We start from the raw sequence: 144,179 nt of genomic DNA, 5'->3' as shown, positions 1-144,179 counted from the left end.
TGCAATGACATTTTTCTTCCATCTTTTGTAGATGATTTCAAAGTTGTAACCCAACATATTTGTGACCAATTTTTTCTGTTCTTATGAAGAAATGTTTGTTCTAAAAAGTATTTAAACCTATCATGATCTAGTTTTACCTGGAAGTTTCTTCCCATTACGTAAGGTCACCATTTCTTAAGTGCATGTAGTATTGCCAACATTTCCTTCTCATAAATAGCTTGCTTCAGATGTAGCTGTAAAAATACCCAATCACATACATAAAAACTTCTTTCACTGAAATGCTGATCTACCTGTTGTTTCATTCGATTCTGCACCAAACTGGCGCTATCCTTTAAAATTTGAAGAACTTGTTGTTGATTCTCAATGTGATCTTTCATTGCTTGAATATTTTTCTTCTTGATATGTCTTTCTATCTTGAGAGTTTGAGGAGTGGTAATTTCTTCCAATGCATTACAATATATGGTCGAATTCATTTCTTGATGGTAGATGTGATCTTTCACTTCTTGAACATTTTTCTTCTTGATATGTCCTTCTATCTTCATAGTTTGAGGAGTGATAATTCCGGCCAATGCATTCCAAGATATGGTCGGATTCATTTCTTCTTTCTCGATGTGATATTTCACTTCTTGAACCTTTTTGTTTGAGATTTATCAATTGGCTAAAGAAGGTGTTTCTCCTTGCATTCTCATAATGTGCTATATTTCCTCCTTGAAAATTGACTAGGTGACAAGTTGTTTACGAGAAAAAATCTCTCTATACCATACAAATTGATTCGGTTCTAAATATAAAGATGTAATACATACCTTTCGTGTGTCTTGCACATTGTGTAGATCAAAATATTTCTCCATGTGTACTATCCATATTACGGGATCCTTGACATCAAAATTCCTCATATCTATCTTTGGAATATGATATGTCTTCAATCCAACATTAGATTCTATGAAAGCATGATTAACATTACTTTTGTTCTCATCATGAGTTTCCTCCATTGCCTTTTCTCCATTAAGAGGCCTTTCTTATAGTAGATTTTTCCAAGCTCCCTTCAAACCTTCCATGTATTTCTTCAAATATTCCATGCCTTTCTTCCAATATGCCTTAATAACATCGATATCAGCTTCCATGGCATAGATAAAATGATTTATCTTAGTTTTGATCACATTCTTCAAATCATCCATCCATTTTTGCCTACTAGGTGTTTTTATTTTCTTGATTCGAGTCATTCTTTTTCCTACTTTTATCAACTCAATCTTAAATATGTTGTATCTCTTAAATTTCGAATCTCCAAGGTCTGAAATTATAGCTTACAGTAGCTATCCATGTCCTATTTCCAACGCCACCAGTCTAATCAAAATTGGATTCTCCAAGAAAGAGTTATGCCCAATATCCCAAGATGACATTCTTATATAATTTTTCAGTAGACCGAAATTTTACGAAGTGCCACGTGTTACAATTTCGGCCTTATGACATAAACCTGATACATAGAAAACTATACTCTGTCCTATTTCTGTAACTTCTGATGAAATTTCAATCTCATGCTCAGTGAGAAATGTATGGTGACTTTCTCAAGGTCACCTGTTTAGGATGTAATTTAGGATCCTTCTGAAACACTAAATGTCTTGGACTATAGCTCCGAAAATATAGATAAGAAAGATCTAAAATTGGGGCCTGAACTTCACCAAGTCTTCAGATCAAATGGGTTTTAATTGCAGAGTTTGAAACTTTGCATAAAAATAATTATAGCGAAACTACCACAATGTCCTGTTTGAGATGGAATTGTGGAGCTTGCAAAAACCCTAACTTCCTTAGATCATATCTCTGAAAATATAGCGAGACTAGATCTGAAATTCAGACCTAAGATTCAGAAAGATGTCTTCTCAATTTATTTTTTTTAGCTTCTGAAACGTCCTCGAAAAAATGTTATTGCGAGAATGCCATGATGGCCTATTTGGAGCAGTGAAACCCTAGAATCCAAAGCTCTGATACAAAATGTTATGAAACCAACTCACAAAAGCATATAAAAGAAAGATTAGCACCTTAGAATTTAGCCTCTTCGACGGGGAAACCTCATTTACATTACACAAATGAACAATTCTTGGGTGATACAAATGACAAGGCCTCCTTTCTATATATACGAGTCTAAGGGGTCATAATATCATGAGAGCTAACATAACAATAATAATGTAAGGGAACAACAATAACAATAGTGGGCTTCTATGGGGCACGATAATAACAATATGGGGACTACATGGGAACAACAATATAATAAGGGGGTGTACTAATAACAATAAGGGGTTACACTAGTAGTATACGAACCTAACAACATGGGAGAGGAGGTTTTGTAGGCTAGAGGTGGTTCAACAGTCTCCGCCAGCCTCAAATAGTTATTTGGAGTTATATTTCTCTCTCATCGCACATGTAGAAAATGACAAAAGAAAAAGGGTGGTGATTATGAGAAGTGAGCCAATGGACCTATGGTGGATTTGCGAAGGTGGAAGTTTGGGGGGGGGGGGGGGGGGGTGGGGGTGGTTCATACAGAGAACTGAGCCGAGCATCCAACCATTGATGGCATAAAAGAGGGAGCATGCCTCATTTGGCATAAAAGTTTGATTGTAAAAAGGGAAAGGAGGTCTAGTACAATCTTCGTAAATTGAGCTACAAAGTTGGGAGACAACTGCTACAGGATATATACTAAATACCATAAGATACATAATGCATGCTACATGATTTATTTTAGGTTCTACCAGATTGTCTTCAGAAGTGAAAAAGAGCCCGATCTTATGCAATGTTTCCCGCAAAACACTATATTTATTAAGGAAACTCAAAAGGAAGAGTATGTACCCAATTATCCTCACCTCCTCTGAACAAGAAGTCTACAAAATTGTTCAAATTTTTCCATAATAACATCATGTAGAAAACTTCTGAAAATTAAAGGAAATTGAAGTGTGGATTTTTCTTGTGAATTAAGCATAATAGTAGGGGAATGAGCTTGATATGATTTGGTCATGCGTTTCTACATTCCCAAACGAACAAACAAAACCACTCCTTTTATTCTTCCTTTGAAACACTCAATTTCTCTAAAATTGGTAATTGATAACAACATTCCCTGGCAAACTTTAGAAAGAAATACAATAGGAGTCATAGGGGGTGGTTTTAATAAAAGAGAGTCCACACACTCATCAAGAATCCACCAACACCCTCATGTCAGAGATATATTTGCAACTCACCAATCGTTGGGATTCTTTGAGAAATTCAAAGTGCTTGATGATGAAATTACTCATGAGTTTGTAGTAGGCCTCGAGTATCAAGGGGAAGATAATGCTACCACCACTCTAAGGGTACTCATTATCAATCTAAATGTAGAAGTTATTTATAGGGTTACAGACATTCCCCTAGGAGTAAGGTGGAGTAAGGAGGAGAGAAAAAAGGTTGTAAGGGACAAAAATAACTTTCTCCTCCCTTGGGAGCAACAGACTAAAGAAACAAATGGTGTTAGGAGAGAGATTCTACCATACCAATGGGATCAAGAATCCTATCACATTATAAAATACATATCCTATGAGGAGAGACTCAATGTTTTTTATTCCGATCAGTTTAGGTTTCTTTATTAGCTAAGGTTCCAGATGGATTTACCTATCCCAAGAATATTAAACATTCCCCACTGTATTCATAAGTCCATAATATACATGAGCCAAAGGGTAATATAAGGAAAACGTCACTACAAAGCTCACCATGGGCTCGTAAGGCTCATTTTCATAGATTCTCTAGAGCATATCTAAAACCTTCAATCATGGATAACTTTTGTGGATATGGACAGGGAAGATCTCCATGAAACAAAATCCCAAGCCTTATTATAACATAGAGAGGAAACAAAGTATGGTTCTGAGGAAGAAGAGGATGGTGAAGAAAAGGGAGAGGAAAACGTAGAGGAAGAAGAAGAGGTTGGTGAAGAAGAGGAAGAGGAAATAATATAGAAGGAGATAAATGGACAAATAAGGGGAATAAAGGACTTGAAAGTTCCTTGGGGAACATTCCACACCTTAGAAAATGAGGAGACAAGTGTATCAGGTAAGAATTTCATAAGGGAATACCAAGGAAGAAGTGGCTACCACCATGGTAGCCTTAAGCACACCAGTCAAGCCCAAGGGGAGGTAGGGAAAGAAAGACCCTCATATTTCAGGAGGAGGAGAGGAAATAGGTTTAAGCAAGGGAAGCTTCAACCTTCCTCAACCATGAAACTTCTACATCCCCTCTAGCATGTGAAATGATTATTTGAGTTGACACATGCCAATAATAGCTAGGATGGAGATATATAAGATTCGGTTTTCTTATTTCTTTGAAGAAATAGATCAACCTCTCGAACCACAAAGTTGTCCACATGATATCACATCTAGCACCATGTCCTAATTGATAGCATATGCTAGTTATTCTACCATCAGATAAATAGATTACTTTGAAGCTATTCCCTGTAAAAAAAAAAAAAAAAAAAAAAAAAAAAAAAAAAAAAAAAAAAACTCTACATAATTCTTGATGACAAAAAGACTAAAAGTTTTTACAAAATTGGTAGGGTCGATATCAAGAATATCCCTTACAATTTTCTCTCTAGAATTCCAATAATCACCATCTACATAATTATCCTCACTTAGTCTCCTCAATTGTTGAAATTGATAAGTTGGTGGAATTACTTTATACTAATTCTCTATGGCTTCAATCTTCTCATACTCGAGCAATAAGAATTTTTCCTGGCCATCTAATATTATGAGGTGTGAAGAGAGAGCTAACACAAATTGAGTATAGTAAAATACATCTAGGGTAGAATGAAGTAGAGCAATTGTTAGTACCTAATGCAAGTGCCTAACATAGAGAGTACTGCAAAACTAGTTGTCATGGAAGGCCACACATCATGGCTCAAACTAGAGTAGGGTAGGAATACTCCTTATATATCACCATGTTAAACACACACAAAATAAATAGGAAGAATTTAGATAAATTTGTTTGATTTTCATGTTATTCTCAATATGTACATATTCCATGAGATCTCTTGGAATTCAATGATTTTTGGAATTCCTCCACACCGATCCTAACATATTAGCCTTTAGTAATTCTATTATTATTTATTCTATCATGCTAGAATATGTCAAATTTTTCATAGAAACAATATGAATAATATGAACTATAAATTACATGCAAATTTCTCCCTACTACCCATAAATTAACTGAAACGGTTCTTTTCCAGTAAGTTTCTTTGACGTAGTTTGATATGCCCAAAGTACAACGTGAATTCTCAAGCCCTTGTCATCCCTATTCAAATTACAAAACTTCATTAATGTATTCTCTAAAATATTATTGAAGGTCCCTACTATGCCATTTTCTTATGGATGGTATAGACTATTTACTCGATGGTTCACCTAGAAATCCTCTGTTAATGTTGTTGCACATAGTGCCTTCATTGATGACAATAAGATGTGAATGTCAAAGGAAAGGTTCAAAATACAACAACTTTGATGGGCCCCCTAATAGGTAAAAATCAAGCCCCATATCGCCATCCTTTAGCATACATTTACCTCTCTCTTCGCATTTCATTACACCATTTTGGGCTATAATTTTAATGAATAATCTGTAGGAGATATAATATTTATTGTGAATAAGTATGTTGGAGAAAAACTAGAGGAAATGTATGAGTCTCATTCCCTGCATTAACTGACCAAAAATATTTGGTGCCCGTTTGGCAGTTACTACAATCAGTTGTTGCGAGGATCTTAGGAGACTTAATTCACATTTATAGGGTTTTCATAGGGAAGCAACCCTCCTTCCAAGGAGGTCGTCCCCTCACTTATTTTGTATAAATAATGGAGCGCAAGAGCTCAGTAGGATTCAACTTTTATGGAAGAGCATAGTGACTACTAGCATTAGAGAATTATTGAGGTATAAAATGGGCCTCCTAAGAAATATTATAAAATAATATGGAGAATAGTAAAATAAGATTATATTACTTCATCAGAATTTAGATGGAAAAAAGAAGAAAAGAAAACAATCAACTGATATATTAAACTTATCTCCCTATGGGTTTACCCTAATTTTGAGCGGGAGCACTCATTAGATGCATAATTTCATTCCTCATCCATGGAGTACCAATGTTTGATTCTTTCAATGGACCTTGATCTAGGAAAACCGAGAAAAAAGATGAAAAAATATTATTGTAATCATGTTTTTCCATGTATTTCGCAGTTTTCCTATAACACGGTGCATCGCAAGTATGGAACATGGGTACTCCTTGAATTAGGAATTAAATTCTACATCCAATGAGTTCTCCTTCTCGAAATTTGAGTAAATTCTACCGAGATAAATCGAAGATAAGAGTTGAAAAAGTATTTTTTTTTTAAATCTTTTTACTTTTTTGATCCAAAAATGGTGACTCATCCCCCATAGTTGACATCATCATCTTGAACCCTGTTGGTTCTTATAAAGTTTATTTTTCTTGTATATTTTTATTTTGAGGCCCATTTTTGAGGTAAAAATTTCTGTAATGAGCTTGGAGCTTGTTTCTTATGATTTTAGTTTCTATATCATGTATTTGAACACTTTTTGAGATAAATGGAATGTAGTTTGTTCCCTATATTTTGAGTGTGTTTAAGAGCGAAAATTTCCATTGGGTTAGCGAACAACCCAAGCACTCTAGGCTCTCTCCCTTGTACAATGTTCTTATGCATTTTCACTTGTGTACTAAGTTTAGAGGTATTTTCTTCGTTGCAAGATTTGTTTATGTAAAAGTTTTATTTGTAGATTTTTCAATTATCTCTCTTGGAATGTGTGATAATATACTTTGTATTGGAAAGAACAAAAATATGTTTTTTCTCTTCATGCAATAGTCTAATATTGAGTAATATTCAATTCATCCTTTCCTTCCTAGTTTGATTTTCTACAATTAGTATTTTGTTAGTATTCTTTAAATATTTTTCAAGTCGAGTGACCATTTTGGTGTGTAGGAAATATTGTTGGTTTACAAGGTACAATAGTATCATTTTGATTTGTAACCATACCATTAGCACCCTCGTATTCTTATCAACTTCTTCAAGGAGTCTCCATATAGAAAAATCATGACAAGTTTGTTAGAGTTCATTGTTTTGATTGCTTAATTATGCAAGATGGACTCCTAGGGAGTAATAAGCTTGGAAAGAACTCGAATATGCTTCTACCACCTTCCACCATACTTTCTCACTTGCATATCATCTTTTAAGCCCTTCAAGTGCTCTGAAATAAAATCTTGTATCAATATAGACCAATCATGTTGCATGTTAGAGAAATAATGTAGCAATCTTGTAGCATCATGTAGCAAAACATAGAACCCCTCAAACCTTGACTAGAATTTTCCTTTAAGATTATCTATTGCCTCTTAATCCTTAAAAATGTCTTGTAGGACTTGGGAAAATACTTGGGAAAGATTAGATACCACCCAGAACATTCCTTTTCATCATTCAAATTTATTTTTGCAATTATGGTTAGTTGTTGAGTTCATGAATTGAATAGCATAGGGATAACTTAGATTGTTAATTCTTGGAGAATTTATTTGAATTTGTCATTAGAATAGGATCCCCTTCTAATGAGATAGTTTAGGATTGAGTTCATGCTATTTTCTTTATGCGGCTAGATTAGCTTTATTTCTCTGCAATTTATTATTTGGAATAGGTTAGGGTTTCCATTCCAAACATTTCATACCTTGAAAGTAGATTACAATTTTGTTTTATGAAAAATTTTCATTACTTTCAACTACATTAAAATTTCCTTTCATGAAACATATTCATTCCTTACAAAGTAGACTAATATTTTCCTTTAATGCAACATTTTTCCTTCTTGCTAAATCTATAGTTAGTTTATAAAATTCTCATTGTAAATGTCGTTTGATCCACTCAATCATTGAACATCTTGTTAAAACAAGTTAACAATGAAATAGACATAGATGGAAATTATCCCTACCCTGTATAATGATATGAAGGAAGTGTAGCTTCCTAACGAGGTACAAATGTGATTCTTTGACTCACGAGTGTTGCCTCTGCATAGGAGTGAAATGCCACCAATCAAAGAAAACAACATGACCAAGCAACCTTTCCAAAATCCATTTGTAACCACTGTGGGATTCTACTACAAAGTTTACATTTCAACCATTAAATTAGATCAAGCATTAAAATCTATGCTCCAAATGTGGAAAACCTTTATAGATTCTACCTCAATTTTATATCATTTGCACAAAATAGGCTTAAAGAAAAATTAGCCATATACCAATATTTAACCAAATATTAACTTTCTGCCTCGAAATATTAAGCGTGCCATCTAAGTACCAAATTTTAAGCAATAGTAAACTTTTAGCATCAAAGATTGAAATTTTAGAAGTATAGAATAATCGTTGGATCTATAATAAACAAGTTTTTTTTGCCTCAAACACATTTTAGTCCGAAATATACAAATATTACTTGTAATGTTCCCATTTATGTTTAATAGTAAAAATTGCCTAAACATGACCTCCAGAAGAATTTAAGCATTGTTCAGTACAAAATCTGACCTTTGAATTGAGATCTTAAACGAAGATTCTAACGTCGAAATTCGAATTTAGAAATTTCCTTGAAATCCCTTCATTAAATACTTTGACTTTTCAATTGTCCATGTTGCAGGGATGATAATCTATATTAAGACTCGTCAAAAGCAATTTTTCTGCCTGTTTTTAGAATTACATAGAGGTACAAACTGATTACCTGTAAATTCAAAATAGATTCTAACTTTCGTTCCATTTCGTCTTCGACTATATAAAATTCCTCTACTCCAAACATTTGGACCTTTCAACTTCCATTGATGTGGCAATGAAAAAGAAAGTTATAATTCGTCAATGTGTAGGAACTCTGCCGGGTAAAGAATATTTCTCTGGTCGGACACGTTGAAAGGATGAAATATTTCATGATAGGAAAGTAGTAATCATCAATCACAGAAAGATGCTTTAATTAAGTGAAGACATCTTGCTGAAACTTCCAGTAGTCTGCCAATTGTGCCACATAATATTTAACTGTTTTATCCCAGCGCTTTTCTTCAAGCAAAAGGAATTTAAAGAAATTAAATTGGTTAAGTGGCTTAAATTAAAGAGAATAATTTAACCATCACATTAAGGTTTTCATGATAAATTTAACGATTGGAGTAAGGTTTTCATGATAAATTTAACGATTGAAATTACTCCAATGATCTAACATGAGATTAAACGGACCATAGCAGGACAATGAAGGCAGGAGGGGCAGTTTTTTCTATAGGAATGCTTTACTGCGTAATAATCTCTGATAATTGGTTTACAAAAATAAGGTTTCATTATTATTTAAACAATATAATGAATAAGTAATAAGGGGTAGGATTAAATTGTAATAGTGTTAGGTTTTATAATTTTGGTGTAAAAATAAATTAGGATGGTCATGTTAGGATATATCATTTAACTAAAGCATAAATAAATAAAATTACAAATGTTGTATTCAAACACTTATGTTAATATGGTTGTATTGAACACTTTGGTTAACAATAGGTTTCATTATTACACAATTAGGGTTAATAATTAGGGGATTAATAGTAAAGTTAAATTATAATTAAATTATTTTAATACAATTATATTATATTATTAAATTATTATTTTAATATAAAATATTTTTAAATATATCAAATTATTTTTTATATTATACTATTTTATGAAATTAACTTATTAATTAATACTAGTATTAATTTATTAACATTAATACATTCATTTATTAATTATAGTATTAATATATAATTTTAAGCAAATTATTAAATACATAATTATTATAGTGAATAGTCAACCACATTAGTTAAATATAGTCAAATATAATGACATCATGACTTGGTAAACCGTGTGTTTATGGTATTTAACAATAGTCAACATTATTTCATCAAAGTTGTCATAGTCAATATAACATTAATTAATTAAATCATTAATTAAATGTTAAATAACATTAATTATTCATTTAAAAACCTTTAAAAAAATATATTAATATTAATAAATAATAATATAAATTTATCAGCATTAGTAAATTGATATATTAATTAAAGTGATGCTACATAACTAAAAAAAACTTACTTAATACATAATTATTATAGTCAATGACATTAGTCAAACATAGCCTAATCAACCCTGTGTTTATTATATTTGACAATAATCCACTTATTCATTTAAAACCATCCTTAATTAATCTACATAAATTTATTAATTAAAAAATTAGTTAATAATATTAATTAAAACATTAAAATGTTTAATAAGATTAATTAAACGATTTATATATCCTTATTATTGGGTATTCTTCCACAGGCCTTCTTCTGTATCTCGAGTTAGAGCTGGTCGTCGGGATTCTGTGATTGATTTCTTCGCGGGATCTCTTCGCATTCCTGAAGGCTCTTCTGTTGGGATCCTCCATTTTGGATTTCACTTCAATTCGAGAAAAGCCTATGGAACGTACGCTTATTATGAAGCTATAATCAAAATAGTCAGTGGTGGTGGATCGGGGATTCGAACATTGGTATTATTTGAATTGTTAAGGTCGTAATTAACGGGAATAGAAGAAGTTATGCTTTGACAAATATTCTGGTTAGGTCCATTTTTCCTTTTCCATTTCAGAGCATCCGCAATAGCACCCGGTGGCTATCTTCCACACTACACTCCTGCAATACCTTCCGCAGACTCAAAAGCTCGTTGTCTCTATTACAGGGCGTCAATACCTCTCAGCGGCATTCGCCCAGCAAGTAATCCAATCGACCTTCTCACCTCAGCCTCACTGCTTTTTTAACCATTACTTACGAATTGTGCAGGCAGCCATTACCACCATACTCCATGCAATCGACCATACCTCGCATTCGTTCAGCCTTGAGCCAGCGACCGAAACCCAAAACAACACCCAAGCCGGCTCTTTTCGGAGCCCTTGCGTAGAGATCTCTTGGTCGCCCACGAGCAGCCAGTTTGTTCCACAGATCTACCTTAATCCCTGGAGCCACAAAACTCAAACTTGGTAACAGTTTTGGAGCACATGCCCAAGTTAATATCGAAATTTTATTGGGTATTATTCAACAGGATTTCGCAATCTTCGCTTTGGAAGAGGTATTCTTCCACATTGAATATAAAAATTTTGGTATATTAAAATTGTAGAGATCATTGAATCTTTGTGTGAGATCCGCTTTGATCCACATAGCTCCAGCTTCATGAAGATAGCTGCTCGTTTAGTTCCGTCGGGGGCAAGCTCCTACCCATATTGTTAATGAAGTCCCAACGCTCCAGGTGATCCAGGCCTCACTCGATGAGGCATTGAAGTTTTGTGAAAGTGCCCTGGTTTGATGGTCCAATGGTTTTTGGCCGTGGCTGACAGCGCTCCAAGTTGGATATCGGAGGTATGGAAGCTTGTCATTTCTCATGAAATTAATAAATACCCCTCTGCTAAGGGTTTTTTTATAGTAGATTTTGAAAACACTAAAAACACGCAATGTATTATAATTTCCGGCCCTTGGTTTTGAGAAAACTCAGGCCTATTCATGAAGCCATGGAACCCATCATTTGATCCCTCAACAACACTGATAACCTCAACACCAGTTTGGGTGAGATTTCCAAACCTACCCTTGCATCTGTGGAATTTCTCCTCACTAAAATCCATTGGAAACACAATTGGGAAATTTTACTGCAGGTGCCTAGAAACAGAGGAATATCCCAGAACCACCATGCACGCATCTGTGTGGAATTCACTTCAGCACGGGATTTCCAGCTGAAATAAACATAACAAGTAAAGACTATCTGTGGAACCAGAAACTCGATTATGAAAGTGTCCACCTGTCGACATGCCATCTAGCCAAAAATTGCACAAAAGCCTCCCAGAAAAATTTTGCTAGAAAGAATCACCACAGGTCTACATGGTGGGAAGGAGCACAAAAAGAACATTAAGAATACTCTCGAGAAAACTTTGAATCGCAAGGAGTTGGGCAATAAAGAAACAACTTTCAAGACCAGCAGTGGGAAAGTCCCACCCAACAACAATAAAGTGAACTCGACAACCCCTCAAGCATCAACAGTTATGAGGGTTCGAATACCGTATAAAATAAATCTTCATTTAACAGTAAAGCAGATTTCCGAGAGCAAACTTCTTCTCTGACTATCTTCGAAAGGACGAATACAACAAATCACGAAGCTAAGATACCAATGTCCCAAGAACCAGAAGACATGAAGGAGATGCAAGATAGGGGAAGTTGGAAGACCGTAGAGAAAAAAAAGAAAGCCACAACACCAATCTCGCGAAGAAAGACGAGAAGCTAGACAATTAAGAACTAAGAAAATTATAGGTCCTATAAAATCGCATGACACATTAATTTAAAAATGTGTAAAATAATATATTAATATTAATTGATAATAATGTTAATTAATTAATTTATTAACATTATTACATTAGGATATTAGTAAAATACTTAATACATAATTATTATAATTAACTACATTATTTAAATATAGTCCAACATCAACACATTGAGACTTAGTCAATAATAATTATGATGTGTTGTAGGAATTGTACTCAAATATTTTTAATGTTAAAACATTAAAATATTTTTAATGCTAAAACATTCATACTTAGTTAACCTTATATTTAATATATTTGACAATAATCATTCTTATTTGATCAAAACAATCCTAAGTTAATATAATACTAATTAATTCATTCATTAATTAAAACAATAATTAACATTAATATTAATTAATTAAAACATTAACATTAAAAATTAAAATTAACACATTAGCATTAGTTAATTTAAACATTAATTAATTAATTTATAACCTAACTTAAAATATTGATAATATTCATTAAAACATTTATAAAAAATGATCAATAATAAATATTAATTTTATAATGTTTAAATCAATATATCAATATTAATTAATCTTAATAATAATAATAGTTAATTAAAAAATCAATTTAAATGTTTAATAATATTAATTAAGACACTTGGCAATATTTTAATTAAAATGTTTATATCAAAGTGCTTAATAACATCAATCATTAATTTAAAAATGTTTAAATAAATATATTAATAGTAATTATTATTAATATAAATTTATTAAGGTTAATACATTGATATATTAATCAAACAAGTTACTTTTAGTGCGACTTTTTGGATGTTTTTCCGGTTGGGTTTTGTAGTATAGTTTCTCTAAAATCTAGCAGGAATTTAGAGAAATCACAAGTATGACCGATAACCCCTATACAATCGAAGTGTCCTAGGGGTTTTTCAAGGTTTTCAATCCATATATATAGTCAAAAAACCAGTTTAAATAACACAAATCAAGATTTCACCTTAGTTTTTTCCACTCAATTCAGGCACCGAAAAGTCTAAAAAATGGCACTAAAAACAACTTCATTAATTAAAGCATTGATACATAGTTAAAAAAATTACTTAATATATAATTATTATAGTCAATCACATAAGTCAAGCATAGACAAATATGACCAATTTCAGACTTGGTCAACCATATGTTAATTCTATTTGACAATAGTCAACATTGTTCACTCAAAAGAGTCTTTATCAATTAATCAATTAATTGATTAAATCATTAAAACAATAATTCAGAAGAGCATTAAAATATTTACTACTTAATGACATTAATTAAAACATTAAAATGTTTAATAGCATTAATTAAAATATTTGACCATATATTAATTAAAACATTTCCATAAAAAAATATAACATTAAATATGAATTTAAAAATGTGTAGAATGATATATTAGTATCAATTTAGAATCATATTATTTTATTAACATTATTACATTTGACATATTAATTAAATCATTCACACATTTTTTTTATGTAATCCATAATTATTGTAGTTAACCACATTAGTCAAACATAACTAAACATGACCACATTCAAACTTGGTCAATAATTATTAATTAATAATAATTAACTTTATTAATAGCATTAATTAATAATAGTAATAATAATAATGTGATGTTGGAATTGTAAAAAAATGTTTCTAATATCACAATGCGACATTACAACATTTTGTCAACCACATTTTAGAATGTGGGTGACTCTTCGACCATGTTTGACTATGTTTAATAATCAACAATCTTCAACTTCAATCAAACATAATTGCCTATTAATATTATTGATTAATATTGATAATTAAACATGTTGTGATGCTCGAATGGTAAAGAAATCTATCAAATCCTAGCAATGTAACAAACATTGTTGCAATATTACACATTGCAATTTATCCAATGTCACAATGTGACATTACTACATTAGTCAACCACATTTACTAATACAATTGACTATTTTGGAGTATTTTTGCAGTCAACACTCCTCAAGTCTGTTCAAACATGGTTTATAATATTAATGCCTTACGTTCAATGTTATTTCCTAGGGTTCATAATCCCTTGGGTTTTTAGTATTTATCCCATGGGTGTATTGTTTTCTTAGGTTTATAAAATAAATTTTGTGAGTTTATTAATCTAAGGGTTGAACCATGGTTAAGCATGGTCCAATGTTGCATTGTGACAAATATTGTCTCAATATGAAAATCGACCATGGTCAAGCATGGCCAAACATGTTTATTTAAGGGTCTATAATATTTATCTTAGGATATTTATACCTTGGGTTTATATTTTTGCCTTAGGATGAATGTTATTCCCTATGATTTATAATCCATTCGGTTTTTAGTATTATTACCTTCTGTTTATTATTCCCTTTTCTTTAAATATCAATCATGTTGAACTGTGTAAGTCTTTCCAACCATGGTCAATGAATGTCAATCCTTGTCAAACATGCTCAATCTTGGTCAACCATGGTTAGCCATGTTGTGTGAAATCAATCATGGTCAACATGGTCCAATGTTGCATGGTAACAAAGATTCTCTCAATATGAAAATCAACCTTGGTCAACCAAGGTTGAACGTCGCATTGTGACAAATATTGTGTCGATATGGAAATCAATAATGGCCAAACATGGTCAACCATTGTCCTATGTCACATTGTGAGAAGGATTGTCTCAATATGAAAATCAATCATGACAAACCATGGTCAACGATATTTATTTTAGGGTTTATAATATTTGTTTTTAAATGTGCTTAAATGCATTATAGTAAGGCCCTGGTACAATAACTTTTATTTTAGTGTAGAGTTGAAAACAAAAAATTGAGATTTGTCATATGTGGTTAAATAGCGCACATATTCCTCACTCCGGATAACATTGCATTTTTCATCAGATAGATCCAGTGCATTTTCATACCCCACGCTATGATTCTCCTTAATGGCGAGGGAGATCCGAAAAGCGGTTTCACCACCGCTATGTGTCTTCCCCTCATGATTTCAGACCCCCCCTCTAATACCACAAAAAACTCCGACCCCCCTCCAAAAGTGGTTTCCGCTATTCCTGTCCTAACTCGCCTTCCCACTAACATCACCCCCCACTTCCACTCAACCTCCATTCCCCTACCACCATGTATTCCTTCCGCCTACCACCTCCCTCCAATATTTAACCTCATTTTCACTCCCGCACCACTCACTGCTTGTCACTTGGATTGTTTTCTGCACTCATCTCCACATCATTTCTCCACATCACCCTTGCGGATTCCACTTTCTTTCCACCAACCATGTGCCTCGACATCATCCCCCACCTCCATGTCACCTCTTGCCTCCACGTCATATGTTTGTTTCATGGTCAGTTAAACTATGTTTTTTCCTATACACCATAGTAATTTAAAACATGGTTTACAAACCACTGATTACGAATTTTCAAAAACCGAAAGATTTTTTTCTGTGAACATCCTCATTTACAAAAACCTCTCTCAGTTTTCAAACATCTATTATGGTTTGGGAAATTTGGATGAATATTTGCAAGCATATTTTCTCAAACTTTCCTGTTTTTAGTCAGTGTTTTAAAATCCAGTTTCCGTGCAGGTGGAAATGAATTTTCAAACACTAAGTGGTTTTTATTGCCAACATCATCGTTTACAAACCTTAAAGAATCCATTCGGTTTGGATAGCCTTCCCTGTGATATCTATCTATAGATACTACAGTCAATCTGTATTTTATGTAACAAACTCCATAGCCCAATGGTATTCTAGTTATCAACCAACCATTCAAATACAAATCAAACATTAAACTTCATAGCTAGCCTAATATTCACTCCAACAAAGTTAAATCTTAGAGAGAGAGCCCTCTTTGAAGTTGGCAGGGCTAGATCTCAGCTTCGAAAGTTGGTTTGTGGTTACCTTTGTTATTTTCTTCCGCGACCTTAGAAAATTATAGAATGCTAACATGTCCGACCATGACGTGGAATCATTGTTTGATGGGTTGAGGTGGATGGCCTCTAGAAGCCCTGGATGAGTCTTGATTGGAGTTCTATGAGATCCCATTTTCATGCTTGGAGTATGGCACGGGGGTGAATGGCTAAAGAGAGATTTGACTCAGCCATTATATGGTCTGGTGTAATGTGGTAGTCCCATCTTTTGTTGGTTCATTGCATTCATTAATAAGAAATCCATTCCCTTGATTTTAATGTGTAAAGGCATTGATGTATTTATGGATTTGATGGCTTACATGTTTATTGTATTTTTGTTCCTATTATGTTGGTTATATGCACATTTTACGATAGCAGGTATGTATGGCACTTAGCATGTTTTTACTTGTATGTCAATGGATAATGTGTCTATGATTTAATTGAGGATAATGCAGTAAATGGCATGAGGGAACAATTGTTCATAGGGATTCTCAGATATGTATGAGATCCCTACACTCAATTATGTTATTTACACCTGTAGATTACGTATCGATTCCATTTCCTTAAAGTCACCAAGGAGGTTGAATCTTATCTATAATGGCCTCTTGTCGCATGTTTACCCCAACTTGCTGGTTTCTTGGGTAGATATGGGAGGAGGGCGTTAGAGAGTGGTATCAGAGTGTGGTGGCACTCTCCTTTGGTGGCATGTGTTGGGCATGCATGCATGTCATTACATGTGTATCTCTTACACTTGCATTTCATGTGCTTGTTGCACTTGCTTGATGATTGATTATGGCTGTAGTATGGTTATCATGAAGAATTTGATATTGATTTAGTGGAATGAATATGTCATGAGTAAGTGACTCATTGTATATGGTTATATATTGCTCACATGTTGATTTTATGTCACATAATTACATCCTTATAGGTTAAGTTACATGTATTAGTCTTGTATGTTGATTACAATAATTGATCACCTATGCTCAACTACATGCGTTTATTAGTATGTATAGTTTATAATGCATTCCTTATGCATGTTGATGGTTGCATGTGGAAATGTGTATAGTGGAGTAATGTTTGTTTTCATGCATGAGGTCATCGTTTGTGTAGTTGGTATCGTCATGCATTGATAACTAGATTCTAGCTAGAATGATGAGTATATGGCTTGGTACTCATGTGTTATATGTATATATGTAGTTGTTATGCATGTAGGGTCTTGGTTATATTTATGCATGAATAGTAGGTCAAATATTCCTTGTGAAGTCAGTGTATGCAATTTAGGTCATCATGATGTTATTGCGTTTTATGATGCTAATGTGTTGGCTGAAATAGAACAAGAGATGTAGATCATCAAAATGAGGATGCAACACTAGACTTTGGGGTAAGGGTAGATAGTCCTACAGGTATTGTATGTTTGACATGCAGGTATGTTAGTTAATGGATTGTGATATACATTAGGGTTACATAAATCAGGTTTATGAACACATATTTTATGTTATGGTGTCATTCATGATAGATGTTAGATGATAAGTGTGGTTATATGCACATTTGTCAGATAGTCATGAATGATAGTAACATGTGGTTGTACACATTGCTATTGTTCTTTTATGTTAGATTACTTGATGATTAGGATTATATGTTGTTGATGAGCATGATATGTAGCTTATTATTGTTATATGCTATTAACTTGATGATTAGGGTTATTTCATTGAGATATTGATGTTGTAATTTGGATTGGTCGTATGCATGATGGTTATGTTCATTTCATTGAAAATCTTAATGTTATATATATTATGTTAACCTAGTTTGACCTGTGCAGATTATTATGGTTTTGATATTCAGGTATGAGTCGATTTATTGTGTTGCATTGTGTGGTACTAATCTATATTGATCGTACATATGTGATTGTTATGCATGGACAACAAACTCTTATAAGATTATGATGTGAAAATGCTAGTTAGTTACTACTATGCATATCTTGATTTATGTTTGAGTTGATATGTTGTGAAGTTGTATCATGCTAACCTATATTGATTATCCAGACAGGATAGCCTCCCCTGAGGTACACTAAGGTATGAGGTTGCTTATATAGTATACTTGGTGCTTCATTCTTGATTATGTTGTTTATTGATGTTTAATTTTGTTGTCTATTATATTGTCTAATTAATTTAGTTAACATGGTATGTTTGCAAGTGTTTGAATGATCGATGAATTGCTTAATATGAGTATGTGTTCAAATGATTTTGTTTTAAGATGATTGTACTAACATATATGTGTTGAGACAGTTTGTCGAAACTTGAGTGTAGTAGGTGATAGTTGTAGAATTATGTCTAATGACTATGAGTTGACTATGGATTATGACATGATTGTTTGTGAAAGTTGATTTCAAATTGATAGTTATGATTGTCATCATATTTGGAACATGTGTTTGAAATGTGTGAGCAGTTGCAGGAAACATGCTTGGTATTAGCGTGATGAGGTAATAGTTTATTTTTTTATATAACTAACAGTTGGGTGACGTGAAAGTATATAGTAAGACTCAATTGCAGTAGGGTAAAGGTAAAAAAAAAGAATTGGGTAAGAATTCCTTTTGCTATGTTTGGAAACCCTAATTCATAATGAACGAGTGCTTTACATATAGGGAGTCTTCTTAACCTTCATTTTGTTTGACATTATGTGGATACCTACTAGATTCATGAACATGTAATTGATAGGTATATTAGCTAGTCTCTAGTTACAGATGGATTTTTCAAGATAATTGGAGTCCCTTGAGAGATGGCATGGATGTGTTCAGTTGCAAGGTAACATGCTTGACACAACAACATGAGGTAGTTGGTGTATTTTTATGTTTATGATTTCACTAAAAGTTATATGTTAATGGTAGTATGATGCAGGGGATCGCATGGAAAATCAAATTTCCATGAAATCTTGAAGAAGGTTCAAGTTGAGTTTTCCTTAGTAACCATGGGGATTGAGTCATGGTGTTTGTCTTTAGTGTTGCAAATTTTGTCTTTTATTGTTTTATCGTGCTTGATTTGTAATTTTGTTGTGTCTAGTGGATGATAGTGCCACTTTTTTTCGAAGTCCTGTTGTTAATGGTTTTCATGGTTTTCTTCTTGTTTGTTTCTTGTCTTGCCTTTTATGGTTTGAGCCTTGGGAATTGTTTGGGTAAAGAGGAAACTTAATGGAGCTCAAGGAGAGATGTATTGTACCCAAAAGGTAATGTAAGATTTAAATGAGGCTGGGTGCATGAGTACGCACAACCGAAGGTAAGATTATGGTAGTCGATTGGACTCGCTGGGTGCATTATGGTAAATGGATGGTGGCAATATAGTCATGATAAAGGTAATAGGAAAAGTTAATGTAAATGGATTTCATACCTTATTATTTATAGGGGTGATTTCATCCTTCAAGTTCATAATATGACGTGTTAGACTTGTTGCTTAAGAAAGTCAAGCTCTACTTGATTTTTTTAATCATATTACTATCCTCAATAATGGTGAATGTATGACCTAGGAATAAGATAAAAACTTCAATGGAGCACATCACTAAAGAATGATAAATACACATCATTGAAGTATAGTAATAATGAAATATATTAAGAGAGGAAAAAGCAGATCATCTCCCTGCTACCACAAAACATATAAAAGTTAGGTTAGTTAGAACATAAGCTAATACTGAACATCCCATTAGGGATCATAAAGAACAAGGAATTTTTTGTTCATAATGAAGCATGTACTAATTTTATTGTGAGATATGATGAAGCAACTTGATCCCAATGGATAATATTATTGTGGAATATTTCTTTGTTATCTAAACTAAATTCTAGGATAATAAAACATATTAAAAATTTAAGTGAATAATTGTTTGCATGAAAATTTATGAAAATCTCATAAGCTTTGAGAACATACTTCCTACACCACACTAAGAATGCATGAGTTTAATAAACATAGTGTTAAACATTGATCCTTAGTATTTGTGAGCAAAAAGTAGATATAAATTATGAAAATAAAAGTAACTCCTTATTAATTGAATACATTTCTAGTAACCCACCACATATTCTTGTACTAGCCATTTGTTCTACTTTATGGTGAGAAAATGAATTATTAAATAACTAGAGTATAATCACAATACAAGACTACACCTAGAAAACCTTTGTTAAAAAATCTTCTTCCAATGGAAATATATATATCTATATATATATATATATATATATATATATATATATATATATATATATATATATATATATATATATATATATATATATATATATATATATATATATATATATATATATATATAGGTACTTCTGATAGCTCTTTTTCCTAATTTGTTTCATTGAATGGAATAAATAATACCATTAATGTGTAATTACAATATTGTAAATTCATATCTTTGTGAATTCTATCTTGATTTACATTGCTCACTAAAGGGTGGCTAAGGTTTATAGTTTTCACTTATGGAAGATTTTTTTATCGTTCATTCAATTCTGAGATAGTTGAGAAAATAGTTAGCGTAAATTTTTGCACTACAAATTGGTACTATAATTTGTATTTCATATCACTATTAAAATTGATGATTACAAAAATATTAAACATAACAAACTTCAAGGTTGAGGTGGAATTTTTAAATTTCCATTAAAAAGTGTTTCAAAGAAATTTCGGTAGCAATAATAAACATGCAACTACCATAAATTAAAATTACAAAAAGTTACATTTTATTCTTTATTACTATTACTTTTCTTACATTAGACTTTTGAAGTGAACTGTGATGTAGGTGAAATATCTCTTTCATGCTAAGCTAAAACAACACCTCTCTCTTCTAAATCGGAAGACAATAACAACACCTCTCTCTTCTCAATGCAAAGACAATAATTAGATAGAAAAATGTTATTGTTATGGAATTAGATGTTTAAATGTCAATAATATTATTCCTCATTTATTATGACGTATTAGGTGCATTTAACAAAGAATGACATATGCTCATTAAATTGGAAAACCAAAAAATTGTCAATAACCTTAAATATAAATCGAGCATTATTTTTGACTAAGATTACTTATGATAGCAACTAGATTAGAAAGCATTATTGCTAATCTTCACTTTTTAAAAATCTAATAATAAATTTTGAATGAAGTACACATACTATGAAGCTAACGATTGCCTATTATATAGGGGTTTAAATATATACTTGTGACTACTGCAATTAAATAAAGGGAGGAATTCCGTAAAACCCTTATTATCTCCCAATATTACTTTATTAATCTCACAAATAGTAATATAATTTGTTTTAAAGCCAATTTCCTTGACTACTTCTGGAATTCAAGCAATTGTGTCAAATCAAGTAATAGCTAGATCAAATCAAGCAACTGCAAAAGTCCAACATGGTTATCACTAAGAAGTTATTCCATGGCACTTAACTCAATAAATGCACTAGACATTGAATCAATTTGAAGTTTTAAAAACCTAAATAAATCAAGAAAAGTTAAACCATTTTAAATTGTTATACAAAAGCAACTCCATTCCATCAAGCAACTACAAAAGTCCAACATGGTTATCACTAAGAAATTATTCCAGGGCACTTAACTCAATAAATGGACAAGACATTGAATTAGTTTGAAGTTTTCAAAACCTAAATACATCAAGAAAAGTTAAACCATTTTCAGTTGTTAATTTTGTTTTCATTAGAAATACAAAAGCACCTCCATTACATCGAGCAACTGTAAAACTCGAACATGGTTATCACTAAGAAATTATTCCATCAACCTTAATTCAATAAATGCACTAGACATTGAATCAATGTGAAGTTTTCAAAACCTAAATACATCAAGAAAAGTTAAACCATTTTCAATTGTTAATTGTGTTTTCATTAGATATAAAAAAGCACCTCCATTACCACCTGGATTAAGTAATCTAATGGCAATTCTATTCCAAAAATATCATGGTTTCCAAATAACCAACCTAAATTTTTTTATTTTTTTATTTATTTTTATTTTTTATTAGATATATATATATATATATATATATATATTTATTTATTATATATATATATATATATATATATATATATATATATATATATATATATATATATATATATATTTTATTTATTTATTTATTTTTTCTGAATATTTTACGTAGCATTTATGAATCTTTTAACTCACATATCTAGTTCAAAAATTTTATGTTTAAAGGTGTGCGTAATGAATATGAATATAATCGACATTCCATCCATCCTGAAATAAATATTACGTTTTTCTACAACAAAAAAAAAGGTAGTATTATTTCTTGTTTCATCATCAACAAATATTGCATTATGCTTCCAAATGCTAGTTTTATGACCAACCTGTCAAACTTACCATAAAAAAATATTACGTTTTTCTACAACAACAAAAAGTAGTATTATTTTTTGTTCCATCATCAACAAATATTGCATGATGCTTCCATTTTCTAGTTTTATGACCAGCAAGTCAAACTTATGATAGGAGGCATAAAGTCCATGAACTCAGATTTAGTTTACTTTTGAAAATATATTTACCATTTATATTTTCAAGAAGAAACAATCATTCATATATTGAAGAATAATCAATGGACAACAATCATTCATATATTGAAAAATGATCAATGGACGAGGGTGTTCAATGTTTTGAAAGAAAGATTTTTTTATACCTTGATGATTTTATCTTTGAACTTTTGAATAGAAATTGTAATAACTATTTCTAATGAGATTCAATCTATAGTTATGTTTTAATAATATCACGGCTCCTTAGTGTTAGAATAAGAATGTTAATTGTCTTCACTGTATTGACTTCAATTATTAGCTTCATGTTTGTACAAACACAAACTTAAGAGGGTCAAACCTATTTGTGCAACATGTAATGTATTGTCCTTTGGTGGATCTCATGCACCTCAAGGGAAACTATGTTGTACAATGACCTCACTTTATATCAAAAATACAAAAAATACTTAGAAACTTTAGAAAAAAAAAGAAGAAGTAAACATACTCTAATTTTGTAGAAAAATAAATGGCAAACAATAAACCTACTTTATTTACAGAAAATAATAGAAAACAGATGTACTTTATTCAAAGAAAGGTAAAGAACAACAAATAACCCTATTCTAATTGTAGGAAAGGAAAAGAAACAAGTAAAGCTAGTTTAATTGCATGAAAGTAAACAAAATCATTTCCATAAGCTTGAACAAAATAAAGTTTGTTCTATCATCCCATGTAAACCAACTTGAAATTGAAAGAAGAAACCATTCAAACTGTAAACCTTAATTTGCAAAAAATAAAGTTGTTTTGCTACAAGTACCAGGTTAAGGATTCTAAAGGATCTCCAAACTTCTAAATTCCATCTTTAGGGTATGGTATGCATTGTATTGTGATAAGGAATGATAAACATGATTTGGATGCAAATATGGAGGTGTTCTAATGTAATTAATTGACTACTACAAGATGCCCCTAGGTCACTAGAGGATATGAACAATTGTCATATGATATAAGTTATATGGTTAAAAATCTTGTTACATGTTTTTTTTTTAATTTAGTTAATTCATATATATAATATTAATATAATTATTTCAGATAAAGTTATTTTTTATCATTTGTTTATGTACAATTTGAGATATAAGATGAAAAAATATTGTCCTATTTAATATACATTAGTTATTTAATTTATATATATAAACTAATTTTTTTATTTGAATAATAAACTAATTATAATTTTACATTTGATAACCCGTGTGCATGTATTTATTAGTTATTTAATTTATATATATAAACTATTTTTTTTGTTTGAATAATAAACCCATTATAATTTTAGTTAGATAACTATTATTAAAATAAAGAGGCAGCTAATTTCCATCATTTGCCACATATATTTAGTTACCAAATACTCGTTTCAGAAATATGTTTTTTTTTTAATATTTCATTCTTTCCTAAATTATCCAAAAGCCGACGTTTTCACCAAACTCGAAGTTCAATAGTTTTTTTTGGTTTTAACATACAGCATATTTAAGCTATATATTCAAAAAGCTTATGGAGCACAAGTCCATCTCTTCTGTTTGAGAAGCCGGTAAAAGCACGGATCCATCTCTTCCGTTTATAGAGCAGATTATCAAAAAAGCGCGCTATCATAACCAAAAAAAAGTTGACTGGTGCGGCTTATCAAAAAGTTGAGTTCATAAGAAGTCAAACTCGTAAGGCTAAGAAAGCTTGTTTGAAAGGGGTGACAATGGTAAGGAAGCTTGTTTGAAAGGGGTGACAACAACGTAGGAGGAGAAGTTGTTGTTATCGAAGGGGAATTACAGTTACTGCCAAAAATGAAATTGAAAAGGGTTTTCATAGAACCTATTGTTGATATAACGCTGAGTGTAAAAGACGTTGTAGACGGTCATTTCAGGGATGATGATGAGGATTTAAGGAGGCAGAGATGGTATTGCGTCCATAGTGTTGTCTGCCTCAGAGTCTTATAAACCCAACACCCAGGACATCATTACAGTGTGATGCTGACATCATTTGCCTCCAAGAAGTCCAACAGAACCATTTTTCTGATTTTTTCCATCCAGAATTGGCCAAATGAAGTGATGTTTAAGCAAAAGCAGAGAGAAGGCAACATTCCAACTGTTGATAACTTTGTCTTCGATTAATTTGAGATATAAAGACAACATTGCCCTGCATGTCATCCTTTCCATAAAAAAAAACTAGTGAAAGTCTGTGCATAACCAATACCCACATCCATGCAAATCCTAAAAACAGTGATGTAAAGCTATGGCAAGTCTACTACTTTCTCAAAGATTTGGAGAAGTTTGTCCACAATATTCCTGTTGTACTATGTGGGGACTTCAATTCTTTGTCCGGAAGCGCTCCCCACTCACTTCTTACAAAAGGCTATGTCGATCCCTTACATGAAGAAATTTTGGACTATGATCCATCCATTAAACTCATGTTTCGTCATAACATAGAATACCTTTAGCAAGTGCTTATTTTAACTATTCCCAATGTAATCTTCCCTTGCAAGAAGCGTTGAAGAAAATTAATCGTCCAACAGGGGAGCCGCGTTTCACTATCTTCATTGAGAATAGCCGAGGGAAATTTCAGGGAACGTTAGATTACGTTTTCTATAGCTGAAGTTGAAGGCGGTGCCTTTACTATAGCTGATTGATGAGGAGGAGGTGAAGACCGTGCACTTCATTCGTTAATCATTCTTCCAATTACATACCAATTGCAGCCAAGTTTAGTTACACCTCCGCATCAAAACCTGCAATGAAAGGAAATCGGCATCTCAAGAGTTATGAGCATAACTTCAGATAGAAGAATGAAGAACCTTATTGCTTGATAGTCAAGGTAAGATTGTGTGGTAATTTATGTTAATTTTTTCTTCAACAAAAACTTACATTGTGTGGTAATTTATGTTAATTTTTTCTTCAACAAAAAGAATTGTGTATTTTTTTCTTTTTTATTTTTCCTATAATGTTCTTAGTTAAATGGATATTATCACTAGAACTAAATTATGTGTCACTAAAATTAAATTGTTTCTACAATTAAGTGAACTTTCTTTAATCCTATATTTTCAAGACAATGATTCTTTCTTGCTTAGAAAGTGTGCAATGACTCTCCCTAGGTAACATTCCACTCCACTCATATGTAGGCATTTTAGTTTACCTTTGTGCATGTGATACAAAGTTACATATCTATATATATATATATATATATATATATATATATATATATATCTATATCTATATATATATATATATATATATATATATAATTGTGCTAAACCACAATGTTGATATCATCAACATCTATAAGCAAGATCTATAAGCATTGGACCAAGTGTGGTCATTGTCACGATAGTTGTGTGGGATCTGACGTCGGCTAGAGTGGAGATTTGCTTAGTGGAAAAAATAATTCTTGTTGGTTATGAGAATCTTATCTCCATTGTGTGTGTTCTCATTTCCATGGTAGTTGTGTGGGATGTGAAATTGGCTAGAGGGGAGATTTGGTGAGTAGATGAATTAATTCTTGTTGGTTATGAGCATATTATCTCCATTGTGTGTGTGGTCATTTTCATTGTCATGGTAGTTGTGTGGGATGTGACATTGGCTAGAGGGGAGATTTGATTAGTGGAAAAATTAATTCTTGTTGGTTTTGAGCATCTTATCTGCATTGTGTGTTTCGTGATAGACTTAGTTTCATAAACTAGATAAGTAAATATGTTGGAAAGATTTTTTTTCTCTAAATATCCCTAAGAAGAAAGAAGTGCTTAATTGTAAATAGAGGGACCTTTTTCCTGCCACTAGGACTATTTTCCCCACTCACCACTCACTTCCTGCCACTAGGACTATTTTCCCCACTCACCACCACGTCATTTATCCACATCACCCTTCTAGACTCCACTTCCTCTCCACCAACCATGTGCCTCCACATCACCCCCCACCTCCATGTCACCTCTCGCCTCCATGTCATATGTTTGTTTCATGGTCAGTTAAATTATGTTTTTGCCTATACAACATAGTAATTTAAAACATGGTTTAGAAATCTTTGAGAATGAATTTAAAAAAATTAAAATAGGTTTCTTATGATAGGATCCTCATTCACAAACATCTCTTTCAAGTTTCTAACATCTGTTATGGTTTTGGAAATTCGGATGAATCTTTGCAAGCATATTTTCCCGAATTTTCTTGTTTTTAGCCATATTTTCAAATGCGGTTTCCAAGCATGTGGAAATGAATTTTCAAAAATGGAAAGTGGTTTGTGTTTCCAAAATCATCATTTACAAAAACCTCTCTCAGTTTTATAACATATCTTATGGTTTGGGATATACAAAGGGATTACAAGATGCCATTGTTCATAATTTCGGGAGGAGAAAGCTCAAACACAGTTAGTCACTTGGATGCTACCTCATCAAATAAGAGTTGCTATCAAATTCTAATTGCTCTTCTTTGTCACCAAAAATCCACAAAGATAGTGCCAAGTAGATTCATTAGTTTTGAATGTCCTATATTTCAATTCTATTTGTGTAAATACAATTTGAGATATTTGTAACAAATCTTGATATTTTTTCAAAATATTATAGTTTAGAATTTTTATAAATACTTCATCATTAGAAGTAAGAGAAATTGATTTTTATACCAAGAACACTATTGTATATTGTTGAAGCATCAATAGATTTACCAGTAATACAGGAGCTCTTTCACAGGATTCTTGTGTCAAGTTGTTGGTGAAGTGCATCTGCCGTCTTATTTGTTTAAATATTTCTCTAGTTATCACAATTTTGTTTTGAAATATGAATTATTCGAAAGATAAGTAAAGGGAATAATTTGTTTAAATCTAGACTCTGCACTCAGCTACGAATAATTTCGATGTTTTCTTCTGATATTTAAATATAGATTTCAGGTGACAGTGCTCTATATTTAAAGTGAGCCTTAAATTTATTCTTCTTCTTCATTTCACAGACCTTAAAGAGTCCATTTGGTTTGGCTACCCTGCCCTGTGAGATCTATCCATAGATACTACAATCAATCTGTATTTTGTGTAACAGACTCCATAGCCGAATGGTAATCTAGATATCAACCAACCATTCAAATACAAATCAAACCTTAAACATCATAGCTAGCCTAATATTCAATCCAACAAAGTTAAATATTATAGAGAGAACCCTCTCTAAAGTTGTCAGGGTTAGATCCCAGCTTTCAAAGTAGGTTTGTGGTTACCTTTGTGATTTTATTCTGCATCCTCAGAAAAATACTGAGTGCTAAAATTTTGGAAATCATACTGGGGAAATGCCTAGAAAAGTGTATCAAGTTCCAGATCTAATTACTGATGGTGGACAGTGATCAGACACAAGAAGGTTGTATCATTCACTTGGCGACTCCATGTTCAAGTATCCAGAGCTTCCAAATTTTCAAGGTGACTCCACTTTTAAAGAATCCATATTTGCAGAAAATGCATGGCGACTCCACTGCATATTGATCCGATTTCTTGCTAAGCAACATGACAAGGTATGTGGTAAACCCTAGATATGGTGAAGTTTTAAAAGAATTCAGGGATACATTAACAAATTTGAAAATAAGGAAAAGTTCTCCTGAAGGTAAAATTTGTTTTCTTGAGTTAATTACTGAAATATTTAAGAAGGGTATTGAACTTTTGGATTTTCAGATTGAGCCATATAGTTTCCAAGATCCTAAACAGTTCTTAGAAAATATTCCTTCTCCAGAACAAAAGGAGATTATATTTCCTTTTGATTTGCAGATTGATGAGAGTTTTGTTTTTGAACATAAGGCTGAAACTGAATAGTGGGATTCAAGGGTTAACCTTGAGAATACAACTGAAGAAATCTTACATGCTCAATCAGTCAATCAAGGTCTACAAGGTAAACTAATTAATCATGCCTTTAGTGATCCTATAATAAACTAGATGGAGGTTCTTTTTAGCTCGAGAGTTCAAACATATTTCCATGATCAAATCCAACAACAATTGCCATTACATTCTACATCTTTGATTTTACGGACAAAAAATTAAGCTCTCCTTTTGATTGTACTAACAAATAGTCAACTAGCTCACTTGTTTCAGCAGCTACTTGACTGGCTTCATTGGGATTTTGACATTATTTGATTCAACATAATTGTCAGCACGATAGGGAAGGTATCAGTGTGTAAATAAGCTTAGTGCTTTGACCATTTTTTCAAGCATTCTATCCAGTTTTTGTTTGCAGTACAACTTTTAGTTTGTAAGCCCTGGATGATTCTTCATTGATGTGTTCTATCAGATCCCATATTCATGCTTGGAGTATGGCACAGGGGTGAATGGCTGAAGAGAGATTTGACTCAACCATTCTATGGTCAGGCGGAATGTGGTAGTACCATCTCTGGTTTGTTCATTACATTCATTAATGAGAAATCCATTCCCCTGATTTTCATGTGTAAAGGCATTGATGTATTTATGGATTTGATGGCTTACCTGTTTATTGTATTTTTGTTCCTGTTATGTTGGTTATATGCACATCTTATGACAGTAGGTATGTATGGCTCTTAGCATGTTTTTACTTGTATGTGAATGGATAATGTGTCTATGACTTAATGGAGGATAATGCAGTAATGGCATGAGGGAACAATGGTTCATAGCGATTCTCAGATATGTATGAGATCCCTACACTTAATTGTGTTATTTACACCTGTAGATTACATATCGATTCCATTTCCTTAAAGTCACCAATGAGGTTGAATCTTATCCATAGTGGCCTCTTGTCGCATGTTTACCCCGACTCGCCAGTTGCTTGGGTAGATATGGTAGGAGGGTTTTAGAGAGTGGTATCAGAGTGTAGTTGCGCTCTTCTTGAGTGGTGTGTGTTGGTCACACATGCATGTCAATTACATGTGTATCTCTTACACTTCCATTTCATGTTCTTGTTGCACTTTCTTGATGATTGATTATGGTTGTAGTATGGTTATCATGAAGAATTTGATATTGATTTAGTGGAATGAATATGTCATGAGTAAGTGACTTCTTGTATATGGTTATATATTGCTTACATGTTGATTTATGTCACATAATTACATCCTTGTAGGTTAGGGTACATGTATTAGTCTTGTAGGTTTGTTATAAGAATTGATCACCTATGCTTGACTACATGCGTTTATGAGTATGTATAGTTTATTATGCATTCCTTATGCATGTTGATGGTCACATGTGGAAATAAGTATAGTGGAGTAATGGTTGTTTTCATGCATGAGGTCATCGTTTCTGTAGTTGGTATCGTCATGCATTGATAACTGGATTCTAGCTAGAATGATGAGTATATGGCTTGGTACTCATGTGTTATATGTATATATGTAGTTATTATGCAAGTATGGTCTTGGTTATAGTTATGCATGAATAGTAGGTCAAATATACCTTGTGAAGTCATTGTATGCAATTTAGGTCATCATGATGTTACTGGTTTTTATGATGCTAATGTGTTGGCTAAGATAGAACAAGAGATGTAGATCATCATAATGAGGATGCAGCACTAGACCTTGGGATAAGAGCATATAGTCCTACTGGTATTGTATGTTCGACATGAAGGTATGTTAGTTAGTGGATTGTGATATACATTAGGGTTATATAAATTAGGTATATGAACATGTATTTTATGTTATGGTTACATTCGTGATAGATGTTAGATGATTATTGTGGTTATATGCATGTGTCGGATAGGCATGAATGATAGTAACATGTGGTTGTATGCATTGCTATTGTTGTTTTATGTTAGATAACTTGACGATTAGGATTATATGTTGTTGATGAGCATGATATGTAGCTTATTGTTGTTATATGCTATTAACTTAGGGTTATTTCACTGAGATATTGATGTTGTAATTTGGATTGGTTATATGCGTGATGGTTATGTTCATTGCATTGAAGATATTGTTGTTATATGTATTATGTTAAGCTAGTTTGACATGTGCAGATGATTATGGTTGTGATATTTAGGTATGAGTCGATTTATTGTGTTTCATTGTGTGGTACTAATCTAGACTGATCGTACATATGTGATTGTTATGCATGAATGACAAATGCTTATAATCTTATGATGTCAAAATGTTAGTTAGTTTTTTTTCTATGTAAGATTAATCTATTAATATGATACAAAAAATAAGTTATAGTGAGGCCTGGCCTCAGAAGTTCTGAGCCTCAGTCATCACACAATAAGACTATCTAGTGTTGACTGCCCCAACAGAGGGGAATGGACAGATGAAGTGTAGACCTAAGCTAAGTTGCAGAGACTGGAGTGGGAATGATGGAATCCATTGCCCAGGTCAATGCAACTTAACAACCAGCATCGACTACCTATTACAGTGCACACACAAGGCTCTCCAGCCTGCGGAGGACAAACACAGTGAATCATGGGGGGGGGGAATTACAGAGTAGTTTGCAGGCTCCATAGTTATGAGTGATTTGGTTCTGTCTCAGCCTGTGCATTCATTAAATGGCGCCTGCAAGGTGCCTTGAATGCAATTCAGGTTGGCATGGGGGAAGTTGCAGGGGGCCATGTGGCTAGCCCTTCCGCCACCCGACCATCTCATCAACTTAATGACTTTGGTAATCACCTGCATCTGGGTGCGTTTCTTCTTCCTGTACCATTTCAATCTACACCAATTCATTGTATTCCTATAACTGAAGAGTAGTGGCCATAATATTAAGTGTGCCTACATGAAAGGTCCTTCCACTATCTACCCCAATGTTAGCTATAATTTCTGCTACTTTGTTTCCATCCCTATGTGAGTGTTTAAGGTTTCCTGCTCTGTGGGTTGAGAGCCATTGTTCAATGAGCTCTAATCGTTCTGCCAGTCTCCAACTACTTCCAACCTTGCATGAAGGCATCCTCTGCAGGATCTGATTAACCATGTTAATGAGAATCCCCTTCAATTATAAGTGAGAGGAAATCATGGAGATGTGCAAGGAGAAGCTCCTACCATATCCCTTCTAATTCTACCAAATTATTCATATCCCAACAAATTGAGCCTAAGTAGGTTAGAAGAGGAATGCCTTTGTGATCCCTGAAGTCTCCTCCATATCCTGCTTTGCCTGGATTACCTTTAGACGCTCTGTCGAAGTTAAGCTGTATCATATGCTGGGGTGGAGTCCATTGTCTACTGTCTTTCCTTGTGAGGAAGTTTTACCTTGATTTGCTTGCATATGGTTCCACTGAAGTTCCCAGTTTGTCCATATATTCTATTCCTATCAAATGGTGGGATAATCTTCTTTGGACCATGTTTGAAGCATCAAGGTTTCTCACAGGTTTTGACGCATCTTATTCCATAGGACTTCTAAAGGGGAGGATTGGTTCTTTAAGATGCGTCGATTCCTTTCTTTCCAAACAGTCCACATGAGGAGACCTGGGATAAGTTTCCATAAAGCATTTACCAGTTTGATTTTGTAAGGACTATTTGCCCAAGTGTGTATAATGTTGGGGATATCCTCCTTAACTCATCCATCTTTTTGGCAGTTGAAGCTAACCTTTTCCCAAAGTTTATTTGCCAATGGGAAGGAATTTATTAGATGCTCAGTGGTTTCTTCCACCTGTTTACAGCTGGGACACATAGAAGGCCCATGAAAGCTTCTTTTATGTAGGTTGTCCCAAGAGAGAATTTTATTTTGGCATAGCAACTAGAGGAAAGTGGAAACTTTTGGCCAAAAGGTGGGATCCCATACTTTGTTCCATAATGGGTCTTTGACTATTTGATTTCTTATAGTTAAATTGTAAGCCTCTTGTGTAGTGAAGGTTCCTTTCACCTCATAACCCCATCTGATTTTATCCCTCTTGTCAGAGTAGCGAATTTTCTTGTTTGAAAGCTCTGTTTCCATATTTTCCTTCATGAGCTGTGTCCCCTGCCTAATGATGTGGTCTGAGTTCATTCATTGCCTGTATCCTTGTGCGTGGGTAGGCTTCCAGTATTGATTTACATTTGTCATAAGTTTCCCTTCCTAGTCCTGTATTTGTTGGGGTTCGATTAGGTCCTTCAACTTGGGTATTTATTGCCAAGAATCTTCCCATAACTGCGCATTATTACCATTCCTAATTTCCCAGAAGTTGTGCTGTTGAATTAAATCCTTATGCTGTTTAGTTGCATTCTAGATGTTGAGGATCATGAAGCCTAGTACCTCCATAGATTTTCGAGAGGCACACTGTATCCCATTTAAATAAAGCCCATTTTCTCTTTTGGCTTGTATTTCCCCACAAAAAGGCTCTTTGAAGATTTTTAATATCTTTGAGAACCCATTTTGGCGCTACCAGAACTGAAGAAAGGTAAAGTGGCATGGATTGCAGCACGGCTTTGATTAATACATGACAGCTTGCCATGTTTAGAGCTTAGTAAGTCCAGGAAGAGAGACGGGCTTCCAATTTTTCCAAGAGAAATTTCCAAGATGAGTGCTTTAAGGCAGTGTCTGTCATGGGAGCACCCAGGTAGTTAGACGGAAGAGCGGCTATTATAAAACCTAGGATCCAAGCTATTGAGGCTTGGGTTATAGCAGGGGTATGAAAGAAAAAGATCTGGAATTTGGTCTTGTTAATGCACGCTCCAAAGGCATCCGAGAATTCAGACAAAATGGTTTTTAATTTGAGGGATTCTTGGACCGAGGGATGGACCAATAGCATGTCATCATCCATGAATTGTTGGTGGGTGAAGGCAAGGGTGTTAGGAAAGGAGAGTCCTCTTAGTTGCTGGGTTTGAAGAGCTTCCTTGATGCATCTTCCCAGTCCTTCTGCCATTATGACGAACAGAAAAGGGGAGAGGGGATCTCCTTGCTGGATACCTCTAGAGGGGTGAAAGGGGACGGAAGGATCCCATTGGTCAAAATGGAGAAGAAGGAAGATGATATAAGAGTCATGACCCATCTAACCCAGGGGGGGAGAAGCCAAAGGCTATCAACATTTTGTGAATATACTTCCAGCTTAAACTATCAAAAGCTTTGGAGAGGTTGATTTTTAGGAGCATACCTGCTTTTTTGGATTGCTTTAAGGAGTGTATAATCTCGTGAGTGAGAATGATGCCATCCATGATTTTCCGTCCTTCCACATAGCCTGATTGCTCGGGTGATATGAGTAAAGGAAGTAGAGGTTTTAGTTTGGAAGCAATAACTTTGGAGATGATTTTGTATATGACATTACATAGAGCAATAGGGTGGAATTTGTCTGGAGTCTAAGAATGATCTTCCTTGGGGATGAGAGCTACAAAGGTTGCGTTCAGAGAGGGAAGCAACCATGTATTAGTTCTAGATTCCTCAACGACTTGCCAGACCTCTTCTTTGATGAGATCCCAGAAGCTGTGGAAGAAATTGAATGTGAAACCATCGGGGCTAGGCGCTTTTCCTTCTTTGAGTTGTCGCATGGCATTCTCCACTTCCTGTAAAGATATTGGCCTGAGGAGGAGCTGATTGTGTTCCTCTGTTATGATCTTTGGGACATTCTTAGTAATTTTCTCAATAGCCTGCAGTCTATCTATCTGAGGTTCTTGGTGTACCTGCTTGAAATGAGTAAGAAACTCTTGTACTATATCCTCATGTTTTTCCAGCCAATCCCCCTGCGGATTCTGGATATAGGTGATGTTGTTATGCATTCTTCTTTGGATACTAGTGCGATGGAAGAAATTTGTGTTTCTTTCGCCCTCTTTAAGCCATCTGATTCTTGACTTTTGTTTCCAAAGTATTTCTTCTTGCTTTTCTCTTTCGGATAGTTGTATTTGCAGGTGTTTTTCCAGCTCTGAGTTTTCTTCAGACCTTCCTTCCATGATGATCCTCTCCTGTAGTTTTTTCATTTCTTGATCTATAACACTTTGTGCATGGAAGATGTTGCCAAAGGTATTCTGATTCCATTGTTTAATGTTGTTCTTGAGATTTTTTGTTATTTTGGATCAACATGAGAACTTGGAAGATGGTTCCTCATTCTTATTTTGGATTTATCATTGAAGGGGGGAATGTTAGCCTCTCTCATAAAACAATAATAAATCCAAAAATAAATAAATTAATTAAATATTCCAAGTTAGGAATTTGTGCATAACTCTTGGGTTGTTCCTCTAAGATAGGAGTTAGTTTAGGTAACTCCTATATTGGTGTGTGTCTGGTGAGAAATTATCTCAACCAAAGGTGTCTAAGATAGCATGCACTATCTTGAGAATACTATCTCTCATCTATTTATTTGTAACACTATATTCAATTATTTTTATGTATGAATGAGAGATAATACCTGAGGAAGCATGAGGCTTCAGCCTTTTTCTGCCAATATTGTGTGTTTGGTTTTTATGTGTGTTTTTATGTAATCTGTTGGAGTTTATTTCATTTTCAATATGTGGTATCAAAGCCTGTTTTGGATTAACTCCCTCCCATCCTAGGGAGATGTGAAAATTGTGATGCCTGAGTCTTTGTAAATAATTAGATTTACGTAAAGGTTGTGAAAGCACATAGTTTAGTTTATGTTTGAGTGATTTCTACTGTGTGAGGAAGAGGCCATGGGAGTGGTTTCCACTACACAGAAAAGTTTTCATAGGGATTTGGATGATTTGTAAACCTGCGCAATCTGTCAGACTGTGGGCATGTGAGCTAGGCATGTAAGCAGATGATTGGAAAACGATGGTATGGACATATGGATCCAGGTGCTCTGTATCTAGTGTTTGATTTAGTGGCGTGTAATACCATAGCCATGCAGAACCGCAGAGGAGGAAAAAATTGAATTGCAGGGTAACCATCGTTGTTCAGAACAGCTGACCAGGTAAATATCGAATTAAAGTGTTGTTACCCTTGTTAGGGACAACATCGTTGCATGCCACAAGAATTCTGGAAATTTTTGCCGAAATGAAGCAGCTGCTCGTGAATATGTTCCCAGCTTGGTCAGAAAGCAACGTGCATTGGCATAAGAGCCAGGGGAGCGAGAATTAAGGGGCTTATGTCCTCAGAGATGTGGTACGTTTTGCTGAGATTGGTAAGCATCTATTTCATGGTCATAGTCTTAGCTGCTCTGTTAATTTCTACGACATCACCCATAAGATATCCACTGCTTGGGATTTCTTCATCTCATTTGAGAGTTTGATATAGACTTTCCTGGAGTGCACAATCAAATATGAAATTCTAGCTAATCAATCCGTGGAATGGACAATCCCAGAAAATTGAAATTGTTTTCGGCTTTAACTGTTAATTGTAATTTTTGATGTTTACCGTGCATGATCCTTATACCACGATGGTGGAATCAGTGGATGGAACTTATGGTTTTTGAATCTCGAAGATATCTTCATTATTTTTTAAAAAATCTACAAGTTACGATTTTCTGCAAGACCTTTATGCATACAAGCTATAGTCTGTGCTTTTCAATTCTGTTCTGGAATTTTCTGTTGCATTTCACTACAACAGACATTCACAATAGGGATCCTTGAATTAGATTGCAAGACATCAAGAACATGAAAAGAAGAAATGAGAAAACAATTATTTTCTTAATTTGTGGAGCAACCAAGTTATCAGGCATGTTTCAATCATCATTTTTTCTGGGCGTTTGAACTTGTGGAGGTTTTGCCCTCTGTTTCATGGGCATGGGCATCTAAATTTGTGGAGTGAAAACAAGAATTCATGGACATTTTACCCTCAATTTCGTTGGCATGGTAAGCTGTTTTCATTGGCATCTCAAATCATGGTGGCGGAATAAGTGTTCATGGGCATTTTCCCCTCGATTTTTTGGGTGTGAGCATCTGTTTCTATTGGTATCTGAACTTTTGGAAGCAAAGCAATTTGTGGTTTTGTTAATTTCCTGCTGCAGATTGTGTGTTTGGGGCTTGGGCCCTTGTTATTCTTCATGATCCAAATTTTGAAGGTCAGACGTGAACCACAGGCTTTTCTCCAGTTTTTCCTGCTGTCGACTGACTATTTTACCACACTGCCTGAGGCAACCACGAAGGTGACAATTTGAATTCCAGTGCTTTAATGTCATTGTAAATTTTCTGGCTGCCCCAAACATGATGTCTACTTCCACGGAGACTCCTTAGCAGCTGTAAGTGAAACGCCCCTACGTTCATTACAAGAGACTGCAGAGCAGAATGTGTGAGATGGGAACGCTAGATGCAGATTTCTTTGTTGAAATAGGTAGCTAGGTTCAGTGTTCATAAATATGTAATGTACTCCTGATTCTTGTATATTGTAAAATTCCCATTTTTTCATGTACCTGGCACAGATGGAAGGTTTGTATTTGTTGTTGAAGGCGAATTTCATTTAGTCATATTTGAAGTCATAAGAGGCATTTTTTGAAGACAAGTTGCTTCAAGCATTTGTGAGCTTGACATTCTCATTGCTTGAGAAATTGAAGATTATGTAATCTAAAGTTTAATAAAAAAATCATTTTTTGTGTTGATTGTGTCCAAGATCCGCCCGAAATTGAATAAGGGGATCTTAGGTACACCATGTGTATTTGTGATGGCGAGTGTTTTTATGGCTTCATGTTGTTGCTTATGATTTGTGTCTAGTTTTGAAACATAAATGATCTCATTTAACACACATAAAGTTCAATGCAAGCAAGCACAACACTTGTAACAGAATAGCACCAAGGAAGGATAATTAAGCTCAACACATGCATTTGCGTCACTACAACAAATAATCAAAGTTTTCAACATCAGCATTCTACCTCAATGAACAATTTCACTCAATACAATCAAGTTCATGAATCTGCAGACTCCAGCATTTCAAAGGAATGTCTACATCACTACAATCAGGTTAATGAATCTGTAAACTTCAACGTTTCAGCGCACAGTCTACATCAACATTATTGAACTTGTAATCAAACTCAAATTACATTGAATTGTAAGGGTGCATTCTCGGTTGAAACCAACACCCAAGTCTTCCATCGAGTCAAATTGAATTCATTGTAGTGAGTCATTGAAATCATTGTAAGCTTTTTGGGTGCATTTTCGACAGTGTTCGACACTCAAGTGAGTCCATGAATTTTAACTCTAAAGCAAACAAGCAACAAGTTCACATCTCCTGCAAGCAAGCGTGAGTATTCATTCAAGCAATTTGCATCACAACAGTACAAAGTTCAAACCTTCAAGCGACCCAGCGTGAAGTTCATTACAGCAACGATCAAAGCAACTAAGCAAGTTCAACTCTAACACCAATCAAGCAAGTTGAGATCGACATCAACCGAGTGTGGCTATTCCTTCAAGTGAGCGTGAAGTCATCAAGTAAGTCAAGTGAGCATTCACACAAACACAATCGTCATCAAGCGAGCGTGAATTCCAGAGTTTAAGCAAGAAAGTTCTACAACTCTAGCAAGTGTTCTCAGCAAGTACAATAAGCAACAAATCAAGCGAGCGTGCCATTCAAGTCCCATAGCAAGCGAGCCTGTCATTCAAGTAAAAAAATCAAGTGAAACAGTTCAAAGCACGACATCTACGACAAGAGAGCTGATTTCAAGTAAGCAAGTTCAGATGGCGCAACATATTCAGTTGTTAAACATTCTTCGCAGTTTGATCATCTCCAGTGATGAAGAAATGGTGCACATCAGCAAAGAAACTCTTGCTGATCTTTCACGGCATCTACAACAAACACATGAAACCATTGAGTTTCTTGATTCCAAATCACTCATCCAAACAACTTCAAGTGTCGAAGTTGTTCATGATCAAATTCAAATTTCTTCCAAACCCATCATCAAGCCCTGGGAAGAAATTTAAAATAACAAGAATCGATGAGGCTTAGGATATGTCACTGATGACACCAAATTACATATCCCAGATTATTCCAAGCCAATTAATTTCATCAATGCAAGATTTCTTGCACAAATCCCATCAGCAGGTTCTGAGAAAGTTGCAGACAAACAGAATTGCACGCAACCTAAAGTTGAAGTCCAACCGAAGTGTTCTCATTGTCAAAGAACCGGTCATATGGAAGATCAGTGTTTTGATCTCCATCCTTGTTGCCATTGTGGCAAGCCCAATCATTCCTTAGAAAAATGTCACAACCAACAAAAATCAGGCAGATTGAAGATACATTATGAATGGATCGAACCTTGGGAATGGTCATCCATAGTCAAAAGATTGTCTCAGTTCTACAACCGACTACAATCACACATAGTGCAGCCAGCAGTGAACTGATGATGGTACTCTCATGTAGTTGAATGAGGGAGTACAACAGTGAAACTCTTCTACACGTGAAGGGGGGAGTTCAAATATATTTTGGAGAAGATTGTCTCTCCTTTCAGCTGACAAAGGGGGGAAAATGTCAATGAAATTGACAAGTTGTTGTCAGACTGAAAGTCTCGACAACATCAGTGAAGTAGCCAGTGATAATCTTCATCAGCCAATGGGAATTTGTCGTCAGCAGTGCGCATCAGCAAATTCACCAATGGGCGATCGACAACCAAAGTAGCAGTGAGCAGCTTTGATCATAGCAAAAGCAACATTGAGTTGTTTTTCAACATCTTCAGCCAGTGGGCGATCATCATTAGCAAATACGCCAGTGGGCGTTCATCAAATTATGATAGTGGACACTGGATGCTGTTTTCAAGCAAAGGACAGTTGGATCCCTTTGCGGCTTGGCACATGATGGAGTTGTCAAGCGTCCTTCAGAGATGAATCAAGCATGCAGTTGATTCATGTTCTCTTCAGATTTGATTTTTTTCCAGCATCCAGTTTTGGCGGTTTTTTCAGGCAATGTTTTTGAGGATCAACATGAGAACTTGGAAGATGGTTCCTCATTCTTATTTTGGATTTATCATTGAAGGGGGGAATGTTAGCCTCTCTCATAAAACAATAATAAATCCAAAAATAAATAAATAAATTAAATATTCCAAGTTAGGAATTTGTGCATAACTCTTGGGTTGTTCCTCTAAGATAGGAATTAGTTTAGGTAACTCCTATATTGGTGTGTGTCTGGTGAAAAATTATCTCAACCAAAGGAGAAATTATCTCAACCAAAGGTGTCTAAGATAGCACGCACTATCTTGAGAACACTATCTCTCATCTATTTATTTGTAACACTATATTCAATTGTTTTTATGTATGAATGAGAGATAATACCTGAGGAAGCATGAGGCTTCAGCCTTTTTCTGCCAATATTGTGTGTCTGGTTTTTATGTGTGTTTTTCTGTAATCTGTTGGAGTTTATTTCATTTTCAATATTTTTGAGTTTTTACTGGAATTGATACATTTTTGTACCATCCGGGGGTTTGAAATTTTTCCAAACCACATTAATCAGGTTGTTAAAATCTGGGTGCATCATCCAGAAAGCCTCAAAGCGGAAAGGCCTTCATGTGGTGTTACCTGGCCTTTGCCATTGAAGCACGATAGGCTAATGATATGATCCTAAGATTGGTAAGATCGATGCCGCTAAATCCCCACCTAGGTGGATTGCATTGTCTGATAGCAAGAACTGATCTAATCATGAGGCGATTTGATGTGCACCTGCTCGTTTGTTATTCCATGTGTATATTCCATTGTTGGATGACATATCTATGAGCTAGTTATCTTGGATGAAGTTTTTGAAGTGAATGCTTTCATTGTCCAGTTTGGCCCTACCTCCTCTTTTTTCTTCTAGCCTTGTTATCATATTAAAATCTCCTCCTGTGATCCAGATTGGATGTGTTCTTTCAGAGTTGATCAAAGCTAAAGTATTCAATATGTCTATCTTATTCATTGCTTCCTGGGGGAAGTAGACATTGGTTAGGTGACCATGTACATTTGTCCCTGTAATATGGAAGGTTGCTTGAATAAAATGCTTACTCACATGAATATTATCAAGTGTGATAGCTCGTTCATCCCAAACTATTGCTAGTCCTCCTGATGCACCTGAGGCATCCACTGCTGCCGCTTTGCTGCCTGGCCATGCTTTTGCAAGTGTCTGGTCCAGTGTTGTAGAATTACATTTGGTTTCTTGCATGAAGAAAATTTGGGGTTTCTCCTATTGAATCATGTTTTTTATCAGTCTATATTTCTCGGGGCTATTGAGCCCTCTGATATTCCATGATATGAGCTTCATGATGCACTGCTAGGTAGGGGATTGTAATACTTTGTAAGCTTGGAATATCTTCTTGATTCCACCATCATTTCCCCAATGCAGATGATTCTTTGTAGATCAGTTTTCCTGCCTCTTTTTTATTGTCTTTAGTAACATTTTTACCATCCCATTGAATCCAAGGTTGGATGCCTAAAGATCTTTGTTGCTCTGCTCTGGAGAGGATGACTTCTAAGCTTTCCAGTTGCCTCTCTAGGATTTTATCGTATTCTTTCTTCTTGCAAGCTTGCTCTAATCCCAGTATATCCAAATATCCAATGTCGAAGCTCTTCAACTCATATTCCATGTGCTGGGCCTCACTTCATTCCACTGTTGTTTCCATTAGAGTCATGGTTTCCTGTTGCACATTGCCAACCTCCATGCCCCGAATATTCCATTTCGAGGAATGACTGGGAAAGGTAGAATTAATATCTGTAGATTGTACATACTTTTGGGCCATCTTAGATCTCAAGGGGATGGAATGAGGAGTCATCTTGGGAATTTCCTCTGAATGGTCAGGAATTTCATAGTTATTTAGTTTCGGATGATTCAGGGTCTCAAAGCTATTGCTTGTGGATGGCATAGAGGCATTGACTACAAGCTTTTTAAGGCTAGAGGAGGGTTTTTTGTGATTCTTTTTACGGTTGCTGAATTTGGTAAACCCATTCGAGTCAGATTTGTCCAGATTGGAGGGGGTCAAGGTTTTTAGATTTGAAGGGAAGTCTCGAAAGAGATGGCCAAGGGCATTGCATTTCCTACATCAGAATGGAACATGCTCATAATCTATTGATTGTATCCATTCAAAATCATCATGATATAGACTTGCCGCGTTTGGGAGAGCTTTGCTGAGATGCATATAGACACAAATTCAGGAATAGGAGGTATATCGCCTAAGTTTCGTCTCCTATGTGATTTTAATGAATTCCCCTAAACCGTTCCCAATATCTTACAGTGAGTCTTCATTCTAGTACTCCAAAGGGAGGGAATAAAGGTGAATCCACACTAGTGCCCAGCTTAAATCCTCTTTGTTCGGATTGAATCTTTCAATCCAATCTCTCATATACAAAAATGTTGCATTGAAAAAGTAAGGTCCTCCATCAAGGACTCTGTTTCGATCTTCTATACAATTGAAAATCATTGTAAAGAAGCCTTTAGGCCCTATCTACAAGGTAATGTTCCCTTTTGGTTTCCACTTAGCTACTATCCAGCCATGCAAAGCATTCTTAATGGGCCAAAAGCCTATAAACTTTCCAATCAACGCATGATCCTTCATGTACTAGATTTGAGTGTTGATCTAGTGGCTTGGGAGCTCAATCTTAGGTCTTTCAGCTGCTATAGGCTTACAGGTTGCTGACGTCACCTTGGGAGCTTCATTCTTGTTCATATTGTCTGGCAAAGTTTTGGGTTCTCTTCCGGCATCTTCATGGTGTTCCTTCCTGACAACTTCTATGTGCATTGGAGTGTTTTTAGTGACATTGGGGGGAGGCACCTTATCCTCCCCCTGGGGGGTTTCCATTGCTTGCATACTGATCCTTTGTCGTGTAGTGTTCGTCTCATTACTGCTAAGCGTTGATAGAATACCGTGGTTTGTACAGGTCCACCGTTTGCATGTCTGACTCAAACCCTAGTCATCCATGATCACCTCTTGCCAAGTTCTACTTTTCACCCAATATTTAGGCCACTTATTCTTGATAATGTAACAAATTGGAGAGTGTTTAATAACGATGCAGATATAATCAATTTCCTTACATCTAAAGGGTCTTACGAGGAACAAATCATAGATGAACATGTTAGTTAGTTAATGCTATGGATATCATGATTTATGTTTGAGTCGATACATTGTGAAGTTGTATTGTGCTAACCTAGATTAATTGTGTAGACAAGATAGCCTCCCCTAAGTTACACTGAGGTATGAGGTTGCTTATGTAGTATACTTGGTGCTTCATTCCTGATTATGTTGTTTATTGATGTTTAATGTTGGTGTCTATTATGTCGTCTAATTAATTTAGTTAGCATGGTATGCTTGCAAGTGGTTGAATGATTGATGAATTGCTTAATATGAGTATGTGTTCAAATGATTTTGTTTTAAGATGATTGTACTAACATATATGTGTTGAGACAGTTGGTAGGTAGTTGAGTGTAGTAGGTGATAGTTGTAGAATTATGTCTAATCATTATGTGTTGACTATGGATTATGACGTGATTATTTGTAAAATTTGATTTCAAATTGACAGTTATGATTGTCTTCATATTTGGAACATGTGTGAATAGTTGCAGGAAACATGCTTGGTATTAGCGTGACAAGGTCTTGGTTGGCTATGTTTGGAAACCCTAGTTCCTAATGAACGAGTGCTTTACATATAGGGAGTCTTCTTAACCTTGATTTTGTTTGACATTATGTGGATACATGCGAGATTCATGAACATGTAATTGATTGGTATATTAGTTGGTCTCTAGTTACAGATGGTATTGTCAAGATAATTGGAGTCCCTTGAGAGATGGCATGGTTGTGTTCAATCGCAAGGTAACATGCTTGGCACAACAAGATGAGGTAGCTGGTGTATTTTTGTGTTTATGGTTGCACTAAACGTTGTGTGTTAATGGAAGTATGATGTAGGGGATTCCATGGAAAAGCAAATTTCCATGAAATCTTGAAGAAGGTTCAGGTTGAGCTTTCCTTAGGAACCATGGGGATTGAGTCATAGTGTTTGTTTTTCATCCTTTGAACTTTGTCTTTTATTTTTTTATCGCGCTTGATTTGCAATTTTGTTGCGTCTAGTGGACGATCATGCCACTTTTTTTCGAAGTCATGTTGTTATTGGTTTTCATGGTTTTCTTCTTGTTTGTTTCTTGTCTTGCCTTTTATGTTTTGAGCCTTGGGAATTGTTTGGGGAAAGAGGAAACTTAATGGAGCTCGAGGAGAGATGTGTTGTACCTGAAAGGTAATGTAAGATTTAGATGAAGCTGGGTGCATGAGTAAGCACAACCGAAGGTAAGATTATGAAAATCGATTGGACTGGCTGGGTCCATTATGGTAAATCGATGGTGGCAGTATAGTCATGATAAAGGTAATAGGAAAAGGTAATGTAAATGGATTTCATACCTTATTATTTATAGGGGTGATTTCATCCTTAAAGTTCATAATATGATGTGTTATACTTGTTTCTTACGAAATTCAAGCTCTACTTGATTTTTTTAATCATATTACTATCCTCAATAATGGTGAATGTATGACCTAGGAATAACATAAAAACTTCAATGGAGCACATCACTAAATAATGAGCAATACACATTATTTAAGTATAGTACTAATGAAATATATTAAGAGAGGAAAAAACACATCATCTCCTTTCTACCACAAAACATCTAAAAGTTAGGTTAGTTAGAACATAAGCTAATACTGAACATCCCATTAGGGATCATAAAGCACAAGGAATTTTTTGTTTATAAGGAATCATGTACTAATTTTATTGTGAGATCTGATGAATAAACTTCACCCCAATGGATAATATTATTGTGGAATATTTTTTTGTTATCTAAAATAACTTCTAGGATAATAAAAAAATATTAAAAATTTAAGTGAATAATTGTTTGCATGAAAAGTATGAAAATTTGACAAATAGAAAATACTTCACTGAAGTGGCCCAACACATGAATCCTATAATGCAATTCCTTTATTACTCAGTCCAGTCTACTGACTTGTGAAATGGTACAATGAACCCTTAGGTTTCAGATCAATACAACTATAGAATTCTTTAGCAATCAACACCCTATACTTCAAATTATGAAGTATTTATACAAAAATTATTACAAAATAACCTAAACTGATTTAGGAATTATCCAAGGAAAAAGAAATATCTTCATGCAAGAAGATAGAGACAGATGTGTAGCTGATGCAAGTTGTCCTTCTTTTATTGTTTTTGTTGTTGGCTCTTCTTTGATATTACACTGCTTTTTCTCTTTTGTTGTTTTTCTTCCATGCTGACTGTTCTTTTACTTTTCCTTTTCATTGATACTCTTTCATCTGATACTCTTTGACTTTTATGACCTGCTACTTTTCTTTCATTGCTCTATATCCATTGTTTACCTTGCATTTTCATAGTAAATCATTTAATTTTTCCGAAGTCTATGTATTTGGTAATTTAATATTTACCATTATTTTGTGTATTTTGCAAAGGTGGTTTTGTTTACAAAAAGATGTATTACCTAATGCTGGAGGTAAAAGAGTTTCTCAAAAGTCTAGTAAAGAACCTTTCCTATAGGCATCCCTCTCATAAAGGAACTATTGGCTTGCTCCTTTGCCACTTCTCTGATTCTCTTGTTATAGTCTTCATGTGGCATTAACCTATCATTTATTACTAATGGATTAGGTAGACCTTTCTGCCTCAAAGCATCAAATTTGACCATGAACTTGCCTATAGCTAGCTCCATGGTTTGGAATTTTTCCTCAAGATGCATCATCAAGTTCCTCTTGGTGATTACCTTTTTCACCTCTAGTGTAGTGCCAGTTCTATCAGCTATGCCAAGCTCCTGCAATTCATAGTTATTCTTTGAGTTAAGGAATTGGATTATTCTTGAGGCTTCTTCTCGCATATTTCCAAGTTCATCCTTGACCCTTTGAATTGCTTCACCAACCTCTTTGACTAAATCATTTTGTTCAAAGATAACTTGCATAGATGGCTAAATATCATTAACAGAGTCAATGATATTGGCCCATAGCTACTCTTTTTCTTGGGCAAGTGGCTCCTTTAATGTTAATTCCTTTTCTAATTTCTTTATCCTTTCGGTCACCCTATTTCACTTTTGTACTTCATTTTTATGCATGATTTGAGCCAATTTCTTCTCATCCTCTAGACTTGTTATTTGTTCTTTGAGTCTATTTATTTCAGTGGTCTGAATGTACATGTCCTCCATGGCTTTGACCAGTTTACTTTCTTCATCACTTGGATGAGTTACTGTTATTTTGAACCTATTGCTAATGTAGTTACTTATGCAGTTGGAAGTTCTGTAGCTACTGGAGCTATTGCGGCCAATGAAGCTACCAAAGTGGAAGGAACTGTTGTACTGACTGTAGGGATATTAGTGGTAATAGCTGTCTAGATGTCTAAATTCTAGCCTGTTTTAACTATATTAAATTGTCCAATTGATTCTCCATTTTTTTCAATTGAGCATTTAGTTGAAGAATGAGATCCATCATTTCATTCTATTGGGTTTGGCTGTCTATGACCTCCTTGATCTGTGGATGTTCAGAAGGAGGCAAATTCAGTTGTTTCTTCAAAGCATCAATGTCTTCATTTTTCTTCTTTATGAGCTTTTCTGCTACCTTGATGTCATTTGGATTATAACCAATCTCAATCACCAAGTGCTCTAGTGACTTGATTCTGCTATCCTTGTCCTATGAGGATGTCTTTTCTAGCTTAAATTATGTTGTGATGTTGTCTAGAGAACTTTGAAGTTTCTGAATAGTTATTTCTTTATTAGTCATTGTCATGTAAATCATTTCACCTCTCTGCTTATGAAATTCAATTTGATCAATAGGGTGAACATCCCTAGCCAAAACTTCAAACTCTGTCTTCCTATAATCCACTGAAGTTTTAGGCTACTGGATTGTAGGTTGCAAAAAGGTCATTTGCATTTTACGAGTTTTAATGTCAAAACTTGACATCAAGATCTTCTGGTTGCTAGGAGTCAGTTTGAAGTACTGTGCATATGTTTTAGCCTTCAATGCCTCATTCCTAAACTTGATTTCTTTGTACTTCTCTTTTATATCTTTCTCTTTATCCACTGGTTTGCTGGATGAAGAGACTTCAATACTAAGTTGTTTTTCAATAATTTGAGTATTTGAGGTGGAAGGTCGATAAGTTTCGTCTGAAACTGCTAGAGCTGTATTAATTTTAACATTGTGTCATTATCAATGATTTCAACTGTCTTAATGGTCTCTTCTTGCTCATTTACAAAATTAAGCTTGGGCTTCTTCCTATACATGATTTCAAACATGTCATCTGTAGTATCCATTTTAGAGCTAGAAGCTTATTCCCTAGTTCTTTTTACATTTCTGTCCTACATGGATGGAGTCTGTAGAATGGGACTAATACCCATTTTTTCCTATAGGGTTGGAATCTATAGAAAGGAACTAGTATCTATCTGCTTTTCCACATCTATTAAGGTATTTTCCAACCACTCTAACTAGCTGGAATATTTTTCAATGTCTCGCCTGGACTCATGCATAAAAGGGATTAATTTGAATTTGAGCGTTAATTTGTTTATGAATCCATTAGGGTCATACTACCACATGAAACTGCTATTGAAATTAATTTGCTGTAAAATTTTCTTAGCTTCTTGTCTAGCTTCCCTATTATTACAAATAAAAGGGCTCAGCCAATTTTTGATCTTGAACTATTTTTTCTTCCTAGTTGACATAAAATTGACATATTTGAGTTTATGATCTCCCTAAAATATTCTAATGCAAATATTCTCATGGGGAGATATGTAGGCTGCTTGTAGGGAGTGAGCTGACATCCATATATCCTAGTTTCAGTGTGGTCCTAGTATAGATACCAGTCTCCTACTCCACTGTATTTAGACAACTACAATACTCTTTTTTTCTCATCACTAATCCTTGGTTGATTGCTATTGGTTAGCATATTTACAACTGGATGACCAAAGGAATTAATGAACTCCTTATAACTAAAAACAGTGGAATATTTTTGGATCAATGGTGTCCTAAAGATGACAGGTCTTGGTTGGCCCTTAGTGTCCAATTTTTGGATGCTGACTAGAAATATAGGAACATGTAGAACAATACTGAAGAGTATTTGAATACTCTTTCATTTTGAAATCTGATCAATTGATCATGGATTCTGTCTACCAAGAACTGGGGAAAATTAAAAATTGAAGCTGGAGGCTTGCTTGGTCAAAAAATAGAGAGGAAAGGAAGTGCACGTTCATCTAGAAATTCATCAGCAGTATACCCAAGGATACAAGACAACATGGTTACAATTTGTCTTTCCCTCTCAGATAAATTGTGCCAGAGTATGGAGGACTATCTGTAGGAATATGAGAGTCTTCTGGGATGAAAGTCTGAAATATTTGAGCCCTCTTGGGAATGTTCAGCTTTATGTAAAGTTCAAGTATGTTTTCAATGGAAAATGGGGTTTCCTTTGGGCTTGGTTGGACCTGCAGCATTTGATTTATTAACTCTGAAGTAATGATTAATAAAATCTATTAGTGAGGAGAGACTATGGCTCTTTGACTTTGGATATAGCAAGCTTGACAGAAATGGATGATTTCTGGGAATAGGTATACTTGTGGGAACAAGTATTTGGGAAAATTCAATTCCCATAAGTGAATGTCATCATTGTTGTTAATGAATTTATCTTTACTCCAGTAGTGGAGTTTTAATAGATGGCTAGAAGTGGATGTGTCTTTAATTTGGAAATTTCTGTCGGCCAAGGCGAGGTGGTCAATGTCCAGGTGAGGGGTTTGCAGTGGTTTCTCATTTAGAATGCTCTGGGAAGCCATAATTTGGTTTATTTCTATTTGAATTACTATTTCTCTAGCTTTAGGAATAGGGTTAAAAGCTCTGGGATAGTGGGAAGGGTTAATATAGTCTACAGGAAAGGAACCCTTCAGATGCACAATGGGTTTCTTTAGTTTGGAAAGTTTCTTTGTTTGTTTTTATTTTTCTAATTTGGTTTATTAACCTTATATAAACATCATACAAAGCTTAATGGCACGGTCATTCTGGTTCTTTCAAGAATACCTGGAAAAATGATGATTACGTGTGCAGACAGGGTTCTGTGGTAGCAGTAGAGGTTTTTGAACATTGAATTGTATGTGTACTTCTTCAATTTGGAGTCGACATGCTCTTTAGGTTGCAAATGGGTAGAAAACAGTTGAGTAGAGTTCCCAGGTGTTAGAACTGGTTCACGAAGGTGTTTGCAATGAAAATTAGTGAAAAGAGTGAAAAGGGGGCTTTTTTGGTTTTTAACCAACAATGGTTAAATTTGGGCGCGGGATTAATAAATTATCAGTGGGTGGTATTTTTTGAGAGCACACGATATAATGTGGTGCTTCCATGTAGAGAAAAGCTAATTGGCCAAAACCGTGAATCTCACATTGGGATTTTAATTGTCGGACGATGGGAGTGCGCGATATGGATACGTGCCATCAAATTTGGGTGTGTTTGATCAGAGGGCTATCACGCGATAGAGTTGCAAGGGTTAGGTTGGGATGTGGTTGGCGGGGCTTGGGGATAAATAATGCGGTGGGTTTAATACATTCAAAGGTTTAGTGAGGGTCGGGGAATTATAACGTTTGGGGTTAAATACATAAAGCAGGACTATAGCTTAGGGAATAACTTAGGATAAATGGATTTTAGTGGGTTTTTAAGGAAAAACAAAAATTAATAAAGGAGAGGGTATTATTTGTGATGGCAATGGTTTTCACACTAGGGAAAATAGGTTTTGGGAAGGGGAAATGGGATGAAATGAGGGGTAAAGTAAAATGAAGGGGAGGGGATATTTTTACAAGGGGAAATTAAAGGAAATGGTGCTTAGAAGTGAAGAAGGGGAAGAAGCATTAGGGAAAGAAAGTTAATGACGGGATAATGAAGAAGGGGAAAATTAATAAAGGGTTTAGTGAAATGAGGGGAAATTAGTGAATAAGCTTTAGTGAATGTCCTTTTCCTTTGATAATTCCTCCTACACATAAAACATAAGATTAAGCATGATGAAGGTGCTTTTGAGCTGGCAACCTTGTATATTTCCAAAACTTCTTCTGCCTACCATTTATTTACCCTAGCATTTTCTCTTCATTCATTGGGTGCATTTGAGCTTGCTGACCCTTTATTTCTTTTTCTTTGATAAGAAAACTATCTAATTCTAACCTTATAACTTTTGATGGCTCAGATTAAACTAATGAGCTCATTATTATTCTCTACCTAACTACTGATCTACCAAGATTAAACAGTTTGGCTAGATCTTTATTCTCTATCTATCAACATGAAATTTAAAGAATGAATGAATCAAGATTAAACTATTTGACCATCATGGATTGTGCCAATTTTTGACAAGATGCACACAATGTTATTTTGCAAAGTAAAGTGAAAAGGAGCGGTAATTGAATTTGCAAACTGTCACGATCTATTCTTATCTATTTTTGGGGTTCATGTTTTATATCTTTTTGATCTTTTCCTTTCTTTTGGTCCTTTGATTATTCTTTTAGGACTTCACCCTCTTTACATTTTTTATTTTTAATATGGGAAAACATTTTGCAGAATGAAAAAGTATGCACAATATTACAAGACTAATCATAGTCAATTCAAAATTATGAATCCTATTATTATAGGACCCTAACAACACCTAATAGATGGTGAGATTAATATCTCAACATCCCCTCCTAATCTCCACTGTTACAAGTAGAGGCACTTACAATGTGTAATTTCTCTATTTGAAATTCAAATACATCTTTTCCCAATGGCTTTGTGAAAATATCTGCAAGTTAATCTTTGGAACCATAAGAATAAAGTAATATGTCTCCATCATTGACAAGCTCATGAATGAAATGAAATTGTGTGTCAACGTGCTTGCTCTTTTTGTGGAATACTTGATTTTTTGATAAAGAAATTGCAGAATTGTTATCACAGTAAATAGGAGTTGGCTCCTTCTAAACATTTGAAATATATTTCAGTAATATTCTCATCCATGCTAACAAGCTGCTAAATTTGCAGCTACATAGTCTACCTCTAGAGAAGATATTGAAGTGATCAATTGTTTCATGGATTCCCATGAAAACAAAATGGTTCCAAGATGAAAAACATACCCTCGTGCGCTTTTTCAATCATCTAAATTGTTTTCCTGACTATTATTTGTATAACCAGAAAATAAGCATCTTTAGAATATGTGTAGAAAAAACCATAATCTAAAATCCTGCAATATATCTTAAAATCTTTTGTGTAAACTTCCGATCAAAAATCTTCACATAAAGTTGTGTTAAGTCTTGAATAAATTTGAAGTTTAAAACATTTACATGACTGTAAAAGGCACACAAGTACATAACTAGAAATTGCACCAAACGCTGCAAAGGAAACACTGTAAGGTAGTGGGTAAGAAAGAGGAAAGAGCATTGAACTGTTACTCTTCCATGATGACAGTGAAAGCGTCACCAAATGTTGCCAAAGGAGGGTCCTAAGATAGTAGCTAGGAAAGAGTAGCATGAAATTATTACTCTTTCGCAATGACAATGAAAGTGCCACCAGATGTTGTTAAAGGGTGTAAATAGAATTTTGGATCTTAGTTAAAGAAGGAGGTCTCAGGAATTGCATAGTTGACATGATAAGAGTATCCACAAAATAAGGTTATCTCTTTTTGGTTATTTAGTGTAGTTGCCAAAGAATGGATTGTAGAGATAGATAAGACCCTGATTTGGCCTTTTGGTTAGACATTGATATGTATTTTCACTTGAAACTCTTGTGTTTGAAGTATTTTCCTACTTGAATGTTTGGAAGTTATCCACATCCTATTTGTATATGCCAACTTTATTTGGATTCAAGATTTCTTGCAATTGATATAGCTTTGTTGGGTATCATTCGGATCTCATTTACATTTTCCCCCCAATTCCAACTCTAGCAAGAATTTGTATCATTATGTTTTTTATCAGGATGTTGTGGATCAGATCATACTGACCTGCCTTGAATGGTTAAAAATAAATTATAAGAATATCAAGTTGAAGCCAAAATATGAATATTTTGAACTCAAGGATGTTGAAAATCTCAAATTTCCATAATCTACCATCAGTATAGTAAATTTGAATAATGAAGATGGAACCATTTAGTTATTGAATATTAGAAAGGTATATGAGGCTAGACTATGATACCAAATCATTTCCAATTGATGATATCAACAACCCATGAACAAGTGACTAAAGTTTCTTTGGAAATTCAAATGCATTTCCAAATAAAAATCTTCATGAGTTCACTTTTAACTAATAAAGTTTTAACATAGAACATCCTTCAAGAAAGATACTAATTAGTTAGCTCATGCTCCTTGGTTCTAATTTTCCTTTCGAAGCACTCCACGTAAAAATTTCGTTCAAAAATTTTGAATGAATTTAAAGAGAAACACTTTTTTGAAAATTTCATGACATTTGTAAAGATGGACTTTAATACTTTCTCAACCTCTACATTTTTTCACATCTATTTATATTACTTTAAGTTTTTCGAAATTTGATGAAGTTAAATTTAAATTTATAATAAAATTAAAATTGTAGTTAAATTTGGAATTCAAAATTCAAATAAATATAAATGAATCATCTATATATATATATATATGTTTATTTAACAAAAAATTTATTTCAAAAATAATTATAATTCCAAAACCAAAATTTCATCATTATAAATGAGAAGTTACATAATTCTATTACAAACTGTTGTTTCCTTGAGAAAGGGAGTCAAAACTATGTCTAACCCAAAGAACAAAGAAATAGAGTAGAGCAGATAGAGAAGCATAGGTGCATAGAGGCAAAGAAACATGGCCTAGCCCTTACTGTGGCTCATATAGAAAGTCTATCCTTCATCACAAAACAAGCCAAAGAATGTCCAACATGGATTTTAGAGCTCAAAAGAGCCTGAATTTTAAAAAATTCAAAAAACATTCTGCAAGGGAAAGAGGGATCCCGCTTTTGGACAAAGCATCCATATCCATGTTTTGTTCATTGTACACATGGAAGAAAGAAATGTCATTATAGGAGCGGAGGGCAGTGATGTTTGTCATCCAGTGGTGAAGCAAATGAATGTCAAGAGAGTTCCCCTGCAACTAGTTAATGACAATCTTAGAGTTTCCAACAATCCCTAATGGAATTAATGGTGAGCCAAGCAGCACTCTCATGTAATGCCCACAACACCACTGTCAGGTGCTTAGAAATTTGAACCACCACCTCATCCATTCCAATAGAAGCTATAGAAGCAGAATTTCTTATTTGGGAAGAGTTTAATAAGTGCTCAACATCTACAATAACCATCAACTGAGGTTCCATCAAAGAAACCAAAAGGAAAATGTTCCCCGAGATCATGAAAGTGAGCAATAAGTGGAAAAAACCAAGCAATCGAAATAGCAATTTGAGAAAAAAGGGCCAACAATTTTGACACTAGTAGAATGGCAATTGAAGATCCAGTTCTAAAAGAGAACAGAGTTTCTGAAATACCAGATCCCCTAAAGAACATACAAGAGGAGCCCACAATAGGGTCTTTGATTAGTAAACCAATACAATAAGAATTCCAAGATGGAGGACCATTCCCTGTCTATCCTCATATTTAGCGAAACCGCTACGTAGTCCCAAATGGCCTTAGTAAAAGGGCATTCCAGAAAAAAGTGAACAATCAGGAATTGTGTCATCAACGTCTGAAATTTCAATGTTAGGTTTTGCAATATCTTATGCAGATGTAATAACACACCACAAACGCCTTTGGTATTAAAATTTTTGATATAATCACTTCAATTTTAAGTCTGTCTTTCGCAAATACGAGTCTCTAACTTGATGTTTTGTTGTTTTCTATGGTTTTCCGTTACAGAAAATCGCTTTTCTATGATACTTTCAGGATGGAAAAGGTAATGTTCGGTTCGCTCCTTTTATCTTTCCTTTGTTTTCTATGATTTTTGGAAGAGCCGAGTAGATAAAAAATTTGTCATGTTTCCTGCCAGGTTGTTTTCCCAGCGCCATGTGTTTGCCACTGTGGCTTCAAGATTTGAGGAAGTCAAGTTATGATCATAAAGCCGCATCCTACCCCTTTTATTTCAAGTGGATTCGTTGGGATATGAAGCCTTTGGCCAAGAATGGAATTACGTTTGTCATGGTGGAAGCTACAAAGAAATCTGCAAATTTCAGGCTGACGTATGTGGAATCATATCGAAAGTATTTTCAGAGTAGAGATCTGTTTTCATTTTGGGGAATTGCGCAGCTACTGAAGTTCTACCCAAAATGGTTCCAGACTTGAACTTGATGTTCAATTGTGAAGACAAGCGCATTTTGAAATGAGCCCATTTTAGTGATCTGGCCAGCTCTCCTCCCCCGTTGTTTCGTTATTGCGAAACCGAAGATTCTTTTGATATTGCATTTGCAGATTGGTATTATTGGGGATGGTAAGTTTGAATATGCAGTTGAGTTGCTATTTTAATCATAGAATTGAAATTTTTTCGAAATATAATAGACCTGAGATTTTGGAATATTTTAGAAATTTGATTCAATTATTGAAATAATTTAATTTTATGGAAATAATTTAACATTTAAAATATTCGGAAAATTTGATAGACAAGATTGAAGTAGTTTTTGACTATTCAAATATTCTGAAAAGTTTACAATCTAATAGACAAGATTGAAGTATTTTTTGACTATTCAAATATTCTGAAAAGTTTACAATCTAATAGATAAGATTGAAGTAGTTTTTGACTATTTGAATATTTTGAAAATTTTACACCAAACATTGAAGCATTTTAACTTTACTCTTGCTTATCAGATTTCTAAAATGCTCCAGTCTATCAAATTTCCAAAATATTCTTTTTATTTTAAAAAAAAAAACCAAACTTGAAGCCACAATTAGGCCACCAAAGCTATGGGGACCAAACTCCCCACCTCACCATTAAAACACCGAGACTAACCCTAATCCAGTGTTTAGCACAGCCTCATTGAGTATCTGTAGTTTCAATATCTGCATTGACTTAAGTGCATATATGTATTTCTAGATTTTGAAATGTCTGTGGAATATTTAGAAAATGTTAAGGAAAAAAGGTCTAACACTTCGCATTTTCTGGCATAATCATCTTCTCTTACATTAACTTAAAACAGAGTATGCATGTTGGTCACTAAACATTGAAAAATATATCTATCTATATATATATATCCTGATAGCATGTTAAAATAACCCTAAACATACTAACTAATAATTTTCATATACTTGTCCAAAATAAATTTTAGTCACTCGGGCTGACATAGATCACCTCACAAATCACCTTTGTTATATTCCTTTCCACCACCGGAGCATTTTGCTTCCATCGCAATAAGCTTAACGAGTTCTCTCATAGTGTTTAATTAAGTTTAAACATATGTAATATAAATAAATTTCAATAAATTTAAGTACAATAGAAAAATCATATAGGAATACGAGACCTAAAAGCTTTCTAAGTCAACAAATCTGCAAAAAGAATAAATAAATTCCTAAAACAGCAACAGAATCGACGATTCCAGAGACGTTGTAAGGTTGGTCAGTGCAGTTGAATGGAAAAGTTTGGGAATGTTTTTGCATGATACAAGTTGAGCCAGTATGTTAATGGCGTTATCACATACATTACAAGCACAAATCCGACAGCCTTGTTGGCTATTGAAAACCAACGAGTAGCAAGAGGGCTTCCGAGGTAAAAAGAAATGGTGGACCAATCCATCCCTAGGCGGCGTTATCACATATATTACAAGCATAAATCCGACAGCCTTGTTGGCTATTGAAAACCAACGAGTAGCAAGAGGGCTTCCGAGGTAAAAAGAAATGGTGGACCAATCCATCCCTAGGCTGCTGATGCCAAGGCTTTATAGTCCTGAACTCAATTGTTCTGCAAGGACAGAATTCGGAGAGGACCAATAGATCCATGATAGGGATATCACCATGGGAAACAGATAACCAGGGATTACATAATAGGAAAAACTATATGAAAGGGATATCATGAAAAATTCGTTTCGTGTAAGGCCTCGTTTGTGCCTCTCTTCGTTCTCATGAAGAGCTCTGCAATCAAAGCAATTGAAACAGAATAACGCTTATAAAAAATCACACAAAATTTATCAAACATCTCAAAAACCCCACATGTAAAAGGAATTCATTTTATCTAATAATTTAAAATGAGAATCCTTGCCTGATCAGAGAAACCTGAACAAGGTTTTCAGGCAACCACATGGTAGCAGGTTCCACTAGATATTTTTGGGAGACCCCTGCCCATATATACCTGAACATCTGCATATCTAGAACAGTAAGAAATATTGCAGACAACAAGCATGAGGGAATTTAATGAACCTCAGAAGAAATTTTGAGCAAAAATGGTCAAAACCTAACCTGGGTTGTCATGACAATGAGTAAAGAAACGAAAAATCTCAGGTTCTTCTTGTAGAAAATTATGACAACATTGACAATGGAAATTGCATATACACCTGCTGTCCCTGCATTCGCAAAGATTGTGATGAGAACATGCTATTTTGTATTGAATGGCCGTGAGAACATGCTATTTTGTATTGAATGGCCGTGGATTCAGTGAGAACTCCCATTTGCTGTCTACAAAGAAATTTTTGTTGGTTATGGTTGTTGACATTAGTTGGCCAAGAGGGAGGACTACAATCTAAGCAACGATTGAACAACAACGATTGAACTAATCGAGAGGGGTTCCCTTCTGTACCCAAAGAACTTATTTAGAAACGAGGGTAGAATGCAAGAAATAATTCTGAGAACCCACATCCTCAAAGTTAGGACGAGAATGCTTGGATGGTCAATTGTAGGCACAGTGAGAGGACTGGTCATCGAAATCTTCTTTTTTAGAAATCTCTTTTTCGTTCTTAGTGGTTTCTTTCAGATCTCCCACTGCATTTCCCAGATGATGTATGCTACTCATTTTCGTTATAAAACTAAACTTTCTGTTGCAGAAAATGTAATCAGACAGTCATGTCTGGTACTAAATATCTATGATTACTGTCATATATCAATGCCAAACCGAATAAAATAAAGGCTATGTACACTGTGGAGTCTGAGTAAGAGATGGGTAATTATGTGTGAAACAATTATCGCTTCATCCGGCCAGACCCATGAAACGGTTATGGCATACTGTGCAGTCTGAGTATGAGACAGGTAATTATGTGTGAAATAGTTATTGCTTCATCTGTCTAGATCGATGAAATGGATATGGCATCATCTGCATGTGAGAGGTTACGGTTATGGCATCATCCGATGGCAGAGAATGGTTTAACAGTAGATCTCACCATGTAGTGTGGTGCAAGGTGGTATTTAGGAAAATTGATTTCAAAGAGAAACACCCTTATGGTGTAATAATTTAAATCATAATAATTTAAATTATGTAGTGTGGTGCAAGGTGGCATTTAGGAAAATTGATTTCAGAGAGAAACACCCTTATGATGTAATAATTTAAATTTTATAATAGAATTAGCTTCTAAATTCTTAAATTAAAACCCTCAATTCATATGATATATTCTTTGTCAAATATAAACTTTAAAAGTCGTTACATAAATATCTAATTAACACATTATGAATTATTACAGGTCGCTAGTAAATAGAAGTTCTTTGAGACTTTTTATGACACGTATTTATTTTTGAAAATTTTCCATTTTTATGTCCTATTATAAAAAATATAGAACATATTAGTATTATATTATATAATATTTAATATTCTATTTAGTGTTATATTAGATTGAATGCTTTTGATTATTATGTCATATATTACTCTATAGTTTTCTAGTTATTATATTTATTATATTATATAATATTATTATACTATATTTGTTAGATTGTAGTTAATATTTATTTGTGCAATTTAGCATTTTTTAAAATTACATATAATTAAAAATATATTAATAATTAAAATAAAATTAAGGTTAAAAAATCAATTTTAGTTTTTTCCCATGGTTTAATTTACATATGGTTTTTCTAATTATATATATATATATATATATATATATATATATATATAGATATATATATATATATAAAACAAGTATAGATTCATCTTAGTTCATATCTTTATTAGTGACACACTGGACTTGATACCTTTGGGATGAATCCAAGATGGTTATTATTATTATTATTATTATAAACCATATATAATATGTAAATTGGTGAACATGAAATGATTTTAGTTAACTTGATCATTGTGATATTTTATTTATGGATTACATTGTCACATTAGAGATTTTTTTCCATTAATATATTTTTAAATATATTTCGATATTTTTACTTTCAATTACTATTTCTCTTTGGATGTTTGAAATTTTTTATTGTGGTTCATATATATACATGTATGTTTATGCTTTTTTGAAAGTTACTATTAAGATAAATTAGTTAATACTCATATTAAAACGATTTATTAGTGTATCCAACTAACATAAAAAAATATAAATAATATCAATTCTTTATTTGGCTTTTGTTTTAATTCCTTTAGAATAATTTTAAAATATCCTATTTCACATGGATATGGAAATATTTTATTTATAATGGAGACTGAGACTGAAATATTTTTAACATATCTCTTTTGTATTGGGTTGTAATATTAACAACCAATATGGATATCATAGTTAGAATGAGGCTAGTTTTATAATACTTTTAAGTAACACTAAACAAATATGTCTATTTTTTTTTTTTTATCTTGATTATATCTCACTTTAAGAATATTTTATTTTTATCTCTAGGGACAACTCCACTTTGAATATGGACAAAATTACACATTTCCCTCCATATAAAGAGATGTACAATGAGCATCTCTCCTCAAGAATATCAAGTTCATTAGTGTTGTTAGGGTGTTGAATCCATTTATCCATTTAAAAGTGCATTTTAAATAATAATAAATAATGATCTTGTTAAAAATTATATTATTGGATCCAATCATAAATTCATTTCTTTTGATACCTAATTTTTTTTAAGCCTAATATGTTAATTTAAACATTAAGTAAGTTTACCTCACTAAATCAGTTTTTAAATACATTATGTTTCATTTTCATGAATATTCATTATCTTATTCATTATATTTAAATAACATTTACAAGTAAAGTATGATTTCTAAATCAATATGATGGAGGTTTTATAAGAGACCAAAAACATATTCTATTAGAGTACTTAATTTCTTTACTTTTGAGATGGAGAACTATTATGTCATACAAATAATTTGAAGAAATTACACAGAAAATGTTGAAATAATTTACATCTTATTGTAAAAAAAAAATCAAATAAACATAAATAAACAAACCCCTAAAAAAATTAAAGTGACATAGATGTTGCATATATGTACGTGAGAATATTTCAAAAAATAATAAATATTTGTGAATTCAGTGAAAATATCTTGAAACTTTTTGAAGAAAAAATCATTCTAAATCCATTTTAAACATAGTATTGTATTAGAAGTAATAGAGATAATGTACCCGCCAGAATGACAACAACAATATCGAATAATTTACATTCAATTTATCCATTGAAAAATCGTAGGCATTTATGTGTAAATTTGTATTCCTCTAGAAATCAAGTCTTTGAAATGAACATAGCATCTTGTTATATCTAATCATCAATATGTAATCTTGCAAATATATTTTTTTAATTGAGGCCTATTTTGCACATAAATTTTCATCTAATTATTCACATACAAATAGAGCTTAATGTCATTCTAGAAACCATGTTGAGTGTTAATATTTTGATGAATTTAGGAAAAAATAAAATTTAGTAAAGAATATTAGATGCCTATCTACATCAAAAATCCATGATACTTCTTAGATACGGGTCTACTCTTAGTTTTATGGAAAGAAGAAAATTTCCCAATAATCCATTTAGACAAACTTTGCCTAATGAACAACAATTATTGATTGTGAATTTACAAGAACATGGAAAGAAGAAAATAAAATGAGACACCAAGATATGGGTGAATTGTCTAAAGAACAAACCCAAATATTGTGATATATAAAAAGCTTTTCTACCATAAAAGAAATAATGCAATATAGTTTACAACAAAAATTATAAAAGTCCAAAAAACTTCCCTACTTTTATCTGTATATAATCTAGATAAACATGGCCCCAAATAAAGAAATAATGGATAAACAAAGAGATATAAAGGAAAATGAAAAAGCATTAGAATATAAGACACTTAAAATTGAATAATGCACCCCACACATCAATTTAGGAATTAACTATATCTAAACAACTCATAGAGGATAGGAACATACTCCTTTACATAGAAAGAAACACAACTCACACAACTAAGAATTATATTTTCAAGTCGCCCTCTTAATGACTACTTGTGTGAATCTTAATCAACAAAGATCTACATCTGGTCCAATTTGCCAATTACACCTTGTACCTTATTCATGCAAACATAATCAGTTTGTCGATATCTATATAAAGGATCAACCATCTACCTTAATGCAATGGTTCGCCTCAACAACAATCTACTAGGAAGTCTTTCACATACACAGTTCATCCAACATCTCGATGGACTCCTTGTAAATATGAAATTTCACCTCATGGAGTCTACAACCAACACTGTCCACCCACGTGTATCCATCTAGCATGACACACACTTCTAAAGTCCTAAGTACTCTCTAACACATGGAACGCATAAAAAAAGGGTATGCATACCTCTCTCGGTCTTACATGAATTACATAAATCATTTCAAAAACCACAACTAACCATTACATAACAATATATGACATATAGATTTTCTATAATTATAATATGTGACTCATACTTTATCATTGCGATGGGTCTATTATATAAACATAAAAAAACTTTCAAGCCTATTTGGATCGTTTGTCAATCATCTTGGATACACCACACTAGAGCACACCAGTGCCTTCTCACTTGAATTTTTCCATCATAGTGTTCACTCATCATAAAATTTGTACTTATAAGTTTTCGGCATCTTCATTTTTAATTTTGACATAGTAGTCTTGGATCTCTCTACTTTACATGTCATCGAATTGTAACAAAAATGACTATACCAATATTGAGTTAGCTAGGCTCACTAAGGTTAGCTAGCTCAATAAAGTTCAATGCATTCCAGTTTCCAAAGACAAAAAAACCATCCTCCTGTCCATAGGCTTTCATAGCTCTAATAGGTTAGCCATACCTATTAAGCTATCTCATCAATATGAACCAAACCACCTTAGCTTCCACCTTTAAATTGCCTTCAAGATGCTTCACAACAAATAAAAATTTAGCAGAGCTCAACGCTAGTTTGTTGCATCGTCCTCCACGTTGTTTTGTGCGTGGAATATACAGGCGAACCTTCAAACAAATCCAATATAAGATACTCTAAGTGCTACGGTGAATATTTAATGTAGCTATCTGCATGCCTCACAACTTCCAAGTGCATCCTTGAATCTGCCCATAAACACAGTGATTTACTATATAAACACGCCATCAAATTCACCTAGTTTTGAAAAATTGGAAATCTCTACAGAAGATTTCAAAGTTGAGTTGTAATGGTGACTTTCCATGCAAACGTACAAGTTCATGGCGGCAAACAGCGGCCCAACATACTAAGGCCCGCGTTTTCAAACAAGTGAATGAAACTGCTGCTTGGCCTATTGGTGGATTCTTTTACGCTTTCCCCAGCATCCTTCTCCGTCCTTTTTGTTGTCCTGAGACGAATCCAACTTATCGCCATCTGTAACTTTTTGTTTTACCATTTTTTCAACTTATCGCCATCGTCCAAGAATCTATAACTCGCATGCAGAAAAGGGTGTGTCACTGTATACTGTTGCTTTCATTGCATTCCCACGGGTCTTGGACATGTACTCGCTATTCAAATACAGCATTGAAGCTCTTGCACCTATTCTTCAGAGCCTCCTTTGAAACCTTGGAGGAAGATCTTCTATGGAAGTCATTTCTACGGAAGAGGTCCTTACACACAGCTGCAAGTTAGTAACAAAGGCGAACACCCGCGTACAGTTAAGAATAAGAGACGAGTTCCCTGTGGGAACCCTAGATCTGTAACAAAGGTGGCGATGCCGACATTTTTGTACTCTCCGAGTGTTTAACAGTAATGTCAAAGAAAAAACATAACTGCAGGAGAGCAAGATTTCGCTCTAAATCCCTTCGGGTTGACGAAAACAAGGAAGATGAAGACCATTGAACCTCGCTGCTTGCAGATCACCGGTAGCAAAGCACGAGGATGTGATTGGAGATGGGGTGGCAAAACATCAGTGTGCAAATTTGCCTCAATATCCAATATCCAAGCCGAGCTCAATATCCAACTAAGCCACCTTCGTCGCACCGACTAGAACATACAGGAACGGCTCTCTACAACACGTTCTCCAAGCGGCATTGTCTACCATCCAAACAGACGGGAACGACTCTGCGATGCAGAAACAAACGCCACGAAACAAACCACTCTCGATCACCCACTACAGACGCTCGATCAACAACTGACTCTCCAGGCATCAACAGGCTCCACGCACTTAATCAGTGATAGGCCAGCTTAAACGCAACAAGATCACCGGTCACACACCATAGTAACCAGTCACAGCAATCCCGCCCTCGGCTTAATAGACTTGTACTGTAATAACCACCAGCTTAAAATTTCCTCATGCAATCGCTGCCAAACAATTACTTTCAACGTGAGAGGAAGCGAGCTCAATCACCCACTACAGATGCTCCTTTACCCAGGGACTCTCCAGGCAGCAAATCCCCACAGTGCTGTCACAAACCTAGGTACACAAAGAAAAGATAATTGGCAAATATAAAAACTTTCTTTCACGTCTCCAAAAATGGCACAAAGGATTTACCGTTCGCAGCTTAGCTTCAACCTCTCCCCAGAATGTTCAATCGATAGTTTTTCCTTTTTCTTACAGTATTCACGAAGAGTTCTAGGGCACTATCGTCTCTGCAACGCTGTCGTGATGGTCTCCTTGACTTCAACGCAGCGCTGAACAAATACGCTCCCACGCTCCACACACGCAGGGAAAACACAAGGTAGAGGTTCTCGATAGGCTCCAACACATGGTATTCACTCTACAAAACTCAGTTTCGGACATTTAACTGGCACTCCTCCTTGGCCAGGAAACAAACCACAGAGCTATACTCCACTCGCAGTTTGTTTCCTCCTTCAGATGACTCCGTAAATTAGAAGTTTCATTTTTTATTTTTTCAGTCTAAAAAAACGCCTTCTTTATCATTACGAAAGATATTACAGTCACATGATTCTGTCAAAATTTAGCAGCAAGAAACCCAACAAAAAATAAAAACATATACCGACCTCTATGCTGTCATCCACTTAAAGTTCATTTGTTGTTCAGAAATGCTTTGTTAAAAAAAAACAAGAAAGGAAAAAAAAAACAAGAGACATATGGTAGTCCTATTTATAAGATAGGAATAGAGCCGAAAGCATCATAATGAATGACTCCATTAGATGCTGAAATGGCTCTTTTAGAGAGTAAGTCAATAATGAGATTCTACTTCCTATATATATCATTGAAATCAATGTGTTAAAATAAATTGATCAAGATTCGAATGTGCTTCATCCAATATTGTCAGTAGATGAGGCTGGAAATATGATAATCCACTTACTCAATCGATGCTTTTTTTAGAGTCCCCGAAAATGCGCATATTGTGGATGTTGAGCTAACTAGCAATGTATATTAGCCCCCATAGTGAGATGATTTCCACTCTGTTGTTGTAACCTAAACCACCTTCCCACCAAAATTAATCAAACTTATCGGGTTCATTAGCAATAAGAACACCACAACCACATTGTCAAGAATTACAAGCCCCATCGAAAAGACCCATCAGATAATCATTCCAGATGTCCTACAATATGACCTTTCTTGATTTTCTAATCTGTTTCATAGGGCCTCTTTCAGAAAATGAGAAACATTCCCCATAACATTGTATCTAATATCAAATGGATTATCTTCAAATATGGTAAGGTTCCTACAGTGCCATAAACCCCAAATGATGAAAACAGGCAGGGTGCCAAAATCTTGTTATGGCTGAAACTAATGCTTAAAACTTGCCAATAGTGTACTATGCTTCTAATCCTCCATAATCTGGAATATACTGAAGACTGTGAACCAAATTTCTGTCGAAACCAGACATTTCATGAAGAGGTGTTCAACATCTTTCGAAATTTTCTTGCACAACATACAGATATTAGGACCAATGAAACCTTTGCGAACTAAATTATTCCAAGTTAGAACTTTGTCGTTCAATACCGGCGAACCAAAATGTTTAAGCTTCAATGGGAAGTTCAATTTCTAGGATTTTTGGAACCAATATAGCTCCACAGAAGGATTAGCTCGTATGGAAATGGACCTATAAATGTCTTTGGTCGCAATGAGGTTCTTATGGACTTGCCGAACCGATCTCATCTTATCATTCTTATTTGAAATATAAATACCTAATATAAAGAATCCATTTAGTAGCCATAAGACCTGAAAGATCTATGTCCTCTGCCCAGAACCAAGTCTGAAGATATGAAGAATGTGCTCAAAAAGAAACAATATGAGAAAGAAAATAAATACCTTTGTCATGCAAATGTTGTAAGAGGGGAACAAAAATCATACATACCCCTTAGGTACCACCAACAATGTCCATCCCAAATTCCATCCTACTACCATCACCGACCTTCGAGCAAATCCCCACAAGTAGCTAGTGCCTTGGTCTCATCATACTGTGCCATCTATATGAAATTGAGGAAGGGATTTTAGCACCACCTTTAATCTAGAATTCAAAGTCGTGATATCCCAAATATTTACCTTGGATGATTTGAGACCAAAGACCCCTACCCCACAAACCTCTCCATAAGAGTTTGGAAATGAGAGCCCTATTAAATGATAAGGTGTCCAGGATCTCCCAGCCCTCATGTTCAACATCTTTAGCTAAAAGAGATAGTGTAGCCAAATGAATATTTCATGGTTGTTCTTTATCAGAGTAGAGAAATATAGCAAGAATTGTGTCGATTTTATGAATGATCTCCAATGACAACATATAGAGATGAATCTAGTAAAGAGATAGTGACTGGAGTATAGCTTTGATGACAATGAGCCTACCCTCAATGGAGAGATGCCCGAAAGTCCAATTTTTTAATTTGAGGTCAATTTTTTTAATGATCCAGCTCTAGTTAGTGATTTTGTATAGATTTGGTTTAATTTTCAAATCGAAATATTGAAAGCGAGAGTGTACATCACATGAGGAAATCCTAAATAAACCACAGATTTGATCGATCACATCCTATGGCACTTGTGAAGAAATCACTTCATATTTGTGAGAGTTCTTGATAAGTCCCAAAGCAGATCCGAAAATGTTTAAAATATGATGAAAATGTGACCATTCGGGGATAGAAGACTCACTACCGAGCAGGAGGTCATCAGCAAAAAATCAGATGTGTAATTCAGATTTGTCTAATCATAGTGATGTCCTTGATCAAGCCTTTGTCCTTGGAATCTGAGATTTTCCTGCTGAGAGATTCCATAATAAGAAAGAATAAAATAGGGGATAAAGCACATCCTTGCCTTAATCCCCAGTGAGATTTGAAAAATTTAGTAGGGAGGCCATTAATAATCACAACAAAATTGGCGGAGGATACACAAGCTAAAATCTAGTTAGCATTGTGGATATTAAGACCAATTTTATAAAGTATCAGTCTAAGAAATTCTCAGTCGACACTATCGAAAGCCTTGGTAATATCAATCTTCATTAGGCAAGATTTAAGTCTCTTGACCTTAATAGAGTGTAAAACTTCCTGTGCTATAGCCATCGCGTCTTGAATCTGATGCCCACCAATAAAGCCAAATTATTCTGGTGAAATATGTTCTGATATGAGAGCTTCAAGTATCACTTTAATAAGTTTAGAAATCAGTTTATAGACAGATTTGCAGAGGGATATAGGCTGAAAATCAAGAAATGATACCTAGCTTTTTTTTTTGGGGATTAATGCTATGAAAGTAGCATTCATAGCACACGAAATACATCCCTTAATCCGAGATTCTTCCAAAACGTTTAGAAGATCCTGTGACATAATGTAAAAATAATGTATGTATAGCGCGACATCCTAACCATCCTATCGAGGACTTTTTTCCTTGGCACAAGAAAGAAGAACAAAATGTAATTCTTCAGTCGAAAGAGGTCTTCCTAGAATGACATTGTCAGACTCGTGTACCATAAAGGGAATTTGATTGATAATTCCACTTGGTCTCTAAAAACGAGAACTTTTTCAGAGAAAAGAGTTTCGAAATGAAGGAAAGCTTCCTATTCAATATCTGGTTGTGAGGTAAGGACAAAACCCCTAGCTCCACAATTATTCCAGATTCCATGTACCTTGCGCCTCATAGATGCAAATTTGTGAAAGAATTTTGAATTTCGGCCACCAGCTTCAACCCATACCGCTCGACTTTTAAGTCTCCAAGCCAATTCCTGTGCCTTGTATATGTCTCTCTTTTATGCTTCCAATTCCAAAATCTGCATATTACGCACTTCAAAGGTGAACATAGAATCATCCAGATAAAAAAGAACCCACAAAGTAGCTTCAATGGGATCAAGTTTATGAGAGTCAACAATTCGTTGATCCTTGATCCATTTGCAAAATTCCCTCGTAACACATTGAAGCTTACTTCATAGAAGATCCATAGGGCCAAGCAGCAAATAATGGTCATTCCAAGCTTTGTGTGTGACATGAATGAAATCCTTGTCTGACGGCCACATATGGTTGAACTTAAAAGGATAAGCCTTGCGACCCATGTCTCGAGTCCAAGTCAAAAGAATTGGAAGGTTATCCAAGGTAAAAGAAGGATAAATCGAATATTGGAGATCTATTAATTGAGAGACCAATTGGTCTTTAACCAAGAATCTATCCAATCTCTTCTAGAGATATATTCAATCCCTGTCCATCCATTGCTCCAGGTAGGCACAATCTTAGATGGAAGAATGTCTGAGAGGGACACAAAAAAACAAAGATTTTTGAAAAATCTTTCCAAGGAATCATATTTCACCTTATGACCCCAAACTTTGCTACTGTCAACAGTCAGATTAAGGTCGCTAGCCACAATAATAGAAGGCAGATCCAATATACTAGATTCCAAGAGCCTGTCCATGAAATTTCACCTACCAAAGTATGGAGCATAACAGTTGATGACCCTGATACGAATAGCAGAACCCTCGTGGTAACCCGAAAGTAAGATACATGCAGAAGTACAATAAATCATAAGCTTGAAACTAAATGCCTTCCAAGCCACATCTAAAACACCAGGTTAATATAATTATAATTAATCTATATATATTAATATATAATATTATTATTAATAATATATATATTATATTAATTATAATATATACTATTAATATATAGCTATAATATTAGAATATTAATATTATATTATAATCGTGGGCCATATTTAAGTTAACTATCGGATTTGAACCACTCCAAATATAATCTTAAAACAAAACTTATGTATTTTGGGTCAAGAGGGGGTTGGAACCTGCGACCTGCGCTGACGTAACTATAGCCTCCTCAGATGGCCCACAGGGTCGTGCCTTGTTTACTTTGTCACCTAAAACATATAAAAATGTGCTCTTTCATTTTGATTGTAGGTTGGTTTTTGTTAACTCCAATGTACATTTTGAATACATTTTGAATGTCTGTAGGGAAGAGTCATAAAATATAGCTTTTGTTGTTCTCTTGAATTGAAATATAGGGAAACCTAATTACAGTTCATGTAAAGAAATATTTATTAGGTTTACTAACACTGTTGATAGGGAATATGCGAGTGAAATATGTTAGGGAATATGCGAGTGAAATATGTTAGTTTAAATATCACATTGATCTTCTTAACTTTGTGTATTTTTATGTGCATTAGAATTTTAAATGAAGAGTTTAGGTTGGATTTAAGAGGTATTATTAAACATTTTATCACAACCAAATTGGTGGAGGATACACAAGCTAAAATCCAGTTAGCATTGTGGATATTAAGACCAATTTTATAAAGTATCAGTCTAAGAAATTCTTGGTCGACACTATCGAAAGCCTTAGTAATATCAATCTTCATTAGGCAAGCTTTAAGTCTTTTGACCTTAATAGAGTGTAAAACTTCCTGTGCTATAGCCACCGCGTCTTGAATCTAGTGCTCCTCAATAAAGCAAAACTATTCTAGTGAAATATGATCTGATATGAGAGCTTTAAGTCTCACTGCAATAAGTTTAGAAATTAGTTTATAGACCCAGTTATAGAGGGATATAGGTCGGAAATTGAGAAATGATATCGGGCTCTTTTTTTTGGGGATTAATGTTATGAAAGTAGCATTCATAGCACCCGAAACACATCCCTTAATCTGAGATTCTTCCACAGCGTTCATAAGATCCTGTGACATGACATCAAAATAATGTATGTATAGGTCGACTTCTGAACCGTCCTGTTGAGGACTTTTTTACTTGGCACAAGAAAGAATAATAGAATGTAATTCTTCAGTTGAAACAGGTCTTACCAAAATGACATTTCCAGATTCCTATAGCATCAAGGGAATTTGATTGATAAATTCCATTTGGTATCTAAAACTGAGAACTTTTTAAGAGAAAAGAGTTCTCAAATGAAGGAAAGCTTCCTGTTCAATATCTGACTATGAGGTAAGGAAAGAAACCCCAACTCCACAATTGTTCCATCTACGTTGTGCCTCATACATGCAAATTTGTGAAAGAATTTCGAATTTTGGTCACTAACTTCAACCCATAGTGCCCGACTTTTATGTCTCCAAGTCAATTCCTATGCCTTGTATATGTATCTTTTTTGTGCTTCCAATTCCAAAATATGCATCTTACGCACTTCAGAGTTGTACAGAGGATCATCCACATATAAAAAGAAACTGCAATGAAGCTTCAATGAGATCAAGTTTATGAGAGTCAGCAATTCTTTTACCCTTGATCCATTTGTAAACCTCCCTCTTAAGACATTGAAGCTTATTGCATAGAAGATCCATAGGGTTGAGCGACGAATAATGGTCATTCCAAACCTTGTGTATGATATCAATGAAATCCTTGTGTGACAACCACATATTGTTGAACTTAAAAGGATAAACCTTACAACCCATGTCTCGAGTCGAGGTCAAAAGAAATAGAAGGTGGTCCGAGGTAAAAGAAGGATAAATTGAAGATTGGAGATCCATTAAGTGAGAGACCAACTAGTCTTTAACCAAGAATCTATCTAATCTCTTAGAGATATATTCAATCGGCGTCAATCCATTGCTCCACGTAGGCACAATATTAGATGAAAGATTGTCTGAGAGAGACACAAAAAAATTGAGACTTTTGAAAAAACATTCCAAGGAATGAGATTTCACCTTATGACCCCAAACTTTGCTACTGTCAAGAGTTACATTAAAGTCACCAACCACAATAATAGAAGGAAGATCCAATATACCAGATTCCAAGACCATGTCCAAGAAATTTTGCCTGCGAAAGTATGGAACATAACACTTCATGACCCGTATACCAATAGGAGAACCCGGAGGTAACCCGAGAGTAAGATACGTGGTAACCCGAAAGTAAGATACATGGCTTCCAAGCCACAACAAAACCAAGAAATTAATATTAATTAGAATTAATCTATATATTAATATCGTAATATATTAATATATAATATTATTAATAATAATATATATATTATATTAATGATAATATTAATATTATATTATAATCTTCGGCCAAACCATCAGATTTGAACCGCTCCAGATATAATGTTACAACAAAACTTACGTATTTTCGGTCAAGCGGGGGTTCGAACCTTCGACCTCGCCGACCTAACTATAGCCTCCTTAGACGGACCACATGGTCATGCCTAATTTAGTTTGTCACCTAAAACATATAAAAACTCGCTGTTTCATTTGCACGAGGGGGTGAGGGGCGGAATGGGTGTAATAATATTATCAACCCTAAGAATGATAGTATAATTAAAATTAAGGATTTTGATTGTAGATTGGTTTTTGTTAACTCCAATGTACTTTTTGAATGTTTGTAGGGAAGAGTCAGAAAATATAGCTTTTGTTGTTGTCTTGAATTGAAATACAAGGAAAGATAATTACAGTGCGTAAAGAAATATTTATTAGATTTACTAAAATTGTTGATAGGGAATATGCGAGTAGAATATGCTACACTGATCTTTTTAACTTTGTGTTTTCTATGTGCATTAGAATTTTAAATGAAGAGTTTATGTGGGATTTAAGAGGTATTATATCAATTATTAAACATTTCGTACGAAACAGAAAAGAATACTTTTAAAGCGTATCTTCTCTTATTTAGCCCAATTCCATAGCGCTTGGATTTATTGCTTCAAACATGACTACAAAAATTGGTGATGAGATTATGAAGAAAATTCTGTAGACCATACCTCTAGGTAATTATATTGTTCCAATTAATAATGAGACTAAGAATTCTTTATATTCTACACATGTCATGTATTGGGTTTTTATTTCATATTGAATACAAACCGAGCATGCTATGTTCTTCTTGTTAGTGCATGCTATGTTCTTGTTGTTAGTGCATAAAATATGGGTGGAGTAATGTTAGAATCAAATATTATTATCTAGTAAAAATGAGATTGAATAGAAAATACTGTACTCATGAGAAGGGAATAATTGAGTTATTTTTTCATTCAAAATCATAATGTCTTCATCTATATGAATCAAGAGGAGAAAGAGGTATGTAAATTTTTCTCGTTTATTTATTGTAAAAGCTAAATTACCTAATATATTATGTATTTATATAAAGTAAATGATAATGGATACTAAACAATCATTATTAATAATAATTATAATATTTTTTGTCAATTTTCTTTCTATAAAATAAACCAAACTTATCTCTAAATTTGATAAACTTATCTCAACTAAGTGGCTTGGTCAAACTATATGCACTCTCGTACAATATTGAATTCAAACCTCTTCATTTACTACAAGTTTTCTAATGAAATGACAATGAACATGAATGTGTTAGGTGCACTCATGAAACACTAGATTCTTTTCTAGTTTTAGAACACCTTGATTGTGACGTAAAAGAACTTTTGGCTTCGTTTGTTCAACCATCAAGTTTCCAAGCATTTGTTTAAGCCAAATTGTTTCACATGTTCCATTTATTGTTTCCCTATGTTTTGCAGCTATAGAAGAAAGTGAAACCACATGTTTCCCACTAACCCATGAAATTGCATATGCTCAAGACTTAACTCATATGTAATTATTGATTTTCACTTGTTCATTGATCCCACCCAATTGAAATCTGTATAACCAGTTAACTGAAATTCATTGATTTTAGGATCTAATAATCCAAAACCTATTATACTTTTAACATATTTGAAAACACCTATTACTCATATCCAATGTTCTACTTCAAGCTCTGTTAGAAACATGTATAGTTAGTTGATTGCAAAACTAAGACAAGTCCAAATCATTGTAAGATAAATTAAACTTCCCAAAAGATGCATGTAATTTGATTAATTTGTTGATTTTGAGTCTACTTTAGCTAAAATATTCTCTCTTTCTCCATATATGTAAATATATTTTTACAATCAACAATCTTGTATTTTTCTAATATGTTTTTTACTTGCTTAGTATGTGAATTTAAAACACATTTGTTACTATGCCAAACTTCAACATCCATGCAATATTTTAGGAATCCTAAATCTATAATATCAAAATTGTATCGTGATTCCAATTTTATCTTGGTAATGTGTCTTTTATGATTTCATATACATATATCACTAATATATATGTGCACTATCCTCACTTTTGATGTGGAGTTTTGAATCATAAAATCTTATTCTAAATCTATTATCCTACTAATATTTGTCATTTTTTTTTATGTACCAGGCTCTTAGTGCCTATTTGAGGCCATCAAGAGCCTTGAGTAATCCACATACTATATGTTTCCTTCCACAAACATGGAACCTTGAGGTTGACACATCTAAACCTATTGCACCAAAAACTCATTGAGGAAAGTGTTAGAATATAACACCTACCTCAGTAATAAAATCAAATTAGTGATTTAGGATAAAAATAGGCCTTTCGGTTATTATTTTCTTTTAGTGTTTTAGGAAACTATCACCTACCAAACTCTATATAATATAGGTGAATATTGTTGTAACCATTTGAATTATTTTGATAATATAAATATTTTGTTTGGCATGTGCATCTATTATATCTAGAGTTTCATCAATAATTGGCATCTAGTTCATTCTATAATATAGTATCATAATAAGTAAACATTATGACCTTAGATACAATTTAGAGGTAGATTTCATTAGAGTAGACAATTTCTTAAGATTTTTCGTGTTCACAATTACAAGAGCTAGAGTCCTTATAGGTATGAGCCACCATCATTTCACATTAAAGAAGAGCCACCAAGGAACACTTGCCAAGGTTCTACGTGGTATTTAGGAATTTGATTAGAGGATCTTATATTTCATATTATTAAGTATTATGTTGACACTATATAAAGGTTCCATAGGAAATTTCTGATTTGAGAGTTTATTGGTCGAGCTAGTATATGTATGTGCTAGCAAAAAGAAAATGGTCATAGGCTAAGTGATTGCTGGTAAAGAATCGTAACTAGAATTTACACCTTTATAGCTGTTGTTGGGATCCATTTCGTATTTTATTTTGTATCTCAGATCATGGTGTTGTTGTCAGTTCTCACATCCTCACCCTCCAAACTACCTTAGTCAGATATCTAGCATTATAGTGAACTACAAGAATGTTGTTGATATGTTGTACTTTTTATACAGTTGGAGAGCTTGAGTATTATTGTAGCAATAATATAAGACCGTGAGTGATTCCACCATTTTTACACACCATGTACAGAGTCATGATAATCTTTGTCTAATGGTTTCTTGAATCTCACTAGTGCCATCATTATGGGATTTTGAAAGTTACAAGGTCTCTATGAATTTATAGTTTAGTGGGCTAGGATCTTCTTTCCATATTTGAATCTTAGCTATGAAGGTTCTTTAAGAAATTTCATATTTGATAGTGGAGTAGTTGAGCTAGTGTGCATGATGTGGCTCAAAGAATATGGTCATATACTAAGTGATAGCTGCTAAAACATCTTAAGTGGTGAAAAGGCTCAAAGAATATGGTCATATACTAAGTGATAGCTGCTAAAACATCTTAAGTGGAACTTGCACTAGTTTGAAAGGTGTGAGATTCATGGCATATGTTATTTTTTTATCTTAAATAATGTTGTACCATGTTTGGGTTGCATTGACACAAGTTGCTTACTTCATAGCCCATCTCACAGTAGGTTTCAATAGTTTATACACATGGTTAGGAGGAAAATGGCTCCTACGTAATAAATTCAGATGAACATACTTTCATATTGGTAAGTTTTCTAGTATCTTTCTCTTTTAATCATTATCTAATCAAACTAACTGCCAAAAGTGATGTATTGCTAGTAAAATGAGGATATAATTTTCATTTTTCTTCATTCATATGCACCTTGTACATATTTCGTTTATTTGAAGTGAACTTTCTCAAGAATACTTTTGTTTTTTTCTTCCACACATTTGTAAAAAAAAATGAAAATGTCATGTGGTAGTGTCTCAATGAGATGTCTAATTTCAATTCTATTCATATAATAAAAGAAAAATAATTGGAATAAATAAGTCATTTTAAGTTGAAAGTTATAATTGTTAATAACTTCACTTATATTATGCAAACCCCAAGAAAGAGGAATAGCTTGGAGATGTTGTGGATTGTGGCAGTAGGATAACACATCATGTACTAGGATTTTATTTATTTGTTGAGACTTCCAAGTATAGCTCAATATATTTGCATGGAAGACTAGATGCATTTTTAGACAAATTGCAACAAATTTTTGTATGACCTTAAAAGTCTTATGTTGTAGTTGTTAACTTGATTGAAGTTCAATAGGTTGTGAACTTTCTTTTTCTAGTTTTGTATGTGTTTCCTCTAAGATATAGGTTGCATGTGTATAATTATCTTTCTCTTTATTTTTCTGGGTTCATTTTTCATGTGGTATGAGTTCATTCAATACATCTTATGCCTTTCTAGTACAAAAGTTACATGGTGTTGCTTGACTATCCAAGAAGCTAGTGCCCTAGTCTACCCATCTAAACCATTTTATAGCCTTAAAGAGCTTTATATTTGTTGTCTTCTTGTTTGATTCATACAAGTGAAAAGTATATAGTACTAATTGTTCAACCTCCTTAGTAACAAGTTTGAGACAATCTTATATTACACTCTCAAGACATGGTAAATGCAAAGCATGCTATTTCACAGAGTCATTTTTATTGTCCTCCTCAACATTTGAGTGGTGTTTGATGACAATATAAATTGGAAATTTCATTGTATTTATTTTTGTTGGGTATGTTTGTTCTAGGTGAGATGGATGATAAAGAATTTGAAAACTAAAAAGTTGGAATGATAACAAAGAAATTAAAGAATGATCCATCTAATTGTGGAAAAATAGTATTGTTTATTGATTACTCATTTTTATCTATACTTATTAGTTTTCTAACTTGTAAGGTTATATAGATTAAAATGCATTTTTAAAGCTAATTTCTAATTTAGTGGAAGATAATCTATAAGTCCTTAACAATAAGATGATTTTATCCAAGAGACTAAAATTCTTTCTTTAAAATATTAGTAGAGCTTCTCTATAGATTTCTAGGAGCCTCATAACTACGTAATGCCATAAATGTACTAAATTACTACATATTACAATGGTGAATATTCTTCACAATGATAATGGCATGGTCTAATAAGCCATAAAGTATATTGTGTCAATTGTATTCCTAGATAAAATATCTACATTAGTCTAGTGCATATCCCAAGGCTAGATACACATTAGTCATATGGATATTGTTCAAATGAATTTAGGATTAATCGCTGGTAATATGAAGCATTTTCTCTTCGATTATTTAAATTATCAAAATTTGAATATAATACCACTTACAATTCTATGGGTTAAATTTTTTCCAATGGTATGGGTACCCTTCTAACTATGCAAGTTTGGCATTTTAGAATAAAAACCCATATCCAAAAGTAGTTATTCTTGATTTATTAATTAATTTTGTCTATAAAATTGAAAGTTTGACAGTTCACATGATTCCAAAGACACTCATTAGACATCCATGTCCAATTCTTAACATCTTATTCTAGGAATTTAGCGCAAGAATATTTTGTGTCAGCTGCCATATGATTTTAGAGGCTTAGATCTATACTTGACAAACCATACCATAGGTAGATTAACTTATATCTAAGATGCCAAAACTTGTTTTTATTTAAAACATGCTATTAACGAAATATTAAGGAGCATCTTAGGAACTATGGGAATTTGTTTAATGGTTATAATGACATGCAAATAAGAAAGCTAGGAACAAAATTTATCTTCAATTTCTTTCTAACACAAGATGTTATTTATGTTTTGAATCAAATCTACCTTGTATATTAAATTGTAAAAACTTGAAGTAGATGAACTAAATAAATTAATTAACTAGTCTATAAAAATATATAACATTGATTGATATAAATCATTTCTAAACACAAATTGTTCCAAGTCTCATAGGCTAAACATTTATGTATGGGCTTGCAACCCTAGGTATATGCAACATAGTCAACAAAGTGAGATAATGTTATGGATAATTTCTTAGCGATAAAAGTTCTACCAATGATTATGCTAAAGGCATGTTCCTATTGAGTGAATATTCTATTAACTTCATCAGTTATTTAATGTATGGCATTCTGAGTGACAAAATACTCTATTTACCTATTTGTGTTTTGATGTTTTGTCTATTACATTGTAGTGCACAATTTATTTAAGGATTTCAATCATTTTGTTTCCCGATACATATTAAGACATATCACATTTACTAAATCATTGGATAAATGAAAAAATTCTTTCTAACTCAGACAATATAGCAATTTAGAATCTATGTACATTTTTTGGTTCTATGTCATACGAATCCACTCCAAACAGAATTCTAGAATCACCATTGCATTTATATTCTTTATTTCTCAAGTATTGAATAACTATTAACATTGAGTTGTTTATCCTTTCAAAATGGTGATGACCAATATGTCTATTTTCATATCTAACTGTAGAGATTGTTTAAATGCTCATTGAAATTATGGGCAAAATTATTGTGCCTTATAACGGGGTTTTCTAGCTACACACTCATTCTGCAGAATTATTTCAACAAGTATCTTTTATCATTAATGATATTATTTATTTATTTTGCATATTATTGTTAGCACTTTCAATAGCGTATTTTTGTAAAAGGTATATCTATTTTTGACCTATTCACATGGAATTCATGATTGTGATTATCTTTATTATGATGGTGATTATGTTTTGGAATTGGAAATAAATCTTATAGTTTTCTAATTTAGAGAATATAAAAATTAAATTGGGTGTGTTTAAAAAAACTTTTTTTTAATAAAAAATGGATCAAAAAGGTGAGTATTAATGCAGAATAAAATTCCAACATGGTGGTGCATTGTTGGTTTGTGTATCTCATAAGTTATTTAATAAATAAATAAGTTACTTTTTGTTAAGTTAAAAATAGGTACTATATGATTATATACTTTATAAAGATTATCCTATTGTGTGAAGCAATAGTTTTACAAAGATTGTCATAACTCCTCACATTATTCTTTAAAGAGTACTAGCTCAACAGAAGAGAACTCCCCTTATAGTCACTCTATTGGTGGTTAGATTCCACTTTGCCCTACCATGAGTTAATCAATCATATTGCATTTTATTTTTTTGCCCATATTTATTGTCTTTAAGTATAATTTTTTATTGTGTCTAAGGAGAAAATAGTAATGATTAAAAACATATGATCTCTATAAATACAATGTATTTGATCACAACTATTCTCTCTCAAGAGAAGAAACTGAAATTGCAGATTCTTCTGTTATATATTGTGGTTATAGAGATAATTTTTTAAAACAAGAAATTGAGACACTTAGTTAAATACTATATTTAAGAAAATATATAAGGTTGTTTTGTCTCAAGTTACACAAGAGTTGTCTCCAATATTGTCTCAAGGCATCCCTCTGTTGTAGTGGTTCATATTTAAATAATTAATATTAATAAAAGCAAATATGAATAACCAAATATGAACATATTTCACTAAATCATTAGTGACTAATACAAAAGGTTAACATAATAAACTTGTAATATATAAGTTCAATTTAGTTAACATGGAAGTTTAATTTCTTTTGATAGCTATTTATTAAAAATTGGCTTTTTCAAATATCATCTTTCTATATTAAATTGTAGAATAACTCCTAAATTTCAATGCAATTTCTTTTAATAATCATTATACTATAATAAATCTTCATATTAAAATAGAAAACAATGACCTAGTTTAATGAAATAATATATGAGGACATTTAAGAGCTCACCCATATTTTTCTTTAAAATATTATTATTTCAAATTAATTAATTTTTATGAGAAAAAAATAAAAATATTATTCTCCATAAGTGTTTCTATAAAGAAAAATATATATATATATACAATTCTAAATAAAAAGAAAAAGTAGGCATATTAATCTTTTAATTTCAATAAATTAAATTCCAAAAACAGGAATGTGCACATTGTTAACCCCATGAATGTTGACATTATGACATAGTATGACATAGGTGTTGTCCTTGATGGCAACTCTCTCAGACGAAAGATCACAGTATAGCAGGTAAACAACAAAGAATGAAGAAAGAAAGGTATACGCAGGTTCACCATTGACCAAGTAGTGTATACACATAGGTTCACTATATACAAAGTCGCGTATACAAACAAGGTATACGTAGGTTCACCATTGACCGAATCACAGGTTACAAAGTCATGGATAATGTACACACGCACTTTCACAGAAGTAAAGGCGCATACATGTTGGAAATCTATGTTTTGGTCCGTGATATTTGGTCCATGGTATTGGTTTAAGGTATCTAGTCCGAAGTGATTGACCCCAGTTATTTGGTCCAAGGTATTGGTCCTAAGTGGTTTTGGTCCATGGTATTGAGTAAGGCCTAAGACTATAAAAGGAGGAGAAGATCATTAGGCCAAGGTGTGCAAGTGATGAATATCTGATGAAGTGTGGGATCTAGTATGCGGGTTATGGGTATGTGATGCTTTGATAAGGATGCATCTATGTGGCAAATGAAGGTTGATGCACCGAGATCATGAAGACTAAAATGCATTATCATTATATGGTATGATCATGATTAGTTTAGATCTGAATACTTACACATATCTTATCCTTTATATTTGACGATCTGGGTATATCTAAAGTAGTAAATTGCAACGAAGGTATAAGTAATTATTTTCAGATCTGTATGCTGGTTCCCTTTGGTGAAAGGGCGTATACACGCTGGTTTGACACAGCGAAGTAGCGTATACATTATGAGATTTGATATTTGAGGTTGTTGTTGGTTCAAGTGGTTGTTACAAAGTTCTGGGCTCTACTCTTTTTTCTAGTGATTGTGTTTTGATAACAAGGTTTTAGTGATTCAATTGTTGGGTGATTTAGAGATTGATGATGTGGATATAGTTGATGGTTGTATTGCAGTGGTGATTGATTTTGTGCTTTGATGTTATTGATGGATCTAGTCTGAAAATTTATGAATCATGGTCCCTCAAAGAAAAGAGAAGGTCGTAGCCTTCTGTAGGTTGGCGCCTACATACTAGTAAATATATCGGCTAGAACGAGAGCTAGGGGGTTGTAGCTCCCTTCCAGTAGAATCTGGAGAATGAGAGAAGGTTGTAGCCTTCTGAAGGTGGGTGCCTACGTATTGGTATGAGTTTGCACCAGTACAAGACTGTAAACAAGTTTTTCTTATATTAAAGAAAACAACAACAGGTGAATTTTTCCTGCATTGGGTTTCCACCTTATATCTTGGTGTTCATGTGTGTTTCTTATGTGTGATGATCTATTTATTTTACTGCACCTGGCTACCCTTTATATGGTTAATGAAGTTCTGATGCACTAATAAAAGATCAACATATGATTAATTAACTCAATCATAAGTTTGTCGGATATACGGTAGTTGTATTAACCACAGTTTCATGTACATACAAGTTCCCTTAACTAAAGTCGCGTATATGAATCTGATTATAGAAATGAAAAAGTTATTGATTTGATAATACTGATTCACCCCCCCACCCCCCCCCAAGTATTATTTCCAGCAATTGGTATCAAAGTATGTCCTTCAAAAGAAGCTGGATCGCTTGAAGAAAGATCCATTAGCATGAGTAATCAAGAAAGAGAGGGATCCATCAAACCACCAATCTTCGATGGGAGCAATTTTGTTTACTGGAAGATAAGAACCACGACCTATTTACAATCTCTTGGAATGGATATTTGGGAAATTGTGGAAGGAGGATATACATATCCATCAGTAATTCCTACAGATATGATAGGTAGAAAGAAATATGAAATCAATGCCAAAATTGTTACTATTTTATTGGGAACTTTGTCAAATTCAGAGTTTGTGAAGGTCATGCAGCTCAAATCAGCCAAAGAAATATGGGACAAAATCATTTTGAGCTATGAAGGAGACTCTTAGGTAAGACGTGCTAAGCTTCAAACTCTCAAAATACAGTATGAAACTCTTAAGATGCATAGTGATGAAAGCATAGCTAGTTCCTTCCTACGTATAGATGAGGTTGTCAATTGCATGAAGAATCTGGGTGAAGAAATTAAGGAATTTTCCTTAGTTGAGAATGTTTTGAGATCCTCGTGTACTAAATTTGAACCCAAAGTGTGTGCCATAGAAGAAAAACAGGATCTGCAGAATATCACTATGACACAACTTCATGGAATCTTAACTGCTTTTGAAATGAGAAAAGGGGGACCATCAGATATGAGAGAAGCCGCATTTAAAGTATCAACAAAGGGAAAAGAAAAACTCAATGAATCAAGATACATTTCAGAAGAGGAATATGAGGTAAATTTTGTCAAGAAGCTTCAACAGGGATCTGGAGGGTTCAAAGGTAAGCTACCTTTCAAATGTTTTTCTTGTGGTAGAGTTGGTCATTATGCTGCTATATGCCCTCATAATAAAGGAAAGATGTCTAAAGAAGGTAATAGAAGTTATTATACTCATGATAATAGTGATGACTTATCCAATAGTGATGAAGATAATCAAGAAATTAAACTTCTCATGGCATATGAAAATAATGACGTAGAAAAAGAAGAAGTTACCAGATTAAAAGTTCAGCTGGAGACAGTAACCAAAGTAAGGGAGCAGCTACAGGATGTAGTAAAAGATCAGAACATAACAATCCAGAGACTTGAATCTGAGATCCTCTCTCTAAAAGAAGATCTTGAACAATCAAAGAAGCAGAATGAAGAAGCTCTTGAAGAAAAAGAACATGAAGTGCTCGAATTAAAGCAACAAGTGGAAAAAGGAAGAGAAGCTAAAGAAAACATAAAGAAGAAATATCTGGAAAATGAAGAACAACATCACAATGAGGTAAATATCTTAAAAGGTAAACTAGAAGAAAAGGATAAACTGTTACGATTTCAAGACAGTACTAAGATTTTGGATGATATTCTTAATCGTTAGAGATCCGCTGCTATCAAAACTGGTCTTGGTTTTTATGAAACTATTGAAGGTGAGTCTAGCTTATACGGTGAGGAAAGGAATTCTAATGCAAAACCTGAAATGCTCAACAAGGAGATAAGAGGCCAACCCCAACAACAACTAAGGAAAGAAATTCTTTAAAGAAAACCTTTTGCTCCTAACCGTGGAACTCATAGACGTTATTTCCTCCGATGAATAATGTTGAATCTTATGAATGTCATAATCTTGGACATGCTGCAGCCAGATGCAGAAGTAGAATGGTTCAAGACCATCACACAAAAAGATCATCACGTTCTAGGTACTTCAAGGAATATTTTTTTGCTTGCAATATGTTTGGTCACAAAGCTATTGATTGAAATAAAAGGAATATGAAACATGTAAGATGTCATGCATGTAACAAGTTTGGACATAAAGTAAAGGAATGCAGGATCAAAATTCGGACACCAAAGCAAAAGGAGCATACATCATCTCAATCCCAGGTATTAAAGAAGACAAAATTATTATCAGAAAGATGTGGCATAACTCAATTAACAAACATAACAGACCCAGGGGAAGTTGTATGCAGCTATTATGAACAGAAGTCACGTATATACGCGAGTTAGAGGCTGCACAGTCACGTATATGGTGCTCTGAAGAAAAAGCAGTAGGACAGACTCAAGAAATGAAGTCTGATATTGTTTGGTCATGGTATGTGTTGGTTGGCACATGTTCAGTGGGAGCATATTCTTCAAATAATGCATTATTGGCGTTATGGTTACAAGTCTTTGGCGATGATGCTTATGTGGCTAAATGATACATCTTGATACTTATTGTTGGTTAGTCAAGGGAATGGTATTGTAGGTTACAAGTCTGGATACTGGTGACAGATGCTTATGGTGCAGATCATATATGGTGTATGATAGTTTCCGATGACTATCATGGTTTTGTTTAGATTGCTGGTCATTGTTATAAAAGGTCATGTATATCATTTGATGTAAAGCTCACGAAAAGACCAAATTTGTAGCCCCATTTTTCATGTGAAGGATGATGTAATAATTTCTATTTCAGTCATGTATAAACATTTGGTATATCCCCACTTGGTTGGGTGGATGAGTAAAAAATGGTGTATCCCCACTCGGTTGGGAGATTGATGTATGTATGAGTCATTGGTGATAAGAAGGTCATACTCACTTAGTTGAGTTGTAGAGTCATGTTATTCTTTTGAAAAATATTTTTGCAGACTCTGCATGTGCTCAAGGGGAGCATGGATGGATTGGTACATATTAACATGTACAAAGGGGGAGCTCAATTAGAGATTTAAGCAAGTACTCAGGGGGAGTATGGACAACATAATGTATGTTAAAGGGAGAGAATATCTTGGTCCGCCCTTTGCCCTTGATGTCAAAGGGGGAGAGTGACTTGGTGTGGTTTTTGCCATCAAGTCCAAAGGGGGAGACTGTTGGCATTATGAGACAGTATGACACAGGTGTTGTCCTTGATGGCAACTCTCTCAGATGAAATATCATAGTATAGCAGGTAAACAACAAAGAATGAAGAAAGAAAGGTATACGCAGGTTCACCATTGACCAAGCCACGTATACACGCAGGTTCACTGTATACAAAGTCACGTATATGAACAAGGTATACACAGGTTCACCATTGACCAAGTCACAGGTTATAAAGTCATGTATAAGGTACACACGCACTTTCACAGAAGTAAAGGCATGTACATGTTGGAAATCTAAGTTTTGGTCCGTGGTATTTGGTCTATGGTATTTTGATCCATGGTATTGGTCCAAGGTATCTAGTCTGAAGTGATTGACCCTAGGTATTTGGTCCAAGGTATTGGTCCTAAGTGGTTTTGGTGCATGTTATTGAGTAAGGCCTAAGACTATAAAAGGAGGAGAAGATCATTCGACCAAGGTGTACAAGTGATGAATATTTGAGGAAGTGTGAGATCTAGTATGCAGGTTATGGGTATGTGATGCTTTGCTAAGGATGCATCAATGTGGCGAATGAAGGTTGATGGACTGGGATCATGAAGACTAAAATGCATTATCATTATATGGTATGATCATGATTAGTTTAGATCTGAATACTGATGCATATCTTATCCTTTATACCTGATGATCTGGGTATATCTGAAGTAGTAAATTGCAGCAAAGGTATAAGTAATTATTTTCTGATTTGTACGCTGGTTCCCTTTGGTGAAAGGGCATATACATGCTGGTTCGACATAGCCAAGTAGCATATACATTATGAGCTTTGATATTGAGGTTGTTGTTGGTTCAAGGGGTTGTTGTAGAGTTCTAGGTTCTATTCTGTATTCTGGTGACTGTGTTTTGATAACAGGGTTTCACTGATTCAGTTGTTAGGTGACTCAGAGATTGATGATGCGGATATAGTTGATGGTTGTATTGCAGTGGTGATTGATTTTGTGCTTTGATGTTATTGATAGATCCAGTCTGAAAATTTATGAAACGTGCTCCCTAGAAGAAAAGAGAAGGTCGTAGCCTTCTATAGGTCGGTGCCTACGTACTAGTAAATATATAAGCTAGAACAAGAGCTAGGGGGTTGTAGGTCCCTTTTAGTAGAAGTTGGAAAATGACAGAAGGTTGTAGCCTTCTGCAGGTGGGTGCCTGCGTAATTTTATGAGTCTACGCTAGTACAAGATTGTAAACAAGGTTTTCTTATATTAAAGAAATCAGCAGCAGGTGGTTTTTGTCCCACATTAGGTTTCCTCCTTATATCTTGGTGTTCATGTGTGTTTCTTATGTGTGATTATTTGTTTGTTTTACTGCACCTGGTTACTGTTTATATGGTTAATGAAGTTCTGATGCATTGATAAAAGATCAACATATGATGAATTAACTGAATCATAAGTTTGCTAGATATACGCTAGTTGCAATAACCACAATTGTGTGTACACGCAAGTTCCCTTAACTGAAGTCGCATATATGAATCTCATTATGGAAAAGAAAAAGTTATTGATTTGATAATACTGATTCACCCCTCGTCCTTCACCCACCCCCCCCGCCCACCCCCTCTTAGTATTATTTCCAACAATGAGATGGAGTAAGTCTAGGAGATCGAATCAACCTTGGGATATCAATAAATTTCAATAAAATAAATTCCAAAAACAGGAAAGTGCACATTGTTAACCCCATGAGATGGAGTAAGTCTAGGAGATCCAACCAACCTTGGGATATCAATAAATTCTTGACAGAATTCAAACAAATTTAACAAGAAAATATAAAACTAAAATATATAATAGTTAAATTGCCACAAAATTTTTTTGATATCAATAAATTCTTCACATAATCTAAACAAATTTAAAAAAATATATATTTGGAAACCTTTAAAATATAGAATAGTTAAATTGCAATAAAAATCATGAGAAATTAGTCACTTTACGACTACCTCTCATGGAAATGGTCATACTTTGAATGACTTACTTAACGCAGTTGAATCCCAAAAATGATATCTAATATAATGCACTGCGAAAATCCCCCATACTTAAATTCAAAAAGAGTCAAGGGATCTCTACCTGAATGGTTCATGAGGCACAATACTTGCTAAGGTTTTGCAAATGGGGTAGCAAGCTAAGTGGGCTTGATTGTGGGGAAAAACTCCACAGTTAAGCGCGCTTGAGCCAGAGGAGTTCTGGGATGGGTGACCTCCTGGGAAGTCCTGGTTACCGGGTGCAAGCCCCGGAAGTGATGATTGATGCTATGTGATTCGTTCTCCACATTTCACTAGTTTCAATCCCACTTCTTCACCCCTGTGAGCATCACCCGATGCAATGAGTGCTAAGTGAACTATTCAAAAATCATGAGAAATTAGTCACTTTACGACTACCTCTCATGGAAATGGTCATACTTTGAATGACTTACTTAACGCAGTTGAATCCCAAAAATGATATCTAATATAATGCACTGCGAAAATCCCCCATACTTAAAATCTAATTTATTATTAATTTATCCAATTTACTGAATTTAATCTACAATCTTAAATTCAAATTGATGAAAATAAATAATTATATGAACATGATTATAACAAGATGTTCAATTAATTATGGATCTTTTGGCATCAATGTAATTAGTTATTTTTATGTTTTGATTTATTTTTTTCCATGTATTATTACATACATGTATACCTCTATTCTAGTTTAATTTCTTTATATAGATATTTTTTCCATTTGATTTCTTTTTAATCATTGTTATTGCATAATAATTCCGGTTATTAAAATATAAAACAATTAAGCAGTTTAATGAAATAATATTTTGTTATCATTTTACAACCCCTCCATATTGTTACGTAAAACATCTAAATATTATGCAGATATAATACATATTATGTGGATTAAGCCTCAGCCGCAGTTCTTAAAATCCGTGGATAAGATGGTGAGTGATGTTACTTTCCCCACGTACCAAAACCTACATGTTTAGTGAAAAGCAATACTATATCTTGGTGGTTTGGGCAGGCCTTCCCTAGGGGAGTTTTCACTTGCGAGCAATCGAGGAGTATGTTATAAGCGTGCAATGTTTGCAGTTGTTCGTCACTTCCGCCACCACGAAGTCTTCTCTCACGATATATACACGAATCGACTCGCAGATCATGCACCGAGCACGCTGCAGCGTCCTTATACGTATCAACTGCATTCAAACACCACCTAATAAAGACAACTTTGAACAATTAAACACAACTTCAACTTGAATTTAAAATCTGTGGTGTTGAGCGAATAAACTAACTGCAATAACTAACTTTCAACCCAAGTTAACACAACTTCAATTCCCCCAGAATTTCATGCCACCCCCACAAATATCATTTCGCCGACAGGACAAAGGAAAAAAAACCAAATTTCATCCCCCAAATTTCATTTCCCGCAAGGGACAGAGGGAAAAAAAAAAATTCATCCCCCAAATTTCATTTCCACAAAGGAAAAAGGAAAAATGAAAAATACATAAAATAATATTAATAATTTTTTGGATTTATTTATCTAGATAATACTAATAATTTTCTAGTTTTGTTGATCCATTAGATAATATGAATTTTATAACTCTTTAAGTTGATAATATTAATCTATTATTTTTATTAAACCCTAATATTAAAGATTAAATTTTAATGATTAAATATTAATCCATTAGTTTTATAATGTTTATGTCTTTGGTTATTTAGGTAATTCAGTTTATAATATTAACAATATATAGGGTTTATTAATATTAATAGTTACTTGTGTTTATCAATTTTTTGGGTTTAAAATATTAATTCCAAGGCTTTATTAATACTTCTTTTTTAATATTGATTTTTTGATTTCTTTGATACTTTAGGTTTATAATATTTTTTCTTTAGGATTACTAATTCCTTAGGGTTATAATATTGGTTTAAAATATTAATTCCTAGGGCTTATTAATACTTCGAGTTTTTAATATTACTTTAGAGTTACTTCGGTTTATTAATTTCTTGGGCTTATTAACAAGTATTTATAATATTAGTAATCCACTCAATCTATAATAATAATATTCTCTTGGGTTTATTAAACCTCAATATTACAGGTTAAATATTAGTGCTAGGGTTTAATATTAATGCTTTGTTTTCTAATTCTTTTGGTCAGTAATATTAATAATTCTTTGGATTTTTATAATATTAACGAAACCTATGGTTTATTGATTGCTTGAGTTTATAATATTAATAATCATGTCATTTTATCAATCACTTGTCTTTAAAATATTAATTCCTAGGCTTTGTTAATATTTTGTGTTTTCAATATTGGTCTCTTTACCTTGTTGATCCCTTAGGCTTTTAATATTTCTCGGTTGAGTTCAGTAATTTCTTAGGTTTATAATATTAATTTGAATACCCTAGATTGATTTAGTAGGGGGTGAAGGAGGTAAGATCTAAAGTTTAAGGGACTTAGCTAGGTATAACAATTAGCAACACTCAAACAATGTGAATAGGGAATTATGAGACTCTTTGAATTTTTAGTAGAACTAATTTTATATCTTAGTAGTGAGGGAATTTGAGTATTAAGTGCTCATTTCTTGTGTTTGTTGGATCTACTATAATTTATCATGTTTTGGTATCAAGTGCTTAGCTTCTAGTTGAAGTTAATGGGACCCTATTGGTCAATGGGGTTTAAAGCCCATGCAGTGTGCCAAAAAGTATAATGGGGACACATTATGAGGGTGTTTACAATCTCAAAAAAATGTTCTACATAAAGGGACATCTTGGTTCTCAAATCCCAGGAAGTAGTGAACTAACTGATCTAGATATACTACAAATAATTATGATCCTTGATAATAAGCCCCTTGATTTTATGGGATAATTCATTAGGTGAGAAGGTAAAGGGGGACCCCCTTAAAGTATGGAGATTAATAAATTATATTTTTATAGGTTATGAAGTTTGGGGAGAACCCTCTATTACTTCTACTTATTTCAAAAATGATAACTAGGACAAATTTTAAAATATTTAAGTCAAGGTTGATTACTACAAATACACATCACCAATGTATTATAAATGAATCCAAAATTACTTGACACTTGATAAAAAGTAATCATGTGTTCATTATATATATACATATTACAAATGTGATCAAACACCATCCAAAAGCTTGTACTATTATAATTCAAACAATTTAGCTTTATTTAGCTTAGAAATACCAAAAATTGAAGTCTATTTTCACATAGATGAAGCTTTGACACTCGATTATAGCATTTATGTAGAAACATAAATTACTTTCTCCATAAGATTACACATTTCCTAGCCCACCTATAATGGTAAATAATAAAATATGACCAAAATATCCCAAAAACCAACAATAAAACCTCATTAAGAACCAACCACCAAACTCAATGAAAAAAATGAAGAGAACAGAAAACATAGAACCTTACCTGGTAAAAAAAATATTTTATATATTAAATTATTAATGAAATTAATTAGTAATGCAATAGCTACACTAGAGAGTAAGGTTCCCAACATTCTACTTTTCATCCTTCCATTTATGCCACAATTTACTACTCGTTGTAAATGAGATGGGTGTAAATTGTGGCAATAAATACGCTAAAAAGTAAGGTTCACAACATTCTACCTTTCATCCTTCCATTTATACCACAATTTACTACTCGTTGTAAATGAGTTAGGTGTATACCACATTTCTTAACCTATCCCTTTCATATTCGCTAAACCACTCTTCATATCATAGCCCCCATTCCAATACTAGCCATTCTATTTCATTTATTAACGGTACATAGCGTGTTCATGGCTTTGGGAAACAAAAGTAGACTAAGTGAGCTAATTATCTCTCAGTAGAAACTTTAATATATCCTACAATTTAGTTCATATGAATAAGAATATGATACGTGGTGCCTTGCATAACGTATTCATGATATTTACAATGAAGTCCATGCCCAAGACATGACATACCAAATGGGTATTATAATATTATCAACCCTAAGAAAGATAGTATAATTAAAATTAAGGATTTTGATTGTAGGTTGGTTTTTGTTAAATCCAATGCACTTTTTGAATGCTTGTAGGGAAGAGTCATAAAATGTAGTTTTTTTTGTTCACTTGAATTGAAATGTAAGTAAGGAAAGATAATGAAAGAGTGTAAAGAAAGATTTAGTAGGTTTACTAAGACTATTGATAGGGAATATGCGAGTGGAATATGCTAGTAGAAATATCACATTGATCTTCTTAACCTTGTGAATTTTGAAGACTTTAGGTTGGAGTTAAGAGGTATTATCTCAATTATTAAAAGTACAAAGTTTTGTACGAAATGGAAAAGATTTTTTTTAACTTGGATTTATTGCTTTAAACATGAATATAAAAATTGGTGATGAAATTGAGAAGAAAAATTTGTAGACCATATCTTTATATTATTAAATTTTTGCGTTTATAACATTAATAATCCCTTGTGTTTATTAATCATTTGACGTTAAAATATTAATTCTTAGGTTTTATTAATCTTTTGGGTTTTTTTATATTAGTTTGTTGGGTTTATTTATTAATTCTTTGTGTTTATAATATTAATAATTCCCTCTGTTTGTTGATACATTGAGTTTATGACATTGATCCTTTGAGTTTTCTAATTCTTTGGGTTCGTAATATTAATCCCTTGGGTTTATTAAATCATAATATTAAGGGTTAAATATTAGTCCTAGAGTTTAATATTAATCCCTTAGGTTTAAAATGTCTATCTCTTGAGTTTATCAAGTTGTTGCGTTTATAATATTAACAATCCCTCAGGTCTATTGATTTGTTTTGTTTATAATATTAATGGTTATGTGGGTTTATCAATCCCTTGGGTTAAAACAAATTAATTCCTAGGATTTATTAATCCATTATGTTCTTAATATTTATCCCTTGTGATTTTTTTATCCTTTAGGCTTATAGTATTTTACCCTGGGTTTACTAATTCGTTAGGTTTATAATTTAATCCCTTGGGTTTATCTATCTCTTGAGTTTAAAATATTAATTCCTATGGTTTAATAATCCCTTCTATTTTTAATAGTGGGCCTTGGGTTTATTGATTCCTTAATTTTATAATCACTATCACTTGGGTTTGCAAACTAGTTGGATATATAATATAAATAATACCTTTGGTTTAAAATGATAATTCGTAGGGTTTATTAATGTCACTTGTTTTTAATTTGATTCCTTGAATTTGTTGTTCTTTTATATTTATAATATTTATCCCTTAGGTTTACTAATTAATTGGTTTTATAATATTAAACTATTGGGTTTATTAATAGTTTCACCTTATAATATTAACAATCCCTTGCCCTTATTAATCCCTTGGGTTTAGTTGATTTTTTTTAATTTACTTAAAGTAAATATATCAAAGATATTAGAAATTGTATTAAGAAATATATAAAAATTTGCCATATTTGTAAAATATATATAGTTATAATAAATAATAATAAAAGACTATTATATATATATATATATATATATATATATATATATATATATTCCAAGTAAATATATAAAATTTATTTGAAATTATATTAATAAACCTATAATAATTATTATGGTAAAATACATAGTATTAATTATTATTATGTTATATGTGAATTATATTAAAGTTTTAAATATAACTATTAATATATTAGAAATTTTTTATATGACAACTAATATTATATTAATATACAAAATAATGTTAACATAATAAGTATAATTATATAATTATAAAATACTATGCTTATTATTATTTATGTAGTTATTAATAATTACAAATAGTGTGGTGGGTAGTGGATCAATTACATTTGTAAAGGTGATTGTATATCTATTTCATATAAGCATATGCAGGTATATCAACCACATTGGCAAATGTAATTGTGCTAGTTATATACCATGGTTAAAATTTAGTATGACGCATGTAGAAACAATAATGTCTAATTAGCCCAATAGGTGTACCCCCTATTGGAATTGACTACTTTAATCATTTTTCTAATTAATCCTTTTGATCTGATGGTGTAAATTGCAAGATGTCAGTATATTCTCCTCATTACCACTCAATCAACGAATTGAATGAAAATTGATAACTTCCTTGCATATCTAACTCACATGTTTAAACCATACATAAATTAAATTTTATAAAACATGATTAAAAATTTACTATACTTATTGATAATCACTTATGCTAATTAGTTACCAATCAATTAAAAAAAAAGCATATAAAATATACATTGCAACGTGGATTGATTTTCAAACTTATAATTGTTTAAATTCTCAAACGTATGTTTAAACCATTTGCAATGGTTTTAGAACATTTCCTTCACTTCATTACCCTATTGGTTTCCTTATGCATTATGAGGTAAGTATAATGAACAAAATATTATTTTATTAAATTATTCTTATTGTGGTGGATTGAATTGTTATTAGTATAAATGTGTATTCAACACTCCATCTTAGCCATTTTGACTTTCGTAACATATCCACCTACACAACCGAATGTCTAATGGTTAATCAACAATATGTAGGGTTTAAATAATTTCCGATGATTGGTTCACAAAAATAGGGGTTCATTAATATTTAAGCAATATAATGAATAGTTAAAAAAAGGTAAGGTTAAATTGTAATAGTGTTAGGTTAGATGTATTTACGATCTCTCTGCGGTAATAATTTAGGATGATGTATTTATGATCTCTCTCGATAATAATTTAGGGTGATGTATTTACCACTTCTCTGTGGTAATTTAGTGCGATGTATTTACCATCTCTCTGTGGTAATAATTTAGGGTGGTGTATTTACGATCTCTCTGCGTTATTAATTTACGATCTCTGTGTGGTAATAATTTACGATCTCTGCGGTCATAATTTATGATCTCTCTGCAGTAATAATTCATGATCTCTCTACGGTAATACAAAAGCAATCTGGGCACATGCCTCTGTGGTCTGGCTTGCTGATATCTGGTGCACACATTCCTTATATTTTTGTAATACATATCTACTCATATATTTTCAAGTATGAATAATTCACCACAATTAACAAAGATTGCCAAAGGTAGACCTATCAAAGTTACTCTACAGAGCCTCTATGAATATATAGACTCTTTAGAGAAACATAGAGAAGAAAGAGAAGTCAAGCTACAAACGGAGTTAGTAGCCATGCTAGAAAATAAATTCACACCTCTTGAAGACAAGATCCAAAAACAAATAGAAATTAAAATAGAACTATTCGAGAATAAGATGGAGCCAGTGGAGACTAGGTTGCGGGTTATAGAAAAACAAAACCAAGATATGAACTAAACATCCCAGCAAGTAGATGCTAATACTTTAGAGAGTCTTAAAATGAAGGACATGATTAAAGAGCTAAAAGAAAAAGGTAATAGCTACCTCACCCTAAATAGTGTGGTAGGTAAATTAGATATCAAACTAACTAAAGATGAAATGAAAAATTGATAGAATTAGATCATGAGCATAACAAAAGGGCCTTGAACCTTATAATCTTCAGTTTGAAAGAGGAGGTAGATGAGGATACTTTAGCCATAGCCCAGACAGGATTACATAACATATTACAAATTGAAACAACGTGTCTCACAAAAGCAACAAGATTGGGGAAACTAACTGTGAATAAATGAAGGTTGATCCGAATAAAAGTGAGCTCTATTGACCATAAGTATGACATACTTAGTAAAACCTTAGGTCTGAAAGGAATGGGAATATTTGTAAATGAAGATCTCATTCCAGAAGATCAAGCAGAATTGAGAAAAGAGGTTCAAAAGGTAAAGGAAGCTAGGAAGGAAGCAAAATGGGCAATAATCAGAAATAGAAAAGCTGTTATTTAAGACGGAAACCAAAAATATAATAATAAACAACAATTCAACATGCTCTGAATTCTTTCTTGGAACTATCAGGGCTTTATGTGGAACAAAGGCCTCAAGCTAGGTTGGATCTCAAATGATGTTGATATTATTTTTCTTGTTGAAACTTGGGAGCATGATGAATCTAAGGTCCCTAACATAGATGGCTTTACATTATGGTCTACCTATAATGAGTGATCCTCCCATAGAGGCGTTGGGGGTATAGCTTGTTTCATTAAGAAGAGCATCTCTCCCCATGCTAAGATTTATAAAAATGACCCTTAGAACCAATATAGTTGGATAGAAATTACTGACATTTATGATAAAAAGACCTACGTAGCAATCTATTATTCCCCCATTAATTCTAACTTCTATAAGAAAAAGAATCTAGATAAAAATAGTCCTTACAATGGTTTAGAGAATGATATTTCTAGCCTAAGGAATGAAGGCAATATCCTTTTAATGGGTGAATTTAATGCTCAAAATTTAAGCAACCAAGCTATTCTTCTAAGCAATCATTCCAACCCTAATCCTCTTTGGTTAGACGAAGACCTTCCTCTAGCTAGCTGGTACAAAAGGAGCTCTGAAGACCTCGGGGAGAATTTGTTTGGGTCGGAGCTACTCAATCTCTGTAGTGCTCAGGATCTCATAATTTGCAATGGTCTATATAAGTGGCCCAATTATAGAGAGATGAGCTGCATCCATGGGCTTGGTAGTAGTGTGGTAGACTATGTTATCTCCGATCTCCCTCTATAAAATGAAATAACAGATTTTGACATCTTAAATGACCACAAGCCTAACTTTGATCATAGGCCTTTACTTATAACTCTAAATTTTTTCATGCATAGAGATCCCATAGAAGATAATACTTATAGCCAAAAGAAGTTAATCTTTGATAGAAATAAAAAATATCTCTTTCTAAATGAATTAAAAACTAATTTGCTTCCTTTATCTACTATGGACAACATAGAAGACCTCTATCATAATTTTACTATAACCCTCTCATATTCTATTAACAAGTTCTCAATTAAAGTTTTAAGTAATAAAAGAAATAGCAAAACCAACCCATGGTATGACAAAGATTGTGAAAGTGTGAGGAGAGCAATTTTAAAGGAAGTTGTTGATGGATCTCTTAAAATTGGAAAGATAGAAATATACAAAGCCCTAACTAAAAGGAAAAAAAGGCAATATATTCATAAAAGACAAGAGAATCTCTTACACCTCTCTAAGGTAGCTCCTAAGAAACTCTGGAGGTAGATTCTAACTATGAAAACTAAAGCTAATAATAAAATTGCTTCACACGACTAGAATTCCTATCCTAAAAAGCTTTGTGAATCTCCATATGTCATGGATAACTTTGAAACCCTTCTCACAAAGAAATAAGTTTTCTCATTAGAATACATTGATTTTGGGGTTAATCTCTTGGCTAACGGGAAAACTAAGGACATTGAAGGTTACCAGGCGGAAATCTTAAAAATTGGAGGTCCTGTCCTCATCCCCCACATTCACAAGCTTTTCAATCAAGCGATCAAACAAGGGTTCCCTAAACCATGGACTTAAAGCCTCATTATCCCTATTTTTAAAAGTGGGGATACAAATAACCCCTCTAATTAAAGGATAATTATGATCAGCCCTCTCCTAGCCAAGTTATATGGTATTGTTTTGGAAAGGAAGTTGAGCATATGGCTTGAAAGTGAAGGTAAGCGGGCTAAAGGCCAAGTGGGTTATAAAAATCAGCACTCAATAACGGAACATGTCGTTACGCTTAGGATAATTTTGGAGGAATGCTGCAATGATAAATCCAATAATTTTTGTTGCTTTGTGGACATTAGAAAGGCTTTCGATATGGTTCCTAGAAACAACCTTTGGAATAGATTAGAAGAGCTAAAGATTCCTTTTGAGTTGAGAACTGTAGCTATAAGGTTATATGAGAATGTAATTGCCAAGTTAAAGAGCAATGAGGAGTGGTCGAAAGATATTAAGTGTAATCTTTGAGTTAAACAAGGTTTCCCCCTCTCCCCTACCCTATTTGGCATTTACATCGACAAGGTAGAAGGTTGTTTAGAGGAAGCAGGATGTGTTGGCATAATCTTAGCTAGGATAGTCATCATCCTTCTTCTCTACGCTGACGATATTGTTCTTCTCACAAGGTTCCCATCTGATCTTGATAAGCAACATATACTTCTTAAGGATTTCAGCTCTACCATGGGTATGATTGTTAACACTGACAAAACAAAAGTTATGATTATCAAATCCAAGAAGGACACTTACGCTAATTTTATGTATGAAAATGGTAACTTGGAGGAAGTGTCTTCCTACAACTACCTTGGAATTGATATTCATAACAAGCTCAACTAGAACTATAGCATTGAGAAAAGGATTAATGGGGGATGGAAAGCTTATTTTGGTCTTGAAAATAATTGTAAAATGGCAAACCTCGTAATGTGGGATAGAAAGAAGTTCTTCTTTGAAACTTTAATCACTCGGTTATCTTATATGGATGTGAGGTTTGGGGTTGTAGCATCTCTATAGAATACTAGAGAAAGATTGAACAAATCCAAAAGAGTTTTATAACATATAACCTCAAAATTAAAAGCAACACACCCTATCCTATTCTCCTTATAGAAGTGGGTCTTTCCCCTATCGAGAGCCTAGCTATGGATAGGCTTTTGTTGTATAGGCATCAACTCAATAACATAGGAGACCATAGACTTCCTAAGCTAGCTTTAATTTCCAGCCAAAACCACCTGAGGCTCAAATGAGGTTGGTATAAATACATGAGGGCCTGGTTAAACCATTGAGAGATTGACGAGAATGTTGCATTGCAAAACATTAATAATATTAAAAATATTGTTACTTCTAAGTTCAAAGAAAAAATGTGGTGTGAGAAAGATTTAATAGCTAAAAGAAAACTAAGATATTATAAGGATGTCATCAACCCCACCTTAGAATATCAGAAGTATCTCTTTGTTTTTACTAGCTCAAAGAAGAAAATTAATATAGTCAAGATTAGAACGAACTCTCATGACCTCCATAGTGAAATGGGTCATTGGGAAGTTCCTAAAACACCATGGATGGAAAGGTTCTACCATCTCTGTGAGAATACGAACATCGAGGATGAAAATCACTTCCTCCTAGAGTGCCCCGCATACAACCATATTAGATCTCAATTTCAAAATCGTTGTTGCAATACTAACATTCCTAGCCTTTTACATTGTCAAAATTATAGTGAGCTCACGAGGCTTCTCTCCAAGCTTTTTGAACATAGGAATAAAATCTTAAATCAAACTAAATAATTCATTTCTTTAGGTTGGACAGACCAAAGTTGGGTCTCAGTTGATATTAACCATCATCATCATCATCATAATTTTGGTGTAAAAAAAATTATGACGGTCATGTGACGATATATCATTTAACAAAAGCATAAAAGACAAAATTATAATTTGTTGTATTCAAATACTTATGTTAATGCTAGGTGTATTGAATGCTTTCGTAAATAATAGGGTTTCATTATTACACAACTACGTGTATAAGGGATAAAAGATAAATTTAAATTATAATTACATTATTTTAATATAATTATTATATTATTAAATTATTATTATATTATAAAATATTTTTAAATATATAAAATCATTTTTTATATTATACTATTTTATGAAATTATTTTATTAATTAAAAATAATATTAATTTATTTATCTATTAAAACTAATAGATTCATATATTAGTTAATCTATAATTCTAGGAAAATTATTTAATACATAATTATCACAATTATTATTGTGAATAGTCAACCACATTACTTAAATATAGCGAAATATAATGACATTAATACTTGGACAACGCTATGTTTATTGTATTTACAAATAGTCAATATTATTCCATCAAAGTTATCGATAGTCCATATAACATTAAATAATTAAAAGATTTATTTACAAATATTTAATAATAATAAATATTAATTTGAAAATGTTTAAATTAATATATTAATATTAAAATATTAATTAAATGTTAAATAACATAAATTAAATAATTTCACATCATATTAATTAAAATGTTTAGTAACTTTAATTATCATTTACAATTTTTTAAATGAATATATTAATATTAATTAATAATAATATAATTTTATTAGCATTAATATATTGATATATTAACCAGATATTGATAATTAATTAATGAAAATTACTTAGTACGTAATTATTATAGTCAATGACATTAGTCAAACACAGCCCAATATAACTATTGAGACTTGGTCAACCCTATAATCAACCTTATTCACTTAAAATTGTCTTTAGTTAATGTACATTAATTTATTAATTAAAACATTTATATATAATTCTTTAATAACATTAAACATAAATTTAAAAATGTGTAAAATAATATATTAATATTAATTAATAACAATGTTAATTAATTAATTTATTAACATTATTACGTTGGGATATTAATTAAATCATTAATACATAATTATTGTAGTTAATTATATTATTCAAATATGAACACATTCATACTTCAATAATAATAATAATAGTAAGATAATGTGATATAGTAATTGTACACAAATATTTTTAATATTAAAACATTAAGTAAAACATTTCACGGTATGTTAATTAAAATATGTTTTAAAAATTCTTAATAAAACTAATATAAACACATCCAACAAATGAATTAATATTAAATTAAAGAATTAAAAAATGTCCTTTAATACATAATTATAATAAGCAATCACATTAGTCAAACATAACCAAATAAGTTAGAATGGTACTCAAACATTTGTAATGTTAAAACATTAAATTATTTTCAATGGTAAAACATTGAGATTTCGTCACCCTTATGTTTAATGTATTTGACAATAATAAATATTTTCCAATCAAATCAAGTTAATATAATATTAATTAATTAATTAAAACAATAATTAACATTAATATTAATTAATTAAAACATTAACATTACAAATTAAAATTAACACATTAACATTAATTAATTTAAATATTAATTAATTAATAAATAACCTAACTTAAAATATTATTAATATTAATTAAAATATTTTGAAATATATTAATTAAAACATTTATATAAAAGTGTTGAATACGAATAAACATTAGTTTAAAAATGTTTTAATTAATATGTTAATATTAATTAATAATAATATTAATCAATTAAAACATCAGTTTGAATGTTTAAAAACATTAATTAAAATACTTGGCAATATTTTAATTAAAATGTTTACACAAAAATGCTTAATAATATTAACAATTAATTTTAAAAAGTTTAAATAAATATATTAATATCAATTATTATTAATATATATATATATATATATATATATTGTAAGTGAAGGTAGTGTCTTTCTTTTCTATTTATAATAACCAAAGAGACCAGATACATCGCGTTGGTGGCCTCAACCTGCCCCGGAGGGAAACTAGGTCTGTTGGCCACCTTAGTTTGATGTATGCATTCCAAAAACAAAGCCATCCTGGCTATGTGCACTATACAACTGAAACTACTATGTAAGCTACTAACATGCATGAAATGGTAAAGGCAAAAAGATTCACTAAAACACCTAAGAAACCCAAAAGGATCATTCCTTTCTGATACCAGTATTCAGGTCCATATCCATGGGAATATCCACTGGTTCGACCTTCCTTGGAGTTGTATGAGCCATCCGAGATAGCTACTGATGCATTTCCTCCAGCTTGTTATTCTGCCTGATCATGATAACTTTGAAATTTTTCATTTCTTTTTGCAAGTTTGGCACACCATTTTCTATTTTGACCATTTCCTTCGCCACCTGCTCTAGGGCCTTTGCCAAAAGGCGTTTTAACACCCAACAGATATGAAGAGTCTACCTATACAGTGTCAACCTTCCTCGCGTATTCCCCAGATCAATGAACTCTTCAGCCCACCCTTCTATCTCGGAGTCAGATTGTTCTTCCGTCACATTGGTCTCCATATCTTGAATAATTCGATGGATTTCTTCACTTGTGCCTTCCCTATAAGCTCTGGAAGCCTCATGGACTGCTGTCAAAGTAGATCTTCTACCTCTACCCTAGTTACTTGGATCATTTACTGATCGTTCCTCTTGATTCCCCTGTCTCAGGCATCCTCTGCTTCCATGCCCTCTGCCACGACCCGGTGCACCATCTTGCTGTTTACCTTATCGTGTTGACAATTTTTAGTCACAGAGATTAGTTTTTGAAGTTTAGCATCACTGTCTTCCTCAGTTTTCTCTATGGTTATTCCTCTTCTCCTGCTACAGTTTCCACCATTTGTTTGGGTGTTACAATGCTTGTCATTTTTGGGATGCAAGAATTTAAGAAGGCCTTCAGTCATTTGGATCAATTGTTGGGCTAGGGATGAAATTTTCGTATCCCTTTCCTCAGTCTCCCCTTGTACCTTTGCATTGGGTTTGTTTATACAGCCCCCCATGTTTCTTCCTGAACTATTCTCATGACTACAATTCCCCCATTCATCAAGAAACCTTCCCTGATTCTGACCCAATGGACCCTCACAAAGCATTGCTAAGTGAAAAGCAGACTCACACCAGCCCTTTTCTTCCTTAGAGGCTTCAAAAGTAATAAATTTATCCATTTTACCAATTATGACAGAGGAAAGGATTGAAGGGGTCTCAGAGATAACATACTCGGAATTGTCAACCTCCTTGAAAGCTCCTTACATTTGCACTTCACCCTGCTCCTCTTCCTCCCATCTTAGTCTACCCTTCCTTCTAAACTTCACCACCTTCATGAAATACCACTCATTTGTCCCTCTCCCTCTTCCACTACCACCACCGCTGTTGCTCCTCTCCTTTATTCCAACTCCCCCACTCCGGTTTTTTGAAAATTGTGCTGACATGCAGCTCATTGTTCTGGCTAGAAGGACGGTGTCGTATGTATGGGTTAGTCCCACTATCCTACCATGATCATAAACCCGTCTGCTACCCTCAACTACTTTTCTCCATTTCCTGATCAGGGGCCATCTGTCTCTATTATCTTTGAATCGTGTCTTCATGATTATCATGGTTTAGAATCATTCTTAGCTGCTCTAAATCTAAGTCCTCAGAATGCATAGTCCATATGTTATCCAGATTCCTTCCTTGTTCCTGGCAACCCCAGTTCGCAAGAAAATCCGCTGCTCTATTGCCCTCTCTTCTAACATGCTTAATAATCATATATTCAAATCTTTTTATGATAATTTCCAACTCTTGGATTAGACTCGCCATTCTCCAACTCTGCGTAACTTTATCCCATGAGGTTCCATTATTAAGTTTTTTGATTACGTGTATGACCATTTGGGAGTCCCCTTCCACTTCCAGGTTATTGTATCCATTTCTGATTGCTATCTTCAGTCCTTGACGTACTGCCATCAATTCAGCTTCATTGTTGCTCATGATGCCACCATTGTCTAAGTAAATCCATTTTGTTCTACCTTGATCATCTTGAAAGAGACCTCCAATCCCTGCTGGGCCTAGATTTCCTTTGGATGCCCCATCGAAATTTAACTTTATGAATCCATCCATGGGGCGAGAGAAGTGCATGGTGTTGTTATATCCAATCTTGGGTTCTTTCCACATCTGAGGAGCTGCCATCCCTTGATGCAGGTTCAGCCTCCTTAAAATATGATATTCTTCCAGTGTCATTTCCTAGTCTTCTACTTTCCAAGTGTCTGCAATTATGGTCTCACGAATATGACTCAATGTTTTTCCCCAGATTTGGTCTTTTGTCATTTCTTTGTTTTGGAAGATTCTTCTATTTCTTTCTTTCCAGATCATCCACATATTCATCCCTACTATTAGACTCTAGGCTCTTCTTACCACCAGGCTAGTGAATTGTCCACCTTCCCATACTTTAATTGTGTTTTTAATGCTCTGTTGATCTCTGTGAGTCCTTCCAAAGAGTTTCCTAACCTCTTCCCATTATTGTTGAGCTCCTTTACATGAGTTCAGGAGGTGTTCCTGCGTTTTTTGTTCTTGCTTGCAAATATTACATCTGGGGGGGCCATGTATGCCTCGCTTTTGGAGTTAGTCCCATGTCAGGATGCGGCCTTTGCTTACCAGCCATATGAAGTGGGCCACTTTTGTCCACCAATTACTAGTCCATATTTGTTTCCAATTGACTGACGTATCCTCTGGTTCTTTAGGAGGTAAGAGATGATATGCCTCTTTAATTGAGAAATTTCTTTTTACTATGTAACCCCATCTTAGTATGTCTGGTCTAGGTCTTATACGTATTCTCCTTGTCTGCATTTCCTTTTGATATAACTCCCTTTTTTCTCCATCAACTTGATTCATCTATTCTTCTGGACTCTTCCAGCTTCTCCATACTTCCTCTTAGCTCCCTTCCTTCCAAAAGTCCTTGACCAGATTCATTCCATTCTCAGCTGCCTTTTGGCATATATCCCTTAAAGCTTGAAGTCCATTCAGTCTTTCTCTTTGCTGCCATGCTTCCTCCCAAAACCTGGGAGATTTTCCATCCCTAATTTCTCAAAAAGCATGTTTAGTTATTATTTCTTTGTTTAGACTAGCTAGATTCCAAATTGTTGACCCTTTTGGGGTATCCCTTATTCTTAATATCTCCTCTAGTTTTGTTGCCATATTATATTTTTTTGTCCATATTATTTTCCATAGGTCATTTCCTCCATTCATCCAGTGCCACCAAAGTTTAGCACCCATTGCTTGATTCAGAATATAAGGATCTCTTAGGCCTAATCCTCCCTCAGTCTTGCTTTTCACCAAATCCTTCCAGGATACTAAAGACCATTTTATTTGATCCTTTGGTCCTCCCCAGATAAATTTTTTAAGAATCTTTACCATCTTTGTGCATGCTCCTTTGGGGGCTGCCATTGCCGATAGTTGGTATATTGCAATCGATTGAAGGACTGCTTTAACTAAAACAACTATGTGAGCAAAATTCAATGTTCTGAAAGACCAGCTGGCTAGTTTTCTAGCAATTTTCTCAATTGTTTGCTGCCTATTCGGCAGCCTTAGAGGATTCAGGGCTAACGACGTTCCTAGATATCTTTTTGGAAGTTGTCCTAATCGAAATCCAAGAGTTCTTGTTAAAAAACTTTTAATATTTCTAGTAGTGTTGAAAAAATAAGTGCAAGACTTGTCATTGTTAATTTGCGTGTCTGAAGCTGTCATAAAAGGTTCTAGAATTTCTTTAATTCTACAGGCTTCTCTGAGGGACACAGCGCAAAACAACATAATTTCATCTATGAATTGCTGGTGGGTAATAGGAAGGTTGTTACCCCATGTTTGGATTCCTTTTAGCTTTCTTTCTCTTACTTCTTTTCTGATGTACCTTCCTAGGCCTTCTACAACTATAATGAACAGGAAAGGGGATAATGGATCACCCTGTTGGAGTCCTCTAGATGCTTTAAAAGGTTGGGAAGGAGTTCCATTCACAAGGATGGAGAAATTGGCTGAGGAGATCATAGTAAAGATCCATTCAATCCATCTATTGCAGAAACCAAAGGCCCTTAAAACTTCTTTCAGATAATTCCAATTCAGACGGTCATAAGCTTTGGAGAGGTCAAGTTTAATCATCATACCTACTTCCTTTTTGACTTTTAGAGAATGCACTACTTCTTGGGAGACCACCAGTCCATCCAGGATTTGTCGGCCTTCTACGAAACCTGTTTGTTCTGGGGAAATAATGCTAGATAAAATAGGCTTAAGTCTTTTAGATATTAAAGTAGCTATTATCTTATATATAACATTACAAAGGGCAATGGGTCTAAAACCCTGGGGATTTTCAGACTTAGTTTCTTTAGGAATCAGAGATAAGAGGGTAGAGTTTAAGCCTGTACTTACCTTCTAGTTTCTTCTTGATTCTTCCACCACGTCCAGTATGTCTTGGCCCAAGAAATCCCATCCTGCTTGATAGAATTCTACTGTGAATCCGTCAGGACCAGGGGCTTTATTCTTTTTCATTCCTTTTACTACCTCTTCTACTTCTTCCAAGGTGGCTTCCATCATCAGAGCTAGGTTTTGGTCTCTAGTAACCCTACTTGGGATCTCTTTATAGATTCTTTCAGTAGCTTCTCCATGATCTACATTGGGTTCCTTTAGAAGATCTTTGAAACGATCCACCAAGATTTGTTCTATTTCCACATGTTGTCTAACTCGTGTCCCTACTTTGTCTTCTATAGAAAATATTCTATTTCTCTGCCTTCTTTGGAACATAGCTTGGTGGAAGAACTTTGTATTCCTCTCCCCTTCTCTTAACTAATTTACTCTAGATTTCTTCCTCCATAATATCTCTTCTTGTTTCCACCTTTCTTCCATTTGTCCTATCAAGATCCCTTCCTTTCTGTCTAGGTCATCACTTCTACCCGCTGTAATGATTTCTTGTTGGATTTGCTTCATCTTCTGTTCTAGCAGTTACTGATCTTTGAGTATGTGTCCAAATTCCTCTTTATTCCATTTCTTGATGTTTCCTTTCAATTCTTTTAGTTTCAGCTAAAATGTCTGCATTATATTTCTTCCTTTCTGTCAGCTTTGCTTCCACCATTCTTCTACTTTCTTCATGAAATTTTTATACCTAAGCCAGAAGGCTTCAAACCTAAAGGATTTTCTCTTGGGACTGGCTTTAATATCTAGTTCTACTTTTATTGGCTAGTGGTCTGATCCCATTCCAGGAAGAATCATTGCTTCAATGAAGATATCCCAATTTATAATTTGTTCTGACATTAAGAATCTATCTGGTCTAGAGGCAATCTAGTGTCTACCTCCTCTTCTATTGTTCCATGTATAGATCCTGTTTGTTGTCTGTATGTCTACTAGCCTTTGATCTGCTATCCAATCTTTGAAGGCGTCCATGTCTACCTCTGTTCTTCTGAGTCCACCCTTTTTTTCCTTTATTGATTTTATCATATTGAAATCTCCTCCCACTATCCAAGAGGAGGTTGGATACAAGGACCACATCATTGCCAGGTTCTGAAGGAAACACCTACGATCACTGTGTATATGGGGTACATATACATTGGATAAGAGGATCCATTCTTGAGAACCTATAATTCTAAATCTTCCTATGACGATGCGAGGTATACTGATCCAGTCTTTAAATTAGACTTCCTCTGGGTTCCAGAGGATTGCTACTCCTCCTGCACTACCTACCGCATCTTGACCAATGATCTCGTAATGCGGCTTGAAATTGCTCATCACTTCTTTTAGTTTTCTTTCTCATAATTTTGTTTCTTGGATTAGAATTATATTTGGTTTATCCATTTTGAGTCTCTCTTTTAGATATCTTTGTTTTCCCTTACTGTTTAGCCCTCTGATATTCCGAGTTGTGATGATCATTTCAAGAGTTTGAGGGGCTGTTGGAAAACCTCTGACAATGGCACAACTCTTCCTGAATTCACCAGCATGTCTCCCACCATTTGGATTGTCTCAGTCATGGGTCTCCTTCCTCTTTTCCTTCCTCCCTTCCCTATGGTTCCTGTTTTTGTGTTTTGATTTCCTTGTGTTCCAAGTTTCTTTGGTTGCTTTGCTAACATTGTCCCTCGTTTTTCTTTGTATTTTTGGAACATATCTTTATAGAGTTGTTTCTGGTCATCTGGTATGAATCGTTCATCCAGATGCTTCCATTCCTGTAAAATTTTCCTCATGACCTGTTCCTCTTCTCCTTCTTGTTCCTGTTGAAGATCTATTTCCATTTGAATCTGTTCTTGAACCCAGTCTCCCCTCTCCTTCTCTTTTTCCAATTCCATACTATTTGGCTCTTTATTTTCCTTTTTATTTTCTCTCTGGATTTCTCCTATTCCATCTTCCCCTTCTGCACTTTCCGCTTCCATTTCTAATTCGTGAAGAACCTCAAACTGGTTCTGGCTTTTCTGAGTGCTTTCTAGGTGAGAGGGGTTTAGTTTGGCTTTTCCTTTTTGGGGCCGTCTTCTTCTCAGCAATTCTGTGAACCCTCCGCTGTTTCCTTCATTAGTCCTCCTCTCTTATTCCATACTTCCCTTTCCATCTCCCTGATCTTTTGGTGTATCAAATTCATTCATTGGGAAATATTTGAACAAATGGCCATACTCATGGCATCATCTACATTTGAAAGGAATGTGTTCGTAATCAACTAGCTGTTGCCAGACCTCATCAGGATATTCTATTTCAACATGATCTGGTAGTGGTTTTGTGATGTCCATTTAGACACAAATTCTGGCATAAGATGTATATCTGCCTCTCTTTGTGGTTTTTGCTACCTTCACAAAGGTCCTGATTGAGTTCCCAATTCATTCTAGAATCTCTGGATCCCAGCACACTATCAAGAGCCCAAATAGTCTGACCCAAACTAGTGCTACTAGCATTTCTTCTTTTCCGGATTATAACATTCCTAGTTTCCACATGAAGAGCCTTGTGTTGTTGAAGAAATATGGACCCTACTCAAATATCCTCTCCTTATCCTCCAGGTTTGCAAATGTTACTGTGAAAAATCGTTTTGTCCCCAATTTAAGATCTATATGCCCTTTGGGCTTCCACCTCTCTTGTATCCACTTCATCATATCTTTCTTAGATAGCCATGTTCCTACAAACTTGCAGATGAGTGCATGGTCTTTCATATATCCCTTGTACTCCTCCAATTTATTATTTGGAACAACAAACCTCGATTTTTTTGTTGCCCACGGTAGACATTTTTTCCCTGTCCTAGCTTGCCATACCGATCCCATTATCGGCATGTCCTTGCTGCGATTCCCAAATCCGTTGTTTGCTCCATTTTGGCTGGATTATCTTGCGGTAATCGCCTTGTAGGAGGGGATCTCTCCCCCCTACTTGCATCAGTCATTTTCCTCCCAGACTATCCTGTTCTTGGATGCTTCTTCCCTTAGTTAATATGACGCTGTATTGGTCTGTGATTCAGCAGGTGGATACGAGATCCCCTGCACCTTGACCAGGAGCAGGTCCACTCGGGGTCGTCTGATCTCAAACCCTAACTCTAATCTCTGATCCCGCCTATGCAAGAGCTACCCGATTTCCTCCATCGTCCCTCCCTGTCTCGTAAATTCAATTTTTCTAAATTTATTGATATGTTAATTGAAAAATTGATACATAATTAAAAAAAAATTACTTAATATATAATTATTATAGTAAATCACATTAGTCAAGCATAGCTAATTATGACCAAATTCATATTTAGTCAACCTTATGTTAATTGTATTTGAGATTAATCAACATTGTTCACTCGAAAGAGTCTTCATTAATTAATTAATTAATTAATTAAATCATTAAAATAATAATCAAGTAGAAAATTAAAATATTTACTAATTAAAACATTAATTAATAACATTATTTAAAACATTAAAATGTTTAATAACATTAATTAAAACATTTGACCATATTTTAATTAAAACATTTCCATATTTTTTTTAGAACATTAAATATTAATTTAACAATGTGTAAAATAATATATTAATATTAATTAACAATAATATTAATTTATTAATATTATTACATTTTACATATTAATTAAATAATCCATACATAATTAAAAAAATTTATCTAATGCATAATTATTGTAGGTAACCACATTAGTGAAACATAACCAAACATGATAACCATGTGTGATGTTGGAATTGTAAACAAATGTTTCTAACATCGCAATGTGACATTACAACATTTGGTCAACGACATTTTAGAATGAGGGTGACTCTTCGACCATGTTTGACTATGTTTAATAGCCAACAATCTTCAACTTCACTCAAACATAATTGCCTATTAATATTGTTGATTAATATTGACAATTAAACATGTTGTAATGCTTGAATGGTAAAGAAATCTATTAGACATCCCAGTGTGACAAACATTGTTGTAATATTACACATTGTAATTTATCCAATGTTGCAATGCAACATTACTACATTAGTCAACCGAATTTGCTAATAAGATTGACAATTTTGGAGTATTTTTGGCAATGAATACTCTTTAAGTATTTTGGAGTATTAATTCCTTAAGTATAATATTCATGCCTTAGGTTCAATGTTATTTCATAATCCCTTGGTTTTTAGTATTTATCCCATGGGTGTATTGTTTCCCTAGGTTTATAAAATCAATCCCGTGAGTTTATTAATCTAATGGTTGAACAATGGTTAAGCATTGTCCAATGTTGCATTGGGACAAACATTGTCTCAATATGAAAATCAACCATGGTCAAGCATGGCTGAACATGTTTATTTAAGGGTTTATAATATTTATCTTATGGTTTTTATACCTTGGGTTTATATTATTTCCTTAGGTTTAATTGTATTCCCTAGGATTTATAATCCACTCGTTTTTTAGTATTATTACCTTGTGTTTATTATTCCCTTTGCTTTAAAATATCAATCATGTTGAACCGTGGCCAACAATGGTCAACAAAGGTCAATATTCGTCAAACATGGTTAATACTGGCCAACCATGGTCAACCATGGCTAGCCATGTTGTGTGAAACCAATAATGGTCAACCATTGTCTAACATTGCATGATAACCAAGATTCTCTGAATATAAAAATCAACCTTGGCCAATGAAGGCCCAACGTCGCATTGTGGCAAAGATTGTGTTGATATGGAAATCAATAATGCTCAAACATGGTCGACCATTTTCCTACGTCGCATTGTGGAAAGGATTGTCTCAATATGAAAATCAACCATGAGAAACCATGGTCAACGATATTTGTTTTAGGGTTTATAATATTTATCTTTGGGTATTTATAATTTTTTTTAATAATATTCATCCATTCAATTTAATATTATTTCATTGAGTTCATAGTGCCTTGGGGTTTTAAACTATAAGGTACATTATAGTCTACCATAGTCAATCATGTTTACTTAGTCAACCAAGTTTACTTTACGATTTGTAATATTTATTTTAGGGCTTATATACCTTAGGCTTATAATATTAATCCCTTTGCTTTAATACTATTTCCTTGGGTTTATAAAACATTTGGATTTTAGAATTAATCCCTTGGGTTTATTATTCCCTTCGGTTTATAATCCTTTGGGTTTTTAGTATTAATCCATTTTGTTTATTAATTTAAGGGTTCTTACTTCTATGCTTTAATATAATTCATAAGGTTTATAATATTAATTCTTGGGTCTAATACATGTTTATTTAGGGTTTATAATATTTATTTTAGGGTTTATATACCATAGTTTTATCATATCAAAGGGATCAATATGTTGCATTATGACAAAGATTGTTTCAATATGAAAATCAACCATGGTCAACCATGATAATTCTAGTGTTTAAAATATTTATCTCGGGGTTTATATACCTCGAGTTTATAATATTTTTCCTTGGATATAATCCATGTCTATTTTAGGGTTTATATAACTTAGGTTTATAATGTTAATCCATTGGGTTTAATATTATTCCCTCGCGTTTATAATATCAATCACCTGGGTTTATTAATATAAAGGTCCATATTCCTAGGGTATAATATTATTCATAAGGTTTATAATATTAATCCTAGGGTTTGATATAAATTGCTTGGGTTGATAATCATTCTCAACCATGGTCAACCATCGTCCAATGTCACAATTGAAACAACGATTGTATCAATATGAAAAGAAACCATGGTCCGCTGCATTGTGACAGAGATTGTGTCAATATGAAAATCAAGCATGTTAAACAATGGTCAACCATGTTTATTTTACAGTTTATAATATTTATCTTAGAGTTTACATACATTGGGTTTATAATATTTATCCCTTAGGTATAAAATTATTCCCTTGGGTTTTTTATTATTAATCCCTTTGGTTTATAATATCAATCGCTTGAGTTTATTAATCTAAGGATTCTTATTCCTAGGGTTTAATATGTTTAATAGGGTTTACAATGTCCCTTGAGTTTATTAATCTAAAGATTGTTATTCCTAGGGTTTAATATTATTAATAGGGTTTACAATATTAATCTTTGGGTGTAATATAAATCAACTTCTTTAATAAGAATGGTCAAGCATGATCCAAGATCACATTGTGACAAATATTTTCTCAATATGAAAATGAACCTTGGTCCAATGTTGGATTGTGACAAAGATTGTCTCAATATGAAAGTAAATCATGGTCAAACATGGTGCAACATTGCATTGCGAGAAAGATTGACTGAATATGAAAATAAACCATGTTCAACTATGATAATTTTAATGTTTACAATATATTTATCTTTGGGTATTTATAAATTGGGTTTATAATATCCATCCATTGGGTGTAATATTATTGCCTTAGGTTCATAGTCTCTTGGGGTTTTAAACTCTAAGGGACTCTATAGTGAACCATAGTGATCCATGTTTATTATAGGGTTTATACTATTTATTTTAGAGTTTATATACCTTAGGTTTATAACGTTAATCCCTTGGACTTAATATTATTCCCATGAATTTATAAAATGTTAGCATTTTAGGGTTTATAATATTTATTCCTCATTTACCATTATTCGCTTTGGTTTATAATCCCTTAGGTTTTTAAGTATTAATCCATTTGGTTTATTATCTCCTTTGGTTTATAATATCAATCCTTTGGTTTATTATTAGGGTTTAATATTATTCATAGGGTTTATAATAACAATCCTAGGGTTTAATTTAAATATCTTGTGATAATAATCATGGCCAATGAAGGTCAAACATGGTCGAATGTCACATTGTGGCAAAAATTATCTCAATATGAAAATCAGCCATGGTCAACCATATAGAAAAATCAACCATGGTCAACCATGGTCTCAATAGAAAAATCAAGTATGGTAAACCATGGTCAATCATATTTATTTTAGGGTTTATAATAATTATCTTAGAGTTTGTATACCTTGGGTTTATAATAGTTATCCCTTGTGTTAAATATTATTCCCTTGGGTTTATAATCCTTTATGTTTTTAGTATTAATCACTTTGGTTTATAATATCAATCCCTTGGATTTATTAATCTAAGGGTTCTTATTCTTAGGGTTTAATATTATTCATAAGTTTTATAATATTAATCCTTGGGTGTAATACATGTTTATTTTAGCATTTATAATATTAATTTTACGGCATATATACCTTGGGTTTATAATAACAAAGGGATTAATATGTTGCATTATGGGAAAGATTGATTGCATATGAAAATCAATGATGGTTAACCATGGTGCAATGTCGCATTGTGACAAAGTTTGTTTCAATATGAAAATGAACAATGGTAAACCATGGTCAACCATGATAATTCTAGAGTTTATAGTATCTATCTTGGGGTTTATATACCTTGGGTTTATAATACTTCTCCTTGGGTCTAATCCATATCTATTTTAGGGTTTATAATATTTATTTTAGGGTTTATATAACTTCAGTTTATAATATTAATACATTAGGTTTAATAGTATTCTCTTGGGTTTATTATATCAATCCCTTGGGTTTATTAATCTAAAGGTTCGTACTACAAGGGTATAATATTATTCATAGGGTTTATAATATTAATACTAGGGTTTAATATAAATCCCTTGTATTGTGACAAATATTGTCTCAATATGAAAATCAAGCATGATGGTAAAAAATGGTTAACCATGTTTATTTTAGGGTTTATAATATTTATCTTAAGAGTTTATATACCTTGGGGTTATAATATTTATCCCTTAGGTATAATATTATTCCCTTGGGTTTATAATCCTTTGGGGTTTTAGCATTAATCCCTTTGGTTTATTATTCCCTTTTGTTTATAATATCAATCCCTTGAGTTTATTAATATAAGGATTATTATTACTAGGGTTTAATATCATTAATAGTGTTTATAATATTAATCCTTCGTTCTAATATAAATCCCCTTGGTTTATAAGAATGGTCAACCATGGTCCAGTGTCACATTGTGACAATATTTTCTCAATATAAAAATCAACCATGCTCCAATGTTTCATTGTGACAAAGATTATCTCCATATGAAAATCAATCATGGTCAACCATGGCGTGACGTCGCATTGTGAGAAATATTGTCTCAATATGAAAATCAAACATGGTCAACCATGTTCAATCATGATAATTTTAGGGCTAACAATATATTTATCTTTCAGTATTTATAAATTGGGTTTATAATATTCATCGAATGGGTTCTATATTATTGTGTTGGTTTCATAGTCCCTTGGGGGTTTAAACCCCAAGGGACTCTGTAGTCAACCATAATCAACCATGTTTATTTTAGGGTTTATAATATTTATTTTAGAGTTTATATACCTTAGGTTTATAATATTAAATCCAAAGGATTAATATTAATCTGTTAGGCCCCTATAATACTAGTCATTCCCCCATTACTATTGTCATTGTATCCCTTATTGTTATTATTTTGCCCCTATTGTCGCCATATTGTTATTAGTATGCCCCATAGAAACCGACTATTATTATTTTTGTGCCCTTTTGTTATTACTGTTATGTTGGCTTGATTATATTGTGACCCCTTAGACTCCTATATATAGAAGGGAGGTTTAGTCATTTGTATCATCCAAGAATTGTTCATTTGTGTAATGTAAAGGAGGTTGCCCCCTCAAAGATGCTAAATTCTAAGGCGTTGATCCTTCTTTTCTATCTTTTTTGTGAGTTGGTTTCCCAACATTTGGTATTACAGATTTGGATTCTAGGGTTTCGTTACTCCAAACAGGTCATTGTGGCATTTTCGCTATAACATTTTTCTGTGACGTTTCAGAAGCTAAAAACAAAACCCATTTGTGCCGAAATCGGTTTGAACTTGGGGTCTGAATATCAGAGCTTTTCTCACTATACTTGCGGAGATATGATTTGAGGAAGTTAGGGTTTTTGCAGACTCCCAAATTACAGTCAAAATAGGTGACCTGGGGTAAATTGTCATAAATTTTGTTTTGAGCATCATATTGAAATTCCGTAAGAAGTTTCCAAAAGATGACGACCTATAGCTTGTTGTGTATTAGTTTTAGATACTAAGGTCAAAAAAGTGACATGTGATATGTTGAACAAGTTCGCTCTACTGAACTAGTTTATAATCAGGTCACCATGGGCGATTTGGCATAAATCTTCCTTGGAAAATCCAATCTTGATCAGACTTGCGGGGTTAGAAAGAGGACTCAAAGGGCTACCACGGGACAAGATTTTACATGTTCGACATCTGCAGTTACAAAGATACAACAGATTCAATATCGAGCTCTTACAAAATGAAGAACAAAGATGTGTAGTTTTTTTTTAAATTTTGCATAAGATTGGCTTGAAAAAATAGTTTGAAGGAATTCAAAGGGAATAGTGAAGAATTATTAGCATTAATTAATGCCCCGAAGAGATAAAATGGAAAAACCTAGTAAGCAACATGAAACCTCTAAGATGACTTGTGAAGAAGAGGAATAAATGCAACATGATATATCAAAATTAAAAGACCAGGTACAACAAATTTTACTCTCACTAAAGGTAAATGAAGCCAAGATGAATGGCATGGAAGCTAATATGAATGGAATACAAGTTAAGATGGAAGCTAAGATGGATGGCATGGAAAAATAGATGAATGGCATGGATGCTAAGATGAATGGCATGGACGCTAAGATGAATGGCATGGATGATAAGATGGAATAATTGAAGATAAATTTGAATAAGTTGCTACAAGAAATGGTCACTAATGGTGAAAGGGTAGTAAAGGAAACTCATGATGAGAACAAAATAAATGTTAATCATGATTTCATAGACTGTAATGTTCAATTGAAGACCCACCATGTTCCAAAAATCGATATGAGGAGGTTTGATGGTAAGGAACCCGAAACATGGGTACTATGGATGGAGCAATTTTTTGATCTCCATAATGTGCAAAACACACAAAAGGTACATATTGCAACTTTATATTTGGAACCAAATCAGTTTGTATGATATCGATGGCTTTACTATCATAAACAAATTGTCACTTGGGGAATTTTTATGGAAGAAATGATAGCACATTATGAGGATACAAAAGCAACACCTTTTTTAGCCAGTTGATAAATCTCAAACAAAAGGGTTCAATGATGGAGCACATTGAGGACTTCCAAAAATTGAACATAAGGGTAAAAGATATTCGAGAGGAGCATAGGATCGACGTGTTCATAGGGTCTTTAAAGGATAATATCCAACATGAGGTTCGCCTTTGGGAAGCTGATTCATTGGAGAAGGCATTCAGGTTAGCAAGAAAAATGGAAAACAAAATTATGGCAACCAGGAAGCCTACCACTCACAACTATAAAGATGGAAGTGTTTTTGCCCCTAGCCTTCCACAACCTACAAGGTTGACAACACAAAAATTGGAAGAAAAAAGAGCAAATGGGTTTTGTTACAATTGTGATAGCAAATACACTAAAGGTCATAAGTGTGCTGAGAAGAAATTATTCTACATAGATTGTGAAGAGGAGGAGAAAAAAGGAACAAGAAATGTCAAAAGAAGAGGATATACTCCAGGAAAAAACCCAAGATAAAGAAGAAATGAATCCGATGATATCTTGTAATGCATTGGTTGGAATTACCTCTCCTCAAACTATCAAGATAGAAAGGAATCTCAAGAAGAGAGAGGTAATAGTGTCGATTGATTCAGGAAGTACCCGTAATTTTATTCATTGTAAGATAGAAAAGTAATTGAATTGCTTCCTATATCTAGCACCATAGTGTCAAGTGATTGTTGCAAGTGGAGGAACCATAAATTGCTTTGGAGAGTGCCATAATATCAAGCTATCCATGGGAGAATATGTATTGAATATCCCAATGCTTTCCATTCCAATGGGTGGTGCTGATGTTGTACTAGAAGTCCAATGGCTACAATCCTTGGGTACAATAGCTTTTAATTTTCAAGAACTTTTCATGAAATTTTGTGTGAAAGGAATGGAAGTTGAATTAATGGGTATTGCAAGGAAACCGGGAAAGATAATAAGCTCTAACGATATGACAAAGCTTCTAAAGAAGGAACAACAAGGTGTAATTTCACAATTATGTTTGCTAGAGGTTCCCACATCAAAATCATCTATTTCTCCAGATCTCCAAAAAGTCTTGGACAATCATTCCAACGTATTTGAGACTCCCAAAGGTCTCCCACCTATTTGTGATCATGATCATGCTATTCATTTGATTACAGGAAGTGTTCCTCCAAACATTAGGGCGTACAGATATCCCTATGCCCAAAAGAGTGAAATTGAACGTATGGTTGTAGAAATGATAGAGGCTGGTATAATTCAACCTAGTCAAAGTTCTTCCTCTACTCCAGTAGTATTGGTGCACATGAAGGATGGATCATGGTGCCTATGTCTAGATTATAGGGAGTTCAACAAGCTCATTATTAAAGATAAATTTCCCATTCCGGTCATTGATGAATTATTGGATGAATTGCATGGATAAATTTACTTCACCAAGTTGGATCTTCCTTCAGGATATCATCAAATTAGAATGAATACTGAATACATTCTAAAAACAACATTTAGAACTCATGGAGGTCATTATGAATTTTTGGTCATGCCTTTTGGCCTTACCAATGCACCTTCTACATTTCAAGGTTTGATGAATTTCATTTTCAAACCCTTCCTTAGAAAATTTGTGTTATTATTTTTTGATGATATACTAATCTACAACAAGTCTTGGAAGGATCATGTTGAACGTGTTGACAGGGTGCTCAAACTATTGGAGGAGAAACAACTATATGCAAAAAGCCCCAAATGTTTCTTTGGAGTACAAGAGGTGGAATATCTGGGTCATATTATATCTCATAAAGGTGTTAAGGCAGACCCTAGCAAAATTAAAGCCATTAGGGAATGGAAAATCCCTACATCCATAAAGCATTTGCGAGCATTTCTTGGGTTGACAGGGTATTATCAAAAGTTTGTTAAGAATTATTGGAGAATAGTAGCACTTCTAACAAATTTATTGAAGAAAGATGCATTTTCATGGACTCCAGAAGCAACAAATTCCTTTGAACATATTAAAGAGGAAATGTGCCAAGCACCAATCTTGGCTACGCCGGACTTTGCAAAAGCCTTTATTGTGGAATGTGATGCTTTAGGAAATGGAATTGGTGTTGTTTTAATGCAAGATGAAAGACCCATTTCTTTCGAAAGTCATCCAATCAAGGGAAAGTATTTACACAAAGCTATTTATGAGAAGGAAATGTTGGCAATACTACATGCACTTAAGAAATGGCGGCCCTGCCTAATGGGAAGACACTTCAAGGTAAAAACAGATCATGATAGTCTTAAATACCTTTTAGAACAAATATTATTCTCTGAAGTGCAACAAAAATGGGTCACAAAGATGTTGAGTTGTGACTTTCAAATCATCTACAAAAAAGGGAAGCAAAATGTTGTGGTAGATGCACTCAGAAGAAAGGATGAAGATGTGGAAGCATTGTTGTGTGCCATTTCTATTATCCAACCAGATTGGATAAACGAGGCAATGGAGGAATGAAGGAATGATGAAGAAGTGTGGGCACTCATTCGAAAGTTACAACAAGATCCCAGTACATCTGATACATTTAGCTGGAAAAATGATTCGTTAAGGTACAAAGATTGCTTATACTTATGTAAGAATTCCCAACTCATGCAAAAGATTATTATGAAATTACACACTTCTCCCTTAGGAGGGAAATCAAGATTTTTAAAAACTTACCACATGGTTAAGAAGGAATTTTTTTGGGATGGACTTAAATCAGATATACAAAAGTTTGTGGCGGAGTGTTTGGTTTGCCAAAAAAATAAAGTTGAATCAATTAAGACCCCAGGTCTATTACATCTTTTATCCATTCCAGGTCAACGCTGGGAGGAGGTTTCAATGGATTTTATCACAGGTTTACCCAAGTTCGAGGGAAAGAGTGTCATCATGGTGGTAGTTGATAGACTTATCAAGTATGCACACTTTAGTGCATTATCAAACCCATTTGAAGCCAGTATAGTTTCTACTGCATCTATGGAAACAATTCAAAAGCTACATGGAAACCCAAAGATTATTGTATGTGATAGAGATCTCATTTTCACTGGAAATTTTTGGACAAAATTATTTTCTTGTCTCGACACTCAGTTAGCTTATAGCTCACCTTATCATCCTTAATCTGATGGCAAACTGAGATAGTAAACAAATTTTTGGAAGGATATCTTTGTTGCTTTATATCTGATAAATAGACATAATGGGTCAAATGGTTTCCTTTGGCTGAATGGTGGTATAACACTTCCTTCCATACTGTAGCAAAAATTACCCCATTTATGGCACTTTATGGATATCATCCACCATCCATCACATCATATTTAAGAGAAAATTATAAGGTTCAAGTAGTGGAAGATCACATCGAGCATCAACAACAATTTTTCCAACTCTTAAAGGATAACCTCACATTGGCACAAAATATAATGAAACAATAGGCAGATCAACATCCTAGCGAAAGAAGTTTTGATGTAGGTGACTGGGTATTCCTACGCCTACAACCATATAAACAAATGTCCATCAAGAAAGACAAGAAGGATAATAAATTATCACTAAAGTATTATGGTCTGTACAAAGTGTTGTAAAAGATTGGTACTATGGCATACAAATTGGAGCTTCCTGCAGCTTCCTAAGTGCACCCAGTTTTCCATGTTTCATGTTTAAATAAGGTTATAGGTGAGAAGATCCCAGTTCAAACAATATTGCCATAACTAGACGAGAAAGGAAAAATCATATTGGAACTAGAAGCAGTCACAAAAATAATAACTCGACAGCTACAAAATCAATCAATTTAAGAGTATCTCATCAAGTGGAAGAACTTATCCGCTGAAGATTCCACATGGGAGGATGATAACATTTTACAGAAGCATATAGAACTACTCAAGCGTTAAGGACAATGCTTTTCAGAAGGAGAGGGGCATGCTAGGCCCCTATAATACTAATGATTCCCCCATTTCTATTGTCATTGTATCCCTTATTGTTATTATTGTGCCCCTATTGTCCCCATATTGTTATTAGTATGCCCCATAGAAATCCACTATTGTTATTTTTATACCCTTATATTATTACTGTTATGTCGGCTTGATTATATTATGACCCCTTAGACTCCTATATATAGAATGGAGGTTTAGTCATTTGTATCATCCAAGAATTATTCATTTGTGTAATGTAAAGGAGGTTGCCCCCTCGAAGAGGTTGAATTCTAAGGCATTGATCTATCCTTTCTATCTTTTTGTGAGCTGGTTTCCTAACATAATCCTGTGGATTTAATATTATTCCAATGGTTTTCTAAAAGGTTGGGACCTTATGATTTCTAATATTTATCACTAGTTTAATATTATTGCATTGGGTTTATGATGCAAGAGCATTTAGCACAAGGAAAATCATTGTAAGTAGTAGAAATAGGGGGTCATGTATTTTAGGAAATAGTTTTCCTAAGTATCAAGTTAAGGAAATATTTAGGCCTTTAAGTCTGATTTAATTACATAATGGGAGAATATGTAAATGCTCTCACAAATGAATAAATGAGAACATGAGTGGTAGAAGTCAAATCCAACTCTGAAACAGTTCCATGATTCTAGGAACAAGAGAGAGATTTTAGGCATTAAATGGGAAGCTGATAAGAAGACTTTTATTTTTTAAAACAGAGGAAAAGACGGAATGGATAAAGTGTCAAGGAGACTTATCTACCACATATGTCTGCATGCAGAGAGATTTAGGGCTTTTGTTAGAGGGCTGATCGAATCCTACAATGATCCAATCCAATGCATTCTTATAAATAAGTGAACCTGCACGTTCAATCGGAGCAGAACACTAATAGGAAACTAGGCCTGTGTGTGTGTGTGCAAGATAGAAGAGTCTCGAATGTAATCATTGCTTTTTATATTAATATATGTAAATGTTGGTTCCTGACTGTATTAGAGTATTGAAGAGTATTTCATGAATGTTTGAATTACTAAGCTGAACTTGTAGGTTCTATGATAGAGTGCAGGGAGAGTTCTAAAGTATGCATGGGCATAATACTGACAGAGGAACCACAAAGGATAATTGAATCCAATCGAAGAGCAGAGTGGATATCTTGGGTGAAATTGTGAAGCAAGAATTTGCTAAAGAAGTTAAGCCCGTGAGGAAGTGCGAGAACCTTCAAGAAACTCAGAATACACAGAGAAACTAAAGAAAATGCAGAAACCACAAGTAAAAGAGGAAAAGTGGAGAAGTGAAGTTGGACACTCAGTAACCGTTGGATCAGTTAGATCAACATCTGAGAATCAATCACATCAGCGGGAGTCCTTTTAAAGTTATCGAAATAAGAGCGAGTAGTGATTAATCGTGGAACATTGGATCGTGGCCAGATCAATGGTCATGATTTAATCACATATTGGCGATCAGAGGTGCCAAGGGTACGTGGTGTATGACTATTGTGATATCACTGATAAAGATATATTGGTGATCGATGTCGGGGCTTATCGGCGATCAGGCATTGGCACTGGCAAAGATCAGCAAAATAATGTGGGAACAATGGTGTAAGGACACGACAATATTATAGTCATGGTTCTAATGAATTTGAAATCTGGCGTATGAAGTTGGAGCAGGAATTACTTTGTATTCCCAGATAATTAGAATTTGAAATCTGGCGTATGAAGTTGGAGCAGGAATTACTTTGTATTCCCAGATAATTAATATTCTGATAGTTTATAAGTCGCAAACTTTCTAATGTAATTAATTACATAATGGGAGAATATGTAAATTCTCTCACAAATAAATAAATGATAACATGAGTGGTAGAAGTCAAATCCAACTCTTAAACAATTCCATGATTCTAGGAACAAGAGAGAGCTTTTAGGCATTAAATGGGAAGCTGATAAGAAGACTTTTATGTTTTAAAATAGAGGAAAAGATGGAATGGATAAAGTGTCAAGGAGACTTATCTACCACATATGTATGCATGCACAGAGCTTTAGGGTTTTTGTTAGAGGGCTTATCGAATCCTCCAATGCTCCAATCCCTTGCATTCTTATAAATAACTGAACTTGCGTGTTCAATTCGAGGAGGCCACTAATAGGAAACTAGGCCTGTGTGTGTGTGTGTGTAAGATAGAAGAGTCTCGAATGTAATCATTACTTTTTATATTAGTATATGCAAATGTTGGTTCCTGACTGTGTCAGAGTATTGAAGAGTATTTCATGAATGTTTGAATTACTAAGCTGAACTCGTAGGTTCTATGATAGAGTGCAGGCAGATTTCTAAAGTATGCAGGGGCATAATACTGATAGAGGAACCACAAGGGATAATTGGATCCAATCGAAGACCAGAGTGGATATCCGGGGTTAAATTGCGAAGCAAGAATTCGCTGAAGGAGTTAAGCCTAGGAGGAAGTGTGAGAACCATAAAGAAACTGAGAATACACAGAGAAACTGAAGAAAATGTAGAAACCCCAAGTAAAAGAGGACAAGTGGAGAAGTGAAGTTCGACACTCAGCAACCATTGGATCAGTTAGATCAACAATTGAGAATCAATCGCATCAGCGGGAGTCCCTTTAAAGTTATTAGAATAAGAGCGAGTAGCGATTAATCGTGGACCATTGGATCGTCGCCGGATCAACAGTCATGATTTAATCGCATATCGGGTATCAGAGGTGCCAAGGGTAAGTGGTGTATGATTGTTGCGATATCACTGATAGCGATATATCGGCGATCAGTGTCAGGGTTTATCGGCGATCGGGCATTGGAGCTCGCAGTGATCAGAGAAATAATGTGGGAACAGTGGTGAAAGGACACGACAATATTATTGTCATGGTTCCAATGAATTTGAAATCTAGCGTATGCAGTTGGAGCAGGAATTCCTTTGTATTCCCAAATAATTAATATTCTGATAGTTTATAAGTCGCAAACCTTCTAATGTAAAGAATTTGTTAACGACTTCTGATAATGGAATATCAGAGTCGGACGGGTGATGGTTCATATGTATATGAACTGTTGATATAGTCAATAGCGATTGCGATAGATATTTTAACCTCGGGTTCTATGCTAAAGCTGTAATAAAGTGGAAAATGTGTTCTGGGAGTATTTCCCTTTGTAATTGGATTTCCCTTTGTAATGGGAAATAAAGTGGAAAAGCACTGATAGTGTTTTGTGTTAATATATATGTAACCAAAACATAGGGAAAAGAGTAAGGTTATATATATGTGTGTGTGTGTGCGTGTGTGTGGACTGTGGTTCTGAAGGGTTAATATAATCCATATAGAGGATTACAACGAGGTGATTGGTTCCAATAAAAAGGAACGATTGTACAAAAGGGCCTTGACCATTTATGGTTTGAATATTTAAATCCTTCGTTGAGTTAAATATCCTGGGACAGTTGTGGATGCATTACATTGATAAATGCGTACTGTGGGTATGTGCGGTTGGTTACCTTGGCATTAGTTTGACTAAGGATGGTTATATGCCAGGTTTTAGCCTACACCATTAGTGGTATCAAAGCAGAATTGAGGTCAAAGTAGAATTACTATCAGAGCAGAAATAAAGTGGCGAAGATTTCTGCAAAAAGGAATTTGCACACAGGAAAAGGTAATGTGCTCAATGATAAAGACTACAGTGGGGTATTGTAGCAATTCCAATAGAGGCTTGGAGTAAGTGGGAACAGAGGATTCTTGAAGGAAAGAGAAAGCAAGATTTCTTAGTGCAAGTTCTGAAGGAAAGAGGACTTGGAGACAAAACAAAGGACAGTCCATTAAAGGACAACTAGAATGCTGAAACAAGATCATGCTGAGATCTTGGAAGTGAGGTAATTTATTCTTTTTTAAATTAGGAATATGTGTTTTTTATACTAATGCACAGGTGACAGCAAGAGAAGCTGTGAGAAGAACAGGTGAGTTCTTAAAGATAGATTAAGGAAAATACTCTAAAGGAGAAGTGGCAGTGAACCTGAAGAATCTGTTGGGTCCCTATAATACTAGTGATTACCCCATTACTATTGTAGTTACACCCCTTATTTATATTGTTGTGCCCCTATTACCCCCATATTGTTATTTCTGTGCCCCATAGAATCCCTCTATTGTTATTTTTGTGGCTTTATATTATTATTGTTAGGTCGGCTGGATTATATTGTGACTCCTTAGACTCCTATATATAGAAAGGAGGTTGTGTCATTTGTATCATCCAAGAATTGTTCATTTATGTAATGTAAAGGAGGTTTCCCCCTCGAAGAGGCTGAATTCTAAGGCGTTGATCTATCTTTTCTATCTTTTCTTGAGCTGGTTTCATAACATTTGGTATCAGAGCTTTGGATTCTAGGGTTTCGCTGCTCCAAACAGGTCATCGTGGCATTTGCACTATAACTTTGTTTCTGTGATGTTTCAGAAGTCGCAAAAAAAACCCATTTGAGAAGAATTGGGGCTGAACCTTGGGTCCAAATTTCAGAGCTTTTTGCATGATATTTTCGGAGATATGATCTGAGGAAGTTGGTCTTTTTGCAGACTCCTGAATTACATTCAAAACAGGTGACCTGGGGAAAATCGTCATAACTCTCTCTCTGAGGATCGGATTGAAATTTCGTAAAAAGGTACAGAAAGAGGACGGACTTTAGTTTCTTGTATGCGTGTTTCAGATTCAAAGGTTGAAACAGTGACTCGTGGCACGTCGTACAAGTTCGCTCTACTGAACCAGTCTAAAAGCAAGTCACTGTGGGAGATTTCACATAACTCTTCCTTGGAGAATCCAATTTGGCTCAGACTTGTGGCATTGGAAAGAGGACACAGAAGGCTACTACAGGTAGCAATTTTAGAACTGGATGATCCGAAATTACAGAGATACATCAGATTCAATATCAGGCTTCTATAAAGTGAAAAAAGGTGTGTAGTTTTTTTTTTTAATTTTTATGTAAGCTTGGTTTAACGGAATTCAAAGGGCATAGTAAAGCATTATTATCGGTAACTGATGCCCCGAGGAAAGAAAATGCAAACACCTAGTAAGGAACCTGAAAGCTCTAGCATGACTCATGAAGAAGAGGAAGAAATGCTACATGATATATCAAAATTACAAGAACAAGTGCAACAAATGTCACGCTCACAAAAGCTAACAGAAGCTAAGATAAGTGGCGTGGAATCTAAGATAAATGGCGTGGAATCTAAGATAAAGGGCATGGAAGCTAAGATGGAGGATGCGATGGTAAATTTGAAGATAGATTTGAAGACAGACATGGAAGAATTGAAGAAGTTGCTACAAGAAAGGGTCACTAATGGTGAAAAGGTAGTAAAGGAAACTCATGATGAGAACAAAAGAAATGTTAATCATGATTCCATAGACTCTAATGTTGGATCGAAGACTCACCATGTTCCAAAAATCGATATGAGGAAGTTTGATGGCAAGGATCCCGCCACATGGATATTACAGATGGAGCAATTCTTCGATCTCAATAATGTGCAAAACACACAAAAGGTACGTATGGCAACTTTATATTTGGAACCAAATCAGTTTGTATGGTATCAATGGCTTTGTTCTCGTAAAAATTTATCACTTGGGCAATTTTTACGGAAGAATTGATAGCACATTATGAGGATACAAAAAGCAACACTTTTTTTAGCCAATTGATAAGTCTCAAACAAAAGGGTTCAATAATGGAGCACATTGAGGAGTTCCAAAAATTGAACATAAGGGTAAAAGATATTCCAGAGGAGCATAGGATTGATGTGTTCATAGGGTCTTTAAAGGATAATATCCAACATGATGTGCGCCTTTGGGAACCTGATTCATTAGAGAAGGCATTCAGGTTAGCAAGAAAAATGGAAAGCAAAATTATGGCAACTAGGAAGCATACCATTCACAACTATAAAGACGGAAGTGTTGTTGCCCATAGTCTTCCACAACCTACAAGGTTGACACCACAACAATTGGAAGAAAAAAGAGCAAAAGGGCTTTGTTACAATTGTGATAGCAAATACACAAAAGGTCATAAGTGTGCTGAGAAGAAATTATTCTACATAGATTGTGAAGAGGAAGAAGAAAAGGAGCAAGAAAGGTCAAAAGAAGAGGATATATTCCAGGAACAAAGCCTAGATGAAGAACAAATAAATCCGACCATATCTTGTAATGCATTGGCGGGAATTACCACTCCTCAAACCATCAAGATAGAAGGACAAATCAAGAAGAAAAAGGTAATAGTGTTGATTGATTCAGGAAGCACCCACAATTTTATTCATTGTAGGGTAGCAAAAGAATTGAATTGCTTCCTATATCCAGCACCAGAGTGTCAAGTGATGATTGCAAATGGAGGAACAATAAATTGCTCTGGAAAGTGCCATAATATCAAGCTATCCATGGGAGAATATGTATTGACTAGCCCAATGCTTTCCATTCCAATGGGAGGTGCTGATGTTGTACTAGGAGTCCAATGGCTACAATCCTTGGGTACAATAGCTTTTAATTTTCAAGAACTTTTCATCAAATTTTCTTGGAAGGAAAGGAAGTTGAATTAAGGGGTATTGCAGGGAAACCAGGAAAGATAATCAGCTCTAATGGTATGACAAAGCTTCTAAAAAAGGAGCAAAGAGGTGTAATTGCACAATTATGTTCGCTAGATGTTTCCACATTGGAATCATCTATTTCTCCAGATCTCCAAAAAGTCCTGGACAATCATTCCAAGGTATTTGAGACTCCCAAAGGTCTCCCACCTATGCGTGATCATGATCATGCTATTCATCTGATTCCAGGAAGTGTTCCTCCAAACATCAGGCCGTACAGATATCCCTATGTCCAAAAAAGTGAAATTGAACGTATGGTTGCAGAAATGCTAGAGGCTGGTATAATTCAACCGAGTCAAAGTTCTTTCTCAGCTCCAGTAGTATTGGTGCACAAGAAGGATGGATCATGGCGCATGTGTCCAGATTATAGGGAGCTCAACAAGCTCACTATTAAAGATAAGTTCCCCATTCCTGTCATTGATGAATTACTGGATGAATTGCATGGATCAATTTACTTCACCAAGTTGGATCTTCGTTCGGGATATCATCAAATCAGAATGAAGATTGAAGACATTCCGAAAACGGCATTTAGAACTCATGAGGGTCATTATGAATTTTTGGTCATGCCTTTTGGCCTTACCAATGCACCTTCAACATTTCAAGGTTTGATGAATTCAATTTTCAAACCATTCCTTAGAAAATTTGTGTTAGTATTTTTTGATGATATACTAATCTACAGCAAGTCTTGGAAGGATCATGTTGAACATGTTGACAGGGTGCTACAACTATTGGAGGAGAAACAATTATATGCAAAAAGATCCAAATGTTTCTTTGGAGTCCAGGAGGTGGAATATTTGGGTCATATTGTATCTCATGAAGGAGTTAAGGTAGACCCTAGCAAAATTAAAGCCATTAAGGAATGGAAAATCCCCACATCCATAAAGCATCTGCGAGGATTTCTTGGGTTGACAGGGTATTATCGCAAGTTTGTTAAGAATTATGGGAGAATAGCAGCACCTCTAACAACATTATTGAAGAAAGATTCATTTTCATGGACTCCGGAAGCAACAAAGGCCTTTGAACATCTTAAAGAGGCAATGTGCCAAGCACCGGTCTTAGCTACACCGGACTTCACAAAAACCTTTATTGTGGAATGTGATGCTTCAGGAAATGGAATTGGTGCTGTTCTAATGCAAGATGAAAGACCCATTGCTTTTGAAAGTCGTCCAATCAAGGGAAAGTTTTTAAGCAAAGCTATTTATGAGAAGGAAATGTTGGCAATACTCCATGCACTTAAGAAATGGCGACCCTACCTAATGGGAAGACACTTCAAGGTAAAAACGGATCATGATAGCCTTAAATACTTTTTAGAACAAAGATTATCCTCTGAAGAGCAACAAAAGTGGGTCACAAAGATGTTGGGTTATGACTTTGAAATCATCTACAAAAAAGGGAAGCAAAATGTGGTGGCAGATGCACTCTCAAGAAAGGATGAGGATGTGGAAGCATTGTTGTGTGCCATTTCTATTATCCAACCAGATTGGATAAACGAAGCAAGGGAGGAATGGAAGAATGACGAAGAAGTGTGGGCACTTATTCGAAAGCTACAACAAGATTCCAGTACTTCTGATACATTTAGCTGGAAAAATGATTCGTTATGGTACAAAGATCGCTTATACCTCTGTAAGAATTCCCAGCTAAAACAAAAGATTCTTATGGAATTGCACACTTCTCCCTTAGGAGGGCACTCAGGATTTTTAAAAACTTACCACAGGGTTAAGAAGGAATTTTTTTGGGATGGCCTTAAATCAGATATTCAAAAGTTTGTGGCGGAATGTTTGGTTTGCCAACAAAATAAAGTTGAAACAATTAAGACACCGGGTCTATTACAACCTTTATCCATTCCAAGCCAACGTTGGGAGGAGGTTTCAATGGATTTTATCACAGGTTTACCCAAGTCTGAGGGAAAGAGTGTCATCATGGTGGTAGTTGACAGACTTACCAAGTATGCACACTTTTGTGCATTATCACATCCATTTAAAGCCAGTACAGTTTCTACTGCATTTATGGAAACAGTTCAAAAGCTACATGGAAACCCAAAGATTATTGTAAGTGACAGAGATCCCATTTTCACTGGAAATTTTTGGACAGAATTATTTTCTTGTCTTGGTACTCAGTTAGCTCATAGCTCATCTTATCATCCTCAATCTGATGGGCAAACTGAGATAGTAAACAAATGTTTGGAAGGATATCTTCGTTGCTTTGTATCTGATAAACAGACACAATGGGTCAAATGGTTGCCTCTGGCTGAATGGTGGTATAACACTTCCTTCCATACAGCAACAAAAATGACCCCATTTATGGCACTTTATGGGTATCAACCACCATCCATCACATCATATTTAAGAGAAAATTCTAAGGTTCAGGCAGTGGAACATCACATCGAACATCAACAACAAGTCCTCCAACTCTTAAAGGATAACCTCGTGTTGGCACAAAATAGAATGAAACAACAGGCAGATCAACATCGCAGTGAAAGAAGTTTTGATGTAGGTGATTGGGTATTCCTACGGCTACAACCATATAAGCAAATGTCCCTAAAGCAAGCTAAGAAGGATAATAAATTATCACCAAAGTATTATGGTCCGTACAAGGTGTTGCAAAAGATTGGTACTATGGCATACAAATTGGAGCTTCCTGCAGCTTCTCGATTGCACCCAGTTTTCCATGTTTCATGTTTAAAGAAGGTTATAGGTGACAAGCTCCCAATTCAAACAATATTGCCAGAACTTGACGAGGAAGGAAAAATTATATTGGAACCGGAAGCAGTCACAGAAACAAGAACTCGACAGCTACGAAATCGATCAATTTCAGAGTATCTTATCAAGTGGAAGAACTTATCCGCTGAAGATTCCACATGGGAGGATGAGAATTTTATGCAGAAGTATCCAGAACTACTCAAGCGTTGAGGACAACACTTTTTTGAAGGAGAGGGGCATGTTGGGTCCCTATAATACTAGTGATTACCCCATTACTATTGTAGTTATACCCCTTATTTATATTGTTGTGCCCCTATTACCCCCATATTGTTATTTCTGTGCCCCATAGAATCCCTCTATTGTTATTTTTGTGGCTTTATATTATTATTGTTAGGTCGGCTGGATTATATTGTGACTCCTTAGACTCCTATATATAGAAAGGAGGTTTTGTCATTTGTATCATCCAAGAATTGTTCATTTATGTAATGTAAAGGAGGTTGCCCCCTCGAAGAGGCTGAATTCTAAGGCGTTGATCTATCTTTTCTTGAGCTGGTTTCATAACAGAATCCAACAAGAGATTGGACAGAGAAGACAGCTGAAGTGTTCTCAAGAGAAAGTGAGAGATTGTAGAAGCCTAGAAGGAGCAAAGGTGTTGCTTAAGACGAGGTTCTAGATAGAGGACCTGTGCTTACCAAAAGACTGAGTGAGGAGAGCTTAGTGAGGTAAGATTGCAGCCAGGAGGAATAATTGTTGCAGAGGCTTGTTGCAAAAGAGATCATGAAGAAAGAAGAGAAGAGGATGACTACTGATAGTCATAGTAGAGGTTCAGAGAGAAGCCACAGTAGAAGATATGAGAAGAAGGATGCCAAGGAAGATGGCAAGAAGATGAGTCAAGAGGAAATTGACAGAGAGGTTGCTTAATTAAAAGAACAACTCAATGCATTAAGGAGAATGCTTAAGGAAAGCTAGAGACCAGGTTGGGTCTAGAGGAAGAACCCAGTAGAATGGCATGAGATGCAAGAAAGGTTGTAGAAAAAGAAAGTGAAGTGGTTGAAGGGGAAACTCAAGGAAGTTGAGTTAGAAATGGAAGAATCCTTTTGTGAACTAGAACAAGGAGAATTTCTAGGAGATAGTGAAGATGAAGACTTGAAGACTGAGACTTCAAGTAAGGCCGAAGGGTCACATGGTTTTAAATTTGGCAATTTGTGTATGTTTGCAGGTGAAGGACAATTGGCTGATATTGTCATGAAGAAGGAAAAATACTAGTAGAATCAAAATTATGTTCTGGAAGAAGATGAGCTAGATAGATCTCACATACAGCTCGTGGAAGATGTCAAGCAACTAAGTGAAGGGTTTCAGGAGATTGAGCAAGAAACCATCCAAGAATTTCTGAATCATACGAATGATTTAGAACAACAAGGAGATATGATGGCTGAACCATCAAGTGAGACCATAGGGTCATATACTTTTAAAACTGATAGTTTGTGTATGATAGTAGATATTGCAGGATAAAAACAACCATTTGAAGATATCTTCAAAGCAGATAAACAACAAGGGACTGAAGGCAAACTTGAGGAAGAGACTATGTTAGCTGAAAACATAGTAAAGGATCATCAATTCACTATGATGATAGGCACAATAGAGATAGCCATGGAAATTGTTGAGACAAATAGTAGGGAAGAAGGACATCTACTGAAGGATGTTAAGAAGGAGGAACCCTATGCAAAGGATTTAACCTTGGGAAAAGGAACACTAACAAAGGAGTGTTTTGAAGATATCGAAAGTTTGGAGGAGTACTCTAGGAGAACAGAGTATGATCGAGAAGATCTCTTGAATGAGGGAAGTAGTGATTTGCTATAGCAGAAAGACCTTTAGATTACAAGGATCAAAGGAAGACAGTGTTGTAATACTATAACATGGCATGTACAGGATGAATTTGGAAGAAGAGAGCATTGTGAGGAAGTGCTTGCTAAGTGTGAAGAAGAGATTAAACTACTGGAGAAACTGATGAGAGAACCTGATGGTAGAACAGAAGCTACAGTTACAGTTTCTGAAGAAGAAGATGTGTCTCAAGTAGGCATGGAGATAAGAAGATGCAATAATTTGTTTACAGGTTCATTAAACAGCATGGATGAGTATGAGTATGTTATCAAAGAGATTGAGCAGAGTTTGTTTGGAGATGGTAAAGGGGCGGTAGGAATCAAACAATTTCAAAGTAAAGATAACCAACAGTAGGTTAAAGGAGGAGGAGTTCACTATAATGGACAAGAGCACGAAGGCATCATTAGAACAAATGGTGTGGAAGAGAGACTAATGGACAGTCTCATAAATTCTACTAAGAATTCGAATCAGCATACTGATATGCTGATAGAGGAAGAGGAAATAGAGCAACAAATTGAAATGTTACCAAAGAAAGAAGAGGCACCAAGGCATCATGTTTTTAATTTTAACAAGTTTGTTTTGATTGCAAGTTTTGTTGCAATTGCTGGAGGACAGTTATCACAGGTGAGCAACCAAGTAAAGATGGAACAAGAAGACTTCATGGAAGAATTCAATCCATGGAACAAAGATGTTAAATTGTTGGAGAAAATGTTGAACAATCACAATTCAATCATGAAAGAGGGTAAGGATGATACATAGGTAGCAAAAATGGCAGCAAGTAAAGCAAGAGCAAGTAAACCAAAGAATGAAGCAAGTAAAAGAAAAGTCACCATGGAAGACATCAACAGTAACCTAAAACAAAGAGAAGAAGACAGAAGTAAGAAGCAGAAGATGGATCGGCCCAAAGATATGCTGGACATAGAAATTGAAGAGATATGGCAGCAGATGATGAAGCAATTCAAATGGAGGAAAATGGTAACAACAACAAGCAAGATCAATCAGAAGTTAAACCTGATTGATAGGAAGAAGAAAATGGAGCAAAAGACAGCAGAAGTGTAGCGGCAGTAAAGGAATAAAGCATTTGGACAGTTACATAACAAAGTGTGGGATCCAGGAAGACCAAGAGCAGAAGACACATGATCATGAGATCATGAATATTTTCTATTTTGGGAGTCTAATGCAGGAAAATTCAGCTCAAGGAAAATCATTGTAAATAGTAGACATAGGCGCTCATGCATTTTAGGAAATAGTTTTTCTAAGTATCAAGTTAAGGCAATATTTAGGCCTTTAAGTGTGATTTAATTAGATAATGGGAGAAAATGTAAATGCTCTCAAAAATAAATAAATGAGAACATGAGTGGTAGAAGTCAAATCCAACCCTTAAACAGTTCAATGATTCTAGGAACAAGAGAGAGATTTTAGGAATTAAATGGGAAGCTAGTAAGAAGACTTTTCTATTTTAAAATAGATGAAAAGATGGAATGGATAAAGTTTCAAGGAGACTTATCTGCCACATATGTATGCATGCAGAGAGTTTTAGGGCTCTTTTTAGAGGGGTGATCTGATCCTCCAATGAATCATCCAATCTAATGCATTCTTATAAGTAAGTGAACCTGTGCATTCAATAGGAGGAGGCCACTAATAGGAAATCAGGCTTGTGTGTGTGTGCGAGACCGAAGAGTCTCAAATGTAACCATTGCTTTTTATATTAGTATATGCAGATATTGGTTCCTGACTGTGTCAGAGTATTGAAGAGTATTTCATGAATGTTTGCATTACTGTGTTGAACTCGTAGGTTCTGTGACAGAGTGCAGGTAGAGTTCTGAAGTATGTGGGGGTGTAATATTGACAGAGGAACCATAAACGATCATTGAATCCAATTGAAGAACAGAGTGGAGATATGGGGTGAAATTGTGAAGTAAGAATTCGCTGAAGGAGTTAAGCCCAAAAGGAAGTGCGAGTAGCGAAAGGGCATCAGGGAGAACCTTAAAGAAACTCAGAATACATAGAGAAACTGAAGAAAATGCAGAAAAAACCAAGTAAAAGAGGATGAGCAGAGAAGTGAAGTTTGACACTCAGCAACCATTGGATCAGTTAGATCAATGGCTAAGAATCAATTGCATTAATGGGAGTCCCTTTAAAGTTATTGGAATAAGAGCGAGTAAAGATTAATCATGGACCACTGGATCATGTCCAGATCAATAGTCATGATTTAATCGCATATCAGCTATCGCAGGTACCAAGGGTAAGCGGCCTATGACTGTTGCGATATTGCCTATAGCGATATATCGACGATCAATATTGAGGCTTATCGGTGATTGGGCATCGGAGCTAGCAGGGATTGGAGAAATAGTGTGGGAATAGTGGTGAATGAACCCAATGATATTATAGTCGTGGTTGTAATGCATATGCAGTTGGAGTGGGAAGTCCTTTGTATTCCAAAATAATTAATATTATGATAGTTTATAAGGCGTGGACTTTCTAACGTAAAGCATGTGTTAACGACTTCTGATAGTGGAATATTGAAGTCAGAGGGATGATGGTACATATGTATATGAATCGTTGATATAGCCGATAGCGATTGCGATAGAGATTTTAACCTTGGGTTCTGTGCTAAAGCTATAATAAAGTGGAAAATATGTTCTGGGAGTATTTCCCTTTGTAATTGAATTTCCCTTTATAATGGGAAATAAAGTGGAAAAGCACCAATAGTGTTTTAGGTTAATATATATGTAATGAAAGCATAGGGAAAAGAGTAAGGTTATATATCTGTGTGTGTGTGCATGTGGACTCTGGTTCTGAAGGGTTAATATAGTCTAGATAGAGGATTACAGTGGGGTGATTGGTTACAATACAAAGGAATGGCTGTACAAAAGGGCCTTGACCATTTATGGTCTAAAGATTTAACTCCTTCGTTGAGTTAAATATCATGGGACAGTTGTGGATGCATTACATTGATAAATGCATACTATGGGTATGTGTGATTGGTTACCCTGGCATCAGTTTGACTAAGGATGCTGGCTTCTAGCCTGCACTAGTTTATAATCCATTGGGTTTTTTGTTTTAATACCTTTTATTTATTATCCCCTTTGGCTTATAATATAAATCCCTTCGGTTAATAATATTAATTCTTGAGTTTAATATAAATAAATCCCTAGCGTTAATATTATTCATAGGGTTTATAATATTAATTCTTGGGTTTAATATAAATCTCGTTGGCATATCATCATGGTCATCCATAGTCCAACATCACATTGCGACAAATATTTTCTCAATATGAAAATGAACCATCGTCAAACATTGCATTATGACAAAGGTTGTTTGCTAATGAAAATGAGTCATGGTCAACCATGGTGAAACATCGCGTTGTGACAAATATTGTCTCAATATGAAAATCAACCATGGTCAACTCAACCATGATAATCATAGGGTTTGTAATATTTATTTTGGCTTTATATACCTTGGTTTTATAATATTATTCCTTTGTGTGTAATATTATTCCCTTGGGTTTATTATTCTAGTGGGTTTAAAAGATCAGTCCATTGGGTTTATTAATTTAAGGGGTCATATTCCTAGAGTGTAACATTGTTTGTAGGTCATATACTATTAATCGTTGGGTTTAATATAAATCCCTTATAACAATCATTAATATAAATTAAAAAAAAAAGAATATTTTATATCTTTTAATAACTAATAAAAATATTCCTAATTGGGGTGACCAAGCTACGGGACAAGTGGCAACACGTTGGATTGTTGAGCTAGGTAGGCCTCCACGTGCAACATGAGTGCCTTAAAGGCCCATTTGTACCTCGTCAATCTCCTGTGAGCATTACATAATGTGCAACATAGGTAGGAGGGTGACCATTTGTAGTTGTTGGGCGATGGGGAAAGAGTTTTGGGTGAGACAAAGTAGTGGGGCATTGGCATCCTCACTCAAGATGTGGCTTGAGGTGATAATGCAAGATGTGCTTAGGGAAGGAAAACGTGTGGAGGACTAGAAGCTACAGTAAATTTCGCCATGGGATCTAAGGAAGAATTGGAGTAGTGGGCACGACAAGAGATAACATTCCAGGGTTGGAGAGTGTGGGTGGCATGCATTCGTTTCCCCTTCCTCACTCTGGTTCTATCTCTGAGTAGTGGTTGCTCCTCTCGAGAGGTAATTTTGTTGAGAATTTGGGTCTTGGTCCAATCGTTGGAGTGTCCCATGCACTTCAGAGACCGGTGACGTGCCCCCCTATTTGATGGCAGATATTAGAGAGGGATATGAGAATGGAACCAATTGTTTAGGGCTCTATGATGCCGCTGTGGTAAGCAACGTGGTTTTGTGTATGGTCCATATCTCGCTTGTGTGGTGGGTTGTAGGGGGCAATGAGACTTGTCCTTGCAGTGGTGCAACTGTTAGTGGAGATGTAGGTTGTATGATGAGACAGAAAGGACACGCTCGTAGAGGCGGAGCTAGACACTTCATGGAATTTTTCTTGCAGTAGGGAGTGCCTAGCTATGGCTTGACTTTGTCCGAGAGTCGCTATTCTAATGTTGATGTAGCCATGTCCCTAGGTCACTCCGAAGGTCACATTTGGGCTCTGGCCACCTTGGACTCCATAGCAACCCAATTGAAGAATCTCCATCTTAGTATGGAAACTTTGAGGGAACAACGATATGATGACCAGAATGAACTGGTGGCCTACATCAATTATTTCCAACACACAGTATGACCTCCTCAACTCCATAGATGGCCTTTGGCAACAACTCCTATGCACAAATGCCCGCCTCCGTGCTTTGGAGAATTTGGTGGAACACATTGACTACCACATGCATGAGCAGGTTACATTCTTTGCTGCCCCACCACGGTTTCCCCGAACCCACCCCCGTGATGTGTATTCATTGAAAATTCATTTTTTTGTGCTTCTTTTGTATCATAAGTTACCAACAACATGGGTTGTCTTGGCTTCTCACACGCTTAATATTGCTCAAAGGAGGACTCATGTGAGCTCTTAAGCCTCATACTCAACCTTGTGAGACAACAATGATGTATTTTGATGATCTGGTGATGAGGTATTTTGTCCCTAAAATTATGATAATATAATGTAGTTTTTATTACCAACATTTTTTTTAAATTATTAATTAATTATTATCAATTAAAAATGATTTAAAATAATAATAATTATTTAATTATTTTTTATTATTATATAATAATAATTAATTAATTAATAATAAAGACTAAATTATTATTAAATTAACAACATTATTGCTATTATTATTAAGAATACATATTATAAATTATAAGAAAAACAATATTTCTATTTTTTAATAAATAATAATATTAGTTAATTAATTATGGTTAATTAATTAATTAAGTATTATTATTATTTATTAGTTAATAATGATATTAAATTTAATCAAAAATAAAAAATCCTAATATTAACTAATAATTCTAATATTAATATTAATATTAATAATAATAACTAATAAATAATAGTAATAATAAAAAATAGTAATAACAGTAATTCATTTATAAATGTGGTTGCGTTTATAATAATATTAACAATATGTAAGGTTTATTTTTTATTTTTTTGTAAGCTTAGGTAGGACCTTCTCATTTTCGAGTTTTTTACATGTCTGTTATTCACCCCATTTCCGGGGAGGGTAGCACAAGAATCAAACCCAAGATCTCCGGTTCGGTGAGACTTCATTTCCACGGCCATTGCCACTTGAGCTACCCCTTGCGGACCCCCATTAATATGTAAGGTTTATTAATCCCTAGGGTTTATAATATTAATAATCGTGTGGATTTATCAATCGCTTGGGTTTAAAATATCTTTCCCTAGGCTTATAAATCCCTTTTGGTTTTAACATTGATTGCTTGGGCTTGTTGATAGCTTAGGCTTATAATAATTGTTTAAGAATTTCTTGGGTTTATAATATTAAACTCTCTATGGGGCAAATGATATTTGCAATATGGTAATACTAAGTAAAGCTATTTCATTAATTATCAAATTTAATGAATTTAATTTTATAATCATAAATTAAAAGGCTAAGGAAAGAAATAAATGGGTGGACTCACCAATGGTGATATGTGTGGTGTAGGGAAACTCTATGCTTATTATAAAATGCAATATAAGAAATTTTAGACTATCAATCACTGTATAAGCAATTTTAAATAAAAATAATTGGAGATTATTAGCAATTTTAAATAAAAATAATGGGAGATTATTTTACAACATAAGAAATTTTAGATTCAATATCAATTTTATAAGCAATTTTAAATAACAATAATGAGAGTTTCTAGACTTTAGCTATTTTATGTCAAATCTTTTACTTTTTCTATTTAAAATAGATTTTTGAATTATAAATAAAATTAGTACTTTGAAAATAATCTTAAAATTGTTAAACTTGTGATTTAAATAAGCTTTTGACATAATTTTGAGAAATTTAACAAAAAAATATACTTTAAAAAAATGCCCAAAACATATAGCAATTAAATTGTAACAAAAGGGGAAAAATGTATAACAATTAAATTGAAAGAAATGCAAAAAAAATGCAAAAAAATTCTAGTGAATGATGAAATAGTGACTCATGAAATTAGGAAAAGGGGATAAAACTTATGAAATTTTTTTATTTTCTTAAAACTTATGATTCCAACAAATTCTCCACAAAATTATGAAAAATTTAAAAAATATACTTAAAAAACCCTTAAAAAATATAACAATTAAAGTGCAACAAATTTGATTCATTAAATGATGAAATGGTGAATTATTAATTTATCAATTTTAATAAATTTAATATGATATGAAATTCAAATTGACCATGAATAAATAATTAAATTAAATAATGATAGCTTTTTCAGGTGAGAAACACTAATCAACAACATATTCAATTCAAATATGAATTCTCTCTATCAATTCATTATTTATATTTATGTTTTGGTTTTTTTTCCAAAAAACACTATATACATATTTGTTTCTATGGTAATTTAATTTCTTTAGATAAATTTATATATATGTATATGTATATGCATATGTATATATGTAGTATGTTGTAAAATACCTCAAATATCTTTTTATCACATAATAACTTCTCATAGAATGTTAAATAATAAACTTTTTATCTCATAATAACTTCTCATTTGTTAAATAATGAACCATTTTAATGAAGTATCTTTTTGTTGTGATATAACAACTCCACATATTTTTATTATAAAATATCTCATACTTTGCAAGCAAATGTTATCTAAAAACCATTAAATTTTATGGAAAAATGAAAATAAGAAAGCTAATGATTCAAGTTTCAAGGATTGTTTCGAAGAAAAATAAAACACGAAGTTTAAAACATTAAATCTATAACAAAAAAAACAAATTTATTCCAAAAACACAAAACCTATGAAACTAATTAAACCCAAGAAAAGAAGTGATTTTAGCGAAAAAAGAATGGGAAACTCCCAAACTATTTACATGATAAATGCATGTTGTTAACGCACATGACATGGATTAAGCCTTTGAGATCCAATCCAAATAGCCTCAGTCGCAATAAAGAGCACAATATTATTAGGCGCTCTTATGCCTCGCGTCTTATAAAACATAATTATCTTATAAAACACAATCATCTAAAATCATTGGGCAGAGTATGAGAACTTTATAGTATTAAAATAAAAGTAAAAATAAATAAATGAAATCACTAAATCTATAGATAGTTGAGAAATGCTAAAGCTCAGACTAATGCAGTTGTCTTTGTCTAGTTTTTCTTCTTGTGAACTGACAATGGAAAGAATTTGTAAAACAACTTATCCCCTTATCTGTCATAATGTAGTTTCAAATTTTGAAATAATTTTGATAATCTCAAATTTTGGAATATTTTAATAATAAAAAAGAAAAATCAATTGTATAACTTTATTTATATAATATTTTACTATTCATAATCCTATATAATTCTAAATTTATTTTTCCCCTTAGTACTCCTAACTAATAAAAGAAGCGTGCTCCAATTGAAATATTGCTTCGTAAACATAAAAGAAAAAAAAAGAATAAAAAATATATTTTTTCATAAACAAATAATTTTTTTATATGAAAAAGGTCCTCCTCTTCTCCTCTTGAATTGGGTTCACGAGAATGAGAATTGATTCATCAATGGTATAACCCTTTAGAAATGATGTAATTAATTGAAGAGGTATGGATATAAAGTTTATTGAAGTTACCTTTTGTACATAAATAACCATAAAACCATGAATGTCTATGGAGGATGTCGTGGGTGAATTTTTTTCTACAAAACCAGAAGGAAATACATTGGAGAAATTGAAATTCTATGGGAGATTGAAAAATAGTTCCATGATCAAAACACATGTGTGAAACCATTTCCATAAAACCCTAATTTTATGATGTCGAGGAAATTAGTTTAAGTAATAACTTTTCTTGAGAAATTAAGGCAAATCACTTATAAAAATTACGGACTCTAAACATAAAGGTTAATTGAGCATTTGGTCATTGTAGGGATGGGAACTCTTGTTTCTATGAATTTTCTTTTTATTTTATCAGGAGATAATGGTATAACATATAAACATTTAAATTAATATTTGGGATAATTATCGTTAATCACTATTTCGATAAAAATCAACCCCCAATGTTTTGAACCCTCGAATTTCAACTCTCATAAAAAAATCTCCCCTAAAATTTTATCTGCATTAAATAAATGAATTCCAAAGAGTAATTTACAAGAGAAAGGTTTTGTAGAAAAATGTAGACTTCAAGACATGGCTGCCACAAATTAAAAATTAAACTATATTTTTAATTAAAGTGTATTTTTATCCAACCTTTAGATACAAAAATTGTAATAATGAAAGTCTAATTTTTAAATCACAAGAACAAAATTTGGGGATTTTCCAAACAAAAAATTATTACAGTTCCTAAAAATTAAGCAAGAAAATTCAAGGGGGATAGGAGAGCATGCTCGAGGTATTGGGATGTAAAGCAATTACACAAGCCTCATCTATTAAATATGACAATAATTATTCGTATGAAAACTTAGAAAATGGAAAGGAGACTATTAAATACATAAATGTTTGTTGTTCTCTGCAAATTAATCTCAATACCATGATATAAGGGCTACTGAAATAAAGATATCATTTTAAAACAAATGAGAAGGGATAAATGGCTACCATAAATCCATGTCCTTGGAAATTGGGGTAAATGGAAATTAGTAGCCCGGGCTGTTTTATTTTTTGTAGATCTCCCATGAAATAAGGCTACACTAATCTCTATACCAAATTTTATAATAAAATAATTTTGGGGCTACTATTAATAATGCACTATGATACAAAAAAGTATTCCATTCAAAATTTGAAACCCTTAAATTTTGTCCAAGGGCTAAATTTCACCGCTAAAATTTTCCACTAAGATTATTTTTTTGAAATATGCATGCAAAAAAATATTACTATAGATAATCACAATATAACTTGTAATAAAGTTATAATTTAGTTAATTTCTATGTATTTTTAATTTATATGGCTTCCCTAGTTTGTTAATTTAATGTTAATATTTTCTTTTAACTTAAATTGAAAACAAATTCCAAATAGATATGCTTATAATTATGCTAATCTGAAGAATAGATCTTCCATAGTTATAATTTAATTATTAGGTTGATGGAATATATTTCAACTCGATGGAATATGTTGGAACATTCATAGTAATATTTTAATCTTTAAAAATGATTGAACCCTAAGCCTTTTATAACATTTCAAAAAGCATTTTGTAACTTTTATTTAAGTGTTTATTAAAACAATTTACTAAAGTATTATAAACCCTAAACCCTAAACCCTAAACACCAAACCCTAAACCCTATAACTTATACCCTAAAACCTAAACCCTAAGCATTTCATAACATTTTAAAAAGTGTTTTGTAACTTTTTTTACGTGTTTATTAAAAGAATTTACTAAAGTGTTATAAACATTAAACCTTAATCCCTAAAACCTAAACCCTAATTAATTTATAACATTTTAAAGAGTGTTTTGTAACTTTTATTTAAGTGTATATTAAAAACATTTACTAAATTGTTATAAACCCTAAACCCTAAACGCTAAAGCCTAAGAATTTTATAACATTTTAAAAACTATTTGTAACTTATTTAAGTGCTTATTAAAAGAATTTACTAAAATTTTATAAACCCTAAATCCTAAACCCTAAACCCCAAACCCTAATCCCTAAACCATAAACCCTAAGAGTTTTATGAGTATCTATAATAAGGGAAGACCACACCTGGGTATGTAAGTGTAGGAGGGAGAAACTTGTTGTATAGGAGATACCCCGACCATTGTTTTTCCACCCTTCTTCATAAACCTTTCTCCTTTTATTTATTTTTCTTCATAACTTCTCAAGGCTCTGATGAGCCCCAGAAATGGGTAATTATATGGGCTCATTCTGCCTCTTATTTTTACTTAATCCACCATTCTCATTAGTTTAATGCATGTTTTTGAATATATTTATGCTAATAGAGTGAATTGGGTTAGTCACTTTGCCATGTAGTCTAATGTGTGTTGTATGCAGATTTTTTGGACAATTTTGGACAAAGTCAAGGGATTTATGAGAAAATGGTAGCCAAAACTCGAGGGAAACAGGGAAGAGGATTTGTAGGGGGATGTCTCTTACATTTATGTCCCCTTTCCTCGAATCCTCCATCAACAACTCAGAGCACAAAGGCCCACATTGATGATTCCAAGGGGCAGCTGAGCAAGTCAAGTAGGACTGTTGTTTATCTTCAGTTCTAGGAAGCAGAGTTCCTTGATTTTAGGAGGATTGTTGGAAGTCCCCATTTGTATAAATAATAAGGCTTCGAGCCTTAGTAGGTTAGCCAATTATTAGTTGATTTTCTCACTTTTGTGCAGCATTGTGCTCAGCTTATTTTCGAGTTACTTTTGAGAACAATTTATGTAATGTAACTGTTATTTTTGATAATGAAGATGAAACAGTTTTTGAGCCAGCACTGATCTCTTTCAGAGGGCTCAAGATCTTGGGTTAGGGCTTAACCCAAGTTTCCCAGCACCTCCTACTGTGTACTTATATGTTTTTTCTTTAGTTTATCAGTTAATTTTTGTTGCATAGATTCATTTTTCTTTGCCAGATTAGGTTTCTTTTGATGGTTAGTATAGTTGTTGTTGTTTCAGTTGATCAAGTAGGTTACTGCAGTGATAGATAAGATTTAAAAAGGTCAACAACAGGCCCTGATCTCCTTTCTCCCTTTCTGGGACTATGATTTGAGGTCAAGGCACTACTGCTGCCACCAAAAACACAGTTTTTGCTCTTCCATGCAACTGCTAGTGTGATAACTTGATTTGGAAAGGTTGATAGATTAATTCGGATTCAGTTGCTTAGGTCATTTTCTATTCTTTTACCATAGTTCTATCCACATGCTTTTCTGTTCATAGGTTATTGTTCAGCATTTTCTGTTTGTAGGTCAGAAATTAGGTCAAGATAGAAAAAGCTTTGTTTTCATGGTATCGTAGTTCTTCCTTTGATCAGTTTTTGTGTAGATCTATTGCATGAACTTCCAGCTCACCATCCATCCATGCAACAACCAGCACCAGCTCACTTCTCATAGATTTCCCAAGTCAATCGCATCATTTTTCCAATCTGCCCTAATTTCTGTGTTTTCTCCATAAAGTTGTTTTCTTGCCATTTGAACAAATCCAACCATCACGTTCATCCTTGATCTTCTTTGACAAGTTCTAGACACCTCAACACCTCCATCCAGCCTTCAATTCCCCTTTCCCATCATTTTCCCACCTTCAAAACTCCAAAAATAGCTCTCGGCCTCCTCCTGTAGAACCTCCTGTAGATCCTCCTGTAGATCCCCTGCAGCCTCCTGTAGAATTTCCTGTGAGTGATTTTTCGAAGTCTGATCACTATGGAAGTCTTCAGAAGGGTACTAGGGGCTTCTTAGGACCTATCCACACCTTCCTCCACCTCTGCAACAACCAACTCCATTTTCCTTTGCCACCAAACCTCTACACAGTCATAGCGAGATAAATCACAAGCATAATAATTTCACATAAAAATACTCAAAAGCACAAAAAGATGTTTCCTTCTCATTTATTTTTAGAAGTAGATTGAATAAATGGAATTTACCTTTTCAGTAGTCAATGGCACTCATTTCATCAGTTTTGATCTCTTTTCCTGCAATAGTAGGGTTAGTGGGTAGATTAGGGTTTGCTAGGGTTTGCGTTACATTTCATTTTTCCTTCTCTTTTTTCAAGTAGAATAGCCTCTTTCGAGTTAGCTTTCCTTCATCACAGTTAAAAGATTCTTCTAAGAAGTCATAGAAGTTGGCTTAAGCTCCTAGTGAACTTGCGCCAGCTGATCAAGTGATAGCTTGTAGTAAGAGCTAGTACTTGTGCATATAGCACCATCGCTTCCAAGTTTGTTACAAACTACCGGGTTGATAAAAGTAAAGTAGGGAGCCCTAGGAGTTGCAGCATTATTGCTACAATACTGGTGCTCACCAGGCTCCATGGGATGAATGCATTATGTGTAATATGTAGTAGTGGATACCCGCTTAAGGTGCGGTGGTTCATCCCTACACCCTAAACCCTAAACCCCAAACCCTAAACGCTAAAACCCAAATCCTAAACACTAAACCATAAGCATTTTATAACACTTTAAAATGTTTTTTGTAACTTTTATTTAAGGTTCTATTCAAATAATTACTAAGGTGTTATAAACCCGAAACCATGAGCCCTAAACCCAAAACCCTAAACCCTAAACCAAAAATCTTAAAACTTAAACCCTAAGAATTTTATAAAGTATTATGAACCTGTTGTGGTCATCAACAACCCCCCTCTTTGTTTGATATTAGTAATAACATCAAGCAAAGGGGGACCCTTAACCAAAAAATCCAAAAATATTTTTGTTTGAAAAATCTTTTGTATTAACTCCCTAAGAAGCTATATCGCGTCGCAAAGGAAATAAAGAGTGCTTTCCCAAAGCGCATAAATACACTGAGGAGGAGCGATGCGAGAACTAATCGCATCGCGTGCATTAAAAGTGCTCAAAAAGGGAAAACCGAAAGAATCGCCGACGGCCGATATGCGACGTCGCACGTCGCAATGTCGCATAAGCAGCACAAAGTGACAAAGCGAAAAACCTTGTGACCTTGCGATCTTGCGATATGTGATCTGCGACCATGCCAAGCTGCGACCTGCGATCTATGGTGTGCGACAAATGAGACTATCAATTGCTACGATGCCACTTATTTACATCGCAATCTTTGATGCTGCGATGCAAATCGCAGAAGCCATTCGTTGCAGGCATTCCTCGGCATGATCTGTGAGCCCAAAATTAGGCGCGCACCTTACGGGAAATTAATGATTGTACGCCTGTGTACCCAAAGATGATTATGTTGCGTTTTTCGAAGAGTCAAGTCATAATGGGTGACATGATTATGCATTCATTAGAACTTAATTGCTTTCATGTCAATCTTTTCTTCTGACACTTTTCATTTACATGAACTATAAGTCAGCAACTGATATAAATCTATATGCAGGAAACATCTAAGGAAAAGTGCCAGAGCTAGAAGAACAGAGAGGAGATGACTTCGCAGATGGATACCGCATACAGCAGGGCCGTGAATTCCAGAGTATCACTCAACAAATGCTGATGGAAATAGGCTATCTAGGAGTCAGAGTCAAAGGCGCACAAAAGCAAAGCGTTTATGAAAGATCCTGAGTCCCAAATTGGGTAAAGCAAAAAGAAAAACGCTTAAAGGGAAAGACGTCTCAGAAAAGCCTGGAACAAAGAATGGAAACAAGTTTCAATTGAGAAAATCATTCAGGCAACAAAATCCCCAGCTCATTGAGTCATTCGCATGGCTGGAAACCGAAATAGCAACAGCACAATCAGTTTGAAAGAAATCCGAGTTGTACTAAGTATACACACTGTGAAGACACTCCTCCAGAAGAACACTTTCAAAAATATCTTCTAGTTTGTCAGAAAGAGGTGCCAGCTCTTGTTATTTCTAATTTTCAAGCTTGAACAAAAGGAAAGGACAAGCAGCCGACTCTTTCACGGCAGACAGCGCATCGCTTACAGCACTAAGGAGCAGATACAGAAATGGTTAGAAATTAGATTCAATTTTTAGAAATAAATTTGTTTTAGTAAAAGGACGGTCATTTGAAGCCGTTCCCTAAGTTTGTGTAATTAAAATTAGTCGGTTAGTAGTATTTAACCCTTCTCGTTGCATTGGAGAAGGGTCCGGAAATTTGTCAAAAAACTTGTCCTCAGAACATGCACTTTTGCACCCTCGGAGGGTTTTTTTGATGAATGGACGGATCGAGATTTATTTATGTTTGCATTTTAATACCTGCTACTGATGTTGCACTTCTGTACTCTTAGTAGGCATTAGAAGTAAGTACAAATAGATCGTTATTGCTTAAGGTCTGTGAGTATAAAATCAGTCATAAATGGTACTTTTATCTCTTGACGAATTTCTGCTTGCATTCTTAGAGTAATATACAGCTGATGTTGTTTATACGTTAATGTATGAATGAGTGGACTACCATTTGGCACTTTTGTACGGTGGAGTCATTGGTTTGTGCTTAATACATGAATAACTGATTATGCGATATGCTGTTCACAACCGTTTTGCTTAACTTTTTATGCAGGATGGTTCATCTTAATTGATTTATATTCTCATAATAGCTGAATAATCTTCATTACCAGTTATTGTGTGAAATCTTTCTAGATCGCATAATGAAAAAAGTTCTATCCCGGGTTAGCGTAGATTAGATGTGTTGTTCTTGATAGATTAAAGTAGTATAAAATTCAGTCTCAGAGTTTAGAATTAGATTAGCTTAGAAATAATTACATATTTTCATTATCATATTCTACGCACACACACATCACCAAACTCTACACACACACACACCCTTAGAATGGGAAGTTGGTCCAGTTATCCCTAGTCGGACCCGCTACACCAAACGGGCACGGAGCCGCCAACCAGGTTCCCGACCGGGTGGGTATCCCCCTTGTTGTTGACCCGATTTTAGGGCCCTCAACATATTTGGCGCTAGAAGGAGAGCCCGAACTATGAATGGCACCTAAAGAAATATCTAAATACCATTCTGAGAGTAATACACCCTCATCAACTCCCTCGACTTCTCCAACACGGTTAAGACGGGAATTTGAAGTCGCTTGAGTACCTACCACTGCTACATATTCGAATATATCAGACCAATCTATCATTGAACCCCCTGAAATTCAAACTTTGATTCATAAACTCCAGGGATTCTCTATTTTTAACCAGAAGTCTGATAAATCTAAAAGCAGCGTGACTTCGCAGTACAACCCTGCTCATCCCCTTACCAGATTAAAGAGTGGAAAATTTGGTATACAACCAAGTGAACTCCCTCTTCCTACCAGGAAAAGAGCAAGGAAAACTCCACCAGAGTCTGACAGTAAGAATCCTTCATCCACTTCGTCCATATCAACTCCCTCACTGCGAAGTCAACCACCCACTCTTTCATTTCAACTCACTCACCCATCTTCTACAAACCTTCCCCTTCAAACATCAAAGATCTTAAAATCTTCATCTTCTCAGCATCAGGGATCATCTTCTGCACTTCCATTAACTAGCAGCTCAGCGATGGCCCAGTCTCCATGGAACAATCCTGGGGCGGTTTTAATGCCTCCACCCCTGAGCCCTATACCGGCCCATCCTGAGAAATGGCTGCCTAAATTCAATCCGGAAGCAGGAATGCTAGCCAAGGAACATATCAATAATTTCATGCTTTCTGTTAATCTCAACGGAGTCACTAACGAAGACGCTGTTGTCCGTCTTTTCCCTTATACAATGCAAGGAACAGCCGGGTCGTGGTACTTTTCGTTACCTTCTGGATCCTTCACAAGCTGGGACATTTTTCAAAGTCAGTTCCTCACCAAGTTTGGTGATGACAGATCCACGGTGACATTGATCAATGACCTATCTAATCTTAAGGCTGAGGCTAGAGAACCCATTAAAGATTTTAACTTACGGTTCAATAAGATCCTCAACAAAATCCCCGCTGCTTCACAACCCAGCGAGGAAGTAAGATGTGATTGGTACATCACGGCTTTACCTCCAAACTTGGCTATCTTCGTAGATAGGGCAAACAAGACCACCTTAGTTGACAACTTGACAGAAGCGTTAGCAGTGGAAAAACGCGTGGTAGCCCTAGAAAAGAGATCTGCTATAGAAGAACGCAAATCTAAGAAGATCTCTTTCAAAGAAGACACCAAGAAGAAGCAAACGAAAGACCCTTTCGATTTGGAAGGGTTACAAAAAGTGTTGAAAGCCATGTCCAATGAGATGATTGATATTAAGAAACAAGTAGCAGAGACTTCTTCGAAAAAGCCCTTTAGGACTTTTAAAAGAAATCCTCCCATGGAGGTAAAACCACCCAGTGTTGTCTCAAACGTTGAATCTGAAGAAGACGAAGAAGAAGAGAATACCACTGAAGTGTAGACCGACGAGGAAGAGGTCGTAGAACTACAAGGAATGTGGGACTTCATCCTCCCACAAGAAGAGGATCAAGAAGCATTTCCTGTTAGCACGAGAAGCAAAAATCAACTTGATCCTCCCCAGACTACCCCAAAACAAAAGGGCGCAAGCCCTGCAACAAAAGAAACGGTCGCAACAAAAAAGACAACTGCTAAAGCGACCCAGCTTAGCCCAGTCCAATCTGATCAAATGCCTCCATCAAGAACACTAATGGTGTCGGATGAAATGGAGTATAACATCATTGATGACATGAAGAAGACTAGGGCTAATATCACTCTGTATGAATTGAGTAAATTGAAACACCAGCAGAAAATAATGATGAAAGAATTACATGCTGTGCCTACTACATCTTTACCTACAGCTGTAGCTTCCCACAATCTGGGAAGGCCTCCAACCAACACGATCAATAAAATTGATCCAAATGACATCGCCTTGATTGGAGGAAGATCAAGATCTCATACTCCTCCTTTTCTTCTCACATATGAAATCTTCAACAAAAACGTGCACAATTGCTTGGTCGATTCTGGTGCTTCAACGAATATTTTACCCAGGTCAATATGTGCCAAATTGAATGTGCAACCTCAAAAATCCGCAGTACGTATAGTTCAACTTGATCGATCCCAAGTCGAAGTGATTGGTGAACTTAATTAGGTGACCATAAGATTGTCGTCTAACCCAAAATTGTGTCAGGTTATCGACATTCTAGTAGCTGATATCCCTGAGTTCTATGGTTTGATTCTTAGCAGGGATTGGTCGGAGAAACTCCACGGATATTTTTCAACCGATTGGTCGCACATGTGGTTACCATACAATGGTAAACCAAATCAGATAAAGGTTGAACGAGAGTTGCACCAAAAATACATAGTGACAGAACTGGAAGGAGAAAATGAAGCCATAACGTACAATAGCAGCGTTGTAGGCAATTACGCAATAGATTCTTTCCTAGGTAATTTCAATGCTCATATTTCACCATACTTAGAGAATTCAGTTTTATCCGAAGTTGAAAATTTCTCCCAAACTGATGACTCAAAATGTTTTAGTTTTTTAGATAATTCTATAAATACATCTTTATTTTGGAAATTATATTTTGACGGATCTAAATCCAATGAGGGGGCAGGAGCAGGATGCGTTCTGATTAACCCAGACGGGAACAAGATTATGCTCACATGCAGACTTGAGTTCGATTGCACAAACAACACAGCGGAGTACAAAGCCTTGGTTCAAGGCCTATACAAAGCAATCAGATTGAACGTTAAGTATCTTCAAGTCTTTGGAGATTCGGAGATCGTCGTAAAACAGGTAC

Source organism: Pinus tabuliformis, chromosome 5_2 (genome assembly GCF_031772625.1).
Source record: "Pinus tabuliformis cultivar Carrire ecotype Pingquan chromosome 5_2, CPIR1, whole genome shotgun sequence".
Classification (NCBI taxonomy): Eukaryota; Viridiplantae; Streptophyta; class Pinopsida; order Pinales; family Pinaceae; genus Pinus; species Pinus tabuliformis.
Note: the sequence above shows the minus strand (reverse complement) of the source record.